The sequence below is a fragment of the Puma concolor genome, chromosome A2 (assembly GCF_028749965.1).
Source record: "Puma concolor isolate L17-30 chromosome A2, mPumCon1.1.hap2, whole genome shotgun sequence".
Lineage (NCBI taxonomy): Eukaryota > Metazoa > Chordata > Mammalia > Carnivora > Felidae > Puma > Puma concolor.
The window spans coordinates 18,607,685-18,722,896 of NC_141668.1; the positions used below are offsets into that span (position 1 = coordinate 18,607,685).

At 39.8% G+C, this 115,212-nt stretch overlaps 2 protein-coding genes across 2 annotated transcripts; both read right to left on the reverse strand.

The window, feature by feature from the left end:
* Window positions 1-4,854: 4,854 nt before the first annotated feature.
* On the reverse strand, window positions 4,855-20,209 carry STMP1 (short transmembrane mitochondrial protein 1). Its single transcript, XM_086689372.1, has 3 exons — window positions 20,077-20,209; window positions 6,644-6,697; window positions 4,855-5,789 (listed from the first exon to the last, which is right to left on the reverse strand). Exons 1-3 carry the CDS (start codon window positions 20,089-20,091, stop codon window positions 5,715-5,717), a joined length of 144 nt encoding a protein of 47 aa, XP_086545498.1. The 5' UTR covers window positions 20,092-20,209; the 3' UTR covers window positions 4,855-5,714.
* A 7,456-nt stretch (window positions 20,210-27,665) lies between these two features.
* Window positions 27,666-113,804, reverse strand: NUP205 (nucleoporin 205). The gene is made up of 43 exons (XM_025929641.2): window positions 113,668-113,804; window positions 105,768-105,910; window positions 104,374-104,545; window positions 101,336-101,480; window positions 100,794-100,953; window positions 100,130-100,358; window positions 97,392-97,556; window positions 92,317-92,492; window positions 88,286-88,402; window positions 87,968-88,105; window positions 86,297-86,447; window positions 84,922-85,127; window positions 82,740-82,922; window positions 81,294-81,344; window positions 80,474-80,683; window positions 77,052-77,151; window positions 76,485-76,622; window positions 75,163-75,352; window positions 74,300-74,420; window positions 71,607-71,688; window positions 70,897-71,061; window positions 70,462-70,586; window positions 66,001-66,115; window positions 63,898-64,047; window positions 63,259-63,330; window positions 62,501-62,658; window positions 61,917-61,997; window positions 60,940-61,131; window positions 60,150-60,417; window positions 59,961-60,059; window positions 51,266-51,414; window positions 49,619-49,810; window positions 48,627-48,748; window positions 46,843-46,981; window positions 44,630-44,756; window positions 39,044-39,120; window positions 36,813-36,941; window positions 36,467-36,593; window positions 32,794-32,960; window positions 31,147-31,270; window positions 30,463-30,591; window positions 29,837-29,910; window positions 27,666-28,021 (listed from the first exon to the last, which is right to left on the reverse strand). Exons 1-43 carry the CDS (start codon window positions 113,693-113,695, stop codon window positions 27,869-27,871), a joined length of 6,039 nt encoding a protein of 2,012 aa, XP_025785426.1. The 5' UTR covers window positions 113,696-113,804; the 3' UTR covers window positions 27,666-27,868.
* Between the last annotated feature and the right edge of the window lie 1,408 nt (window positions 113,805-115,212).

Here is a 115,212-nt window from a genome sequence, read left to right on the forward strand (position 1 = left end):
CGGTCAGCACTTGCGTGCTCTGACCACAACGAAACTGACAGGATTAAACCGCGGATATTACTGCTTCTTCTGCATCAATGAGCTTAGGCCACATCATGTGACTAGTGATGAAAATAAAGACCTCCTGAGCCCAAATAAAATCCCCGTGTAATATACGCTATGGCTGCTTTGATGGAATCTGCATAGTTCTCTTGCTATGAAATGTTCAGAAGAGGCAGGGTGTTAGCGTATTGTCATGGCTGCCAAAGTGTCAAATGTCAATTACAGAACTTGGACCCCCAAGCCTCTAGGTCAGACAGTGAGAAAAAGGTGCAAATAATAAGATTCCAGGAGTATAAACAAGTAAAAAAAAAAGAGAAGGAAGCGTTGACTTAGAATTAAGCTGACCTGAATCATTGGCCATTGAGCGTTTGAGAACCGCACTCACTCCTAAAGGGGAAGCAGTGCCGCTCCCCACGGCAGATGCTGCCGGAAGCTTCCAGGAGCCAGTGCACTCGACTGGCCAGTTGAGAAAGAGCATTTATTTCAGTCCGGTCTACTGACCGTTCTGAAAAGCAGCACTGCTCTCTCCCAACACCAGAGATCAGGTCAGAAACGACTCACGACCCCTTGTCATCACTGATGGACACTAACTAAAGGCTCTCCTGAGTTGTCTCTTGCAAATATGTTACAATTTGACTTTTATCTTCTAACATCACAATGTTAAAAAGAAAGCAGTAAGTGACCACCTTATACCTGCTCCTTTGATAGATGACTGAGAAACAAAGACACTTCACTGCACCTTATTTTCAAGTCAATTATGTATCAAACTTGCCTAATTGCCTTTGGAAATTGCCTTTGAAATTCCTTTTAGTCACCCACGAAGGACATGGTACACAATCTTTTATGTTAGCATTTACATGGCAAAGACTCGTGAACCACCTTTTAGTAAAGAAAACACAGCTAGTTTTCCCTCCAACGTGAGAACAGATCTCTGTTTCTTCAGCTGCATACTAAATCACGTAGTTGGCTTCACACTTAGGGGCCACGTTTGAAAAAGTACATCTAGGGGCGCCTGGGTGGCGCAGTCGGTTAAGCGTCCGACTTCAGCCAGGTCACGATCTCGCGGTCCGGGAGTTCGAGCCCCGCGTCGGGCTCTGGGCTGATGGCTCAGAGCCTGGAGCCTGTTTCCGATTCTGTGTCTCCCTCTCTCTCTGCCCCTCCCCCGTTCATGCTCTGTCTCTCTCTGTCCCAAAAAAATAAATAAACGTTGAAAAAAAAAATTAAAAAAAAAAAAAAAGAAAAAGAAAAAGTACATCTAAACACTAGAATCACTCTCAGTATATAGCAAGATGTTCAAACCGTTAGAACACAAAGGCGAGAGAGACCAAGTACACGTGTAACCCATCCCGTGGCTGCCCTCACTAAATGAATTCTTAGCACAACTGCCCAGCAATTTACACGGTGACTCTTTCTTGTCCTGATCTTTTACAATTGCACACGCAAAAATGATGCAACCACACGGCACCTTGCATAAGGCCTTACCACAGAGGCAACGATCCACATGGGCCCGCGACTCAGGTTTTGCAATGCCCCACCCTGTGCACCTTCCATAAAACCTCAGTGTTCCGGTGTTTCCCAGCACCTTGTAAAAAAAATGTATTTGACGAAATATGGCACATGGAGATTCAGAAAAGGCGTAAACAAGAAAATCTGAGTGTCACGAGCTCCCCTATTACACCAGGCAAGATCTCCGAATATTTTCCCTTTGCCACCGTGTGGCCTTCCACAAGGCCCTAACGGTCAGTAGGGAAAAAAGACTCATTCACGAGTAAGGAATGGAAATGCTACGTGCAAAGCCCAAGATGGGCAGTTTAAGAAAAAGCCTCATTTGCTCCAGGACAGTCTGTAGAGTTCCTTCAGGGGGACTAACAGAAAAAGCATTAAAAAGGCAGGAGACCTCAGCAGAAAAACAAACACCAGCCTTGTATCTAGGGACTGTACTCCGCGGAAATGAAAACATGCACGTGCACATATGCTCTGTGAACCCGTATGCACAGACAGCTAGAGAAACCACACGCTGTAACTTCCTCTACCGTCCTACAAATGGAAACTGAAAAAATGGGCCTACAAATGGGCTAGAAAAAATGAATCGTTCCTCTAAATCAGCAGCAGGTCTCTGCTCAATTGCCTAAAACACCAAATCACTAGAAAAGTCCACTGAAGACATCAATGGCAACTTCAACTCCTGAAATATTTAATACCCCTTTTGATGATGTTAAATGAGGTTGTTTGGGTTTTTCTCTCCCTTTGTTTGGGAGGATTGTGGTTTAAGGATAAACTTGTCAGGTCCAATGTCTTTATGAAGTTCCCAACATCAACCCTGAAGTCATATTTTGCACACGTGAGTCATCTTCCTTTTACGATCAGGTAGGGCAAGAAGTTTTCCTAAGCCACGTTGACAGAGGAGTTTTCCAACATTTTTAAAAGGAGAAGACGAGTATGTCTTGCAGGGACTCTTCCCATCCCTCTGAGGGTGTGTGAGGCAAGAGTCCCTGCGTAACAACACTCAGGGAACGTGACTCTTGGTGCCACAATCACAGTAGCTGCACCCCTCACTCGCGTTGCAACGTTTCAACTACCCCCCCAACACCTGTGATGGTTCTGGGCTCCTCCTCTCTCAGTGAGGATAACCTTGCCTGAGAACTCCGAGCCCCTTTTCACTGCTCCAAGAACCTAACTAGAAGAGGGTATCTGAATGGGGAGCACAGAGGCAGCCGGTATTCACTGAGGAGCAGTTTCTATGGTGAAGGCAAATACAGGAATGGATTTGCTGGATGGCTCCCCACCGGTAAGCAAGGGTAAGAGTCACTCCTGAGGGAAGCCCTAAATCCCAATGTGCTCGGTTTACAAGGCGTAATAGAGAGAGACCTAATCTCCTAACATTTAAGTTGCCTTTCTAAGCTTGTGGCATTTTGAACACCCTCAAAAGCAGTAAAACTTTATCCTTCGAGGCTGTATTTCATTCTGCTAAACAATTCAGTCATTCAAGATCAAATCTTACGAGCCAGGAAGTGTGATCAAGGTAGGTATTCTAGATTTTCATCAGCAACCAGGAGAGCGACCACAGAGTAATGACAAAGTCTGCATGGTTCATAAACTGGTTCCAAAAGCAACTGCAGAAAAATAAAGTATTGTGACCAAAAGCAGCGTGTTTGGGCCAGTATCTGTTATTTATTGGGAAATTTGCAAAGCACTGTGTAACACACCACGTACATTATCTCACCTGTTTCTCATGTGAGCGTATGAGGTAGATATTGCGTCCACATCTTACAGAGAATACAACAGTGTCAGAAATATCAGACGCTTGCCCATGATCTCACTCCTAGGGTGAAGTCACACCATAATACGCTGTTTTCACGCCACCCGTATCACACGCCAGGACAAGCTGCCACGGATAAAACCCATACCCATGTACGAGAGATCCCCGTTTTCAAAGAGAAAACAGAACCTTCTGTCTTATAATCACGCAGTACCAATGTCATCACTGCCTGAATAAAGGTGTCTAAGTTACTCTTCCAGTTTACAGATTCTGCTAAAATTTCTTCAGAAATGGCATTATCAGTGAGCTGCCCAACAAGTCCCCTAAAACAAAGCACACAATCAAATGAGACTTTATAGTTAGGGTAAATTACACTTTTAGGATTTAGCTTACAGCCATACTCCGCACAGATACGTACAATAACTTTAGGTTCAAGGTCATCACTATAACAGCAAAAGACAGGAACCCTAATGTTCATCAGTAACAGATTAAGTAAGTTATGGTATATCCATTCACTAGAATCTCATGGAGCCAAAGGAGGGAAACAGGTTCCTTGTTTCTTACATACTGATACGGAATGATCTCCATTTAAAAAATAAAATAAATAAAATAAAATAAAAGAGGCCAGGGGTGAACTCAATACAGTTTATCATTTGTGTAAACCTCCCCTCCCTCCCCCACCACACACATGTATTTGTTTAGGCAAAGAATCTTCCTCAAAGTATACAGGAAACTTGACAGAGCCTGCCTCCAGGAAGAGGAACTAGTTGCTGATGGATAGAGTGGGAGAAACTCTTTATTCTGAATCACATTTGTATCTTGACCCATGGGAAAAGTGAAGTATTCAAACATTTTCTTAACCAAAAAAAATGGACTAATTATACATTTGACAAATTACAATGGTGATTTCTTTTCTTTTTTTTAATTTTATTTTTTTTTTAACGTTTATTTATTTTTGAGACAGAGAGAGACAGAGCATGAATGGGGGGAAGGTCAGAGAGAGAGAGAGAGAGAGAGAGAGACAGAATCTGAAACAGGCTCCAGGCTCTGAGCGGTCAGCACAGAGCCCGACGTGGGGCTCGAACTCATGGACCGTGAGATCATGACCTGAGCCGAAGTCGGACGCTTAACCGACTGAGCCACCCAGGCGCCCCTCTTTTCTTTTTTTAAAGAGCAAGGGAGCAGCAGGCAGGACAGCAAAAGAGAGACTGTCCACCACAAGGCGATGGTGAGGGGCTATAGTCACAGTAGGGCGGAGTAAGGGAGTATGAGGACTGATGGAATTCTCCCTTTTTTGGTGATCCTTAGAACTGCGCCTCGCTGTACGTAGCCCATCGGTCAGTTAGGGCCTATGGCTTAATGAGCCCGTTTGTGTGCTCACTGTGGGCCCTCCTGCCTTGTTCAGGTTTCCACTGCCTGTAGCCGAAAAGCGGCCTTTATGCTCACCCCCCACCCCCATCAATAATGGAAATATTTAGCATTTGGGTGGAGGTTTCATCTTCAGTAGCTTCTCCCTGCTGAATGAGGAGCAGAGAGATGTCTCTATCAATGGGTCAACATACAATGGTGATTTTTTATTGCAGGGAGAAAAACAAAAACAAAAACCCTCAAAGTTTTCTTATGAGAATTACTATAAAGTTATAATGTAAATACATTTTTTTAATGTGAAAAGGCATAATATTTCCTTTACAGACAAGTTATCATTTATCCATCATGTAACATCAAATGCACCTATAATCACTTAAAATAGGAGGATTCTTTTGAGAGAAAAGTGTTGAATCAAAGACATCATTATGGAAAAACGTGCATACTTGACTGAATTTCACAGAGGATAAAGGCCATTATTTTACATATTTTTAAACTCACTAGTTCCTGACAGGGTTCTCAGGATATAGTTTCTCAGTCAATGTAGCAAATCGATTAATGATTAAATTAGCAGCTATAGAGCTGCCTGATAACAGTATACAGTAAGTGGATAATTCAGGAGTAAGTGGCTTCTGGACTTTAATTTTAATTACCGTGAAACAACGTAATTTAGTAACAAATGTTTAAACACCCATTATAATTGTTAGACTGTGAAATCTGATCAGCCATACAAAACTCATCAATTTTTCTTTAGAAAACACTAGAAACCCCAAAGAATAAAGGAGAGGTCACGTTTACTAATCAAGCACCATAATTCCAGTGTCAGGCCGTCCCAAGTGGCTGGAAGGAGGAAGGGAAGGGGGGAGGACGTTGGAAAAGGGTAGTTCTGAATGCGAAGCCTCAGCTGTTGCTCTCAGGCAGCACAGGATCTAGCAGAGAGGAAGACTGCTGAGGCTGAAATTTAAAACAAACGCTTTTTGGTTCGGATGGTAAGGAGGCCTCCAGAAGAGCAGAATCGGGATAACCAGAAAGCAGTGCTGGGTCCGCCTCATGAACTAGGGGGTTTCTTCTTGGCATCCAAGTCCTTTTTAATTTCTTCAAGTTTTTTAGCCAGATTTGGTATCTTTAAAGAGAAAAAAGATGATTATAATTTTGCAGCTACCTAATCGATACTCTTTTACTTCTCTTCCTCCTACAACAAAGGGCTGCTGTTAAGTCTTTATTTTCCTCTGAAAGCGACTTGGCCTCATGGCTGCATAAGAAGGATCTCGAAGCTGTAAACTGAAGTATGTTCCCTCCTAGACGCTAAATTCTGACTTCTCCTTTTATATACTCACTGACCACCTCAATCCACTGCCAAATAGAAGGTGTGCATACGAACAATAAAGGTGATATAAATTAATAAAGTTCCTGCCTAGAAAACCATGTAACTCAAGTGAAGGTTGACAAAGAATTTCTTTTGTCACACTAATAGCTTCACCACAGACAAATCAAAAGTTAATATATTTCCCTTCCTTCCCTCTTCCCACCTCTTCCTTCCTTTCCCTCTCTTTAAAACAACCTTTCCAGAGGCCCCATGTAGGGGCAGTTTTGTCACCTGCTTTTCCACTTCCCCTTCTATAAAATGAGTCTGATATAACTGAAAAGATGATCCAATTACTCTTAAATTTCCACTCATCACATAATTGTCCACAGAACTATATAAGAAGACTCTAAGTCAGTAGTTAATTATTCTGGGCTAACCAGCACAGCTCAGGAGCATAAGACCATCTAAATTGATGAGATTTTGCCCTCTTGTGGTGATACAGAGGACAGATGCTTTTGTGAGGTGTATTTTTCAAACAGCAGAAACTCCTTCTACAAAACTCAGGACATTTTCCCGAGACCTACGGACTTCGTTTACGCTGGAAGGCATGCCTGACTTCAACAAAGACAAGTCACTACAAATTACGGGAGGACACAGATATGGTCACTTACGTCATAGTTCTGGGCCAGATACATTCCAACCACGTTGCCAAAAGTAAATCCAAGCTGAAAGAGTAGAACAGGAAGAGTTACACTGGATACGAAGTTCTGTGCCACCTGATACCAAACCAAACTATAAAGACAACAGTCTAAGGAGCTCAGGACAGTTAACGACCCCCGTGTCCTGCCTAGGGCTAGGTAGTGTGAGACTGTTTCCTTCTGTAAAATAACATAGAAATACTCTCCCAAAACGTGAAGGAGCATACAGAACTGAGAATAAATGGTAGCACTGAGCAAATCTACCCTAGATTCTCCCTGTCCCCTCACAACCTCCATAAACACTTGACTGTCAGTTCTAGAAACCCAAGCCAAAGTGATGACTTTGTTGTTGAAAGCAATTTGTTTTTTGTCTTTCTTTCTTCTTTGGTTTGTTACTTCTTGTTACATTAAACGAAAAATATCTGATTAAAAAAAGTACTCAGCTAAATGGTAGGATCTTAGAAAATGAAGAGATTTGCACAGTTCAATCTCTTCTTATTTCAAGTGGAACGTGAGGCCCAGGATAGTTAGTGAAGGGACTTTTTCAGGGTCATTCACAACAAAGAAACAGAGAACAACCTAAATTAGATTCACACTCACAAACAAAGATATATCATGAGAGAACAGCATAGGAAACTCCAACATCCAACCGAGAGCACTCTGCTGGATGGGACCTAATGGGCAGAGCACTTCCCACCTACGGGGAGCACAGGTCCCCTCCCCAGCTCTTTCTCAGTGAGAAGAGACAGGCATGATTTTTAGAGAACTATAAATGTGTAACCCATTTGGTGACTGGTTTCTTCAACAACAACAACAAAACCATTTCATGAAAACTTAAAGCACTCCATTGACAACAAAGAACCAAAGCTCCTTAAACTCTGAGTTCTAATGATGATCTGTAATTCCCTGGGTTTTTTTCCTCCAACAATTAAGCCCCTCCAATGGGACACCTAATTTCTAATTTCATAAGTTCAAACTGGCATCTGGTTTTTCTTTTTTTTCCATCATTTTCTATAATCAGTGTTGCTCCTATTCAATACACAGCAGAGGTTAACAGAAAAAGTGTGGCACTTACCACCACCAGTTCTAAATGGTGTGATCTGACCTTGTCTTCACGTTAGAGATATATATGGGGAAACAGAATACAGCCTTACTGAGCTTTAAACACCAAAAGCACACTTTAAATTGGTTTGTTGTTAGTTAAATTAAGCATAAATGAGGCTATCCAATCTCTAATCATAGACCAATTTTCTAATCATTTGATTAATTAGACACATCTTGTGAAAACATAGTTTTACCAAGGTGGTACCAAGAAGCAAAATGATTTTTTTTTCACTTCTGTGCGTTGAAACCAGATAGACAGAGGTTTTCCAAATCCAGAAAGAGTATTAAACTTACTTAGAAGATGAGAAAAAAAATCAAATGAAAATTTTAGCTCTAACACCAAGCAACCAAGCAGAGGAAACATAAAGCTGCAAATTTTCAAGAAAAATAGAGTTCTGATTCTATCACTATCTAGCTGTGTATCTTTAGCTGATTTGTTTCCTGATCTATAAAACATGATATTAGCAATGTTCCTTCCAGCTCCAACATTTGAGGATTCCTGGTTCTTACCCTGTGTGTCTCAAAATAAATATGGCATATCTAATGTGGCTTCCTTTTGGCAAGGTCACCAGCCATTAGGCACGTGAAAAAATAGCAGTTATTTTAAAACACAACACAAAACAAAAACTATGGGCTTCTAGACAAGTCATGTCCAATTCCAGTTTCAGAATACTGACCAGTCTATCACTAGGATGTTGTAAAATTACACACATAAGAGAAATGTCACATAATAAGAGAAATGTTTGAGGGGCGCCTGTGTGTGGCTCAGTCGGTTAAGCATCCAACTTTGGCTCCGGTCATGATCTCATGGTCCATGAGTTCAAGCCCCGCGTTGGGCTCTGTGCTGACAGCTCAGAGCCGGAAGCCTGCTTCAGATTCTGTGTCTTCCTCTCTCTCTGCCCCTCCCCTGCTCATGCTCTCTGTCTCTGTCTCTCTCTTTCTCTCTCAAAAATAAATAAGGATTTAAAAAAAAGGTTTTTTTAAAAGAAAAGAGGGGCCCCTGGGTGGCGCAGTCGGTTGGGCGTCCGACTTCAGCCAGGTCACGATCTCGCGGTCCGTGAGTTCGAGCCCCGCGTCAGGCTCTGGGCTGATGGCTCGGAGCCTGGAGCCTGTTTCCGATTCTGTGTCTCCCTCTCTCTCTGCCCCTCCCCCGTTCATGCTCTGTCTCTCTCTGTCCCAAAAATAAAAATAAAAACATTGAAAAAAAAAAATTTTAAAAAAAAGAAAAGAGAAATGTTGAGGGGAATGCATGAAGCCAGAAAAGCAATTATATGTTCTTCATGGGATGCTCAATAGGCAAGTTTACACAGAAAAAAATTAATAAGAAATATAAAAACATAAAATCTCAGTCTGAGCAATGGTGACTCATTAATCTGACAAAGTTAGATTGGAGCCAGATTACAGAAGGTCTTGAATGAATCTGAAACCTCTCTGCAGGCCACGATTGCTTAACTTCATCCAGGCCAAGACCTGGCTGCCTTGCCAGGAGTCCATCCAGATGGCTGTATGCCACCCCCACGGTGCCCCCTCCACATCACTGGTCCCCCATTGTGTTCACTGCAGAGAAGAGAAGGTAGTGCAGGGAAAAGAAAAGTGATGGCTTCCCAAGCTTGACACTAAATGAATTACTATTACATCCTTTCTGCAATCATCTTGAGACTTTAGGAATATGTAGCTTCTTCCCACAAGCACACTGGGGACAAAAACAGGGCAAAACACCAGGGATCTGGGGACAGAGGAGTGGCATGAGCGAACTGGTCAAAGGACAAATGGGTGGGAGGAAAAGGCTGCAGCGAAGAATCAAGGAGGGAAGTCCAGACCGGCCTGGGTCCCCACACATTAGAGGAGACAGCGTGTCCCTGCTCTATAATTACACCTTATACTTAGAACCCACGTCCCTCCACAATCCCTTACCCACAATTCTGAAACTCAAACTCTACTCAAACTGTTTCACTGTAACTCATTTGGCAGCAAAATCACACCTGACCTGAACTGATATGAGACTATTTATAGTCTCTCTATCACATTCAGTGTGGAAACTCACTTTTTGCTACAGAAAAAGCAATCTTTAAACATAGGATCCTGCCCTACACCCCACTGGAGAATAGGTGTAACAGGAAACATTTTAATGTATGTCATAACAGAGGCTATCCCAGAGTGCTACTGGGCTGTTAAGTAACAAGGTATATGCAGCTTAAACCTTTCTAAAATCTTAAAAACAACTCCCAATACATCTGGTTCCCAAAGGTTTTGATTAAAAGATCAAAGACCCTTACATACTGAATGTACATTCACATTCAGCCCTGTGAAAGGATTATAAAATGTCTCTACACTCTCAAAGAGTTTGTACAATGTATAGGAAGAAAAGCTACATATAAACAAAACAGTTACAAAACAACTGAAGGCAACACCCAGTACAGGACCTTGACTGTAACAGAGGCAGGACAAACCAGAACTGGGTCATGCATTAAGTGGCCAAATGAATGACAGAGAAGTGATTCTTCTAAGAAACTATATCTGAAAGAGATCAAGGTACCTCAACTTGTTATTACAGTCTCTAATTATGCTGAGAAAGTGTTATCTTTTAAACTGGGAAGGGAACTGAATGTGGAGAATCAAGGCATAAAATATGAAGATGTGATACCTAAGAGAAACAGGATTGATTAGAAGATGATCTGAATTTAGAAACAGAAGTTAAGTATGGAGACTTGGGTAGGGCTGGCTGAGGGACCTCAAGAAACAGGCCAAGGAGTTTAGTTCACATTCGATCTTGCTGGAACACCAATGGCTACCCTCTACCAGCAGCAACGTGATGAAACCACTGCTTTCAGAAGTATTCAACCAGCAGCTCTACACAAAAAAGGCTGAATAATGAGTAAGTGCAGGTCATGGAAGGCCCAGATTCGTGTGGCAGCAGAGAGGACAGAAGCAAATGTGACTGAATTGTTTTTCTTCAAAATCAATGATGATCCCCCAAACAGGTTCTTAACTATAGAGAACAAAAAGATGGTTACCAGGGAGGAGGTGGGTGGGTGAAATGGGTGAAATAGGTGAAGACTCAGAGTGCACTTATCTTGATGAGCAGAGTATTGTACAGAATTGCTGCATCACTATATTGTACACTTGAAAGTAATATAACACTCTATGTTAACTATACTGGAATTAAAAAATGAATAAAAACTTAAAATAACAATAATAAAATAAAAATCAACGGTAAGCAACAAAACAGAATGGACAGTCCAGGAAAACCTTTTACATTTATGGTCAAGTGATTTTTTAAAACATATTTTTAATTTTATTTTTCTTTTAAGTTTACTTTGAGAGAGACAGAGATAGTGCGAGTTGGGGATGGGCAGAGAAAGGGAGACAGACTCCCAAGCAGGTTTCATGCTGCCAGCGCAGAGCCTGACATGGGGCTTGACCTCACAAAGCCACAAGATCATGACCTGAGCCAAAACCAACAATGGATCACTGAGCCACCCAGGCACCAAGTGATTTTTAACACAGGTGCTCATACATTCAATAAACAATGCTAGGACAACGGAATATCTACATGCCAAAGAGTGAATATGGACCCTTACCTTACATCATAAACAAAAACTATCTGAGAAGGGTCAAGATCTAAATGTGAACGCTAGAACCAAAAAACTCTTGTAAGAACACACAGGAACACATCTTCAAGATCTGCATCAGGTGATGGTTTCTTAGCTATGACACCAAAAGCAAAAGTGACCAAAAAAAAAAAAAAAAAAAAGATAAATTGGACTTTATCAAAATTAAAAATGTTTGTGTTTCAAAGAATACCATCACGAAAATGAAAAGACAACCCAATAGAATGGAATAAAATATTTGCAAATCACTTATCAATAAGGGACTTACATCTAGAATATAAGAATCCTGGTGACTAAATAATAAAAAGACAACCCAACTTAAAAATCAGCAGAGGATTTGCCAGTCACTTCTCCAAATCAGATAGATACACATGAGCAATGAGCACATGAAAAGATGCTCAGTGTCACCAGTCATCAAGGAAAGGCAAATCAAAACCACAATGAGGTGCCACATTGTGCCCACTAGAGGACTTTAATACAAAAGATGAACAGGTTTTGAAAAGGATGTCGAGAATGTGGAACGTTCACCGACTGCTGATGGGCATGTAAAAGGGTACAGCCACTTTGGAAAACAGTTTAGCAATTCCTCAAGAAGTTGAGCACAGAGTTACTGTATGATGCAGCGATTCTACTTTAGGGTACATATGCAAGAGAAATGAAACATACATCTACACAAAAACCAGCAGACAAACGTTCACAGCAGGATTACTCATAATAGCCAAGTTACAAACAACCGAAGTGCTATAAACGGGTGAAAGGATTAACAAAACGTAGTATATCCGTACAACATAATATTATTCAGCCACAAAAAGGAATGAAGGACTGATTCACACTGCAACATGGATGAACCTTGATATCATTATACTGAGTGAAAGGCAGTCAGAAAAGACCACTTATTATATGACTCCACTTAAAGGAAATGTCCAGAATAGGCAAATCCATAAAAACACAAAATAAACTAGTGGTTGTCCAGGGCTGTGGAAGAGAAGAATGAGAAATGAATGCTAATGAGTATGCAGTTTCTTTTTGGGACAATGAAATACTAGATACAAAATTAGATAGCCGCGATGGCCGCACAACTCTATGAACATACAAAAAGACAAAAAAACAAAAACCAAACCAAACCAAAACAAACCACTGAATTCGGGGTGCCTAGGTGGCTCAGTCGAATGAGTGTCTGACCTGGGCTCAGGTCATGATCTCCCGGTTCGTGAGTTCGAGCCCCACATCAGGCTCGTCAGCCTGTCAGCCTGTCAGGGCAGAGCCCACTTCGGATCCTCTGTCCCCCTCTCTCTGCCCCTCCCCGGCTTGTGCTCTCCCCAAAATAAATAAATATTTTAAAAAATATATTAAACGTCAATAAGATGTGGTAAAATATCAGCCACGTGGGATAAAACAGGAAATCAAAGACAACTTCAAGGTTTCCGGACTGGACAAATGTTTAAAAAGAATGGAAACGTTACAGTGAAAAAAATGAGGACCACTGCCATCACCTGGTGGCTCTGTATATGAACACCACAGCAAATCAACTCTTTTTTTATGTAAGGACACATAAGCAGGTTAGTCACAAGGGTGCATCAACATCAAGAAGCATGAAGTCTTAACAACAAGTAAGCAAACTCCAAAGCAATCTGACTCTTATCGTTTGCTGCTCAACCCCTTCCCCAATCAGAAAGTTATGTCTGTCAGCACACAAAGCTACAGTTTTGACCTGAGGATGGCACCTGGCAGTAACCCAGACTGAACACTACCCAACAAGTCTGAAAGAGGACTCATCAAATCACATTTTCAAATCCAAGTTATGACACAGAATCTGAACCATCTCGTATTTACTGACAAGGGTTTCAGAAACCTAAAAGTAATCTCATTAAAAATAAATAATAATAGAAATAATCTCATTTTATTTAGCAAATATAGCTACAACTAGCATTCAAAAGGATACCCAAAAATATTTTATGGTCTCAGATGAGAAAAGCTACACACTGACAATAAAAGCAAAAGTATACATTATCTAGCATTAATAAAAGATACGCTGATAATTTTCTCAGTTTAAATTACTTTTTACATATTTTTTAATGTTTTTTTACTTATTTTTGAGAGAGAGAGTACACATGGGCAGTGAAGGAGCAGAGAAAGAGCGGGGGACAGAGGATCCAAAGCGGGCTCCAGGCTCTGAGCTATCAGTACAGAGCGCTATGCTGGGCTCCAATTCACGAACCAGGAGATCATGACCTGAGCCGAAGCCAGACGTCCAACCGACTGAGCCACCCAGGTGCCCCGATTTCTCAGTTTAATCTACACACCTAGAGAACCTGTCTGAAGACTGCTCCATTTCAAGGAGGCAAGAAAAAAATCCACCTTTTTGTAGCTTAGTCTTTAAACATTTAAGACTTGTTGTGGAGAAATTATCAACTGTGTTTCACAGCTGCTTCAAGTAATAATAAAACCCACATTCTATCCATTAAAACAAAACTCTGCTGAGGATATAACCTATGGCTTCTCTACTGCAACCACAGAGAAGTGCATTTTTAAGATGTAAGCTAGATTTTATACTCAATTTTCCTTAGAGAAAGAAGGGGCGGGGCGGGGGAGGTGGCAGGGGGGCGGCTGTTAATTCTTCAATTGAGCCAGTAAATTAAATTGGGACATTCATGAAAAAGTTAGCTGTAACATTCTGGAAAGAGGTCTATCAGGTAGAACCAGTCTGCCTGTTCTCAAAGAAGCTGATTCAAATATTCAAGTATCTTATGAATATCTGAGAGAAGTCATCAGGCAGAAGAGGAATATCTAATTAAATAAATGAAATAAAATAGTATTGCCTAAGTGCCATGTGCTTGGGAAATCTAAATATAAGGTACGCCGCTTCTTCCCCTGGAATTGATGGTCTACTCTAGAAAGACAAGACTAAAACGCATGAAGGTGCAGTGAACAAAACAGAGCGCATCACCAAATGATGGTCTGAATGGGCCACGTAGTTTAAGTGCTTCCTATTAGAAATCTAATGTCATCTGTATGAACACATTAAAGGAGAAAAATCACTTGATCACCATATGGGTAAACAGCATGACAAAATTCAATAGACAATCATAATAAAAACTCTTAAACTAGAAATAGAAGAGAATTTCGTTAATCTGTAAGGAAATATCAGAAACACATCATACTAAAACCTCAGAAGCATTTTCACTAAAAGCAGAAAAAAAAACTAGGATATCCACTCTTACTACTACTGGAAGTCCTAACTTGATTTACGGAAAAAAATTGGAAAAGAGCACAAAATTGTCCTTGTTGCCTTCAATGGAGGTAAGACTGCCTTCACAGTATGGCATTCACTGATTCACTTCCAAGTGAATGTACAAACTATGGGAGTTAAAAGATAAGGAAGACTGCTAGATACAAAAATCAATACACCAGGGGCACCTGGGTGGCTTAGTTGGTAAGGCGTCAGACTCCTGATCTCGGCTCAGGTCATGATCTCACGGTTCACAGGATCGAGCCCTACGTCAAGCTCTGCGCTGACAGCGTGGAGCCTGTTTGGGATTCTCTCTCTCTCTCTCTCTCTCTCTCTCTCTCTCTCTCTCAATAAATAAATAAATAAATAAACAAACAAACATTTAAAAAAATCAATACACCCAAATTAGCATTTCTATACATCAGCAATGAATTTGGAAATGTAATTTTAAAAAGGATGCCACTCAGAACAACTAAAAAGTACCTGGAAATATACATATAAAAAACAAGGTACAAGACTATTATTGAGAAGATAATAAAATATTGATGAAAGGCATACAAAGATGTAAATTAATGGGGAGATGGATCCTAACAGTGTCAACATTTCAGGAGCTTAAGGTAGTAAAGAAAGCTCATGGAAAAAGATGGGAATTGAGCCATTAAGAGTAGTTGGGGAAGGGGGAGGCAAAAAAGAGGACAAAGGGAAAACCGTATGGGAAGGTCTGATAGCAGGAAGGTCCACAGGTTGGTCCAGATCAGTAAGACAGTCTATTCAATCAAAAGCAAAGGAGATACGTTGAAGGGCAATAGGAAGGGAAAATGGGGTCAGATTAGCAAATCTTGAAAATCAAGTGCAAGTGGTTACTCTTTGACATGGAGGGACATAAAGACCATTGACAGTTTCTGAGCACGTGGAGAAGACAAGACTGGAGGATTACTCAGGCAGCTGCAAGGGTGGACAGAACACCAAGGGCATCAAAGGAAATGTAGAAGTAGAGAAGGCAGCCTTACTTTTCTAAGGCTGATCAGACTGGATGGAGGGGCCATGTTTCAAAACAAACCAACCAACCAACCCCAAACTAGACTATTCAGGGAAGGCTAACCAGCATGAACCTGAAATCATACAAAATGGATGGAAGAATCAGAGATGTTTAGTCTAAAGACAGGACTGATGGGGGTCAGGGGATAGAGAAAGGTACCAAGGTAATGCTGTTCTGATATGTGAAGTGTTGTCATGTGAGTTAGAACTGCTCTTTAACACCAAGAATAGTGTAAGATGGTGACAAAAATGACAGATCCTCTGAGGAAGTAGTGAGCCTATTCTATTCATTAATTTTTTAAGTTTATTTATTTATTTCGAGATAGAGCACAAGCAGGTAAGGGGCAGAGAGAAGGGGAGATAGAACGCTTAACCAATTGAGCCACCCAGGTGCTCCATAGTGAGCCTATTTTAACGGGAGGTGACAAAACATACACCAGACACCCCGTTAGTAGTGGAGACCAAGTGTCAGCATGTTAAACCACATAAACTACAATCACTCCTCCAACTCAAAACCCACATTCCTACCCCAACTAGGCTGGTGTAACTAGTGCAAAGGCAGAGTAAAAAAGACCTACTCTACGAACTTGGCAGTAGGGAACTTAAAGATGGAACTTTCATAAGGTGAGTAATGAAGACCCAATGGCCTAAAACAATAGCTAATGTTTTACTGAGTGCTTATTGTGTGCAAGGTAGCATTCTCTTTGTCATGAATTAGCTCATGCTCCTCACAGACTTATAAAGCAGGTACTATTACTGCCCAGTTTATGTTGGGGAAACTGAGGCACAGAGCAGTTAAGGAACTCACCCAAGGCTACACAGGGACATTTATGTGCTAGGCATAGCTGATAAGGATATGGAGAATGAAGGAGAGAAACAAATGAAAGATTATGTCAGCGTTTCAAATTTGAGAAAGGGCTGGAGAAGAGAAAGAAGTCAGGTGTGGGGCATGGGTTGCAGGGTGGGGGATGGAAGAGGCAACGGGTCCAGATGTGTTGGACCTGAGATAGAGGGTAGGGCAAGAGATGCTGAGCAGACAGTTGATGACAGTGAACTGGAACTCAGAGAAAGGGACGCAAGGTAGTCCGGGAAGCAGCAAAGAGGAAAGGTGATGTATGACAAGGAACACACTCCCTGAGGGTGGGTGTGCAGAGAAGAGCAGAGTCAGGGACTGAGCCTTGAGAAACACCTAGAAACGAAAAGACGGGAAAAGCAGCCAGTGCCAGCAGGCGAGATTAGATAGGACCGTTTCCCAGCTGCTGCCCCAAGATACTGCTCCCCTCAGCCCTGGGAGGGGCCAGCACCAAGTCAGTCGCCTTCACTCTGTGCAGGCTCTTCCCCACAAATAAAGCCACGTGTGTTCTAGTGTTAAAGAATGTCGGACAAGGAAGGATCCAAAAGCCAAGAGATGGGGGGTTGAGGAGGAGGTGACTAAGAGCACCAAGGGCTGCCACTTCGAAGGTAACAAGGGCAATCCATGACCCCGGGAAGAGCACCGCAGGCAGGGCACGCAGGGCTCCCGGCGGTGCCCGTCACATCAGGCCTCCCCCAAAAGCCTCAGAAGTTTCCTTACAACAACTGTGGCTGAACCTACTGCGATTAAGGAAGCTACTACGTTAAAGGGAAAAGAGGCAGCAGGACCACGGGAACAAGTTTTTGAGACTGGGATGATCGGCGAGTGTTTTAATCCACGGAGGAATGGACAACGAAAGGAATACAAAAGCAACACCATCGGGTGCAGTGGTTTTCAACTGATGTTCCAGGAAGTGACAACTGTAGGAAACGTCTTGGAGGGTTCCAGAATGTGCAATGACCATGCACAGGTTTAACTTTGTATCCATTTCGTCACTTCCAAAACTCTTCCCATCACCTACCTTTCTGAGGGTAAACGAGTCCCCATTTTTAGGACCGGTTCCAGCGAGAAACTGAATAAATCTGAGTCCTTATTAAGTGTCGGTTAACACACCTTCATGTGTTAACTCATTTTTAATCCTCACAACAAAGCCATGAGGTAGGTTCCCATTTTCATATGGGGAAACTGAAGCACAGACAATTTAAATAACATACCCAAGTTCCCATAGCTTAAAAACGATGGAGCTAGGTAGGGTTCGAGACCAGGCGTCTGACTGCTTAAGCACCAGGACAGATGGCTGGTCACAGGTTAAAAGCTCGAGGACAACTTAGGGATCACCTGCTTCAACCCACTGTTGTTGTTGTTGTCGTTTTAAGTAGGCTTCACATCCAGTGTGGAGCCCAACGCGGGGCTTGAACACATAACCCTGAGATCAAGACCTGAGCTGAGATTAAGAGACCAACACTCGACTGACTGAGCCACCCAGGCACCCCTCAACCCATTTTATAAATAAAATGGCTAAAAGCAAGAGAAAGACTTGCCCAAGTTCAGAGACTTAGTGAATCATTCGACAGAGGTAAAATCAAGGTGAAAAGTAATACTATCCACGTCCTTCAAAAGATGCAATGGGGGCGCCTGGGTGGCGCAGTCGGTTAAGCGTCCGACTTCAGCCAGGTCACGATCTCGCGGTCCGTGAGTTCGAGCCCCGCATCAGGCTCTGGGCTGATGGCTCAGAGCCTGGAGCCTGTTTCCGATTCTGTGTCTCCCTCTCTCTCTGCCCCTCCCCCGTTCATGCTCTGTCTCTCTCTGTCCCAAAAATAAATAAACGTTGAAAAAAAAAAAAATTTTTAAAAAAAAAAAAGATGCAATGAAGAGATGGGAGAACAAGGGGCCAAGGGAGCATCCGCGTTCCGGTTACTTCCGAGCTAGGAATTTAATGGACGGATGCAGCATCTCTCCTTGAATGCTGAGAATTCTGAATCCTCAAATCAGATACATGCATATTTACACACAGCAAAAGTTTATTCCAAAACCAAATAAATTCACTCTGCAAAAGCACTTATGAAGTATAATGGAATCAATAAGCTACAGCTGTAGAAGTCTCAATGCTATCATCTTACACTTTGGGGCTGATACTGTTTTTTTTTTTTTTTTTTTTAATTTTTTTAAATGTTTATTTATTTTTGAAAGAGAGAGACAGAGCACGATCAGGGGAGGGGCAGAGAGAGAGGGAGACACAGAATCTGAAGCAGGCTCCAGGCTCTGAGCTGTCAGCACCAGAGCCCGATTCGGGGCTCGAACTTGTGAACCGTGAGATCATGACATGAACGGGAAATTGGATGCTTACCCGACTGGGCCACCCAGGCGCCACTGATACTGTTTTTAACCTTTGTGTTTCCTACAACTAAATGACAGTAATTATTTCTATTGCCCCCTAAACTAACACCTAGTTAGGACACTGGAGAAACTTCCAGAGGCAAAGGGTACAGCCCTGTCCTAGTTGGGCAGTTTATATCAAGGATACCTCTTTTCCACCTAGAGATTTTAAAAATCAATTACCATCTAAGAAAGACAGAAAAGAAAGACAGAAAGAAAGAAAGAAAGAAAGAAAGAAAGAAAGAAAGACAGAAAGAAAGAAAGAACGAACCCAAACAAGGCACTTTTTTATTCCCTTTAATAAAGAATACAGCATGTGGGAAAGCATCTTCTCACCAGGGCACCGAACGTGTCCACCAGGAAGACAATGGAACGAACACCTGCTTCTTGTCAGAATCAGAGGTTGAAAGCATCAAGTGTGTAAGGCTCAAAAACTTGGAAGAGAGACTTTCACTTGGAAATGTTTGGCGAGACGTCCTGAAACCTTCACCGGGCAATCTTTGAAATACACTCAGCGTCGCCAGAAAACCAGTTTTCCACCGAAATAAAGAGCCAGGAGGTAGAATTTATTTGCTCATAGCAACACTCATTTTCCCCCCAAAATGAGCACTTTGGAAGAGTTGCTTGCACACCGGGGTCTGACTCAGGCCAGCAACCAGCCATCCTCCAAGTCTGGAAGCTCTAAAAGGCCTGACAAGGTCCCCTCCCCCCCAACCCCCAAGCCTCTAACTCCGACCTTGTGTTTCTGCGCCTCGTGGGGTGGTTTACTAATTTAGAGTTTATTCCTGGCCCTCCCCGCCCTCTTCCGTTCTCAAAAACCCAACCAGCAGGGCTCTCCGGCAGGGATTGGGGCGCGGGGGGCGGGGGGCAGAAGAGGGGAGGCCGCGAAGTCATTAAGGACCCCAGAAGCTTTAACACCACGATTACACAATCCGCCGGGACGGCCCAGAAGTGGCTCTGAAAATGCCTGCTGACGCCTCCAAGTTCTGGCGTGGCTTGAATGACTGCAGAACAAGTACGGCAAAGGGATGGGCGCCCGGCAGAAACAAAACCCCGCAGCCCATCCCGACAGGCGACGAGCGGGCGCTGCGGGGACGCGGACCCACGCGCACACCCCTACAGCCCCGCAGCCCGGCCCCGGAGCCCTCGAGGGCCCCGAAGCCACCCCGGGCCCCTGCGGGGCAGCTCCACTCACCAGAAACTGGAGCATGGTGTCCGCGAGGAAGGAGCGAAGGGCGGCTGCTGCTCGGTGGGCCCGTCCGAGCCTGCCTCTGGGGCGGAGGGCGGAACCCGCCGTGGGCTTCCGGGTCACGCCCCGCCCCGCCCGCGCCTCCCGCCTCGCCTCGCCCCGCCCCGCCGCGCCCCGCCCCACCCGCGCGCCGCTCGCGGCGCCCCGGCTCCCCCTGCCGGAACGCCCCGGAATTACCACCTGAACTGGCCGGCTGGTGAGAAGGCCGAGGAGGAGCAAGTCCCAAGTCCCAGGCCTGGCTGGATAGTTTTGGTCGTTCATATGCCGGGACGTCAGTCCCCCAAATCCCGCTTCTGGAAACGTGGGTCGGGCCCCGGGATCTATATTACTACCAGCACCCCGACGATTCAGATGCACTTAGGCTTAGGACTCCCTGAACTGCAAGGACGGCAGGAGGCCATCCCCAGGTGCAAAGCAGAATCCGAGCTTTTGCAATACAATATACCCCGTCCTCATGCAGAAACCATGGAGGGGAGGAGAGCTGTACTTTGCAAAAGTGCCGCATGTATGCTATGGAAACTGCAGTGAGTACCTGTGAGAGAGGTTAGGTGCTTAAGTTGGAGGCCTTTGGAGCCTGACACAACTGTGTCCAATTCATGACTGCCTTCGCTTCCCGGTTACTTAATCTCTTTGAAGTTCGCCTTCCTTCTCTGTAAATGGGTCTAATGCCAGCTCCCTTGCTGAATTGTGGGAATCAAGTGAGACATGAGGGATCAATAAATGCCTGTCATGTAAACTGGTGAGGCCAGTGAGCTCAAGAGACCTCTCCCCATCCTGTCTCCACACAGAGCTTGCCCTATCATATTATGAGCCACGTCTCCCTCCTGGTCTTTGAAACCCTCAACAACCTCCCTTAACACGTGCTTACAAAGGATGACCACCTTTTCTCTTTGCTGTCAACCTTCAGAACTCACCCTTGTCTATTAAGCAGAACTCTTGTTCCAAACTATAACAAAACATACTAGTTTTAACCCTATGGAGTGTATGATAGAGATACAGTGGACAATGATGAAGAACAGGAAAGCGATCAGGAATTAAGAAGCATTTTCTCTCCATTTCTGCTTTTCTCCATAAAGTTACAGATCAAAAACAAAACAAAGCAAAGCAAAACAGAAATAGAAACAGTAAAATTACTAGAGGAAAAAAAGGAGAAATTGTTTCCTAATTTCCAAATTGGAAGGTTCATGAAACAAAATTCAGAAGCCGTAACACAAGATTGATAAAATCAACCGTCTAAAAATTAAAAATTCCTGTATGGAAAAAAAAAAGATAAAACAAGTGAGAAAGGACTAATTTCCTTTGTATGAAGAGTTCCTACAAATCAATGAGACCAACAACCCAATAAAATGTGTTCAAAGGATATGAACAGCTCACAGAAAAGGAAATACAAATAGCTCAAACATATGGAAAGATAACTCAGTGGCATTCACACTAAGAAAAATGTAAATTACTACCATAATGAGGTATCATTTTTCTCCAGATTGGCAAAAATCAAAAAGCTTGGTAACACATCTCATTGGAAAGAGTAGGGAAACAGGCATAGTGATTCAGTACTGATGGGGATACAAACTGTTAAAACTTCATTGGAGGGTAATTTGGTCAAAACTATCTTAAGTTTAAGTGAGCAAACCTTCTGTCTCAGCAATTGGGTTAAATTGTGTATGCTCAAAAATATTCACTGTAGCAAGAGATTGGAAACAGAGATCATGCCATTCTCAACAATCAGTGCCAGAGGGATTAATGACCTAATGAGGAGGCAACATTTTTTTTAAGGTTTTATTTTTATGTTTGAGAGAGAAACCACAAGTGGGGGAGGGGCAGAGAGAGAGAGGTGGACAGAGCATCTGAAGTGGGAGCCAGATGCAGGTCTTGAACTCAGGAACCGTGAGATCATGACCTGAGCCAAAGTTGGATGCTCAACCGACTGAACCACCCAGGTGCCCCAGAGGAGGCAACATTTTTAAACTGTCAAAAGACAATACTGAAAAGTAGATTTATGACCCTCAAGTTTTATAATAGTTTTGGCCAAATTTAAAATAAAACATAAAAAGTACATGCACACACATCCTCAAGGAAAAGATAGATTACATTAAAATGTAAGCTTCTACACCATAAAAAAAATTCAAAGGATAACCAAATAGATTGGGAGAAAATATCTGCAAACCCAAAACTGAATAAACTAAAGCCCTCTAAATTTATATTTACCACCTACACATAAAAAGAAAAAAAAATCCACAACCCAACAAAAAATAAAGCTTATAAACAGAGAAAAAAAAAAGGCAAACAATACACAAAGTTTGCAAGTGGGGATGCCATTTTACACCCACAGGATTGGCAAAAATTTTTCAATGCATGATCACCTAGGTCGAAAACCTAAAAGAATCAACAAGAAAACTCATGGAACCAAGTGATTTTAGCAAGGCTGCAGGATACAAAGTTAATACACAAAAATCAATTGCTTTCCTATATACCAACAATGAATAGGTGGAATTTGAAATTAAAAACACAATACTTACACTAATACCACCCAAAATGAAACACTTAGACACTGATCAAAATACGTACAATATAGATCCCTATGAGGAAACCCACAACATTTTGATAAAAAAGTCAAATAAATAAATAAATGGATACACACCATGTTCACAAAAGATTCAATAACATTGTCAAGAAATTAGTGTTTCCGAACTTCAACTATAGATTAAATGTAATTCTAATCAAAATCCCAGCAAGATATTTCATGGATATCAACAAACTGACTAAAGTTTATCTGGAGAGGCAAAAAACCCAGAGTAACTAACACAGTATTGAAGGAGAACAAAGTTGGAGGACAAACACTACTCAGCTTACTGGAAGACTGCAGTAATTAAGACAATGTGGTATTGGCAAAAGAACAGACAGACCAATGGAATAAAATAGCCTAGAAACAGACCCCCATAAATATAGTCAAGTGGTCTTTGATAAAAGAGCAAAGGCAATACCACAGTGTAAAGTTAGACTCCTCAACATGCAAATAATAATAATAATAATCCACATGCAAGTAATAATATAGTAATATTATATATAAACATATATTATATTAATATTATTATAGTAATAAATCTAGACACAGACCTTATATCCTTCACAAAAATTAACTCGGAATGGACCACAGACCTAAACATAAAACGCAGAACTATAAAACTTCTAGACAAAACACGGGAAAAAAATCTAGATGACCTTGAGTATAACGAGATCTTTTTAGATACTCCAAAGGCATGGTGCATGAAATAAATGATTGATAAGCTCAATGATTTAAAATTAAAACTTCTGCTCTCCCAAAGAATATTAAAAGAGTTAGAAGAAGAGCCACAGACTGGGAGAAAATACTCGCAGAAGACATGTCTGATGAAGAACATGTATCCAAAATATCCAAAGAACCCTTAAAAGTCAACAATGGGAAAACAATCTGACTTTAAAAATGGGCCAAAGGCCTTAACAGACACCTCACCAAAGAAGATATACAGATGGCAAATAAACATGAAAAGATGCTCCACATTGTATGTCATCAAGGAAATGTAAATTAAACAAGAGGTACCAATTAGAATAGCCAAAATCCAGAACACTGACAAGCCCCAGTGAGGATTCAGAACAAGAAGTGTCAAATATGGCCGGGGGGAATACAAAATGGTACCACCATTTTGGAAGACAGCTCAGCAGTATCTTATAAAACTAAACTATCTTTACCATATGACCCAGCAATCGTGCTCCTTGGTATTTGCTCAAAGGAGTTGAAAACTTCTGTCCACACCATAACCCATACAAGGATGTTTATAAAAGCAAGATTTATTCATAATTGCCAAAACTTGGAAAACAACCAAGATGCCCTTCAGGAAGTGAGTGGATTAAAAAACTATGGTACATCCAGACAATGTAATATAATTCAGTGCTTAAAAAATAAAAAGTTATTAAACCATGAAAAGATTTGGAGGAAGCTTAAATGCATGGTACTAAGTGAAAGAAGCTATTCTGAAAAGCCTACATACTCTGTGATTCCAAGTATATTAAATTCTGAAAAAAGGCAAACCTATGGGAACAATAAAAAGATAACTGGTCGGGGCGCCTGGGTGGCTCAGTCGGTTAAGTGTCTGACTTTGGCTCAGGTCATGATCTTGCAGTTTGTAAGTTCAAGCCCCGGAGTCTGGAGACCATTTCAGATTCTGTGTCTCCCTCTCTCTCTCTCTCTGCCCCTCCCCACCTCAAAAATAAACATTAAAAAATTTTAAAAAAATAATTGGTTACAAAGTTTATGAGGGTGGTGGGTGGGAGGGAATGGAGAAATGAACAGGCAGTGCAGATCAAGATTTTCCTCTATACATTATAGTGATGGATACACACCCAGAGTGAACTGGAAGGTAAAAACCATGGGCTCTGAGTGATTACGATGCATCAATGTAGGATCATCCCTGGTAAAAACGTATATTCTGGTGAGTGAGGCTGATAGGGTGGGGGAGGCTGTGCATGTGTGGGGGCAGCGGGTATATGGGAAGTCTCTTGATTCTTCCTCTGTTTTATTGGAAACTTAAAACTGCTGTAAAAAAACAAGTCGTTAGAAAAAAAAGTATGACAATTGGAACTGTGCTTAATGGTATGAAAAAACAGGAACTCTCACCCCATGGGTAGGAGTAAATTGGAGCAACCACTAAGAAAAATACAGCAACGTCTAGTGAAATTTAGAACTCTTAACCATTTAGAGTTAGAACTTTAGAGTTAGAACCATTTAGAACTATGTGATCCAGAGAGGCCTTCTTACATAGCGCATGTCTCATCCAAGGAGACATGTATGATAATCATTGCAGCACAGCTTGTAATAGCAAATACAAACACAAATAATACCGGGAATTTAAATGTATGCCAGTCCACCAACAACAGACTGCATAAATTTGGGTATCTGTAAAATCGATAACTACCATTCAAGATTTATAATAAATGAGTATGAGCAATTATTAACAACACAATGCTGAACCAAAAAAAAGCAAACTACAAATTGATCCATTAGTAGGACAACCCACATATCAAGATTAACAACCTATAAAACAAGGGATGGGTTAGATAAGTGATGGGGATTAAGGACTGCACTTGTGATGAGCATCGGGTGATGTATGAATTCCTGAATCACTATGTTGTACACCTGAAACTACAACATTCTGTTAACAGGAATTAAAATAAGAATTAAAAAAAAACACAACCCTGTAAAACAATACTTGTTAATGTCTATGGATACACACATATGTAGTAGAAGCATAAAACACGAATGGCAAATTCAACAATAACTTCATGACAATGGTTATCTCTGGAAGGGAAGTAGGGGAATTGGGAACAGGAAGTTCACAGGAGCCCCAACTGTATCTACCATAGTATATTTCTTTAAAAGAAAAAAAAAAAACATTCTTGTCATGCCTGGGTGGCTCAGTCATTTAAGCATCTGACTTCAGCTCAGGTCATGATCTCGCAGTCCGTGAGTTCAAGCCCCATGTTGGGCTCTGTGCTGACCGCTCAGAGCCTGGAGCCTGCTTCAGATTCTGTGTCTCCCTCTCTTTCTGCCCCTTCCCTGCTCATACTTTCTTTCTCAAAAATCAACATTAAAAAATCTTTAATAAAAACAATAAAAATAAATTCTTGAGCAAATAGGGTTAATTTTAAGATTTGATTAAGTATGTAACATGAGGAAAGAGTGGGTGTCTGCATGTTTATAATATTGATATTATTTGTATGATCAAAACCATACACAATTTTTTAAACCTGAGTTAATGATAAAAGCAGTGGCAGAGGGGCACCTGGGTGGCTCAGTTGGCTTAAGTGTCCAACTTCGGCTTAGGTCATGATCTCACAGTTTGTGAGTTCAAGCCCCTCATGGGGCACTCTGCTGTCAGCACAGAACCTGCTTTGGATCCTCTGTCCCTGTCTCTCTCTGCCCCTCCCCTGCTCTCTCTCTCTCAAAAATAAGCATCTTTAAGGGCACCTGGGTGGCTCAGTCGGTTAAGCGTCTGACTTTGGCTCCAATCATGATCTGCAGTTTGTGAGTTCGAGCCCCGTGTCAGGTTCTGTGCTGACAGCTCAGAGCCTGGAGCCTGCTTTGGATTCTGTGTCTCCCTCTCTCTCTGCCCCTCCCCAACTCGTGCCCTGTCTCTCAAAAATAAATAAACGTTAAAAATAAGCATTTTTTAAAAAGCAATGGCTGATAGTTTTTGGAAACATAAATTCAGTCTCAAAGTATCAACCCACAGATTATTCATTACAAGGGAAGATAACCTTTACAATGCCGGTGTGTCAAACACTACCTTAATTAAGTGCGCAAACTTAAAATAATGGGACAAACTGATAGGAAACTCCTGATATATGAAGGCATAGTATCACCCACAGAATTGTAGTATTCTTGCCAAAAATGTTTAACTTAAACTTAATTTAAAAACAAAAACAAAAACAAAAGTAACTTTGGGACCCTTTTCAAAACAGCTAACAAGTATCACATTAATCACCATCTCCCCCCAAAAAGGAGGGGAAACATTTCAGAATCAAGGAAACTAAAGAGGTAACTAAATGTAATGTGTGATTCTTGATTTAATTCTGGGTAAAAAAAATTAAAGTTCTAGGAGTACATTTTGGGGGCAATTGAAATTTGAATATTGCCTTAATATTTGAAAATTTTATTGTATTTTTTTAGCAAATGTCTTAAGTGCGATAATGGTATTATGATGTGGAAGGAAATATCCTTGTTATTAGTTGCTGAAATATTACGGATAAAGTGTCACTATGTCTACAATATACTTTCAAATAGTTAAGGAGAAAAACATAAGTAAACATTTAAAAAATTTTGATATGCTAAAAAGCCACAGAAATTATTAAAAAAAATTTATATTTTTAAAAAAGAAACACTATAGAACTAAGTATTAATTTTCTGCTACTCATGAGTCAAGACACTTTTCCCTTTCTCTCCTTTATTTTAGGCTGAACTAATTTATGGCTAGAAAGGGAAAAATGGACTTTGAGATGATGTAGTCACTTGAACATAAGCACAATTGGGCAAGAGGTAGAGTGATGATGGTCTAAATTCTTTTGCCCTAATCGTAGGCATCCCATTAATTATATGAGAAATTATCAGTAGGTGATTAGTTTGAGAAATTTCACAATCAAATAATTTGGACAAATCCAAATTATTATACTGCCACTAACATGAAGGAAAAAAAAAATAATTTTAGCAAAGAGATAACTTCCTTTCTTGGGACATTTCTATAACATCTTCACAGTAGTGAGTACACTATTCTATCAAACAGCATAACTATAGTTTGTGGTCCACTGTACCCCATGGAGTGACCTTGATTATCACAGAAATGCAATGCAGATAACAAAGAGATAAAAAACTGCAATTTCCAGACTATGCCTTTAAGAGAACATTCAGAATTATACCCCTAGGGGAAAACTACCACTCTGGAAAGTGGATTCCCAATAACGTTGATCATTTTCTAGGTAAAATTTCAAAAACGACCAGCCATATGTTTTGTGTCTTTTTTTAAAAAGTATTTATTTTTTACTAGTGAGGTTGGAACCAGGCAAAGAAATTTACAGAAAAGATGTCCATATATAAAGAAAGAAATAGCAAAATATTTTTTGGTCATAATTTAGAAACAAACTAGTCCATAAAAAAGGGGACAGTTTTCCCCAATTCTTCTCTTCCCTAGAAGAGTATAAGCACGGGCTCTTAGTTCCTTGATATCCTCAGCAGGCCTCGGATACGTCTGACAAGAGCTTGTATGAAACTATAGCGAGATCGAACTTTCGAGTATAATCCTTCAATGTCCAGAAGTTTCTTTTGTAGTGATTCTCCAAAAGCGTTGATGGCGTCAGCCTGAAGCTAGAGTTAACACAGATGATATTTTGTTATTAAAACTATAGTCTCAAATATTTTTTGTTTCATGTCTTCCAATTTAAACTATCTTTGAAATTTTGTAATGTGGTCCTTTCTCATGTAGCAAATTAACTAAACATTCCTTCTATGCTACAATTTATTGGTATGATATTGTTTTCCCCTCTTTCCTGTCTTGTATAAATGTTTAAAATTTTAAATAACAACAACAAATGATGCTGTTGTTGACATATGGACATACTGCAGTAAAATATTTCCTGACTGGTGACACAAGTCGTTAGGAGTGGATGCCTCTGGGGAAAGAAACAGGATAAACTAGAAAGAAGCTTTTACTTTTTACTTGGTTTTGCAATTAAAAAAAAAAGAAAAAACCATTTCCATGCTTTCACTTTCAAACAATATAAACAGAAGACAAGAACCTGGTATACACTTTAGAATTCATGTATTTTAGAATGCACATTTGATTTCGAATGGATCTTTTTGGCATAATAGTGAAATGTTAATATTAAGTGCAAAATTAGATAAAATCTACCTGCCTTCAGTTTTGCAGTAAAATCAAAACAGAGTGAGAAGGTTATTTATTAATCCTGCATTTCTTCTCACTTTATATCAGCACAGTCTAATGAAACAGAAATAGTGATTAATTCAACACATATTTATCAAACATCTTCTGGTAGATCTATACTTTGCCTAATTGTGCCCATGACCTAACTGAACATTAAAGCTTACCTAAACAAGTCTAGCCAAAACATGGATTGCTATTATGAAGTCACTCTGGGGCAGATGTAGTCAGGGCTGGGATGAGAGCATGCTCTTTATGATGTCTGGTTAAGCATGGTCTGGAGGATGCTCTTTCCTGGATAAAGCCTAACCTTCAGCTTTAAGAAAGGTAGTGGCCAAGAGGGATTAGGGAAGAGTACAGAGGCTTTATCCAGTCACGGCTAGGGGGGCGCCTGGGTGGCTCAGTCGGTTAAGTGTCCAACTTCAGCAGGTCATGATCTCACAGTCTGTGAGTTCGAGCCCCGCGTCGGGCTCTGGGCTGACAGCTCAGAGCCTGGAGACTGCTTCAGATTCTGTGTCTCCCTCTGTCTCTGTCCCTCCCCAGCTCACGCTCTCTCTTTCTCTCAAAAATAAATAAACATTAAAAAAAAAAGTTAAAAAAAAAATCATGGCTAAGGACATTCAGATGCCTAGGAACAGATCCAGCTATAATTCATGTACCCTGCTAACTACTCTGTTCCCAAGACTTTCCTATTAGTTTCATATTAAGTTTTCATTTTAATTGTTTTTGGAATGCTCTTCATTCATTCCAACATTACTGGCCAAGAGGTTACTAAGTACACACTACTGTATAATACTATGGTCTCCTAAATGGAATTTGTAATGGCTACTCCCCATCTCTCCATTTAAATTATTTTCTGGAAAATTAAGTGCTGAGTGACACTTTGTGCCTAAAGTCGACAAAGTTAATCTAAAGAAACTGGCAGTTTGCAGATCACATGCTCAGTAATTTACTGAACTTGATGTTACACCTTCCAGGCACTACTCCCCTAGGAGCCCCACATATGAAACCTCATTTAATCCTGACAAAACTGTTTGAGGCTGAATTATCATTTCCGTTTCTTCACTGAGGAAATGGAGGCTCAAAATCAGGTTGTTCAAAGTCCCAGAGCTGTTGGGTGGCCAGGCACGAATTAAAATCAGGTCTTTGTATATAGCCCTGAAAATCATAAACTTATTAACATACTAGGCTCTTCCGTTGTCCTTCCAGAAAAGAACAAGGGTATGAGACTAGAACCTTACCTGGTCTATGTCATGTTGGCTCACTGCAGTCAGACCACTTCTGAAATCCAGGTTGGTTTCTGAAGCGAAGGAATCTAGAGATAAAAGACACAGTCAAAACAGCTTTCCCAGGATGCGTCTACTACACCCTGGAAGAATCTGAAGACAATGAACCACAGCGCCACAGAAAACATGGGTCAAGGCTGAGAAATCTATTTCAACTTTCAGTAACTAGAAGCCCCTGGAAAGCATTTCACTTGTCTAGGTCAGGGTCTGCAAGCTTTCCTTCCGTTTCTTTCCCACTAAGGGATCCAATACAAGCTCACCGGTCAAACAGGCTCACTTAATAAAGATCATGGCCCAGGCTGACCCACATCCATTCTTCTAGAAAATTATTTGTGAGCAGGGGACTCTGGAGCTGGCCAGCCCTTAACTGCAAGAAGCTGAAGAGCAGTGTCTTAAGATGTTCATATTGTCCACACAATTTCCCATGAATAGAAGTAAAACACAAGAAATAGCCATGTCTAATAACTAAGTAGCTCTCCATTGCCCAATCCACTCTTAGTAACCTGGAAACAAAAACTAAATAAAAATGTAACTAGGTTTTCAAAGCACTGAGATCTATAGGTTTTCAGAATGAAGTTTACCTTGTAGTCTTCTGCTTTTAAATAAGGTTCTGGAGGCAAACAGGGAATCCTGAGAATCGGTGGGCGTGCAATGTAACAAGTAGTACTCCAGATGGCGCCAAAGAATAAATAGGCAGGTCTCTATGATAACTACAGAAGAGAGCTCGGACTAAAGGAAAACAATCTCATCAAACCAGCTGCTGAGGAGGGGAAAAAAGGAGAGACCGTACCACTTAGTGACATACGCACTGCCTCAGTCTAACCGACAGGGGTAAGGGTCTGTTTCCCTAGAAAGCAGCAAGACGTGTTGAGAGGAATGAGGTGGGGCCTGGGGGAGGGGGAAGGGGGGAGGGGGGGCGCGTGTGCTGTGCCAGCACAGTCTCCAGTGTCCTTGCTTCCTATTCAGACACAGAGTGACTGTACACATTATCAGGATTACTAGCTACTCTAAAAGATAAGGAAATTGTATGGAAACCAATTTGACAATAAATTTCATATATAAATTAAAAAAAAAAAAGATAAGGAAAAATTTTAATTTGGAAATATATCGGGCATTTACTGGAAAAAATCAACAATAATTATGTATGTCCTTTTCCATATGGCTTTGATGCCCCAAAAATGTGAGAATCAGTAAACAGTCTCTACATTTAAAGAATCTTTTAAAGGTCACCATTCCAGTTCCCACTGTGACTTCATTAAGGATACAAGAACAAAGGGAAAGTAGTTTGGCTCGATTGTTGATCAACTTCACCAAACGCCGTCTTGCTAGGACATATTTCTGGGCAGTGGAGATTTTCTCAACACCAACAGGCATCACAGACTGACACAACTGAGAACCAGAAACAAACACAGTATTAGTGATGATGTGAACTGTAACCAAAACTTCATGGAATTCTATACAGAGGGTCACTTGCGATAAGCACTGTGAAAAACGTTTGAAGAAGTTTAAATGTCCTTGCAGACAAGAGCTATTATCTTAGCTAGTTAGGAAGCTAGTAACTTTATAGAAAAACAGAGAGCCAAACCAATTAAATTCACAAATGAAGATTCACGTGCTGCTTTCTGGAAAAGGTCTCATCCTTGAAACAGACATTTCCAATCTGCTGATGGGCCGACCAACCCTCAACTTCCCATCAAGGTAAAACGAGATGAAACAGTAGGTTTTTCAAGCAGTAGGTTTAACACTGCCATGGAGAAGTTCTTTGACAGCTGTCACGTATCTTCTGAAGAAAACGTACAGTGGATTTCTACAGCAGATAGAAAAATATGCTCATCGGCCAGAAACTCCCTTCATCACACCTCTATTTGGCATAAGCACAGAGATGCGACTTACAACCCAGACGCTGGGTTTGGCAGACGGGCTGGGAGGGCGCCACACGCTTCACTGGGAGGCTGCGGGCCCCCTGCGAGGACCGGCACGGCCCATGAGCTGCAATGGGAGGAGGAGGGGCTGTCGGCTGTAAGCCACCCGGTTCCAGGGCTCGCCTGAACCCCACCAATAACTCCTGCCTCGGTACGTGCTAGCTGGGTGGCTTCGGGTAAGTTATTCAAACTTCCGGTGCCTCCACTTCCTCATCTGAGAAAAAAAGGCTCATGTGTTGAGCCAGAACTTGTAGCTCAGGGCCTGGCACATGGTAAACACTCACTCAGTGTTCCCTCTGATCATCAGAAGAGTGGCAAGAAGGGGCAGGCTTGACTACTCTGAAGAGTGACACCGAGTTTTCAGGGGAGCTGGTGCAAACCAGGAATGGCAAATCGGTTCAACACCGAGGCTGCCAAAGGACACCAAGAAGCTCCAGCACTGGGCAAGAGATACCGTGTAGTCCAGCTACTGAGGGAGCAAGCCCGGCAACTCAGCATCTTTAGCTGCAATAAACGTCAGCGAGTGATTCTGGCTCATTGAGAGCAGGCAGTCAAGTCTGATCCGCCATCCCGTTTGTCTGAAAAATTCACTCAACAGATACTGAAGATGCCGAAGGCACAGAGGCATCTTAAGGGATCACTTCTACTGAATAAGCATCTGCAATAGACACCCAAGTTTCTCAGCACAGATTTTAGAGTATAAATTACCAAAACCCTCCTTCAAAGGCCAGCTGCCGTTCTACCGGAGGGCAGGTGGTGTTCTTAAACAAGTGCAGCTTCACTGTATTTCAGTGACGTGTTACTCTGCTTATGAGGCGTGGTGCTAAGGTGACGGGCTCTTCTTAAAGCCACACAGAGGAACCACTTCAAGCCCTTTCGTCTCCCTGCATACATCATCTTTGCTCACAAGTCTGACACCAGTATTCTGGTCCTTGTGAGGAAAAGCAAAGGCTTCTCAGAAATCTCCACAGCTCATGATGAGGTTCATACCTCTTTTATCTCATCAGGTGGAAGTTGCTCTACATTCTGAAGTTTGTTGACACTCCGTCGATGACTGTCGTAATAGCTGAAGAAGTCATTAGCGCTCTGTTTCAGCAGGTAGACAATAATGCCCAAACCGGGCAGGCGCCAATATGGAATCACTGGAGCTTGAGTATCTAATAGAGTTGATAATAAAAAACGATGTTCCACTTATAAGAATTTGATATGAATCTCGAATGACCTGTTTTGTTTTTTTTTAATTATTATTTATTTATTTGGGGGGGGGGGCAGAAAGGGACAGAGAGAGAGAATCCCAAGCAGACTCTGTGCTCTCGGTGCAGAACCCAACGCGGGGCTTGATTCCACAAATCATGGGATTATGACCCCAGCCAAAATCAAGATTTGGACATTTAACTGAATGAGTCACCCAGATGCCCCTCAAATCACCTGTTTTAAACAGGATATGCCAAGAATTGAAGGGCATGTAACCTATTATTAAAACCAACCCAAGACTACTTTTTTAAAAAAATTTTTTCAATGGTTATTAATTTATTTTGAGAGAGAGAGAGAGAGAGTTACCAAGTGAGGTAGGGGCAGAGAGAGAGAGAGAGAGGGAGAGAGAGAATCCTAAGCAGGCTCTGCGTTGTCAGTGCAGAGCCCAACGAGGGGCTTGAACCCATGAACTGTGAGATCATGACCTAAACCAAAGTCAAGAGTTGGATGCTTAACTGACTGAGCCACCCAGGGGCCCCAACCCAAAACCACTTTTAAATACTTCTGACAGTTCAGAGGAGGGGTTAGGAGCTACTATGATCAGATATGTGCATAAAGTTGAAGACCTGAAGAGAATAAGGAAATCTGGATGATGGGACACTGACAGAACTTTCCCTTTATTGGGGGGAAGACCTCTTTCAGAACCATTAATTATAAACCTTTGCATCCAGCTTCTCCCCCCGCCCCCGCCCCCGCCATGAACACACAGACGTAAGCCTCACACACAAGTCTGGAGTTTCCTGGCCCCAAGCGAATAATTCCTGCTTTACCCTACAGCTCTAGTTATGTGGATTCTCTTCTGGTCTGCATCTTTCTGGTTGCTGAATTCCCAGCTCAAAGTCATTCTTCCCAAGAGAAGGAGAACACTAACTGAGATATTCAAATAATATAATGAAATTTAAACTTCAACAACTCTCTTAGCACCGTAAGTCCTTTTGGGTAAGGAAACAAAATGATCTGCCTTTTACCTGACTAGCTTCTGATGAAGGTACAAAGGAACAATGGGATGTCGGGAAAGTCTTCTGCAAAGGGAAGAGCTGGCAGGACTGGCGCAAGTGAAGCAACTTCCCCTTTGATTGAGGGATTTCTTGAGAAACACCTTAGTAATTTCGAATTCAATTCGGAGATAATCTTTGTTCAGTGGCTCTAACTGCCACGAATACTGCAGGGAGATGTGCATTGGCTTCCTTCTCCACTGTCTCCCTTAACTTGGCTCCTAAGTCACATTTCACAGGTCTTCGTGAAGAGTGGAAGCGAGAAAACAGTTCCTTGTCAGCGGATGTTGCCACCAACCAGGACATCCTGGACTCACATCAGTTGCCAGGTTTCCCTTTCTAGTCCTCAGTGAAGATGTGACAGTCTCTATGATACAGAGCCTTCTGCTGGTGAAATTAGGTACTCTGGGGCCCAGGAACGTCTGTATCATTATCTAGTCTGGCAGGAACACATCCAGAAAGAGAATGGTCCAATGCTGACAGTACTCTGGCACATATCAGGGGTTCTCACACGCTAACCTGCTCAAGTCTAGAAAGTATTAAGGTGTGCAGAAGCTACCAGACTTAGCTTCATGGGGGCTGCTCACAAAAGAGCTGACTACAGAAAGCAGATTCTGCAGGACAGATCACAAGGTCCAGGGAGTAGAAGTGCTATAGGAAAGGGCCCTGGACCACAAGTAATAGTACATATACTAAATGATAGACAATAATGACAACAGCAATAATGAAAATAATAAGAGCTAACATTTAGGCAGTGCTAAGGACCAGACACTGTTCTAAAGCATTTCACAGATATTAACACATTTAATCCTTACACTAAAAATTAGGAGCTTGTTATTACTCCCATTTTACAGATGAGGAAACTGAGGCACAGAGAGGGTTAAATAATTTTTCTGAAGTCATATGAATAGTCACTTAGAGAATTGGGATTCAGGTCTAGGCAGTTCATCATCGGTCTATATTCTTAACTGCTAAGGTTAAGCTACTCCTCTACAACTAAATATTCTTGAACTTACTACATACCTACCCACGCCGTGTCTACAATTGGCAAAGGTATGTATGCTTATTAAATCTTTAAAAAGTCTGAGGAAAAATAAAAACCAATATATAAGCCTTCATAAAGTTCATCATTAAGTATTAAAGATCAAAGAATGATCCAGTATGGGAAAGATGTGCTCAAAGTGAGAAGAAGCTAAATGAAATTTTAATAATTACTAATGATACATTATTAGCATATGATTGTTTTCGGAGAATAAATGACTAAACTACAATTTCATTTAAAAATATTTAAAAAAATTTTTTTAATGTTTATTGTTTTTGAGAGAGAGAGAGAGAGAGAGCATAAGCTAGGGGGGAAAGAGGGCAGGAGGGAGGGGAAGGGGGAGGGAGAGGGAGAGAGATTGAGGCAGAATCCCAAGCAGGCTCCATGCTGTCAGCAGAGAGCCTGATGCAGAGGTCAAACCCACGAACTGTGAGATCGTGACCTGAGCCGAAGTTAGACGCTTAACCAACTGAGCCACCCAGGTGTCCATCACTTGAAAATGTTATGATCAGGTCAAGTTTGTATGAAAATGTGTGATTCAAGGGAGAAGAAAAGGGCCCCCCTGGTCACTTTATAATAGAGTTACACAAATAGAGTCAGTTCTTGGCACCAGTTACATGAGACAGTGGTTATATATTGTTAAACTAATATATTTTTCATAACATCATTCTATTAAGTATTTTAAGTGATTAAGTAATTTCCAGGGAAAATAAGATCTTGAAGGAGATAAAAATGTGACAAAGTGATTTTCAGAAACCTCACACAAAGAGCTTCCAGAAATCAGAAGCAGTCCATTCCATTACCGCCATTGAGATCAGAATGGGTTTTGGCTTCTGAGTGGCCCATGGGATAACCACTTCAATCAACCCTTAGCCCTCACATTCCAGATCTTGCCGACTGTGTCATTAGGAAATCATGGGCTATGTCAGCTCACTTAGCATCTACATTTTAATTTGCTATGGTACAGAAACCTGGAGCTATAATACAGGACCCAATTTAGACATGCATTCAGCTTAACATGATTTCACATCTAAACTGTTACATTTTCACATTTTTCACCCGACTAGCTTAATCACCAATCCTAGATCCTTTCTTTGGCGTCTCAGATACTATTCAAAACCACACTCTCCCCACAAGGCTCTTCTATTTAGAAATTTATCCTCAGAAAATCTTGAATTTCTCTGTCCTCTCCAGCTCTCTAGACTATCCACAAGACGAACAACGCCAACTCCTTACCGCTCCTTAAAGTCATTTACAAATTTTCCCACTAATGACACATAAAGAAAACACTGCATCTCACTGGAGCCAACTAGAGCCTGTCTTAATCACAGCAACTTAATACTCAAATACAGAAGGAAACGACTCGGCTCACCTTGCCGGGGTCCATCTCTATTAATGGTTTCTGACAGGCTCGGGGTGAAGAGGCACATAGCATGCTGAAAGGTGGGGGAGCTCTGTAACAGGAGTGACTGGCAATATTCCATGACATTGGCACAGATCTACAGTGGAAGAGTAACAGTGACAAAAATATTAGTTCCCCAAATGCCCAATATCAGGGAACTCCAGAGCTGAGGGAAAACAAAGCTAGTGATCAATCTGTAAAATTACAACAAAGCTGTAAATCAGTCTGTAAAACCACTCACATCTGTTGTTTTCATCACGCTTCCAAAGAACACACAGCTGTTCAAGAACGGATACACAACGCTCACTCCTCTTACCTGCTGCATGGCCAGTTCAAGCTCATCTCTCTTGCTCACTCTATCTCCCTCCACATTATCATCTTGAAATTTAAACTGACGCAGTCTGTCAGAGCCCCCAAAGCGGCTCAGGAGTCCTAAGCACTGGCGCTAAGAAAGAGAAAGATACTTTGTTCAGAGCCAATCCGTACGTGTAAAATCAGCTACCCCTCTTTGAGGGATACAAAAAAGAAGAACTCACCGGGGAGTGGAATCACTCTCTAAAGCATCTGATTTCTTACCTCCAACTGAGGCACTGAAGTTAGCACTATTAAAATTCACCTTTTTGCAAATGTATCTGCTTGGCAGTCAACTCATTAAAAGAACATCTTTTTTTTTTTTTTTTTTTTTTTTAGCAGTTAATCCCCATTACATTGTAAACATTAGAAAATATTCTGTATCACACCAAATAATTCCTCGGTAGATACCAATTAAATAAACACAAGTTGATAAATAATGAGAAGCAAAATGAGATGGCAAACAGAAGACAGTTTGTAACAAGCATGTCCGTGATAATGTTGTCTATGAATGCTCAAGTTTAAAGGCTATTTCTCCTATAGCCACCTCTGGGGACTTCGTAAAGGGGCTGAGAACACACAGGTACCCTTGGCAGATAAAATGAAGATGTCCTCTCCTTGAAATGTTGCTACTTTTCACCCGAGAATACCGTTTTTCCTAAGGTTCTTAGAGGGAAGGACAAGATTTTCAAAATTGGTAATACGCCTATCTAGTGATTGCAATCAGAGATGTGGGTTTCCATAGCAGGTACGTGACTTCTTGCTATGTGATCTACAACAAGTTACTTAACTTCCAGAAGCCTCAATGCTCACATTCTTAGGAAAATAGCGATTCCCACCTTACTTGTTGTCAGGATTACCTGAGACAAAGAACTGTATTTACAGTGCTTAGTCTATAGTGCTCTGCACATAATAAATGGACATTAAAAACATGCACTTTAAAAACTGGTATCACACACACCTACATTCATATACAGACATACACAGATATATAGTAGCTTATGTAAACTGATGTTAGTTTACCTAATAAGACTGGATAAGGCAAAACATATCGAAAAGATTACAATATAAGTTTATTTTGCCAAAACAGTTATATCTATTTTTAAGAGATCACCTGCCGTTTGCTACCCTGACAGACAAAACAAATGCACTAAAACATTTCTTTCACCTTATGAAAGACTCATCAAAAATGTCTTTTTCTCCCTACCAATGAAAAACATTAGACGACAAAAGAAAGAAAGAAAGAAAGAAAGAAAGAAAGAAAGAAAGAAAGAAAGAAAGGAAGGAAGGAAGGAAGGAAGGAAGGAAGGAAGGGAGGAAGGGAGGGAGGAGTATTTGGGCACTGCTGGTGAGAGTACCATCCTTTCTGGAGTGCTGTTTGATAATGACTCAACATGTACTGTGTGTGCACCCTTGGACCCAGTGATACCAGTTATTGCTATCTAATCTCTAGTTCAAAAATTTGTACCCAAAAATGCTGATAGCGGCAGTTTTCTTTTGGAAACTTGAAAAAACAGTTCATGAAAAGAGGATTGGTTGGTTAAGAAAATTACTATATCAAAAACAATGAAATATAAATTCTAGTATATAAATATAATTACTCTGCAGCCAATCAAAAACGAAGATGTCCGGATCAAAGCAGGCCAGGAGGCTCCCAGAAAGACTGTGATAAATATCTAGTTGATAAGCTATCTAATATGCTTGAATATATTAAAGGAGATCACACAACTGGAAGAGAGCTTAGAAATAAACACATAAAAACCAAGCAAATAAAAAAAGAAATAATTATTCACTCTAGGGAAAACATAATGTTGTGCCCAAAAGTAACCTATCACCCATTCTTATTCAAATACTACATTTACATAATAATAACAGCATAACACTAAGTACTGATCTAATCAAATTCATAATTATATTGAGTTTCGGCAGTGGGTGGAGGGGTGTTGTGAGAAGTGTCCATACTGTATGGTGGAAGAAAAGGAAAAAAGGGATCCTAAGTTCTCACCCTTCTCAATGGAAAATCAATAGATGATTCCTAAAATTCAAAAATAAGCATATTTATTTAGAGATAATAGATTAAAAACCGTTGAGAGGGTTTGCCCAAATCCAGGAAACAGAACAGGGAGGATGGATAAGAGGGCTGTTGTATTTTGTTGTCTTACAGTACTACTCTTTAAAGAAGTAAGAGTCAGTTACCTGGAATCTTCCAATATGTCCCTGTAGCTCCATTAGAGATCCTTCATTTGCATCAATATCAAGTTCACTTAATATACCTGATAAAATTTGGAATGCTTTTAAATACAGTTTTAAAGTCAACAAAATAAAAACATTTAAAAACTAGGAAGAACGATTCGAGTATTTTATATTCTTTATGTACAAGAAAAGACACAGACTTGCCACAAAGGAGTTCTGGGAAATACAACTTCACAAAGACTATAAGCACACCACTACATGTTCGCTCAAATGCAATCTAAATCTAGACTGAATTTGTGATTTCAAAAGGCACTTTTTAAAGTTTTTGAGATAAATCTACTTTTTATTTATAACCATAAAAGTTAAAAATGTTCTAAACTCAGAAGTAAATTACTCTCTCCTGCTGAAAGAGTTTAGGATATAAAACACTAAAAATGAAATGTATTTTTTTCTTCTAGGTACTGTATCATCTGATTTTTTTTTCCTTTTCCCCTTAGGCAAAGTAGAGTTTGCATGTACACACAAAAGTTCCCATTAAACTTCTGTTTAGACTTATTACAGAATTCTTAAATCAAGTTCATCAATCTTACAGTACCGGGACGAACACCCTTTACTTCCATCGAGTTCTCCAGGTAAACACGCAGCTCACTCACTCTGCTGGTTTCTTCCTTTCCTCCGTGGCTGTACTCATGCTCATGACCCACCTGAACCCGTCCTAGCCACCCTTTGTTTTCACAATCTCCTTAATTCAGTCCTTACCTCCAAGCATACGCTCTAGAGCGTGTAACCCAGAACCTTATCTTTTGCTCCTTATAGTAACAAGACCTCCTCTTTCTAGATTTGTCAGCCCACGACCTCATATGCTGGCTTGCTGTGCCGCACCTGTGCCTCATTACTCCACTAGATCCCATCCCTTCCCTTCTCCACCTCCTCTGGGAGTTTGCTCTGAGGATCACTTTTCCAGCTTATCCAAATCTACCCTGCCACAGAAGATTCTTCCCTATTTGAAAACACGTTCAGGTCTCCCTTGTACTCCAAAGAATAAAACCCCCAAATAAGCGAAAATATGGTTAATACCAAATTCTTGAAATATTTTGTCCACATTTGCTGCTTGTATTTTTAAACCCTCTTTCCCATCCTACCCCTTAAAGCTGGACCTTGTACCTAACACCACCATGAAATGTGGGCCTTTTCCTCTCTGTTCTCAAGTTTCCTGATTTCTGCAACATGTATTGCTATTCCCCAGTTCCTTTTTTCCACCTGCTGCCTCTCTTTAAAAGACTACTTGGGAGGCACCTGACTGGCTCAGTCAGTGGAAGATGCGACTCTTGATCTCAGGGTTGTAAGTTCAAGCCCCATGTTGGGTGTAGAGATTACTTAAAAACAGAATCTTAAAAAAAAAAAAAAAAAAAAAAAAAAAAAGACTACCAATTCTGTTTGTGTAAGATGCTCTCAGTTTCTATAAGATGCTTCTGGTAAGTGCCGAATGAGTACTCGGTGTACCATTTACATTGGTCTCAACTCCAAAACACTTTCCAGAATATTTGGGGGTCATAGAAAAAAAAATTAGCCTTTTGGTCAGTATTTGAGGAGGTATGACATAACTGGTATGAGGCTAGGCAATATGGGGGACACAGTTATAAATGGGCTTAAAATTTAATGTGAGAATTTAAGATAAAAAAAATATATAGTAAAATTACAGGAGAATACAAAACAGTATGTCCTCAAAGGCTAAACTGTGCAGAGTGGGGTTGATAGGAGTGAAAACTGTTACAAGTTTGTCTGAAAATTTTGGGAGGGTGTTTGTCATTATCTTCAGAAGAAAAATTTAAGTGTTTTTATTTTCTGGCCAACGACTGCCAGGCATTTATCAAGCCTACCAGCTCAAATCTACAAAAATGCCTATATATACACATAGACACACATACACAGACATACATACACAGTTATTAAATGCAACACTGTTGGGAATTTTTTAAAAAGCTTGGAAACAGTAAACATGTTACAGGTGTCTGGTTAAAGAACAAAGACCTGGTTAACTCTCGCCACTGGAAAATGATACCCAATTTAAAAGAATGAGGTACGAGCTCTATGGGATGAGGGAAAAGATCTCCAAGACAAACTGGAAAAAAGAAGTTACTTACTTACATAGCAGTGCGTATCATCTGATTTCACTTGTGTAGGGAGGGGACAATTTGACGCCATATGCAGAGAAACTTCTCAAAACAATAAGCTAAGTTGATGCCTAATTCCTTTTAGAGAACGAGAACTGCTGGTCGCTGTTCCCTAAACCACTTTAGACAGCCGCTGCACCACTTGTACTTTTCTTTTGTTGGAATTTATCACGAGCCTGTGAAACTGCTGGGGCACCTGGGTGGCTCAGGTGGTCGGTCATCCAACTCCTGATTTCAACTCGGGTCGTGATCTCGTGGTCATGCGATCAAGTCCTGCTTCGGGCTCTGTGCTAACTGGAAGGAGCCTGTTCGGGATTCTCTCTCTCCCTCTCTCTCTGCCCCTCTCTGCTTGTACTTGCTCCCTCCCTCTCTCACTCTCAGTAAACAAACAAAAAAACATTAATAAGATAAAATAAAGTGCTTTTCTTAATACAATCTTAATACGATGACAGGGTCAAATGATGCCATTAGCAAAATATAGAAAATTTAGACATTTAAAAAAGTTACTGACAGAAGACTTCATGAATAAAACCACCTTGTCAGAGAGGATTTGATAAAAGGTAAATTCTCTTGATACCTAACTCAGCACTTCTAGGCTAAGATGGCGGAATGAAGGAGCATCATAGAATGTCCCTCCTGTCATCAACCCACAAAATGAACAAAATTCAGCACAAGGGGGTGGGGGAAGAATTATGCCATAAATACTGAAAAATGGTGATGGCAAAGAAAAAAAACTAGAGAAAATTCTGAAGTAAGCAGCACGATTCAGCCCATGGCCCTTATTCCACTCCCCAGAAGCAATGTCAAAAAAAAAAGATTAAACCAAAAACATTTGCAAATTCTCATGGACACTCTTCAATTTGCAGAGAAGCCTTTTACAGTACTTAGGTAAGGCCCCGGGGAAACCAAGGGCAAAACGGTTAGGAGAACCACTACAAAGCACCGTGGGACCTCAGCAGAGGCAGAAGGATGGCCTGACCTGGTATCATCGAAAGACACTGGCATGAGTGGGGAATGAGCACGACAAGCGCACGGCACTGGGACACACCGTGACTGGGCAGAGTGGAAGCCGGGCTCTCCTCAGAATGAGCACAGGCCTAAGTGCTTCCACAGGCACTGCACTCTGCCCAGCCAAACCCGCTCCCTCTCCCAATACCACGGGCTCAAACACTGACACCCCTTAGAGAGGAAAACATATCGGTGGTGGGGTAGAATCCTGGGCTGGCCTCAGCCTTCTCCATAGCAACATAAAGTGGAGACAGTGTAGCCTACTAGTTAACTGCACAGGCTCAGAAGCCATATTGGCCGGGAAACTACACCAGCAGTATTATCTATGTGACTTTGGACAGGGTAACCTCTCTGTGCCTCAGTTTTCTCACCTGTAAAATGTGGAAAACAGTTCTACCTCCTAAGACCCTTGTGAGAATTAAATAAATATGCTAAGTGTTTAAAGAAATAGTACTTGGCACATTATACTTAATAAATGCAAGCTGTTATCATTAATATTATAAGTTCTGAGGGAAAGAATCATAATCAGCCATGCCATCTTTCACAAAAAGAGGCAACCTGTATTTAAAAAAAAAAATTTTTTTTAATGTGTATTTATTTTTGAGAGAGAGAGACAGAGACAGAGCATGAGTGAAGGAGGGGGGCAGAGAGAGAGGGAGACACAGAATCTGAAGCAGGCTCCAGGCTCTGAGCTGTCAGCACAGAGCCTGATGTGGGGCTCGAACCCATGTGAAATCATGACCTGAGCTGAAGTCAGATGCTTAACCAACTGAGCCACCCAGGTGCCTCCCCTTTATTTAAAAAAATTTTCTTAATGTTTACTTATTTTTGAGAGAGAGACAGAGCATGGGGAGGGGGGGCAGAGAGAGGGAGAAAAAGAGGCAACTTTTATCTTAAAAAAAATTTTTTTTTAATATTTATTTTTGAGAGAGAGAGCGGCGAGAGAACGAGTGAGCATGAGCGAGGGAGGGGCAGAGAGAGAGGGAGGCACAGAATCTGAAGCAGGCTCCGGGCTCTGAGCTGTCAGCACAGAGCCTGACGTTGGGTTCGAACCCATGAGCTGTGAAATCATGACCTGAGCTGAAGTTGGACACTTAACCAACTGAGCCACCCAGGTGCTTCCCCTTTTTTTAAAAAATTTTTTTAATGTTTATATATTTTTTGAGAGAGAGAGAGAGAGAGAGAGACAGAGCATGAGCAAGGGAGGGGCAGAGAGAGAAGGAGAAAAAGAGGCAACCTTTAGATGCTGATAAACATTAGAAAATTCAGGGACCATAATATACTTTTTCTTGGGGGAAAGGACCTCAATACAAATTAAAAATACCAAGAGATAAATCGAAAGAAAGAACTAAGAACAGTGAAGCTATGGGGAAGAAAAAACAATGGTGTGTTTCAGTGAATGCACGTAAATATACAAATAAAACTGAACAGCTGAAGGTTTCACGGGTACAGGTCTGAATGTAAATAAAATCTGACAAAGTAAAAATAATATAGGCAAAGATAATCTGAAGGTGGAAAAAGAAGTATAAAAGAACTCATGATTTCAGTCTTCCATACTATAGGAGTTAATTGATTCTGTCTAAAATATACAGGTGGTAAGGAAATTCAAAGAAAAAAAAATAACCAAATAGCTTAATAATGTTTCATAATCTTTTTTTCCTTCTTCATCACAGTGATCATTTAAGAACTAACAGCTCTTGTAATCTTGTAGTAAAAAAAAAAAAAACATTTGTCTGGAATTCAACAAGGTCTTCAGTTTTTCTTTCAATTAATTTCTTTTTCTTTTGAGAGAGAAGGGGAGAGAAAGAGAGAGAAAGAGGGAGAGATAGGGGGAGGGACAGAGAAAGAAGGAGAGAGAGAATCCCAAGCAGACTGCACTGTCGGCACAGGGCCTGAAATGGGGCTCAATCTCATGAATCACGAGATCACAACCTGAGTCAAGATCAAGAGTCAGATGCTTAGCTAACTGAGCCACCCAGGTGTTCCTCTCTTCAATTAATTTCTTAATCTGTTAAACTCACGTAAAATTAAATAGTTTTCTAACAATGCACGTGAAAAATAATGTCATTCTCGTAAGTTATCTCTGTGTGCCTCCGTCCCTGTCTCGTGTACATACATATAAAACAACGTTTGAAAGGCTCGCTTCAGCAGCATATATACTAAAAAAAACACTTGGTAAATTCTAGGCAGTGAGGTTTTGAGTAGTCATTATTTTCTTGAACTCTGAATTTTTGTATGATATATCACTCTTACAAATAAAAACTTACTAATTAAAAAAAAAAGCAGTTAACGGTTAGGACCAATTTCAAGTAAGTCCTACGTATCGCAAAGCCGTAAGAACCTCATTCTATTAAGCGTACGTCAGTCCGCAAAGAATTTCAAAGTCCATCCAACATAATCGACTCACCAGGAAGTGCGGCTTTACTTATAATTCCTGTCAGTAGAGCCAGTTCCTGCAGGGACCCAGCGCTCACGTCCTGGCAGCGCAGGATTGCTTGGATGGTATCAGAATGCGAAATGAGAAACTGCAACACCTGAGCCAAGGAGAAGGGAGAGAAATGGAAAAAACAGAGGTCAACAGGAGAAAATTGTATTATGAATTTACAATTCATCTTTTTTTAGTAACGCTGAAGCCAGAAATTCAATGTCATGAATCACAATGAACGTAATATAAGAATCGTCTTTTGCATTTATGTGGCTTATTTCTTCAAGAAGCAAATATTTACCTAAAATTCAAAGAAAGATCATTTCAAAGTTTAGAAATTACTGTATTTAGAGGCTACGGTTGAAAAGTATAACTTAGAACTACTGTATGAATACTGTTACTTAACTCTCAGTTTCTTTTATTTTTGTCCAAGTGGAACTAGAACAGGAGTTTAAAATAAATGGATATAAAAATGACTTACTGAATTTAAGTTGCTCTATAAAAATCTGATTGGCCTGACATGGGGACAATCACATAAAAAGCTTTTGTTAAATTCTCCTTTTGATATGGTAAATACAAACGAGAGAAAAACCCTGCCCTCTAAACTGCGCCCTTCCACACTGGCATTTTCCAGCCTACCATCATGGACTCTAGTTTCACACGGGATGTCTCCTCAACTCGATTAAACGCCTTGAAGGCTGAGCCTCTATGCCAAAACAAGCCAAACATCTGAATCACTCAGCAACTGTGTCCCTTTTTAGGTTTTAATTCAGATTCCTGGCCTTAGCCCATAACTGCTGGATGTGGTGCTCCGTCATCTGTGTTTTTAAAACAAGCTCCTTGGGGGATTCTGCGATAGCCAGTGCAAGAGTGGCATTAGAGAATCTTGTATCATCACAGCGTCCCACTTGGAATAAAAAAAAACCTTAATCTCAATAAAAGAGAAGACAGGGGAAGTCTCTGAGTTTTAAAGAACTGACCCAAAGGCCACATATGAAAGGGGTAAGATGTACTAATGCAGTATAAAACAAGATGTCGAGGCGCCTGTGTGGCTCAGTCGGTTGAGTGTCTGACTTTTGATATTAGCTCAGGTCATGATCCCGGGGTTGTGGGATCAAGGCTCACATTGGGCTGCACACTGAGCATGGAGACTGCTTAGGATTCCCTCTCTCTCACCCCCTCTGCCCCTCCCCGACTCGCGTGCTCTCTCTCTTAAAAAAAGGGAAAAAAGAAAAAACCGGGTGCCTAGGTGGCTCAGTCTGTTAAGCGCCCACCTTCGGCTCAGGTAATGATCTCATGGTTCTTGGGTTTGAGACCCGCACCAGGCTCTGCACTGACAACATGGAGCATGCTTGGGATTCTCTCTCTCTCCTTTTCTTTCTGCCCCTCCCCCACTCAGGGGCGCACTCACGGGTGTCTCAAAATAAATAAACTTAAAAAATTTAAAAAAATACATAAACAAAACAAAACACGGTGCTATGTTAGAAACAGCAGCATTCTACCCTGGTGACATAAGCCTGGAGACTGAAGACAGGGAAAGCACATAACATTACCATGAAGTATTGGGACACAGTTCTGGAGGGTGTTGCAATAATAGGGCAAAACAATAAAGACTCCAAAGTCATAATGATAAGTCTAATTGGTGAATGGCTAGATTATATATTGTATTATTAGTTTAAAGAGACAAAGATTTCTTTTTTTGAAGGTTTCAACTGAAAAGAGAGGAAAATAAAACGAATTTCTGGTGCTCAATGAAAAAAATTTTAGAAAATTCACTTACTTCAATTACTTCGTTCTCTAAATATCACAATTAAATGTGCCATTATCATCTATCCTTTATACTTTCTGCAAGGCCTAACATAGTGTATGGCCTCTTGCTAAATCCGTGGTTAAACCACATTTTAGAAGCAGCTTATTCCTATCATCATAACCACTTCCCTTTACAGAAGAACACATTTTGAGCTCTTGCTTTCCATCTCACTATTCCATTCTTCACTGTGGGGTTTCATTCAAATAAGAGTATATGTAAGAATGGTCTGGTGAAGTTCACGCAAGGTACCAGGGGGCTGGCTATCAGTGCCCGGGTCTGCCACAGTGGACGGTAAACCCATGGACGCTGTCTATGCCTAGGGTTTCTGCAACTCTAAAACGCAGCCCCTGCACCAGACGACCTCCAGGCCAATGACTCTTCTTACCTGGCCTGCTGCCTGCAAGTGCTGGGCCGTGCTGGACGTGAGGATGACCTGGCACAAGCGGAGAGCCGGGAGCAGAATCTGCCGGTAGCGGTCCACGGGGGCAGGGATGAAAACTGGCGGGTCTCTCATGCCAAACATGCTTCATTCATTTCCACCCAACAAGGAGAGAGCGACAGTCCAAGAGTTAAGGGACGCTAACAGTTCCTGCCCATCTCCATGGCAAACAATCACAGGTGCCTGATTAAGATGTGAAGCTACTAATGAGAATTCTCCATCTCATATAGACAGTAAAAACGGAGTTATTTCAATTATGAAAAAACTCAGTAAAGAAAATCTGCATAATTTGAAGACAATGCTTGGAATTTCCTAAACATATTTATTCTACTCTGAAAGCTCCCTTGGGCCATAGAAACTATAAGCAAGAAACAAATAAAAACAAGTTATTTTCCCCAAGTTTCCCCCTCCTATACCCACAGCCAAAAATGAATCTACTTTGCCCATTAGATTTAAAAAATCAAGACTTTAAAAAGTTAAAACGAAGTTGTAAAATCACTTAACTTAAAAAAAATTTTTTTTAATGTTTATTCATTTTGAAGGAGAGACAGAGCATGAGCAGGGGGAGGGAGAGGGAGAGCGAGAGCGAGTGAGAGAGACAGACAGACACACACACACACACACACACACACACAGAATCTGAAGTAGGCTCCAGACTCTGATGGGGGCTCAAACTCATGAACCATGAGATCATGACCTGAGCTGAAGTCAGATGCTTAACCGACTGAGCCACCCAGGTGCTCCTAATATCACTGAACTTTTAAGATTAGGTATTAATAAAATATTATTTATTATAAATATTTAAATTTTTAGACAAAAGAAAATGGTTGCCAAATGAAGAAAATGGACACAAAACACAGAAATAAATAAGAGAAAAGCTTTGCACAGACAAGTGATTATATGCCAAGACCCAAGGAATGTAATTAACTCAATCCTCTTTACCTAAGGCGAAAATAATAGCTGTCATGTTTAAAACTTCAGAAAACAAAACAACAACAAAAAAACCCTACATTTCTTTTCTGGAGGTAAAACAGTTCTATAGTTAATCCTAGAAAAACTCAAATATTCAATTTGGCAATGGGCTTATGAAGAAAATTAGTAAAACGGTGTTATTTACTTCCAAGAGGATAGGCTAACAATGCTGAAGCCAGTAGACAAAAACGAAGAACAAAAACAAAAACAAAAACAAAAACAAAAACAAAAAAACCCAAAACCCATATTCAAACTGAACCAAGAAATCTGTTAAGAAGCTTGAAACTTAAAATAATTTGACTAAAAGCTTTCAAATGTACAAGCAGTTGGCAAAACGCTACAAAAAGAAAAATATAAAATACTATTCAAGTCATCAGGAATAAGAAATCCACAACAAATTATAATTTCACTATAATACTTTAAAGGACCAGTATAACTAAAAATATATATTCTATTGAACAGAACACTAAAGTTGGGAAGAAAACCATTTACTAACAAAATGCTTTCCTATTTCCCTATTACTGCTCTAAAATGGAAAGCATTAGGTCCCTCCTACTCTTACCCTTATTAGCAACTTCCATTTACTAGTAAAAGGCAGGGATGTAGGACCAAAATTAAAGTTATCAAGGTGAAAGAGTACTGCTCAAACAGAATGATAAACCAATGGCGAAGATTTCGTTTGGAATTTCTTTTTCCTCGCTAATCCTTTACAATGAAGGAACAGTACGGAAACAATACCAGCGTATACTGACACTTACCCCTGCGGGTCCATCTCTGGGCGCATGTCATAGACCTGGCACTGCGCCAGTCGCACTATCACCCCAGACCTCAGCAGCTCTAAAGCGCCCTGCTGTATCTTGGCCACTCTTGTAAGAAATGCCTAAGAAGTTACAAAAGGAAAAGCATCAATACAGAAATCATATCCAAGGGCCTCAGATAAAAATGAGACTCTCTCACAGCATATTTCTGATCTCTCATCATACTGAAGAGAAATTCCAAGCTAGCTCTGCGGGGCACATTATACACGGGATCTCCGAGGATTAAACACAGCATATCTGAGGTGTCACAGTACAGTGCCTTGAGTATTCAACTCAACTGTAGTTCTACTTATCATCATGCGGGCATATGGGGGGGGGGGAGATGGTTTTGCTCATAGCTGTATCTCTAGCACCTACTGCCACACCTGGCATATAATAGGTATTTAATAAACACTTGTTGAATAAATAAAGGAGGGGGGAGTTAACAACGGGTCCAAGACTTTAGTGCTTCCATTATTGTGACTCTGTAGTATTCTCAACCAGGAGGAAACAGAAAACAAATCTGAAGGAAAGGAAATGATGCATTATATATGGTATTGAAAATCTCGTGTTTAAACTAGAACCAGCACAGCTACGTTGGAATGTTCCACAGGCAGCTAATACAGTCTGAATTCTGTGGCGAAGAGACAATTTTGCTTACTGCTCTCCTCAGAGCACTCAGCGTCCCATTATTCCCCATCATCAGCAACCTGAATGAGGAGCAAGCAGTTCCATTACCCGGCTAACCCTCTCAGGATCACTTCAACTCATCTTTGGCATGCTTTGAAGCTACATTTCTAACACATGTTCCAAATTTAAAACTCTTTGAAATGATTATAGCTTACATGACAGAAATACTAAAAATGTCGGCCACATTAACGTTCTTTGATACATCTACTGCTCTAAGAGGAAGTGAGCGGTTGATCTAACTTCAAATGAATACAAAGTCTTACCATTTTGGATTCGTAAGTATAAAGGGCTTTTAAGAGGGGAGGTTGTGGCGTTAATAAGCTCTGCAAAGTATGGTCATCTTCTACCAAGCTGTCCACGAGCACCTTCAAGTAGCCACTGTTAGAAAGATACAAGAGCCACTGCTGCTGTTTATCTACGGAGACGATCCGATCAAGTAGAGCCAGTGCCAGCATCTGAAGAAGAACAAATCAAAGCCCAAAACATGGAGATGGCTACCAAAACCAAGGACAGAAACTCCCTTGATATGAAAATATTTAGAGCTTTTCTTACAAGGGAAATGGTAGCTTGCAATTACATTTTGGTGTTTTTTTTTTTTTTTTGAGAAACTTGAAAGCTATGTATACAGAATCTTGATTTATTAATAAAAGGAGAAAAGAGACTTGTTAAAAATAGCTTTTTCCCCTAATTGTGAGGTATTACATGCACATTACAGGAAACCTAGAAAACACAGAAAAGCATATAGAATATATGTGGCCTGATAAACACTGCTACTCCATTTTGGCCTCTCTCCTCTTCAGTCCTTTTTCTATGCATAACAACACTTAAACTGTTTTGTTTTGTTTTGTTTTGAACATAAGAACTTACTACACAGTTTATATTCATCCTATTTCTTAAAGGCCTGTTTCCCACCATCTTCAAATACGTCTGACCCCTGAACAACACGGGGGTTAGGAGCACAGGTGAAAATCCATGTATAACTTTTTGATTCCCCACAACCTTATAATTACTAAGAGCCTACTGCTGACCAGAAGCCTGGTGGATACATAAAAAGTTGATTAACACATACTTTTTATCTTATATGTATTACATACTGTATTCTTCCAATTAAGTAAGCTAGAGAAAAAAAAATGTTCAAAAAAGAGAAAATACATTTACAGTTCTGTACTGTATCTGTCAAAACAAATCTGCACAGTAAGTGGACCCACGCAGTTTAAACCCATGTTGTTTAAGGATCAGCTGTATATGATTCAAATACTATGAAACTCTTCATTAGCAGGAAGTTATCTTCTCATTGTATTATCACCAGTGTGGTACAGTATTTTAAAGAATTATAAATGCAAATTCCCCTCCACAAAGCAAAGAAAGACATATTCAGTATAAAACCTGTGTACCCAGTATACTCTTAACCAAAGATCTTTATTAAGCAGCATTTCTACCAGTGTAAGGCTAACCTCACAATCAGCAGAAAGATTATGCTGAGGGAAAATTCTGAACTGAGATTCTGAACAGAAATAAAGAAAACATATGAATAAATAAAATAGAAATTCCAAATTATAACAAATAAGAAAATTCAGTAGGGGCGCCTGGGTGGCTCAGTTGGTTAAAGCATCTGATCTCAGCTCAGGTCATGATCTGGTGGTTTGTGAGTTCGAGCCCCGTGTCGGCTCTGTGCTGACAGCTCAGAGCCTTGAGCCTGCTTTGGATTCTGTGACTCCCTCTCTGTCTGCCCCTCCTCTCTCTTTCTTTCTGTCTCTCTCTCAAAAAATAAACATTAAAAACAATTCACTAAAATATATTGCAGACAATAATTCTCAATATATAACATGCATTTGCAAAGTTAATTCAGTTTATACCTTAATAAGTCAAAATATTTATTCAATTGTTATACTAAACAGGAGTTACTGTACCCTTCCAATCTCATGGCCATCACAAGCATCTCGACAGACCACTTCCATGAGGGCAGCACCGTAGCTCTCAATGATGGCTATGTTTTCTCGTTGTAATTTACTAAATACATCTTCAGGGGCTGTCAGCCTTTCCCACATGGTTTTCTTGGCTAAAAGGGTTACAACAGAAAATATTAAAACACCCCAATAAAGAACAGTGTGATGACTGAGCAATTACACTTCATATAGAACAAGAAAAAAAAAATCCCTCCATTATTTCAGGCAGTACCCAAGGCCCACCAACCAATGGGTCTAGGCAGCTAAACTTCAAAAACACAATGCACACATTGTACACTAAGGTGACAACTGTGTTATGAAAAGGATAAACTCCCTATTCTTAAATAAATCAAATGAACTACTTTTCTTAATGTTTATTTTTGTGAGAGTAAATGCACACATGTGCGTGCACATGAGCAGGGGAGGGGCAGAGGGAGGGAGAGAGAGAATCCCAAGCAAGCCCCATGCTCGGTGCAGAGCCTGAGGTGGGGCTCAATCCCGTGAACTGTGAGACCATGATCTGAGCCAAAATCAAGAGTCACACTGACTGAGGCACCCACACGCCCAAAATCAAAATGAATTATAAGACAATAAGAGAACCAATATCCTGTATTTATTCTGCTAATCAATCTATTTTCATCCTTTATTGATAGCTATGAGAATTTTGACTAAAAAAAGTTAGGTACAAAGTCAACAAAAATCTGCTTCCAAAAAAATCAGATTTTATTTATATTTTGTAATTGAAATACTTATTAAAAATGCTTATTAAAAAAGCATACCCTTTATGAAAATAATTTAAATATACAAAGATAATTAAAGATATGATCATATATTTTACTAAGATTCATGTAAACCTTCTAGAAGAGTTTCAAAATGTATTACATAAAGCCATTACATAAAGCCATTTGTATTTCAAACCAATCTTATGACTTTTTACAACTACTACATGGCAACTATTTTTAAATCAGGGAAAAGTTCTCAAGATGAACTGATCAGAACGGAGAGTATAAACAAAGAAGGTTTAATCATGAAAAATAAAAGTAACCCACATTGTGCCTTACGTTCCATTATAATGTTCGCAGAAGGCAAACTTGCAGAGTTTTAATAATATTTTTCCCCCTCAAATATTTTTACCGCTACTTTTAATTTTGTTTCAGTCGTCCTTATTTTTAATTTCAATAACTGTCAAAGGAGGGTATGGGATTTTTATGTTTCTCAATCACATCCATTCCCTCACGTCATCTGTCCCCATCTCCTGCTCAACCTCATCTTCCACTCTTTCCCTCTTCCGCTGGCTGCCACCACACGAGCCTTTCTGTCCCTCACATTCACCACTTTGGTCTCAGGATCTCTGCACTTTGATCTTTCGGGTTTTTCCTCAGATCTCAGCATGGCTGCCTCGTCTTCATCATTCCAGCCTCTAACATCACTTGTCAGCTACATCCAACTCGCCCTACACATACACAGCACAGCACTATCTCATTTTCTGCATGGTACTTATTTACCAGTACATCAGGTTGTGTTACATCCGGATTCTGTCTTGCCCACCATTATTGTCCTGGTATTTAGCACAGTGGCCAGCACAGTAGCACAACATTAATTACTGACGGACAGGTTAGAGAAAGCTCAGAAATGTGCTCCAGGGATGCCACCAGATGCCCTCAGGATGGGTTTTCAAAAAGCCAGCCTGAGGAGCTATAGCATCTTTTCTGGTTTACACACAGGACCGCTACAAAATTGTCTGAATAAAGGTTGTGAATAAAAGTCTGAAAGCCACTACTTTGTAATTTGTAGTTTTAGCCACAGATTCCAGATTTCAAACTGGCTGAAATGAGGGCAGAGGGCTGCTGGAACATCACTCTCCGGACTCCTCCACACAAACCCTGAGACACTCCGCCAAGAGCCCCTACGGCTTTACAGAGAAAACTGAAATCAAGGGTTGCAGAAGACCAGGCTTAGTCGTAAAGAAACAACTTGATTTGCGTTTTCACTGTGAACAGATCTCCAAGTTCCACATTTTATTAACAGTACCACCTAGAAATAAGAAAATCCTAAGGCTGCAACTTAATTAGAACTTTCTTTTAAATTTTCGTTTTTGGAGGGTAAATTAGTTCATTAGAAACCACCAAGTTAGTTTCTTTTACACCAAACTGTTCCTTCTTCCAACATACCTTATAAATCACTGCCATACAAACTTTTCTAAATACCAACTTCATAGCACTTTTCTCAGTAACTTAATGTGGCTATCAACTGCTTAATCCAACTAGCTTTAACACTGCAATTTCATTTGCAAGGTCATTAATATGGTCCTACCCTTTCACTCCATTTTATTTCCCACCAACCGTTATTTTCCACAACCCTTGCTTATAGCAAAGACATCCTCCTTAGTCTTTACTCCCTCCTAAGTTTGGGCCTTGCTTGAAGAGCCCTCCATTTAGTCCTATGTAAATACAACTTCACCTGCAAAGCCCAGTGAAAGTCTTGATTTTCTTTTTTCTCATACCTCTTATAATTTATACTTGGGTTCAAAAACTAAGGGATGAGAGCAAAATCTGACCTGTTTTTATAAAGCTGTGATGTGGGGCGCCTGGGTGGCGCAGTCGGTTAAGCGTCCGACTTCAGCCAGGTCACGATCTCGCGGTCCGGGAGTTTGAGCCCCGCGTCAGGCTCTGGGCTGATGGCTCAGAGCCTGGAGCCTGTTTCCGATTCTGTGTCTCCCTCTCTCTCTGCCCCTCCCCCGTTCATGCTCTGTCTCTCTCTGTCCCAAAAATAAATAAACGTTGAAAAAAAAAATTAAAAAAAAAATAAATAAATAAATAAAGCTGTGATGTAACAGAGCCATGGTCACTCAACTGCAGTCTCTGGCTGCCTTCACACTATAAAGGCAGGGGTTGAGTAGCTGCAACAGAGAGCATATGGCTTGCAAAATCTAAAATATTCACTAACTGGCCTTTACAGAAAAAGTTTGCTGGCACCTAGCCTGTATCACCCAACTTAATGCTTCCTGTTTTATAAATACATATACTGTCATTTATACTAGAATATAATCCTTATGAAAACAAGAACCTAATTAATATTTCCTGCTTTTGGAATAAGTGAAAATAATCAACCACCAAATGAGATCAGATTTTTATTCATATTGTGAAAAATCGGAAATAATCTAAATGTCCAAAAACGGACAAGCTAAGTGATGGTATACCCATAAGTGACAAAATGTATAGAGCTATTAAAAATATTATTTAACAAAGAAAAAAGCTCATAAAATACTCAGTGAAAAGACAAGGGAGATTTTAAGTCAATATGGCTGGCTATAACAAAATGTTGCAATGGTTATCTTAGCAGGGTAGAATGTGGGGCTTCTTCTTACCTTTGTTTATTAATATGTTCTAAATTTCCTCATTCAGTATTTATTTTGAAATAAAAACCAAAAGCTAAAATATTTTTTAAATACCCAATTATTAATTTTTAATCAGGTTCTCAGGTTCTAGGACTTGACTCAGGTTGTAAAAAATAAAAGTGATGAGAAATGTACATCTAAATTCACATCAAGCAAAGAGCCTGCATTTTACTACACACACCCATAGCTATAGCTAGTATTTTTAAGTCACTTGTTGGAATCAGACTCAAAGAACAGAGTCCAGAGCAGGCAAGATGTTCTATATAATCCTTTTAGTCCCACTACTTTATGACTTATAGGTGTATTTATACTATAATGCCAGATCATACTAATGCCTAGACCATAACAATTTTTAATGTCACAATAAGATTATCAAAAAAAATTTTTTTAAGTTTATTTATGGGGTGCCTGGATGGCTTCAGTTGGTTAAGTGACCAATTCCTGATTCAAACTTAGGTCATGATCTCACTCACGGTTCATGGATTTAAACCCCATGTTGGGCTTCACACTAATATCACAGTCTGCTTGAGATTCTCTCTCCCCTTTCTCTCTCTCTCAAAATAAATAAACTTTTGAGAGAGCGAGAGAGAGAGAGGCAGAGAGAGGGAGAGGCAGAATCCCAAGCAGGCTCCATGCTGTCAGTGCAAAGCCCAACTCGAGGCTCAGACTCATGATCTGTGAGATCATGACCTGAGCTGAGACCAAGAGTTGGATGCTTAACTGACTGAGCCACCCAGATGCTCTGGTTCTCAAAAATTTAATAATGGCAATAGGTTTTCTTTTCTAATCTTCTTTTTAAAAAAAGATGAATAGATATTATGGTTTCACAAAGAACAGGAATATTCTTGCTCAAAGGTCACAAGAGCCCAAAAGAACTATGAGCAGAGAAGAAAATTCCTTATGTTTATGACAATTTCTAACTCTTACTTATAAAGAAAATACAAAACTGAGTATCATTAACTTACCAAATTTAAGGGGAAAAAGAGCCAATTTAAAAGAAAGAGAACCTATGAAAAAAGCTCATAATGAAAGTACTTAAAATTGCAACAATTTAATCCATTTTACTGAGATTATACAGAACATTCAAATAGGGCTAATCTTATGAAAATAAAACTAAGGAAGATGCACTATATCATGGCTCTGATGTGTTAGCATAACTTTGTAAGTTGGCTTTATAAATAAACTTTTATTGAAAATAATAATCTTATAAAAATGTACTGAAGATGTGTATCTTTGTAATTATCTGTATTTAAATGTGAAGTATTTTTATAATACTAAAGCTGAAGAAACAAACGAATAAAGAAATTAAGAATACAGCAACAGGGCTTCATATTAAACATTTATGCTTTGGTCAAATTATCTGTATTTTCTCCCGTGGTCACTGGTAGAAATGAGAAAAAATAAAAGATGAAAAGAATAAAAAGAGGGGTGCCTAGGTGGCTCAGTCGGTTAAGCGTCCAACTTCTGCTCAGGTCATGATCTCAAGGTTTGTGGATTTTGGCCCGGTGTAGGGCTCTATGCTGACAGCTCAGAGCCTGGAGCCTGCTACGGAGTCTGTGTCTCCCTCTCTCTCTGCCCCTCCCCCATGCGCACTGTGTCTTTCTCAAAAACTGATAAAAATCAACACTTAAAAAGTTTAAAAAAAAAAAAAAAGAATACAAAGAGAGATAGTCATGATGTCAACTCTTGTCAACTAACCCCCAGGGATTACATATGCAAACAAAAATGTCAGATTTTAACTGCACTGTTCCTGACATATATGAATCTTCCAAAGAATTTTACTCAAAGAATATATGCTTTTGTTTCTCCCCAGATCTGCATTGCCAACTCAAGGTGATGGAGTCCACCTACAGTGATTTTCACAAAGCTAATATATGCTTAAGAGCTAACTGAATTTTCTTTCCCCTAAACTGTGTGCTCATATCCTTTGACCATTTTTTCTACTGGGTTTGATTCGTAGGTGTTCTTTACGTATTAGAAATTAAGCCCTTTGTACTATGAGCTACAAATACACTGCTGGTAGGTATTATCTATCAAATTAAAAAGAAATAATTACAAATTACAAAAAGACAACAATAACAAAAAGGATGAAGACGTGAGATGCTATGGCCAGAAAAAAGAACATTCTATTAAAAATAGAGAAAACTGAGCCACCTGGGTAGCTCAGCTGGCTCAGAATCCCACTTCAGCTCAGGTCATGATCTCACGAATTGTGAGTCTGAGCCCCACATCAGCCTCCACCCTGACAGTGAGGAGCCTGCTTGGGATTCTCTCTCTCTCCCTCTCTGACTCTCCCCCATGTGCATGCTATGCTCTCTCTCTCTCTCAAAATAATAAACTTGAGAAAAAAAAATCAAGGAAACTGATTTCTAATATCAGATCTGCCACAGACAAGCAAGTCATTTCGTCTCTGTGAGTAGGATTCTTTTTACACAAAACAGGAAAAAATAGCTGCCCAGTATCCAGTATACATAGTTATGTTAAAAATAAAGTAAAAGAGGTATGGAAAAATAAGTATGTAGACATTAAAAGTTCAGTTCCTGTTTTAAAATAAAATAGAAAGTAGTACCATGTCAAAACATGCACATACACATACATAAGTAGGTATCAATAAATATTTATTAAATTTAGTATTTCTAACTTGAAACTTAAAAACACTAGTGTCTAGGAAATACAGTGCTTTGCTATTTAAAATAAGTCCAAATAGGGCACCTGGGTGGCTCAGTCGTTCAGCATCTGACTTTGGCTCAGGTCATGATCTCACGGTTCGTGAGTTCAAATGGCACATCAGGTGAGTTCAAGGCCCTGATTCGGGCAAAACATGAGCCCTGTGTGAGCCCCGCTTCTCTCTCTCTCTCCTCCCTTTCTCTCTGTCTCTCTCTGCCCTTGCTCACTTGAGCCTTGCCCCCCCCCCCCAAAATAAGTAAATAAAATAAGTCAAAATAAGCAGCAATTAAGTGGTAAAAAAAAAAAAAAAAACTAATTAAAGGATGAAATTAAAAATACATCATTTGAAAATTAAAAACAAAGGAGAATTTTCTTTTGTGGTCACACCACTTTATTACATCTTGATAATGACGCCATATAAAAAGTATGTTGTAGAACTCTACCTAGTGGTTAAGTAGTGACTTTGCCAATTCCACTAAATATAACGTTAAAAAATTTTCAGACAAGAGGAAAATGGAGAGGTGTGTTGGAGGGGGAGGAGTAGAGAGTGGAATCCCCATTATTATCTCTTAAGAAAAGCTTCTCTCTGTTTAAAAAGCTTCTCGGGGCGCCTGGGTGGCTCAGTCGGTTGAGCGTCCGACTTCGCTCAGGTCACGATCTCACGGTCCGTGAGTTCGAGCCCCGCGTCGGGCTTTGTGCTGACAGCTCGGAGCCTGGAGCCTGCTTCGGATTCTGTGTCTCCCTCTCTCTCTGGCCCTCCCCCCATTCGTGCTCTGTCTCTCTCTGTCTCAAGAATAAATAAATGTTAAAAAAAAAAAATTTAAATAAAAAAAAATAAAAAGCTTCTCTGAACTATTCTTTTGAATGATCCTAAAAATTTTTGTGCTTTAAGTGGGTAGGCCATTTCTACAAATACATCATTTGGCTATTATTATCTCCTTAGAAAAATATGTAAAAATATTAGCCAGTAAAGAATAATAGGAGATAATCTGGGTCTTACGCACAGAGTGGTTTTTAAGAATCTGTGTACAAAATAGCAAATACTCATAAAGGTTCTCAGACGGGTATCGGAAGTCCATTATCAAAAGGTGCTTATGACAAGTTCTTAAATAGCAGGACATTTCTGGTGTAGAGTATTATACATTCATTTGCTGAATGGCTAAAAACATTTTTCATATCTGGAGACCAAAAAGTCCAGATTATTACTCTTAATTAACAATGCTAATTAAGGGTGCCTGGGTGGCTCAGTCAGTTGAGCGTCCAACTTCGGCTCAGGTCATGATCTCATGGTTTGTGAGTTCGAGCCTCGCGTCGGGCTCTGTGCTGACAGCTCGGAGCTTGCAGCCTGCTTTGGATTCTGTGGCTCCATCTCTGTCTGCCCCTCCCCCACCTGTACTCTGTCTCTCAAAAATAAATACATGTTAAAAAAAATTTTTTTAAATGCTAATTTTATTTTAGAAAGTGGGATTTATCAATATTTTAAATAGGCATTACCTTTGACCAAGAAATTCTACCTCTTGGAATTTATTCAAGAAAAACTTCACATTAGTACAAAAAGATATAGGTACACTATTGATGAGGGTTTAGACTGGCAGAAAGCCATTTGGTAGGAGCTTTTTTCTTTTTTTTTTCATAGAGCACTCACACAAGTGGGTGAGGGTTATAGGGAGAGGGAGCAAGAGAATCTTAAGCGGGCTCCATGCTGAGTGTGAGGCTAGTTCTCACAACTGTGAGATCATGACATGAGCTGAAATCGAGAGTCAGATGCTCAACTGACTGAGCCGCCCAGGTGCTTCTGGTAGAATCTATTAAAATAAAAATGCGCATAGTCTTTCACATGGAAATTTTACCATGAAGCATTCTTGAAAAATACAAAGGCATATAACAGAACATTTGATGCAGCATATTTGTGACAGTAAAAATTAGAAACAACAGGGGCGCCTGGGTGGCGCAGTCGGTTAAGCGTCCGACTTCAGCCAGGTCACGATCTCGCGGTCCGTGAGTTCGAGCCCCGCATCAGGCTCTGGGCTGATGGCTCAGAGCCTGGAGCCTGTTTCCGATTCTGTCTCCCTCTCTCTCTGCCCCACCCCCGTTCATGCTCTGTCTCTCTCTGTCCCAAAAATAAATAAACGTTCAAAAAAAAAAAAAAAATTAGAAACAATGGAAGTGTGTATGAATAATGCAAATGATTAAATAAACATTACTTCCGTATTACAGAACGGAGACATCTGAAAAGATTCAACTAGATATGCATCGTGATGCTCTGCAAAGGGGAGAAAGACATGTACACGCTATGTACAGCAGACTGTTCAGTGGGACCAGAGAAAGAGAGGGAATTAAAAACGCATACAAGCTAAAGTGGTATTTGAGGGTTTTTTTTTTTACAGTACTCATGTACTATCGTCTTAATTTTAAAAACTACACATTCTTCCTCGACTTCACATAAGTGCTTTCATGATTCCATAAAGACTCATTTATTACAGCTTTACTTAGCCAAAAGACGGAAAACGGGTTTTTTTTTTTTAACTTAATCTCTACAACAGAATCTCTAAAAATCTCTGAGACAGAAAAGATTAGAAATCTATCTGGTTCTACCTGCTTCTAATGTGTCTGGTTCATCTGGTCTCTGGGCGATCTGTAAGTAATACAACAAAGAGCCGTACAGGTGTGTCCTCACTCGCTGGAATCCGCCACCTAAGGAGATACAGAGTACAAACCCTGTTTCAAATGAAAGTTAAAACAAACACAAAAGGTGTGATTTGTAAGAAATTTAGATGAAAAAACCTGTCTTCAAAATGAAGTCTAACAGTTTCTTCAATATGATGTGAAGCGAAGAGTCTCCAATAGAAGCAAAACCCACCACCGGGTTCTCTGCTGGAGAAGGTGACGTGAACGAGCTATCGAGCATAAAAGCGTAATGGGTCTCTCCGGGTCCCAAGACTAATGGTTGCTTCTGTTCAGTGCGAACGGCTTGGCTTAGGTGAGCAGTCAAGGTGAACACAGCACCTGCTACCACTGGCATTAACTCCTGCGCTGCTTCATCATCTAGTATCTTAAAGCAGAAAGACAAATCAGCTACAGTCATTAACAGGTTTTATATACCCTGAGCTTTCACCTACCATTAAGAATATAAGAATGGAATGTCATTGATCAAAGAAAATAAAAGCTAATATATAGAAAAATTTAAATATGATACTGGTAACGTGTGTTCTTAACCAGAAGGGATTCCTATCAGGATTCCTTAGAGAGGTCTTTAATGTAAATTCACACAAGTGGTCACCCACCAGAGTGTCCCATTCAGTATGTCCGGGGTGGGATCCATCCGTGTATTTTTAAAAAGCTCGCTACGTAATTGTGATACATACTTTGGTTGAGAGCCATTACTGTACAGAAGACTTTCTCAAGGATCGCCTTAACACTGGCAATACACAACTCTATTTATTCCTAACATAAAAGGGGAAAAAAAGGATGGTGGGAAACTGTGTTTTTAAGTAGTATATAAAGATCTATTCAGCAATACTGGAAGTAACTAGGAAGTAAGGAAGTTCAGGAAGCAATTTAGGAAGTACATTACCTTATCATGCACATCTTGTAAGATATCACGGATAATCAGTTGCCGATCCTCTGCCTGAATGAGGTCCTGGGGACAAGCTGTCAGTATAATCTCCACCAGCTGCCTCCATGACTCCAGCACGTGCCGTTTTGCATGAAGACACTGCAGCAGCTTGTTTCTTCCTACCACATACTGAAGTATAGTGCTGATTTCCTAAAGCCACAGAAATTGGATCACAAGGTTAACAAATGGGCAGATAATATCTTTTACCAAAAGGGTCCGATTTTAACTTTATCTTTTTTAGTAATCTCTACACCCAATGTGGGGCTCCAACTCACGTCCCTGAAATCCAGAGTCGCACGCTCCATCAACTGAGCCAGCCAGGCACCCCAACAGAGTCCTATTTTTCAAGAGTTATTTATTCTGTCAGTTAACCTGAACACATCTGTAGTATATTTAGGAAACCTTCCACATGCATGCCAGTCAGCAGAGGTGGTAGGGGTTTTTTAACCCCATTTTCTTTGTAGTATCTACTTACACTTACTCTAGAGCACTGGAATTGCCTAAAACTCAAGTTCAAGGGCATGTCTCCCTGACATATCTTTTATTTCTTTGCTTCTTGCTTTGGCCTAGCCACCTGTGTTTCCATGTGTGTGGTTCTTCTCACCTGACCTCTAACCCACTGCTCCCCACCTGTGATGAAAAACCACTCTCTCTTCCCTCACCGACAGAGAACAAGGGAAGTCTAATACACAATATGGACAGGTTGCAAATCCTAAACTAGCCTAGCAGAAAAAAAAACGTTACTTACTCTGGCATCCAGATATTAACTTCAGTTCAGTTTACAAGTTTTAAAGTCAAAAATGGAAGATTCCATTAAGGTTTAATTTCAAGTAGTTTACTAACTGATGAACTACAAGTCAATTTACAGTTTTGTCTTCTAACTGGCAGTTAAATAGGTAGAAGATTCAAACTAACAAGTTCTCAATAGGGCTTACCTCCATCAGGAGAGGTCTCTGTCCTATGGCTGCCATACCCTGGAGGGCATTTACTTCAGCTACAAGGACTCTATGAAGAAGCTACAGAATTGAGAAAAGAGTGAAAAATCAGACCATTTCAGAATAATAACCTCTAGCAATTACTATAAACTGCCTTAGTGGAAACAGTGTTGGATACCTCTATATATAATCTATAAGTGACTCTGTTCGGTCTCCAGTCAAAAACATTAGGTGTCCCTCACATTACTGAGTGGGACCAAGGAGCCTCTGTGGCAGGTAAGTTAGCGCAAATGCCCTTGGATATCTTCTTCCTATTAGTGAGACCATTACCAGTTACCTGGTAGAGAGTAAAACCATTCCATAGCTAGGTGGCATGACTACTATCAGGAAGGTGATGGGGAACCTTTTAAAGAGGTAAAGCTAGTGTCGCCTATTCTGTTTCATTTCCCTGCTGTTAGAAAAGTGAAAACCACAGTCTAATAAACCAATACCCTTATCAGAAAACAACTGCATGGTTCTCTTTTTGTCTGAGGACTCAAAGTCTAAACCACTTGATACTGCATACACTTTAAAACAATCCTTACCTTGACGTTGCAGACTGTCTGTCCCCGTAAATTCTTGTGTTCACAGTTAGCAATAACTTGCTCGATCTGGGCCCGATCAAAGAAATCCAACTGCAAAGGCTCAGGGATCTCCTGACTGAAGTCAATCGAGTCAAGAATGCTTAGAATCTTTCGACGTACTAGAAAAAATAGAAAGTGGTTCGATTTTATTTGGGACGGTGAGGAGAAGAGCAAACCGTTGTACTCAGCTCACTCTCAAAGATAGTGCTAGGTTCAATAAAGGGAGTTGAGGGGGTACCTGGGGGGCTCAGTCGGTTAAGCGTCCAACTCTTCATTTTGGCTCAGGTCATGATCTCACGGTAGTGAGATCGAGCCCCGAGTCAGGCTCTGTGCTGAGCATGGAGCCTGCTTGGGATTCGCTCTCTCTCCCTCTCTATCTGTCCTCCCAGCTTACACTCGCACTTTCTCTCTCAAAACAAATAAATCAACGTTGTGGGGGGGGGGGGGGGGGAAAGAAAGAAAGGATGTTAAGCCCAGAAATGGAAAACTGTGTTGAAATCTAAATGTGATTTTATTTCTAATACATCCATTTGCAAAAACATTTTTTCCCATTCATTCATCCTAGTTATAAAAAAGTTATTTTTGAATGACAACTAATCCTTTCTATAGCTCTTCTATACCAGTTCAGAATTTGCAGATACAGGTGTCATAATTATCTCTTCAAATTTAAGCAATTTAATATATACCTATAAATTTATTATAGATTCAAAGGGTTTTACCTTTTGTAGCAGTGTCAAAGTGAAGGAACCCAGAGACAGACCTATTTTCATCTTCTATTCCTCCTTCACCATCTGTTAGAGCATCAATAATAACAGATCAGGAAAAACAACAACATACTCATAAAATTTATTTGGAAATAACAAGGTATTTTTTTTTCTAGATCACTGTTGCTAGGTCAGAGAGCCCTCTGCAAATGGATAATTGAAATGCAAAGATGATGAGAACTTACCAACATTCATCTAATTCTTTCTGTCCCCAGGAGATCCACTTCACAATTGTAAAGAGGATAATCAGAACTCCCAAAGAGGCAAGACCCATTCCCACCAATGCGATGATTAGAAAAGCTTATGTTTAATTTGCATGTATAACACACGTTAAAATACCTTGGGTCATCCTGGCTCAGTGTGGCAAACTCCACTGAATATTTGAATATAGCAGAACGCGGATGCTTCAAACAATAATCAAATAGCAATTATGGGATGAATTTAAAAGTTTTGCGTTTTAAGGAAAAAAATTTCTAAAGACAGAAAGAACTTGTTTAGCCTACAATCACATGCTAAGCGCAAGACTGCAGCGCATGCCTTCACACGGACCAGTCAGCAGCACAAGAGAACAAATGGCAACATGTACACACTCACCTGAGTACGGTCTCACAGGCATGTCGTCCAGTAAGAGATGTAGGAGCCTCTGGGTATGTGACCGCTGACGATTCAGAGAAGTTACCCGTAGTTCTATTGAGGCAGTCTTCATTAGCCATGACATCTGGTTCAGCATAGACATTTCATACTCTGCAAGTTAAATACATGAGTTTAGTTTCCTAGAGTATAATAACAGGATCATAACAGATCTAAATTCCTTAACTCGTCAGATATTTGCTCACGTAAGTAACATACTCCACAATTTATGAAACTTGGCATCATAATAATTTATCACCCTGGAAGAAAATTAAAAAAGCAAAAACAGATGCTAAGAGAAAAAAAATAAGCACGTCCATGTCTATAAAGATGAGCCAAAGCAAATGAAGAACAAAAGAGAATCAATTTTCCATTACCAGGATAATTTCACACTTATCTATAAAATTCTAAGTCTGTCCTACTTTGACATTAACACAGACTTCATACTTAAAAACAAACACTAATTCTCAAATATATAACTTGTAAAAAAAAAAAAAAAACGCCCTTATATGCAGTTTGACTTTTATTTCATAAAACAAATACCCAATGCATAATTTTATGATCTCTCTTAAGATAATCCAGGACATGTGATTTCACATATAATTAGGGTTGGTCTTCGCAGCATAGCAGCCGCAGCCCTGCGCTACCCTACAGCTGTGGGCCTCAGAAAGGGCTACAAGGTGACCAAGAGCATGAGAAAGCTGAGGCACAGCCACCAAGGGCACCTCACCAAGCACTCCAAGCTCACATGGGACATGAACTGAGAGGTGTGTGGCTTCACCCCACAAAAGCAATGTAGTGTGCAGCTGCTCAAAGTCTCCAAGGGCAGGGGGGCTCTCAAGTTCATCAAGAAAAGGGCAAGGACATGCATCAGCACCAAGAAGAGGAGAAGAACTTGGCACATCCTGGCAGCCGTGAGCGAAGGGGCTGTCGCGAAGGACTGAGCCCCTCCCCACTCTGTGCACACTGAAACGCTTCCAGAAACAAAACCAAAAATGAAACCTAAAATCAGGACTGGGAATCACTTATACAAGTTTCTGACTCCACTATTTTTAATATGCCTGATTTAAAGTCCTAAATTCTAACAGTATAAACATAAAACACACCAAATAGTACTACAACCACCACCCCTACCACCACAGTAACAGGCAAAACTCGTTTTTTTTTTTTTAAAACTAGGTTGATTTTTAAAAGACAGATACAGTAAGAGACAAAGCATTAACTTTTCTTTCTAATTAGGTATAAAGGAGGGTTGCTTAAAAAGCTTATAATATAAACAGATCTTAGAATTAAAAATAAGACATGCTTATTATGAAAATGAAGCGAAAAATGTTTGTCATTAGATAATTCCCAAAGTTCTCTCATTTCATCACTCTAAAACGTGGATTAGAAGCAGATAATTACTAGTAATAAAAATTTATTATGAAATCCGTGAGCTTACACTTCCCAGAACATAAATAAAATACAAAAAAAAAAAAAAAAAAAAAACCTTAAAAAAAACTCCATGGACTGTAACTGTCTAGATATAAATCGAATTCAGAAAATTGTTACAAAATGATCAGAAAGAAAATTATATAAAGCAGAATCCTATAAAAGAGAGGTAGCCTGGGATTGCGTTGGTTAGGTCAATAAACTCAGTTATTTCCACTATACTTAGCTTTCTATTTCTCATTTCAAGATCTCAAGTGGTTTCAATACGTACACAAGAAACAAAAGGAAAACAAGACATTTTAATTAAACACCGTCACTCAAAAAATCTAAATTTCCAGAATCTTCTCAGATAAATATTTTCTTATCTCTTCAACACAATTTAAATATTTTATTTGGTAGTATAAGGATCAAATTCCATCCCTGACAAGCTATTTTTAAATAACTTTATGCCAGCAGCTAGAACATGAGGCTTCTCAGTGACAAATTACAAAAGCAACCCAAAATAACGAAAAAAGCAAAGTAACAAAATGAAACGGAATTCCACAAATACTGTAACTGCTACCCTGAATGTTATATAAATAAAATCACATAGACTTCACAAATTAGTTATAACAATATGGGAAAATAATGTCCTACCTTTGTTAGAAAAAGGTAAATGTTGCAACTGTGAAAATAAGAAATCCTGGCTGGTTCTCAAGTACCTCATAGTAGGACCAGATGTATCAGAGCACGCACACAACTGATATATCACCTAAAGAGTTAAAATGAAGTAAAAAAATCCACAAATCATTTCTTTTGTGTTATAAATTGTAAGTTAAAAGGTGAACTTAGATTTACTAAACAGAAGCTAAGACCCATCAATAACTTAAGAAAAATGGATAAACACAGATGCTCAGTTATAAGCAATCATTAGCACCCCAACTCAAGAATACAGATTGGAATAGTGCTGATGACATTATTATACAACTCATGTTTAAGTCAACCTCAGTACGTTTATTAATACATATAGTTAATTTTAAAAGTATAGTAAAATAGTTAAGTATTTTAACTATTACTAATAACAAATCACTTGGAAGTAACTTCTAAAAAATTTTTTTAGCGTTTTAATTCACTTTTTGAGAGGCAGAGAGAGACAGAGCACGAGCAGAGGGGCAGAGAGAGAGGAAGACACAGAATCTGAAGCAGGCTCCAGGCTCCATTCTTTTTGATCCGACGCGTAGTACAGAGCCCAAAGCAGGGCTCGAACCACGAGCCGTGAGATAATGACATGAGCCAACATCGGCCACTTAACTGACTGAGCCAACCAGGCACCCAGGAAACAACTTCTAAAAACCATACTTAATTTAGTTGAACCTTAGGAAGGTAATAAACTTACCAGGATTGAAGTAATCAAAAAAATTACAAAGAAATCCAGATTCAACTAAATAACAAATATAAACTCTAAATTAAATAAAAATTTAGCAGAAAATAATAGAATTGGGGATAAAGGCTTGCTTTTGTATAAATATAAGAAATACCTATTAGATATATAAAACTTTCCATTAGGTATATGAGTATCATATACCTAAATAGATAAAAGGGCAAAAAACATTTGAGAGGAAGGAAAAAATATATAGCCTACCATCAAAAATTGTCCATCCTTTTTAGTGATAAAAAAATTAAGGGGCATGGCTTAGTCCATTAAGTGTCTGACTTTGGCTCAGGTGATTATCTCAGTTTATAGGTTCAAGCCCCTCTTCGGGCTCTCTGCTGTCAGCACAGAACCTGCTTTCGATCCTCTGTCCCTCTCTTTCTCTGCCCCTCCCCTGCTTGCACTCCCTCCCTCTCTTTCTCTCTCAAAAATAAATAAACATTAAAAATAAAAATTAAGGCCTCACTGGCTCAGTCAGTAGGGACTGCAACTCTTAATTTCGGAGTCACATGAGTTTAAGCCCCACATTGGGTATGGATCGTACTTAAAATAAATAAATACATACATACATACATACATACACACATACACACACACATAAATACATAAATACATAAATAAATAAACACTCAGTCAATAAGGCAGGCCTCTTAATGTAAACAGCAAAATTTTTAACTATAAAAAGCAAATCCTGGAGTGCCTGGGAGGCTCAGTTGGTTAAGCATCAACTTCAGCTCAGGTCACGATCTCACGGTTCATGAGTTCGAGCCCCACATCAGGCTCTCTGCCGTCAGTGAAAAGCCTGCTTCAGATCCTCTGTCCCCGCCCCCCTCTTTCTTGCCCCTCTCCCACTCATGCTCTCTCTCTCAAAAATAAATAAAACTTAAAAAAGCAAATCCTAGTATTTGGCAAAGTGGTAGTGAAAACTTTCATTTGTGAAAGATTGATTTTATACATACTTATTAGATGCTTTCCATGTAAAAGGAATTTTAAATTCATCTGTTATTGGCACTACTTAATGCATACTATAATTGTCAAGATTACTTGCAAATTAAAATCTGAAGTCATGGGGCACCTGGCTATTTAATTATCAGTCAATGAAAATGTCGGGACAGAGGCTTACAGGGTTCTAACCTATGTTTTCTCTGGGAGCAATGGTTCAATATTCACCAATTCAGTGTTCACTGTCAATTTATAAAACCAGTAATGACAATCAACTGCAAAACCATGTCTGAAATTATATTCTTTTTTTAAATGTTTATTTATGTATTTTGAAAGAAAGAGAGAGAACGAGTGGGAAAGGGGCAGAGAGAGAGCGGGAGAGAGAGAATCCCAAGCAGGCTCTGCACTGTCAGCACATAGCCCGGCATGGGGCTCGAACTCACGAACTGAGATAATGACCTGAGCCAAAACCAAGAGTTGGACACTTAACTGACTGAGCCACCAAGGCACCTCTGGAATTATATTCTTAAAATAAACAAAAAACAACAAAAGTAACTAAAGGTGTTTGTTAGAGCAAAGTAAAAACTTGAATATAATGTACAGAAAGTTCATACAGAGAGGGGGAAAGGACACAAAACTGTCAGCTGAATGTAACTATACAAACAGGTATACACAAGGAAGAAAGATAAGAACACAAAGTAAAAACTTAAATAGTTCTACTGTAGATGCATGTTGTCTTTCAAATAGCTTTGACATTATTTTTGATACTCTATTAACAAATAAAAATTTGATAAGCTGATAATGAACGTCTTCAAACAAAACAAAATCAGTCAATCGTATCAGATGATCAGTTAAGAAGATACAAGAATAGAGGCTCAAAGATGTGGGACGAGTAATATATCAGAGGAAGGACACAGAAAAGGAGTTCCCAAAGCACTACTAGCCATTTTACAAGCATGTGCCTAAGAACCTCCCTAGTTCCCAAGACCAGGCAAGAGAAATGTCCATCCTGAGAGGAGAGAGCACAGGTCTAGGCTCAATCTCAACTTCTGCACCCAGAAAGTCGCATACTGCCGGGAGAGGAAGGTATCAGTAAGGTCCAAACTAGTTCCCTTTGCTACAATCAGAGTTATCTAAACTCACAAGCTCTTCAAAGTTTGAATTTTTTTTCTGAAGCAGAGTGAAGTATAAATCTATAGGTGAAGGAAGCATCTTTCATGAAAAATGGAGCAGTGCCTCATTAAAATGCAGATTCTGACTCAGCGGCCTGGAGTGGGGCCTGAGATTCTGCTCTAACAAGCTCCCAGGAGTGCTGCTGCTGAGGCTGGACCACGCTTGGAGTAGCAAAGTCACAGAGCATATGTAATAAGCTGGCAGACTGCTGGTACAGACATGCTTCCTTTGGCTAGTACAGTGTATTAAAAACCAGAGAATCTGGCAAACCGGGACCCACAAGCTGACATGGTGAAAACTAGCAGTGCACGTGCTTCCCGGTCTGCCAGATCCTCCTCCTCCTCCTCCCTCTCCCAACCTTTTTGTCTTACATCTGGCTTCATTCACTTACTTCACCTGTCTAACTCCTTTAGCCTAGATGATTAAGCTTATCGACTACTTCTATCTAAATATGTCGAATTCTGTAATGCTGTTAAAATGTACATCAAGTTGATTCCCCCATTAAGGAAGAATTCATTTTGATTCTAGTACTTACAGTGAAGGGCTGTCTGGACAACCAGAAGATAGAAGAAAATAGAAGGGAATTACAAAAAGAGAAACAGGAGAATAAAGAAAAACGTCCAGCTCGCTATAGGTCAACGATGCCTTTCTTATGGCAATGTAAACCAAGGCGCTACTAAAATTGAGAAATTAGTCGCATCCTATAAAGCCTAGTTCTTAAAACACCAAATGAATGAAACAAGAAATAATCATAAGTGAACACAAGCAAAGCAGAGGTTCTCATCCTAGTTTAAACAACTGGACTTTCCACCACCCTACATCTAGCTCCAGAGCTGCAGGATTCACATGGTTCTTAAAAAGCGCTTTCGGGGGCACCTGGGTGGCAGTTAATAGTCAGTTAAGCTAACAGGTAATAGTCAGTTAAGTGTCTAACTCTTGGTTTCGGCTCAGGTCATGATCTCACGGTTCGTAAGTTTGCGCCCCATTTTGGGCTCTGTGCTGGTAGTGAGGAGTGTGCTTGGGATTTTCTCTCTCTCTCTAGGTCTCTGCCCCTCCCACTCTCTCTCTCTCTCTCTCAAAATAAACTTAAAAAAAAAAAAAAAAAGGACTTTCATCCACATCTTACATTCTCAGTTAAGCCTCATAACAACCCACTGCACAAACTAAAAAACTCAGCAGAAGTTTTGTGACATGCCCAAGGTGATTTAGCTAACTAACTAGCTAAATCACAGAGATGAGAATCAGAGGTCTTCTGAGCCAAATCCACTGCTGTCTTCACCAAAAAGAAACAACATGCAACAGAACCACTGGAAACTTTCTACACTAGCAGGTCAAAATCCACCTCGAATTTTCTCTCATTTTTCAAGTGAGCAACACATAGGACCTGTAGATCTACAGGATCTGGGGGTCTCTGTTTTAGGGATTTAATCTATATATGAAAGACAAGGCAAACTACCAGATAAACTCATTTCAACTCAAGTCTTATTGTTATACTTCTGCATCTGTGATATATTCAAGCATCTAGTTAAATTTCTTCTACTGAGTGCTATGAAATGCAGCCTTCTATATACCTGGTAACATAGCTCAGCGAGTTGAGGAGATTCTCTCACTGCCACTGGACCTGTTCTCCCTTCAGTTCCTTTCTCCAAGATGTTTAAAATGGCATGAAGGCATGTTCGAGGGCAACCTAAGACTCCTACGTGAAACCAAAAAGAAATTCAACTTTTAAATTTCTGCATTAAGACATTAAAATACCTTTAGAAAAGTTAAATTCCATAAACATATGTTCTATTGTAAACACCCTTTCAAATACGGACACCGAAAATTAATAAATGCTAATTTTCCAAGGCTTAATTTGTCCAGACTTTGTCTAAGTCCTAAAGATTGACCTACCACATGACCTCTCACTTTCAGTGAATTATCCCATGAGTCCAGAACTCAATGAATGATCACTTAGCTAAACAAATACGACAAGAAAGAAATGTCTGTGTGTCTTATGGCTGTACCTGGATCCTGTAGGTTTGTGGTACTGACAGGCTTCTTCAATTCAAAGCCCAACAGGTAGAGAGCAAGATTGGGTGGATTGCGCTCCAGAGAGGTTATGAGAAGATTCAAGATGTGGATTCTTGTTTCCTGACGGATTCCAGCTAGTTTCTTCTCAAGTTCTGATCCTTCATGTGGAAACCCACAAAACAAAATTACAAAACAAAACAAAAATCAACATAAACCACATTTAAATATATATAGCTTGCATTCCAAACCTCCATGTTTTTCTTCAAGTTTACCTCATTAGCCATCACAGTGAGTTCACATTTGTTGAAGAGGTTTCCACAAAACCTTACAGGTTTGTACCAGCAGATTTCCAAACTTCTCTATCATCGCCAATAGACAGTTAACAGTTTTCTTTATATTAAGTATTTATATAAAGTGAAAAATGAATACATTAATATAAGACATACCCTCTTCTGGGGCGCCTGCATGGCTCAGTCGGTTAAGCGTCCGACTTCAGCTCAGGTCATAATCTCATAGTTCGTGAGCCTGAGGCATGCGTCGGGCTCTGTGCTGACAGCTCAGAGCCTGGAGCCTGCTTTGGATTCTGTTTCTCCCTCTCTCTCTCTCTGCCCCTCACCCACTCACACTCTGTCTCTGTCTCTCTCTCTCTCAAAAATATACAAACATTTAAAAAATTAAAAGAAAGAATGAAAGAAATACATACCCTCTTCTAGACGTACAAATTCTTCTGTGTCTTCACTATCCAAACATTCCACAAATCCAGCCATCAACTTCTGACTTACACTCTGGAGTCATATAAAGATTTGTTAAAAGACAAATTTATAAAGTTCTTTAATAATGTGAGAGAAACTATGATAAATGTGATATACATTCACAAACATTTGTCTCTAAAGAAAAAAGGCAAATCTCTAAAGTATTTAGGTTTCAGTTACACTTTTAATAGGAAACTCAGTTCCTGAAATAGTAGTAAGATAGCTCTTTATAGAAATAATTGAAAAAACAAAATTTTCTTTAAATGTTTATTTATTGTGAGGGAGAGAGAGAGAGTGCCAGCAAAAGTTGGGGGGGGGGGGGGGAGAGAGAGAGAGAGAGAAAGAGAGAGAGACGGAGGGAGGGAGAGAGAGAGAATCCCAACACAGGGCTCGATGTCACAGGCGTGAGATCATGACCCGAGCTAAAATCAAGAGTCAGATGCTTAACCAACTGAGCCACTCAGGTGCCCCAAGAAACAAAATTTTTAACACTTTCTCGGTTTCAAAACTTGCTTCCCCAATTTTCTTTCCCAAAGAATTAAATCAGTTTTTATTTTTATTTTTTTTTTCATTTTTTTTTCCAATGTTTTTATTTACTTTTGAAGGAGAGAGAGACAGAGCATGAGCAGGGGAGGAGCAGAGAGAGAGGGAGACATAGAATTTGAAGCAGGCTCCAGGCTCTAAGCCATCAGCACAGAGCCTGATGTGGGGCTCAAACCCACGAACTGTGAGATCATGACCTGAGCCGAAGTCAGACGCTCAACTGACCAAGCCACCCAGGCGCCCCTCAAATCAGTTTTTTTAAAAAAAAATACATTAAATTGCCATCTCATGACCTCTTCATTTATATACCCAATGGTATGGGATCTTAACTAAAATAAAATATAAAATTCTCATCTTCTCTCTTTACAAACGTTTTGCCTGTCACCAGTTTTATGTTTCTGGGCTGAGAGATTAGATACTACTTAATCTCCTCGAGGAATATAGCAGGATGTTAAAACTGGTCATAATAATTCATACTCAAATGTATATGAGTGAGGGGCACCTTGGCTGACTCGGTTAAGCATGCAACTTCAGCTCAGGTCATGATCTCACGGTTTGTGAGTTCGAGCCCCGCGTCGGGCTCTGTGCTGATAGCTCACAGCCTAGGACCTGCTTCGGATTCTGTGTCTCCCTCTCTCTCTCTGCCCCTCCCCTGCTCATGCTCTGTCTCTGTCAAAAATAAATGAACATTAAAAACATTTTTTTAATATGAGTGAGCTGAGAACCTCACCTACTACATCCCCTATCATGTAGTTTTCAAGAACCTCATCCAAAGGCCAGATTAGACATCAATATTTTACTATAAACAGTGGTTCTCAACCTGGGTGGTACTGACACTCCAGATGGCACTTTGGGAAATATGTGACGCCAGGGGCACCTGGATAGCTCAGTGGGTTAAATGCCCAACTCTTGATTTCAGCTCAGGTCACAATCTCATGGTTTGAGTTCAAGCCCCATATTGGACTCTGTGCTGACAGAGCAGAGCCTGCTTGGGATTCTCTCTCTCTGCCCCTTCCCTGCTCATACTCTTTCTCAAAATAAATAAATAAACTCAAAAAAAGACAAAAAGAAATATGTGAGAGCCTTCTGAGTTGTCACAACCAGAGTTTACTACTGACAGACAGTAGTAAAGATTGTAGTAAAGCATCTAGGGATGCTAAGAGACTTGCAATATGAGCAAGAGTGACACAGAAAATGAAGATCTGTCCCATCCAAAATGCCAGAGTAGTCCCTATTTTAAAACACTGCGAAGGAAGACACAACAAAATATAACTAGCTAAAAGCAGTGGTTTCTAACATGAAGATACAATGGGACAAACGCCTATAAAGAGGGAAAAAAAGCAGCAGATTCCCCAATAGTAGCTATTCAGCGACCTATTCGGAATAGAAAGGGACTATAAATTGGATTAAATGAACATCTGAAAACTGTCTATAGTGCAATAGCCAATGGAGTGACACAAGTGTAAGTCACCAGAAAGCCACAGAAGTAGACAACTCAACAGTGAGAAACACTGAGAATTGCAGAGGCTCCCTCAGATTGTACCCAACTGACAGAGGGAGAAACAACAGATGCAAAATACAAGCAGAAGCTGCACTTACAAACCTCATCACTTCAACTGCTCTATTAGAGGAGCAACAGTCCCGCTACGCCCTCCTGTCCACGCGCGACAGCACAGACAGCACAATCACACACTACAGCCTGTGCACTGTCACTGCGGATGGCGACATCCGCAAACACAAATCACAGCCCAGTTGATGAACAGGTTTCACCGTCATATATAAATCTACTTACTCTCACAGAACTGTTTCATAAACAAGAATATGATTCCTCTAATAGACAACTGTGACTTCCATACGTACTCAGAATGACCCAAAAGAAGTAACAACATGGGGTGTCTGGGTGGCTCGGTCGGTGAAGCATCCGACTTCGGCTGAGGTCGTATCTCACAGTTTGTGAGTTCGGGCCCCGCATCAGGCTCTCTGCTGTCAGCATGGAGCCTGCTTCAGATCCTCTGTCCCCGTCTCTCTCTGTTCCCTCCCTCTCCCTCTCTCTCTCTCAAAAAATAAATAAACATTAAGAAATAACAAGAACATCAATTACCTGGTCATGTGTGAAATCTCCAACCAATTTTATCTGAATATTGGAGTTACAAGAGATACAGCAGAGGATCTTGGCACTTTCAAAAGCCAATTCGGGATTAGTATTGCCATGATATAGGTATCTTTAAAACAAGAAAACATTTGAGGAACAATGTGACACAACTTTTGGCTTTTAAAACACTCTTCTCAACAAAGAACATATAGAATCAGGGTCGTAGAGCACTCTTGGGTAAATTAGACAATGACTTCCATTCTAACTAGATACAGTCTATTATGGGTTGAACTGCATTCCTCCAAAATTCAATCGCTGATACTGAACCCAAAGTGAACTTTTGGAAACAGGGTCTTTGTAGACACAGTCAGTCAAGTTAACGTGAAGTCATTAGGGAAAACCCTGGTCCAACGACTGCTGTCCTTATTAAAAGGGGGAATTTGGAATAGATACGCACACAAGGAGAACACCATGTGAAACTGAAGACAGTAATCGGGGTGATGTCTCTGTAAGTCACAAAACAAACAGTGCCAAGCAAGCCACTGGAAGCTAGGACATATACAGTGAGAAGTTTGCTCCCTAGCCTTGTCCTCCAAACACCCAGTCTCCCTACAGGAGACAAATAGTACCAAAGTAATGTCATTTTATACTTAGAAATGTTTAGGAACAGAATCCATTAAGGAAGAAGAAAAAGGAATTGTAAAGGTCAGAGAAATTAAAATCAGAGGGGCTAAGGAAGGTAAGAACAAAACGAGCCCCACTTACCCCACTCGCCAAGTGATGAATGAGAGATCGGATCAGATTTGGAAATCAAAGGTAGAATGCCCACGTGATTTTATTTAGACATTTTTCTACCTACAAATGTAACTTACCTGGCAATATTCACCACATTATCGGCCTTCTTAGTTCTGGGATTGATTCCCTGTAATAGCTGTTCTAAAGGAGAGACTATTAGAGCTAGCTGACTCTCTCTTAGAAGATCCATAAAGAGATTTTCCTTTTGCAGAGTAAGATTGAGAAGGGCAAGGCAGTGCTGCACTGCTTTCTCCAGATGCTTCTTCCCTAGAAAAAATTACAAAGAAAATTAGAAAGTTCTACATGAATCTTAAAAACACATAGTTCTTAGGAAAACAAGCTAAAGGACAAATTCTGGACTCAAAAAGCCCTCAGAAGGTCACTTACAGCAGCAACTTCATAAAACTGTTCACTCGAGCAATTCACAGTAATTTGGTAACTCAAGATTCTTTGTATGCAATGGCCTCTCGTCATTTTCCCTGATCTCTTCCTTGATTATTTAAAGCAATGGTTCTCGGATGGGGGTGATTTAGGCCCCAGAAGACACCTGGCAAGGTCTGGAGATACTTTTGGTTGTCACAACTGGGAAAGCACTACAGGGATCTAGTGGGTAGAGCCTACAAAGCACAGGACGGCCCCCACAACAAAGATTTTTATCTTTGAATGTCAGTGTGAATGGTGCCAAGACCTAGTAAGCGATTTAGGGTGATACATGCTCATTGCAGAAAACGTGCAAATAAAGAAACTGAGAATTTGAACAAGGATCACCCATAAACCCACCATTCAAATTTAAAATACATGGGCTCTCGAGCCAAACTGCCTAAATTCAAATCACAGCCCTAAAACTTGCTGCAGATAAAGATGCAAAACCTCTCTCTTACACAATTTCCTTATTTACAAACTGGAAGTAATAACATCTACCACAAAGGGCTTTTGTACAGATTAAATGTGTTAAATGTGCTCTTAACAGCACCAAGTACATACGAAGCACTCAATAAACCATGATAATTAGCAGTAATAATGATATTAAGTGAAATTTATCAAACACTGTATCAGGCACGATAGTAAGTGCCTTGACAAATACCATATGGACAAGAAACAAAAAGTGCATTAGATTTAAATGTAAGCACATTAGAGACATCAAAGTGAAAGAAAGATCATTATAATTACCTATAAAAGACCATGTAATGAAACACAGTTCTACTGACAGTCTCTGTACTTTACTTACTCTTTCACTTTTAATATACTTTGCTTGTATGACTCACTGAAACCACCACTGTGGATATAGAGAATCTTACAGTAAAAAAGGACTTCAAAAATCATCTCTTTCAAACCTCCATTTATAAAAAAAGAAAATATCAAAACTGTTTTCAAGACGTTAAGACATTCAGGCACACACCAGGGAAAGGGGCATAGGTATCCAGCTGCTTAACGCCTTCCTCCAGCAAACTAAGAGCAAGCTCCAACGTTGGTGACTCATTCAGAAGATGATACATCAGACTAAATCCTGGTGGTTTGTAGGCTATGATTTCTTCTCCTAAATAGAACATAACACAGTCCAGGAGATGGTCAGTTAGTATTTTTGTCATACCCTTGATTTATATGAAATATATGAGACTTGTAAATTAAATGGCATCTAAACGGGCTACTTTCAATTTAGAGACAATGGCACAAACTGTACACAGTGGTAATTCCCAAAGGGCTGATTTGCTCATAGTAGTTAGTTACCTATGTTAACTCCTTAAAGGATCTATAACGAGGTGTTCTTTCTTTCATTCAGCAAAATTCAGCAAAATTTTACTTTATTTTCTCTTGCTCAGAACAATTAAAATAACTAAGACAATGTAACAAAAAAAGATTATATCCCAACTTAATTCATTAACTTAGAAATAATCTGTATCTTATATATATAAGTTGTAAATAGCTTTATCAATAGTTAACAGCATACTTGGAAGTGATAAATTACCTTGTAATTCCACAAACTGGTCTACAAAATCTTCAAGTTGAGGCTCATAATCTCTGAGCAATTTATAAAACACTTCCAAAACAACCTCAGCAACTTCCCACTATAGAAAGAGACAAATATTACAGTAATGATAAAACAGTCCAAGGTGACGGCCTTATTAAGCTTTTCATTCCTCCCACTTTTCTCCAGAACATGACTGAAGTCCCTTCTCCAAAGTGTCAAATATTTCATATTTTCTCTAAAATTCTCAGGTTGTAAAGGGGCCGAGAAATCATCTAACCGCCCTTATATCACAAAGAAAGCTAATGAAGCTCAGAGCATGAATAACTTCCCCAAACCATAAAGCTTGGTAGCAAACATGCTGGAAATTAAGCCCTAGACTTCTATTCCCAGACCAGTATTCTATCTTATATGACTCTAGCCAAACAAGTTAAGAAGACTCAAGGGACGCTTGCCCCTAATGGACCCATTAATATCTTTTTGTTAAAAATAGTTTTTTAAGGGGCACCTGGGTGGCTCAGTTGGGTAAGTATCCAGCTTTGGCTCGGGTCATGATCTCATGGTCTGTGAGTTCGAGCTCCGCATCTGGCTCTGTGCTGACAGCTCAGAGCCTGGAGCCTGCTTCTGATTCTGTGTCTCCCTTTTTCTCTGCCCCTCCCCTGCTTGTGCTCTTTCTCTCTCTCTCTCTCAAAAATAAATGTTAAAAAAAATGATTTTTAAAAGGTATGTGACGAGGAAAAATATTTATGTCAAAGGAAAAACATGTATAATAGTATAGATGGCAAAATTAAAACTTTGTTCTAAAAACAATTCCACTGCAAAGAATTTATTAAGGCTGAGGCTGGTAACTGTAGTTAGGGTGGTTTTTTAAATTATTATTTTAAAATAATTTCCACTACACATAATTTTATCAAGGCTGAGTCTAGGAATTAGGATTATACAGTGATTTTTTTTATTATTATTTTTAAATTATCCACCTATCTATATTTTCCAAAAACTTCAAGATCACTTATTTAAGTAAAAAAGGCTTATTATCACCACATAATGAATGATTTTAGGATTTATAAATATATATATACTAGCTCTATGTCTATGTTATTTATCTCAATGTAAAGCACTGTTTTAGTGAGAAGCTAATGTTCTAAAATACAGTGACAGAAGTTAAACCTGAAGAAGACTTTCAAGTGAAAAGAATCCATGAAGTTGAGGAAAAATGCCTGAGGGTAAATATGTTGGGGTGGAACTGAAATCAGTGGTAACTAGGGGAAACAGCAGCACTGGAAGGGTCCAGATGCATGAATGAAAAACAGTAACCCCTGGCAAGAACATGGCTGACTCAAGATCTAAACCCTGAGGTCATAATGACCTTTTTAAGAAAAGGCAAATAAGGTACTTGAGACAAGTGTGAAAACGTATCAGAGCATTTTGCTGAAGAGGTCACAATTGCCAGCATCCATTATTCAGCATCTGAAATGCCTTTTATTAACAAGGCATGGCTGCTGTCATTGTTTTCATCCAATAAGGAAATAGATGTTAAAGAGGTAATTTTAGGACTTAAATGTACACCTCTCCCAGTATTTATTTATTTTTTTTTTTTTTAAATTTTTTTTTTTCAACGTTTATTCATTTTTGGGACAGAGAGAGACAGAGCATGAACGGGGGAGGGGCAGAGAGAGAGGGAGACACAGAATCGGAAAGAGGCTCCAGGCTCTGAGCCATCAGCCCAGAGCCCGACGCGGGGCTCGAACTCCCGGACCGCGAGATCGTGACCTGGCTGAAGTCGGACGCTTAACCGACTGCGCCACCTAGGCGCCCCATCCCAGTATTTATTTTAACTGAGAAGCAAAAATCATAAAACAACAGACAAAAAATGAGTTTCAGTTATTTGGGACTAAGTATTAGAAACAAACTGTGTCTCGGGCGCCTGGGTGGCGCAGTCGGTTGAGCGTCCGACTTCAGCCAGGTCACGATCTCGCAGTCTGTGAGTTCGAGCCCCGCGTCGGGCTCTGGGCTGATGGCTCAGAGCCTGGAGCCTGTTTCCGATTCTGTGTCTCCCTCTCTCTCTGCCCCTCCCCCATTCATGCTCTGTCTCTCTCTGTCCCAAAAATAAATAAATGTTGAAAAAAAAAAAAATTAAAAAAAAAAAAAAGAAACAAACTGTGTCCAATGAAAGGGTAATAATGAATACGTACACCATGCTACATACAAGTAATGATTATGCAATCAATGAAGAGATGGTTTTCAAAGAATCTTTGATGGCATGAAAAAGTGTTCATGATACTGTATTTAGTGGCCAAAAAGAGATACAAACGAATGCTAACTATCTCAATTTAAGTGCGCGCACACGTGTGTGTGTGTGTGTGTGTGTGTGTGTGTGTGGATATACGTATATATGGATATACGTATATATGATATACGTATATATGGATATACGTATATGGATATATATATATATGAAGAAGGATACGTTATCCTTCCTTTGGCAACAGGATTATGGATAATATAATTTCTTCTTACATTTTTCTATAGTTTCCTAATTGTCCCAAATTAGCACAAAATTATTTTTATAATCACTAATATAACAACAAATAAACCCAACAGGTTCAAAAATAGCAAACTATAAAGTAGAAATGTCCCTACAAGATACGTCCAAGCGTATTCTGCGAGGCAATAAACATTATAGACTAAGTGAATTACGTCAGAACCTGAAAGGGTCTCTTACATAGCTTAGTGGTTATGAGCTTGAATCTGGAATCAGAGTCCTAGGTTCAAATCTTGGTTCTGGACCTTAGGCAAGTTCCTTAACCTTGCTAAGCATCCATCTGTAAAATGGGAATGTTCACAGTACCTGCCTCACAGTAATAATGGACTTACGTAAGATAATATATACAGTAAGTTCAGTTGCGAGTGTGTCGCAACCAGAGGAAATACGTATGTAAATGTCAGTGCTCCCTCAGCCTCCATCCCTGGCAAACATAACTGACAGATATACGTCTTCCTATCATGACAAGGCTCCATAATCCAGAAGTGCTACTAATCAAGAGAAATTGGTGTGCAAGTTTCAACTTATCTCAATCTCTAAACTAAATCACCTCAATAAAGGATGATATGTTTCCAACTGACAAAGGTGTGACATTTTTGGTTCAATTTTGGTCAAAATGTGTTCAGTTAAGGATCTGAGTAACTATGAATTTGTATCAATTGAATTACCGTCACTAAAAAGTCAGTGCTTTGGTTTTAGTGCCCAAATTCATTTTTTTTAATGCACATAAACTAATCAGATCACGGACATCTCTGTGTTAAAACTATGAATTTTACTGATTGCCAAAAGCTAAAATGAATTTACAGCATCTCATACCTTTAATAAGAGAAAAAGCAGCAATAAACGAGTAAGGAGAAAATAGGTTTTCTCCGTATATTACCTTTTCAGCTGCTCTCCGGTAAGCTCTTGTGCGGAATCGGAGAAACACAGAATCTCTGAGGAACTGCAAATAAGGGTCAAAGCCAGGGGGCCTCAGGCCAGCACCTAAATTAGAAGGAAATGAGCTCTCCACCAGGGTACTAATAAGCTGGCAAAAGGCCCGAGTCAACGGGTATTCTTCACACCGGGATTCTATTTCATTTAGTTCAACCTTCCAAAAGAAAAAATAAAGAAAATTTAGTAATATGAAACCATCAGCTATAAAGTACACAACATTTTGCAGACATTGACTCACTAGTATTGAGCTAGTCATCATAATTATCATCACACCAAAAGATACGTTATCTCACCATTTTTCATTTAGAGGAAAAGACACCAAAGTATCATATAAATTGAATTAATCAGATGGAAGAATTTCAAATTCCCATGTATTGTTCCCAGGTGTGAATTAAAAATAGAAATCTTCTATGCTTCTTTTTGAAAAAGAGAGGGGGAGTGTAGAGAGAGAAGCAAAGAAACTAAAACAAGTAAATTCTCACTTCAGGTTGACCCAAATAATCCAATTAAACTGGGTTCAATGCAAACTTTCAGTTTGGGTGGCTGCCGTAGAACATCCTTTCCCAACTCTGAAACCTGAAGTATTTTGCTTCCTCTCAGGAAAAATGTCATGTCCATTTCAACACCGACCAGACAACACTTCAAATGAAAACATATTAAACTTGAAAATTATAAGGAACCTCACAGGGTATAAGAATACTTTTTGTTAACTTTCATCATGTGAATGTACGAGTAGAGCATTTAAACTCAAAGGAAAACTTTACCTCGATACCAATCGCTTGCCTCTGGCTTGGAACCCTTACGGTCTGCAGTATCTTAAAATAATAAGAATGAGATGTTAGAAGCATTCCCTACTCCTCAATGAAAAGCAGTGACTCTGTAATATAAACAGTCATATTCACACCCACAGGTGTGTGTATCTTATGATGCTAATCACAGAGGACAATTGAGAAGTCTCTGATGGACTTTCATCAGCAACTGTGCAGGGTTCAGGTAGAAGCTCCAATTATTTGGGCTTCAGAAAACTGATGGTTTCTAAGTGCACATGAGATGTATTTTCAGCAAATTTCCTGAGATATTCCAGGAATGAATCTTAAGAGGATTTATGGGACAAAAATCTCACCAGTGTTCAAGACCAGCCCTACTATTAGCACCAGAAAACCAATAATTAAATTTGTCAAGAACAGGTTTGAACAGGTTTCTTATGTGGGCAAAAGTTTTGAGTTTAAGCTGTTCCGACCTGACCTTGCTAGGAACATAGAGCAGTATATGGTATAGTTAATTACGCTTAATGTCATGTTACTTGACATTCTTACAAGTTGAAAATATACTATCAGGCAGCAGCCTTTAAAAAGAAGTCTTGTTCTAAGGATAGAAATGTCTAAACCCACTCATATTGCATTTTCATTATAAAGGAGCAGTATAAGCACTTAGGACATGAAGTACTGACACACTTTTAAATGCAAAAATGAAGCATTAATACTAAACCAAAAGTGACTCAGCCTCTCGGTTCATACCAGCTCCCTTCATTACATCTTCAGGACACAGGTATCATTACATCTTCAGGACACAGGTTAGAAAATAACTAGAATATCTTACTGCTTCAAAACAAAGTTACAATCACCGGCACCTGTATGTTGTAGTGTTTTTTAGACAAACACATATTCCATCTCACCATTTTCCTAGAGTTATTTCTGTAAAGCACATCATTAGTCTCCTTTTTAAATTTAGCATATACATTGAATAACTACACCTTCACAGAAAAATGCCAATACGCTTTACGTCTAAAGAAAGTTGAAAGAGAGATTCTTCATTCTTCTCGTGTGGGACAGGAGGACACAGACGAAGCAAAAAAGAAAAGCGGATGTTCCCCACATTTAATGAGTACAAATAATGCCTGAAGGCTCTTATCCTCCTGGTCTCAAAGACGAGTTGAGGAATTCTGTCCATTTATTAATTTCTCACAGACACTGAAAAACAAAGTCTTAAGAGAAGAACCCATCTCCAGTAACCTAGTGAAGCTGTCAACTGATCCAAGAGAAAAACCCAAGGTGGCTCGTTTCTGATGCTATGCTCAGTACTATAGTCATAACTGTCTAACTGGGAAGGTCATGGTATACTGTGAGTTGCGAACTGGATGCTCTTGCTTCTGCCACAGTATCAAGCCTCACTTTCCAAACTGTAATAAATAAGAGAGTTTGTAATACTACCTGAGTGTATTCCAACGACTGCCAGAGGGAAGCAGCAATTTCAGGAGATTTTCCAAAAGCTGCAAGGGTCTTGAGCAGCTCTGCTTTTAGAACAGGGGGAATGCTGCATTGCAGGAGTCCCAGGATCACCACAACCGGGGTCCACTGAGGATGCTCACAGAGTGCCAGACGAGCATTTTCACTCTGGGAATTGAACACAAAAAGAACAAGGACTTTCCATTTTTTAAAGCTAAGAAAAATGACCAGCAATAATCTAAACTGCTAGCACTTATACCGAGTATTCAAAGCCCTAATACATACTAAAACAAAGAGAAGCTTATGGCTTATGTGTGAAGTCTATCAGTGGATCATATCAGATTACTGCTCAGTCAATGTAAAGAAGAGGGGAGAAACAGCCTTTTACAATTCCTTTTATAGCTCTAAGCGTGGAAAATAATACATATGAGATAAATGGTCGGCCAGGGTCACATAAATCTTAACCTAAGCACTGTCAATCCTGCCTGAAACAATGTAATATATTTTTTACTATATGAATAAATGTCATTTCAATTTTTGAGAAAAAAATGAAGATATATATGGTATCAAATACCATTCCGTTTTAATTCAATAAGAAGTAATTACTATCTTCATGTTTTAATGTTTAATAATGTTAATCCTGGAAAAACTAAAAGGCCCTATTCCTATCTTCAAGACAGAATGTCTACACAACTTTGCTCTAGGGTATAAGAGAAACAAGTAGAAGAGATTTCTGAGCAGAGAAATTATATAATGAAACTAATGTTTCTTATGAAGACTAATTTGGGGGGCTCCTGGGTGGTCCAGTTGGTTAAGCATCTGACTCTTGATTCTGGCTCAGGTCATGGTCCCCCCGGTTGTTGAGACTGAGTCCCGAGTCAGGCTCTACACTAGCAGCACAGAGCCTACTTGGGATTTTCTCTCTCTCTCTTTCTCTCTCTCTCTCTCCCTCTCTTCCTCCCGCCACCCCGCCCATCCCCTGTTTGCACATGCTCTCTCTCTCTCAACATAAATAAACATTTTAAAAAAATTTAAAGACTAATTTGGCAGTAGCAGGTGAGATGGTTTGGTGTAAGGAGAGAATAAAAGAGTAATTCAGTAAATAACTTTTCTTTTTCATTAAAAATATTCTTGGGGTGCCTGGGTGGGTCAGTCAGTTAAGTGTCACACTTCGGCTCAGGTCATGATCTCATGGTAAGTGAGTTCAAACCCTGTGTCCGCCTCTGTGCTGATGGCTCAGAGCCTGGAGCCTGCTTCAGATTCTGTGTCTCCCTCTCTCTGCCCCTCCCCCCACTCTCTGTGTCTCTCTCTCTCTCTCTCTCAAAAATGAATAAACATTAAAAATAATGATAATAAAAAATTTCTTGGGGCAGGGCACCTAGGTAGCTCAGTTGGTTGAGTGTCTGACTCTTGATTTTGGCGCAAGTCATGACCTCATGGTCATGGGATCCAGTACTGCAATGGGCTCGGTGCTGAGCATGGAGCCTGCTTAAGATTTTCTCTCTCTCTCTCTCTCTCTCTCTCTCTCTCTCTCTCCCCCCCCTCCGTCCCCTCCCCTGCTCTCTCTTTCTCTCAAACTAAAAATTTTTTAAAGTAAAAATTGAAAAAAAATTCTTGGGGCACCTGCGTGGCTCAGTCGGTTGAATGTCCAACTGTTGATATAGCTCAGGTCAAGAACCTAGGGTCATGGGATTGAGCCCCACATCAGGCTTTGTGCTCAGTGTGGAGCCTGCTTAATATTCTCTCAATGTCTCTGTCTCTGTCTCTCTCCCCTTCTGCCCCCTCCCCTGCTTGCGCTTTCTAAAATTAAAAAAAAAAAAAAAAATTTTTTTTAAATATTCTTTACGCATAGATACACACCAACAAATATCTACGCTAGGGAACCTTCTAGAAGGATGTGAATCCAAACACTGATTCTTATTTGCCCTTCTATTTTCTTTCAGGCACATGCTATTTATTGTTTTCACATTAGCTGACGGCAATAAGTAGAGCTACCGTCACATCCTCTGAAGGTAAAGAAACACAGAACCTAAAAACAGAATTCTGTGTGCAAAACTCATCACTTATAAACTTCAAGCATTTCACAAATGTCTGGGATCCTCTTAAAATGCCCCCGTGCCAGAAAACAAATAAAATTACACTCTCACATACTGTGGATGATAATTACCCAAGTAATGATGGTGGATGTGAGCTGTAAAAAGGCAATGAGTCCATCCTGCTCCTTCTGGGTGATGCCACGTGAAGGAAGGTGACGGTACTGGACACTATCTGCACTTGGAAGATCCTTCCGGAGATGCTCATGGTAAAGCATTAAGGAGTGAAAGAAATGTTCCCAGGAAACAGGACTGCCACCTGTTCCCTGAATATTTTCAACTGTAAAGAAAGACAGCATAAAATTTTCTTTCAAAAATGTCTATGCATTTGCTTGGAAATGGAGGGAGAAAATAAACTGAAAACAATAAACTGTGCCTTTATCCTAGATATAAGCAGAGTATGTTGTCTTGTCTAGAATAAGCAGTGTGTTGAAAATGGGGTAGAATCCATCTGTGAGCTGAGTCTCTGGATTGATTTTTCTTCAGGGCTAAGAACAGGTAGTACCCAGGCACATGCAAAGGTAAATTACTTGGATGTCAGTTACCTATTTTAAATCCATAAGAGTTCTCTGTGTTGTCCTGTGACTACACGGGGCTCCTTTCCCCAACAGCTAATTCCCAAACGTGAGCTTAAATTCCCACAGACAGAGATAAGGACAGTCTAGATTTGTAATTTACACTACTCCACTACATACCAAGCACAGGACAAGATAAGCAGGCCTTGACAGAGTAGCCAAAACACTGGCCTTGGAGCTAGGCAGAGCTCAATTCCAATCATGGGACCTACCAAGCAGATGTTTAATAACTATTTCTTTCTCTTCTCTTTTCCAGTGTTTCAATTTAACCAGACTCAAGTCTGAAAATTAAGTGAGGAAATTGGGAGAGGGTTGACAGAGAAACTGTAAGAAGGGAAATTTAGAAAACAAGTACTTATGAATTAAAAAAAACCAAAATCATATGGCAAGGGTATATAGTATACGTTGAATACCAGATGTGTTCTTGAAGTTTTTATATATTAATTCTGATTTCTTAAACTGAATTGTATTTAACAAAGTCAATGGTAAAACTCCCCAACCTATGAGACCATAATTAAGGCATCACTATGCATAAAGCTCCCAAGGTACTTCTTTCCCATTATTATAAAAATAATTTATACACCTAGTAAAACTTAGTACAAGTAACCAATATTCTTTAACAGGCAGGGGAATAGTGAGTTCAAGAATGTCATGGGGCACCTGGGTGGTTCAGCTGGTTAAGCGTCCAACTCTTAATTTTGGCTCAGGTCATGATCTCACAGTTCGTGAGATTGAGCTCCATGTCAGGCTCCATGCTCACAGCACAGAGCCTGCTTGGGAGTCTCTCTCTGACCCTCCCCCGCTCATTCTCTCTCAAAAAACCCAAACAAAACAATGTCACAACAAACTTAGATAACATCCAAGTTTCTCTTACCGTGACTACTACCATTGACTTTAAGCAGGCTGAAACAGTAGTGGGCGCACTGGGGCCCATTGGCTAATCCTTGGAGCATTTTCAAATAAGGAATGTAAATCGTTGGAGGCAACAGGTCACCCATTTGCCTAACAAACTTTGACAAGACGACCTGAATTAGGGAAAAATCAATAGTTTACATAGCATGGACTAACTAGTGAAGACTACATATGAACTAAAACTAAGTGCACTGATCTAATGCCTCAAAGATAAAATAATTTGGTATTCTACTTATGAAAAATTATTTTTTCAAGATTGTCACTAGCAACTTAATCAATTATAGAATTTTCTGTGAACAAAAAGCACATTTGTTTCAAAACATCTCAATGCCACAGAACATAAGGCTACTCACATTTTAAATATGTAAAACAATCGAAGAAATTTACTCCTCTAAAATAAACCAGCAAAGTCAAATATACTTGGCACCCACGGTTCCTGAATCCCAGTCAAATTTAGTATGAAGACCTAGGAACCTGAAAGAATTTTGGAGGGTAGCCTAAAAATACTGTTTTCTGTTCTGGCTAATACCACATTCCCACATTCCTGTTCTGTAAATCCACTTCTTAGTTTTCCCTTTTATCTTTGCTTATTCCTTAAATCTATTAACAAAAGTGCTTTTCAGACACTCAGTCTCACTGGTTGGATTTCAGAACTGAAAATGTTACTGGTCTCTGGAAGTTATTGTTAAATCTATTAGAACAGTGATTTTTCTAATTATGGAGAAAATTATCCTTATTTTTAAGAGACAGTCACTTATCCAGTAAAAGGTGAAATGTCATGCTGTCTATAAGTTACTTTCATGTACTCCAGAAAAATAAAAGTAGTAAAAATAACAGCAGTGGACGAAGCAAACGAGGCAAATGTTAGCAGCTGTTAAATTAAGATGTTGGGTGTTCACTATAATTATTCTCTCTTCCATGTTTCAAATATTTCATAATATAAGGATTTTTTTTAATCTTCAAAAATTTTAATCACTCCTTCTCCAAGACATTTTTGTAAATGGGGAGAAAAGTGAAACAATAAATGTAACAACTGCAGTAAAAAGAAAAGGTGTGTGATCTCAGCCTCTAGCATAACTAAAAATTACTCAACGTGAAAGACTCCAGAATAGGAAATCCCAAAAGATGAAGATCGATACTGCAATCCATCTTATTTGCTACTGCGTATCATACTTTAGTTAATATAGGACAGAAAATGGACTTTTTCCTACATTTTTTACTGATTCATTTTGTCATCAATTCTAACTTCTCAGCCTTTCCTTTTAGTACCTACACCTATCCTAACCTCCCCAACTTGTTAAGAATGGTGTATATTGGGTTATTGTCATGCCTATTGGGGACAAACTAATAAATAAATACCAGTAACATTCAAGCAAGTGACACACAGAAAGACTAGACACCTGTCTATGATTGGACACATAGCTAATATGTTACCTAAGACTGACTACATAAACTCCAAAATGATCAGAACTTAAATTTAACACTTTCAAATTTCAAAAAGGAAAAAAGTGCAAATTTCTAAATGTTACACAAGTAGTCATTTGTGTTAACAGCAATTAGGAATTAACATTTCTTCACGGTTCAAGACTCCCACTTACACCAAGGCAGAAAAACAGAAAAACTAAGAGCTTACCTGGCGTTGAGGGGGTCGCTGATGAGCCACCCCAAGGTAAGAACCTATGATAGTGGAAGTCTGAAGAGGCTCTGAGGGACACCAATATTCCAGAGCAAGCTCCAGATTAAAAGGGTTCTTTTTATATAGCTCACCAATCTGCAAAGAATAAGCAGACACTGGGTGAAAATGCCTCTAACTCAGAAATCACCTTGAAATGAAAATTTACATTTTTATGGAACTCAATTATTTAAGATCTTACAGCTGAACCTTTCCAAAGTTAGGGAGTAAATAATGGAAGGAGGGAGAGATGACCATGCATCCAGTGTAATGGCTTACCAAGAGCATTAAGTGTTCCAGATCCCTTCTAAGTGAAATGGGAGGTTCATTACCCATCTGCATACTCATGTGAATCATTCGAGCATCTTCATCTGCCCGATTCCTCAACTGTTTTACCTATTAAATGCATTGCATACAGTTTAATAGGGAAATTTATTATATGGGTTAATAATACTGAAAACAGGAAACCAGCCAACTGTCTAAAAGTGATTACACAAGAGAAAACCTGTTATAACGTCTATTCCACTTTAATGACATAACAAAATATACTAGGAATTTTAGTATGATATCACCATCCATAATTTATATCTTAAAACTTCAATGCATTTTCCACTACAGAGAAAGTGAGTTTAACAACAGTGTTTCTGAACAGGAACATTACTACATTTTAGACAGGACATTTCTTCACTGGGCTGGATCATCCTGACCACTGCAGCACAGTTTAGCACCCCTGAGCTACCTCCTGGCTACCAACAACTCCACCACAGATATTATAACAAGCAACACTGGTGCCATTCATTTCCCCAGCATGCTCTGAACGCTATTATTGCCCTGGCTGAGAACCATTACCTTATAAACATTCATGTGAACTGGGGCGCCTGGGTGGCTCAGTCGGTTGAGCATCCGACTTCGGCTCAGGTCATGAGCTCACAGCTCTTGAGGTCGAGCCCGGCATCGAGCTCTGTGCTGACAGCTCAGAGCCTGGAGCCGGCTTTGGATTTTGTGTCTCCCTCTCTCTCTGCCCCTCCCCTGCTCATGCTTGCTCGCATGCTCTCTCTCTCTGTCCCAAAAATAAGTAAACGTTAAATAAAAAAATTTTTTAATAAAATAAAAGCGGGGGGGGGGGGGCGCCTGGGTGGCTCAGTCAGTTAAGCGTCCTACTTTGGCTCAGGTCACGATCTCAGAGTTCATGGGTTTGAGGCCATTGGGCTCTGGACTGGCAGCTGGGAGCCTGGAGCCTGTTTCAGATTCTGTGTCTCCCTCTCTCTCTGCCCCTTCCCAACTTGTTCTTTCTCTCTATCAAAAATAAATAAACATTAAAAAACAAAAAGCTAGACAAACCCACAATTACAGGTGAGGATTTCAACACTCCTCTCTCATTATTTTTTAATATTTAGTTATTTTTGAGAGAGAGAGAGCACAAGCAGGGGAGGGGCAGAGAGAGAGGGAGACACAGAATCCAAAGCAGGTTCCAGGCTCCAAGCTGTCAGCAAGAGCCCAATGCAGCACTTGAACTCACAAGCTAGGAGATCATGAGTTGAGCTGAAGTCAGAAGCCCAACCAACTGAGCCACCCAGGCGCCTCCCTCTCTCATTATTCAATAGAACAAGTATGTGAAATTAGTAAGGACGTCGAAGACTTAAACACTATTAGCAACTTTACCTAACTGGCATTTACAGAATACTCCATATAACAGCAACAGAATATACATTCCTTTCATGTGCACACAGGACATTTTCCAAGTTGACCATATTCTCAAACATAAAACAAACCTCAGCAAATTTAAGATAACTGAAATCCTATAAAGTATGTTCTCTGACCACAACTAAAATAACCTAGAAACCAGTTGCAGAGACACCTAGAAGCTCCCAAATATTTGGAAATTAAACAATGCCACTTCTAAATAACTCATCGATCAAAGAAGCCTCAAGGAAAATTACAATACATATTAAATTGAACAAAAAAGAAAGCAACATATCAAAATTTATGTGACACAGCCTAAAGCAGTAATTAAGAGATAAGTGTTCTAGAGAAACTGAAATGAGAAGCGAAAATTAAACCCAAAGCAATAGGGAGAAAAAAATAAAGAGCAGAAATCAATGATAGCAAAACAAAGTAAAAGAAAATCAAGGAGGGGCGTCTGGGTGGCTCAAGTGGGTTAAGCGTCCGACCCTTGATTTCAGCTCAGGTCATGATCTCATAGTTCGTGAGTTCGAGCCCCACATTGGGCTCTGTGCTGACAGCACAGGATCCTCTCTCCTTCTCTCTCTGTCCCTCCCTCCCCGTCTCAATAATAAATAATAAAACATTAAAAAAAAAAAAAGAAAAGAAAAGAAAATCAATGAGGCCAAAAGGTGGTTCTTTGGAAAGATCAATAAAATTGATAAGCCTCTAGCCAGGCTAATTAAGAAACAAAAAGGGAAGATACAAACTATCAAACTTAAGAATAAGAAAGGAAACATCATTACAGAACCTATATACATGAACAGTATAATAAAGGAGTATTAGGAATAACTTTAAAGTCAATCAATCTGAACGAAAAGGACAAATTCACTGACAGATACAAACCAGTTTGTTCAAGAAGAGACAGATAACCTAAATACTCCTGTATCAAAAAAAACCCTCCAGTATCCCCAATTGTGTGAATTGTTTACCCTATTCAAACCACTGATTATCTTTCCATAATCAAAGTCCCATCTGGACTACTGATTAGGAAAAACTTTAAGTCTTAAGCTTTCTAAGGCTTCATTTCTACAAATGTAAAATGAAAGGATTAGCAGGCTTCTTCCTATTCCAAAATTCTGTGGTGTTAATCTATCAAGTCCTCCAAGGTTACTGAGGGTTCAGGTTATCTGTTAAAGTATTCCTTGAATGGGGCACCTGGGTAGCACAGTCGGTCAAACATCCAGAGTCTTGATTTCAGCTCAGGTCATGATCTAACAGTTCATGAGATTGAGCCCCATGTCAGGCTTGGGATCCTCTATCTCCCTCTCTCTCTGTCCATCCCCTGCTCATGCATACACGTGCTCCCTCCCTCTCTCTCTCTCTCAAAATAAATAAACTTAAAAAACGTTCTTCCAAGTATTCCTTGACTATTCTAGTCCTAAGGGAGCTATCCTTAGCCTATATAAATTCATAGTAGTTTACTATCTATACCTCTCATTTACCTACTTTTACTACCTAATCTCTCCAACTAGATTCTAAATTCTTTGCTGATAACGAATGAGTCTCCTACTTATTGGTCTTCTTCACAACACCTAGAATACATAGTACCTGGCACACAGAAGAAACTCAACAAACACTTAATTCGTTAAATAATGAATAAGCACTGCACTCCTGGTTTGTTGCCATTTGAGGTACCTTTTCCATTTGCCTTATGTGTTTCAGGAGGTATGGTACCAAAACCACACAATATTACAAATGTAGGTACTCTGGGGTGCTTTTTTATGTTTTATTTTATTTATTTATTTTAACATTTGTTTATTTATTTTGAGAAACAGAGAGAGCTCAAGCAGGGGAGGGGCAGAGAGAGAGGGAGACAGAGAATCCCAAGCAGGTTCTGCGCTGCCAGCATGGAGCCCAACACGGGGTGTGAACCCACGAACTGTGAGATCATGACCTTAGCTGAAGGCAAGAGTCAGACGCTTAACCAAATGAGCCACCCAAGAGGCCCTGGGGTGCTTTTTAAAATACACACATAAAAAGTGAATTCATAGGGCTTTACTCCCTCATTTACTTCCTGCCCCCACTTTGATGGCTTTCTTGGCACAACACTGCACAAAACACATACACTCTCAAGAAACCATCTGACATGGCTCATAGTTATAGATCATACTGATAGCTTGAATTCTTTATTCAAAAGTAGCCTTTGCATTACTTGTAAGCAAGCAGAAGCCCATTTATACACTAATTAAGAGTCTAAACAATTATCTATAAAACTGGAAATTTTCCACTATGGCTCTTCCAAATTATATGTAAAAATATATCAATAAGGCAAACCTAAGCACTGATCCCTGGGATAGCATGGTATTAATACTTTTCTACCCATAGTGATTTAACTATTACTTTCTCCTTATTAACTATTCTCAGTGTCAAATATATTGTTCTTTTAAGCTTATTCTCAGTTAACAGGTCTTATTTCATTTTCATGAATTACTAATTCAAAAGCTGTAACACAACTATTGTCAAATTACGGTCTGTAGTAAAATATTTTACTAGTTTCTAAAACATAAAGTTAGCTAATTGATCGGTTCTATTATTTCATAAAAATCTTCTACTACTTTTTACTCATCCTATATTATTACACATACCTTCATTGGCATAAGTGCAAGGAAATCTGTGATGAGATTATGGATTCTACGAATATAAAATTCCTCCTGATAGAAGTTTTCTGACACCACCACGGATTCAGTGAGAAACAGGAAAACATTGTCAGCAATTGCAAGCTCTGCCATTGCTTCATCTGCTTCTGTGAATTCAGCCAGAGCTAGAAATATATTTTAAAAAACAGCACATGGAGAAAAAGTTATTAAACTAGACTATAGTATTTCATAATACTCTGCTGATGTTTCAAAATTCAGGTTATCTTCTCAACCTTCAAGCATGTCTATGTTAAAACTAAGACTGTACCCACTGTAACTGACTCACAAACTCAAAAGAGCTACTGAAAAAGTACATTAGAAAACCATGGGGCACCTGGGTGGCTCAGTCAGTTGAGCGTCTGACTTTGGCTCAGGTCATGATCTCGCAGTTTGTGACTTCAGGCCCCACATCGGGCTCTGTGCTGCCAGCTCAGAGCCTGGAGCCTGGCCGGCTTTGGATTCTGTGTCTCCCTCTCTCTCTGCCCCTCCCCTGCTCATGCTCTGTCTTTGTCTTTCAAAAATGAATAAACACACACAAAAAAATTTTTTTAATAATGAAAGAAAGAAAGAAAGAAAGAAAGAAAGAAAGAAAGAAAGAAAGAAAAAGAAAGAAAGAAAGAAAGAAAACCATGTACTCCTATTGACAATAGCCAAAGTACGGAAAGAGCCCAAATGTCCACGGACTCATGAATGGATAAAGAAGATATAGTGTGTATATATGTATATGTGCGTATACACACACACACACACACACACACACACAATGTTGTATATGCATGTGTGTGTGTATATATATTGTAAAAACACACACACACAAACAGAATTATTACTTGGTGATCAAAAAGACTGAAATCTTGCCATTTGCAACAATGTGAATGGAACTAGAGTGTATTATGCTAAGTGAAGTAAGTCATTGAAAGACAAAATACCATGATTTCACTCATATGTGTAGTTTAAAAAACAAAACAGATAATCATAGGGGAAGGGAAGTGAAAATAAGATAAAAAATGAGAGGGAGACAAGCCATAAGAGACTCTTAAAATACAGAGAACAAATGGAGGGTCGCTGGAGGGGGCGTTGGGTCAGGGGATGGGCTAAATGGGTGATAGGGATTAAGGAGGGCACTTGGGATGAGCAATGGGCATTCAAAGTACTAAACTCTATCCCAGAAATCATTATTACACTATATGTTAACCTGGATTTAAATGATAAACCAACCTTGAATTCCTGTAAGAAACAACACTTGGGAGAAAGAAGAAGAAAAAGAAAAAGAAAACCATGTGCTCTTCTCAGTAACATGAGTGATAAATAATTTCTTCAGAGATACATGATGTAATACTGAAATAATCAGGGAATTATTATCAAAATATTAACAAACTGATGCTTTAATCTCAATGAAATGAACTAGATCATTCAGAAAAAGTCTTCACAACTAATAAGACCAAAACCTGAACATGACCACCTAAGTAACTCTTCTAATTTGGTAACCAAGTAGCAAAACTTAAAAACTAAACCTTAACCTAAAGACAAACTGGTCTACTTGTAACTTTTTTTAGCTTTTTATTTGAAAAACTTCAAACAGGTATCTATCAATATATAGACCAATATAATGAAAACCACACACCCATCATCTAGCTTCGATATTATCTATCCATTTACAGTTAATTTTATCTCCTCTAGATCTCCATGCGTTTCCAAATTAGATGAAAGCAAATGCCAGACTATTCAATATTTCACTCATAAGTATTTCAGTATACAACTCAAAAAGATTCTTTAAAAACAAAAGAAAAATAAGTGATACATACAAATACCATTATATCTCAATATCATTAAATCTTCAAAAAATTCCTATCAAATATCCACAAAGTAATCAAATTTACAACCGTCCCATGAATGTTATAAAAGATATTAGTTTGGATTTTTGCTTTTTGTCTTTTGTGCAATCTGTTTGCTTGAATCAGGATCCAAATAAGATCTACAGATTGCGTTCGAGTGATACATCTGTAGTGGGCTCCTCCTGTATCTTTTCAATTTTTCCCTTGCCCTTATCTGCAGTAGAAACTAGACCTTTATCCTGTAGAGTTTCCACAATGGTTTGACAACCATCCCAGTGGTACAGTTAACATATTCCTCTGTCCTCTGTTTATATTAAAAGTTGGCAGTTCGATCTACAGAGACTTTACTTATGTTCAATTTTTTGGTAAAATATGTCATAGGTACCGTTATGTCCTCAAGAAATAGATTGCTATTTACTTCTTTTAAATGTACATATAAATTGCTAGGTAACCTTGTGGTAATCCGGCTTTGGATAAGAACTGCTACATAGTTTATTCTGCTTGAGCATCATACAAATCAAATACATAGTGCGCTACTCAAAGTACATTTTCTTTTTCCTTTTCTTTAAGAAAGAGAGAGTGCGAGCAGGGGAGGGACAGAGAGAGAGAAGAGAATCTTAAGCAGGTTCTGTGCTGTCGGCACATAGCCTGATGTGGGGCTCGAACTCACAAAACTGTGAGATCATGACCTGAGCCAAAATCAAGTCAGACACTCAACTGACTGAGCAACCCAGGTATCCCTCAAAGTACCACCAAGTTTCATTGCCTTGGAAGGGGTCAGAAACAGATAGAAGCCAAGAGCCTCAACCAGAGGAAAATAATGAGCTTTTATGTTTTATTTTGCATTTTGAAATAAAGCCTACCCATACCATACAAACTCCTTGAGAACAAAATAGTTGTTTTTATTTTGACTAATAATACTTAAGATTATAAATTAAATATTAATAATAATTATTAATTACAAACCTTCACTTGAATTCAGAAATACTGGAATTAAAACTGCATGATGATCAATTCAAGAACTATTTCTTGAAGACTAGGTAATAAAGCAGCATTAATATCTAAATTCTAGCACTTTTTTAAAACAAATTTTTTTTTTTAATGTTTATTTATTTTTTAGAGAGACAGAGACAGGATGCGAGTCGGTTAGGGGCAGAGAGAGAGAAAGACACAGAATCTGAAGCAGGCTCCAGGCTCTGAGCTGTCAGTACAGAGCCCGACGCGGGGCTCAAACCCACGAGCCGTGAGATCATGACCCGAGCCGAAGTCGGACGCTCAACAGACTGACCCACCCAGGTGCCCCTGAATTCTAGCACTTTTTAAAATTCAAATTTCAGAAACTTTTTTAGTTTAAAAATGTTTAATTATAGTACCCCTAATTATCAAACTTATAAAAAAATATAAACATGTAAAACTAAAGAGAATAAGTAGCTAAAGATTTGGGACTCGAAACTAGGTATGGAATCCTAAGCCTATTCTCATCAATAGCAAACTGTAACACATTCTTCTGTACCCTTCCAGATGAGGGCAAGAGTACAGTAAATCACAATATATGAAGTTAAGTACCACATACCCACTTAAAAGTTTAAAGGATAATTTTATGCCAGACAAGTATTAAAATAAGACTTGCAAATGACTAAGAGGTATAGTTCAGAAATAGAAGTTATGCACGAATATGAATGTCTAATTAGCCATGAATTAGCTTTAATATAAAAAATACTTGGCCGGCGCGCCTGGGTGGCTCAGTCAGTTAAGCACCTGACTTCGGCTCGGGTCATGATCTCGCAGTCTGTGAGTTCGGGCCCCACGTCAGGCTCTGTGCTGACAGCTCACAGCCTGGAGCCTCCTTCGGATTCTGTGTCTCCTTCTCTTTCTGACCCCACCCTTCCATGCTTTGTCTCTGTCTCTATCTCTCTCTCTCTCAAAAATGAATAAACATTAAAAAAAATTTTTGAAAAAAAATACTTGGCCAAAGAAAGACCCCTTAATACAAAAAAAAAAAAAAAAAAATGCTTTCTGCAGTCTCCTTGTGAACAGTAGGGCACTAGTGAACAAAACGTTCTAGATTCACATAATTGATAAGATACTAGAATCTGTTGACACTCCACAACTAGAAAACACTGATATGGATAATAAACCTTAATAAAATCTTTCCAGATCTACCATAAAAACAAGTGACAGTTCTTTGGGCTTCAAATTACAACAAAAACATAGTTCTCGTCCTGTTAAACCACTATAGTATGAGAATTACATGAATGTCAACAGCAGAACAGGATATGCTATAGTGGGTCATAGACTATTAAAGTCAGACTTCCACATCCATTCTTAGCTGATCCAAATATCTCCTTTCTAATGTATTTTCTTTTAAATAAATTTTTTTTTCAACGTTTTTATTTATTTTTGGGACAGAGAGAGACAGAGCATGAACGGGGGAGGGGCAGAGAGAGAGGGAGACACAGAATCGGAAACAGGCTCCAGGCTCCTAGCCATCAGCCCAGAGCCCGACACGGGGCTCGAACTCACGGACCGCGAGATCGTGACCTGGCTGAAGTCGGACGCCCAACCGACTGCGCCACCCAGGCGCCCCTGTATTTTCTTTTAAAATAATACTAGTTTTTAATTTGTGAAAAATTATTTTGTGAAACCAAGGAAGAAAACGTAAAAAAAAGAAATCATAAATTTTAATTTAAAAAATTATTGTGATACTGCCATTTCAAAATTTTACTTTTTTTTTTTTTTAATGTTTTATTTTTTATTTTTGAGAGAGAGACAAAGTATGAGTGGGGAGGGGCAGAGAGGGAGACAGAATCCGAAGCAGGCTCCAGGCTCTGAGCTGTCAGCACAGAGCCCAACGCGGGGCTTGAACTCACAAACTGTGAGATTGTGACCTAAGCCAAAGTCGGACGCTCAACTGACGGAGCCACCCAGGCGCCCCTCAAAATTTTACACTCTTAAGGGAAAAAAGAAACTAAAAGAGCATTGTCACTGGTTCCAAGAAAGGGAAACCATATTTCATAAAATTTCTTTTGAGAGACCAGGACAAAAAAAGTCTGTATTTTACCACATTCCAAAGCTTCATTTAATACAACTCCAGATATCTTCCTATGCTCATGCTTATATGTCAAAGATAACATACCACTCAAGTTGATACGTTCTTTCTCATAAGAGAGTCACCTACAATCAATTTACCTGTCACATCAGGTAGCTGAGATATTCCTCTCAGTGCCAATGCCCAGGCAAGTCGAACCGTGGCTTGCAGCCCAGGCAGTTTCCAAAGCTGTGAGTCTTGAAGGCGGGAATGAATTGTTGCAATGTATTGTCTTTCTGTCAATAGTGGAAGCTGATGAATCATATCTGAAAACACAAAAATAGACCACTATACCAACAAGTAGAGAAATCCTCACTTTTGATACATAGGAATGATGGCTAAAGATCAGGAAATCAGAGTTCAATGAATTATCAAAGAATTAGGACTAACCAAAAAATAGTGTTTGTGTTCGACAAACCAAAAAACACACTACCGTAAAAATTCTATACAAACTAATACTGAAAGAGGCAATTGACAATAATTCTAAATTTTAATTCTTTTTTCAATGGTTTTTTATAAGTATACTATAAAATTTTTTTAAAACAGTTAAAAAGCCAGTTTTTCTGCATATAAATTCTAAAATCAATGCAATTTAAAGATCAAAAAAGATAGAATTTGGGGTGCCTGGCTGGCTCGATCAGTAATGCAGGCAACTCTTGATCTCGGGATTATGAATTCGAGGCCCCTGTTGGGTGTAGAGATAACTTAAAAGTAAAATCTTTAAAAAAAAAAAAAAAATAGAATTTTACTACATAAATGCCTACATTAAAATATCAAGCAAAAACAGACCAAAACAAGAATTCAAATTGCAAACAAGCATCGACTGTGATTATAACAAATGAAATTGCTAAATAATAATTAAATGATTTTCTATTTATACTCTGGTATTTCAAACAAGCATAGGATTCTGAATAAATGTAAAATGGGAGGTTGTGAAATCGAGCCTCGAGTCAGGCTGCACGGGGGTGTGGAGCCTGCTTAAGATTCTCTCTCTCCCTCTTTCTCTGCCCCTCCTCTGCTCTCTCTCTCTCCAAGAAGTCTGGGAGGTTCAGTTGGTTCAGCGTCTGACTTTGGCCCAGGTCATGATCTCACAGTTCGTGAGTTCGAGCCCCACATCGGACTGGCTGTTGTCAGCACAGAGCCCGCTTTGGATCCTCTGTTCCCCTCTCTCTCTGCTCTTTCCCCACTTGTAAACTCTCTCTCAAAAACAATAAAAATTTTTTAAAACTCTAAAATGGGAAACACCACTGACACCTAAGACTTTATTTTACTTATTTTCTTGTCCTTCCTTTTGATGTCAGCGGTTCCCAATCTTTAATATTTATTTATTTTTTTAACGTTTATTTATTTTTCAGAGAGAGAGACAGAGTGCAAGCAGGGGAGGTGCACAGAGAGAGGGAGACACAGAATCTGAACCAAGGCTCCAGGCTCTGAGCTGTCAGCACAGAGCCCAACGTGGGGCTCGAACTCACGGACCCCAAGATCATGACCTGAGCTGCAGGCGGATGCTCAACCGACTGAGCCACCCAGGCGTACCATATTTCTTTTATTTTTTAATGTTTATTTTTGAGAAAGAGAGTGCACACACAGTGGGAGAGAGGTGGACAGAGGGTCTGAAGCGGGTTCTGTGCTGATAGCGGCTTCAGCGCAGCGAGCTTGATGTGGGGCTCAGACTCTCGGACTGCAAGATCATGACCTGAGCTGAAGTCAGATGCTCAACCGACTGAGCCACCCTGGTGCCCTAGTGGTTCCCAATCTTTAACCAAGAACACATTCTTTAATTTCCTGTAGTTTGAAAGTTTCTGTCTACTATTATACATGCACTAATAATTCACTTCTCCCATTTATTAATCAAACACATACAGAACGACCAACAGGAAATCACAATTAAAATGAGTTAATCATCAGCATCCTAAATTCATAAAATTAAAACCTACTACAAAAACCTTACATCCTAGCCTATGAAACTTTCCAGGCATTTCATTTCGCTGCTGCAAGTACCACTTACAAGGTTCCACGAACACAGCTTGCCCCCACTTAATTCTGTGCTTCATTTCATTCAATACAGGAAATCTGACCAATGCCTTAAGTGGCAGCGTTCCTATACAAGCGCAGGCACCACTCTTTTTGTGGCGCACAAAGCACCGTGTGACAATCTGACTGGAGGAAAGGAGTACTTATGCCTTCCATAAGCCTTCCCTAATGTCTAAGGATGGCCACCAAAGATGAGTGGAAAGGTCTATTCTCCCTACATACCTACCTATTGAAAGATGCCAACAATACGGTCAAAAGTGGACAGGGGATAACTGTTAGAATAACTATAAACACCTGTGACGCTAAGGGCAATAATCTTCCTCTGCAGGAATCATTTTTGAGATCCTCTTTTCTAAGCAGTAATTATGAATAAGGTCACCAAGTAAAAATTTTATACACTCAGCGACAACATAAATCAAAGATGATATATTACTAAAAATGATAGTTACCCTCCCCTAGAATGTTTTCATGAAAGGTCTGAAATGTGAATAAAATGTAAAGAAACAAGCAGTTACGTAAATGACGCATGGAGAACTCATGAACATGTATTGCGTAATCTTTATCACTTTCCTATTCCAAAACTGAAAAGGACAATAAAGACATCTAACGGAGCGCAGAATTTTTTAAATGTCATCTTTTATGTAAATACTCAAATATGGATGAACTGCACACACGGGAATAAATACAGGAATAAAATGTACAATTTCTTACGTTAGTTAAAATACTGCCCTTCTTAAATGTTATCTCCATAATTTAATCTCATTTTTAAAAAAGTAAATGTATTAATAGGTATAAAATCCAATACCATCTCGCTCCTCTGTGCTTTGTTCTATAAAACTGATATCAAAGCAGTACAGAAGCGCCATAAGAAGAGCCAGATTCACTGCATCCAACGAACCATTAGCCTCAACTGTCACTTTTTCCAAATGTCCAATAAGAAGCAGTGTGTCATCTTTGCCTAAAGGTGACTGACAAGCCCAGGCAAAAAGGCTTTCTGCCAGAGACTGCCTGCACTCCTTGATAAGATCAGAAACCTAGAAAGAAAAACGTATGATTGTTAGTACACATAAACCACAGTGAAACCACCCGGTCTTCTTCCAAAAATGTAAACTACCTTTTCCAAAGCTAAGCAACTAAATAAATCTATCTGAATCCACAAGTGACCCTAACCTGTCACCTCTGGAATTCTAAACAAACCCTACTGTTAATTCCTCATTTTAAGTTCCAAGCTCTGTTATGGGATGACCAATTTCTTGAAGAGTTCATTCCAGGAAAAGAGCTACAACAGCATATAAGTGACTAGAAAGAAGTGAAAACAGCTACAAGCCAATTTTGGACACAGATGCCTACACATTTTAACGTATGTTAGCAATTTTCTGTGCCCACGTTCTAATTGTTCTAATGGTCATGACTTTTCTGCCCGAGACCTGACATAGACAACCCATGAACAGATGTCAGTGAACCCTTGCCTCTTTTCGATGTTTTTCACTGCCCAAACCTCTCTCCCGCTGTAGCTTCTCAAACTCATTGTTCACATCAATCTGTGACACCAGAGTAAGCACTTTATAAGTCAATCCTTGCTCCATCAGTTCATCTGTAAAGCGTGTTGTCATGGAAACCAGCTCTGGACTGTAACGAAAAGAAATCAATAGAGAAAGTTACAACGAACAGTAATGCATACACTTCTTCACCTTACAGATATAGCAAATGCTGTTGACAATAATGTTACATTACTGGACAAAACAGGATGAATTATAACCCAGCTCTTTTAGTTCTTTCTAGATAACTAGGCATCAATAAACTTGTAAGCATACTTATTTTTTGTTAACAAATAAAGCAGCTTTAATCTGTTATTCTTTATAGAATAAGGAAGTATTTATTGCTCGGCTATGTTACATATCTTACTTAAATTATACATACTGGAAGGAGAAATTTACGTTATTTCTAATAATAAATTAATAAATCCAGATAATTTTTAATAAAGCCTTGAAATCCTAAGAAGCAAACAGACCTGAGTTCAAGGGTCCACGTCTTTCCTCGTCTAGACTGTATCAAGGCTTTCAGGGAATTTGCAATGCACCGCTTTCCATCCCAGTATAAAAGAACAGCTACTAGTCCTCTGGTGAGACCAGGAAAATGGGGCTGTTGGTGCTCTCCTAGAAAAGGGAGTTGAGAAACAATTTAGTAAATACACACGTGTGTGTTTAGGATGAGACCCAAAATGACTATGCCAACGTTCAGTTCAAAGAAATCACAGGACCTCGGGGTTCAAGGGGCCCTAAGGGTCCTCTACTTCAAACACCCATCTACTGTTTTCCTTCTTCCCTAACATCTACAAGAGGCCATCCAACTTGTGCCAGGACACTGGTAGTAATGGAATTCACCATTTCCCAAACGCTCAATCTCACCTTTATCTCTGATTTCTATGTGCTGGGGAACAATCTTTTGGTCTCACTACTGTCCACTGAATCCAATGTTGTTTAATGCCCATTTTACCCTCTTTCACATGAAATCTTTCCAATATTTGGACGTTTCTTCCCCTCAAGTTTTCTCTGAAAATTAACTTTTCCTGTTTCCAGTTCCCTCACCGTTTTAACTGCTCTCTTTTGAGTAATTTCCACTTTGTCTTTTTTAGTTTCAGTTTCATTTCCTAAGATTGTCTTTTCCCCGTAGCACAATCAGTCCACTCTCTCTCGTCCCCAAATTCATTTCACTGCTTCACACTTCTGTGCAGGCCATTTCTTGTGCCTGGATGCCCTTCGTCCTCCTGAATGCACACCTATTCTACTCGACATGTGCCTACTCATATTTCAACACCTACCTTAGGCCGCATGATCTTTATGAAGACTTCTCTGTACACCCTGAGGTCAATTCAATTTAATCTCTTTGCCTCTGGACCATCACTAAATCTTGCATAAACCGGCATTAATGCACCTAATTGTGTCATAATTATTTGTCCCCATGTCTTTCCCAGTTACTAGACTATGAGCTCCTTCACACTAGTTGTTTTATTCATGCTTCTCTTCCTGAAGCCTTAACACAGTGCCTGGCCCATGGTAAAAATAAAATAAATGTTAAATCAAAGTTCTGAGTTAAACTAAAACTCAAGCATATCCAGTTAACATTTCCATCCCAGAATGGAAAAACTACCTTCCTCATTCTCAATACCGTACTACTTTTAAATTTTTTTTTTTCAACGTTTTTATTTATTTATGGGACAGAAAGAGACAGAGCATGAACGGGGGAGGGGCAGAGAGAGAGGGAGACACAGAATCAGAAACAGGCTCCAGGCTCCGAGCCATCAGCCCAGAGCCCGACGCGGGGCTCGAACTCACGGACCGTGAGATCGTGACCTGGCTGAAGTCGGACGCTTAACCGACTGCGCCACCCAGGCGCCCCAATACCGTACTACTTTTAATGCAGCCTTAGGTCAAAAAGGATTTTGGAAGCCACATGACATCTTTAAACATATGAAACTTTTTCAATTAAAATGCCCACGAGAATGCAAGCTGGTGCAGCCACTCTGGAAAACAGTATGGAGGTTCCTCAAAAAACTAAAAATAGAACTACCCTGCAACCCAGCAATTGCACTACTAGGCATTTATCCACGGGATACAGGAGTGCTGTTTCGAAGGGACACATGCACCCCCATGTTTATAGCAGCACTATCAACAATAGCCAAAGTATGGAAAGAGCCCAAATGTCCATCGATGGATGAACGGATAAAGAAGATGTGGTATATAGATATATGTATATATACAATGCAGTATTACTCGGCAATCAAAAAGAATGAAATCTTGCCATCTGCAACTACGTGGATGGAACTGGGGGGTATCATGCTAAGTGAAATTAGTCAGAGAAAGACAAACATCATATGACTTCACTCATATAAGGACTTTAAGAGACAAAACAGATGAACACAAGGGAAGGGAAACAAAAATAATATAAAAACAGGGAGGGGGACAAAACAGAAGAGACTCATAAATATGGAGAACAAACTGAGGATTACAGGAGAGGTTGTGGGAGAAGGGATGGGCTAAATGGGTAAGGGGCACTAAGGAATCTACTCCTGAAATCACTGTTGCACTATATGCTAACTGATTTGGATGTAAATTTTGAAAAATAAAAAAATTTTAAAAATGCCCACGAGGCTTCTTCACAAGGCTCCTCTGCTATAATGAAAATGAATTGCTTACTTTATGGAAATTTCAACTTTTTCTCTATATAGCAGCCAGAGAAATAATTTCAAATTTTTTCTGGATTATGTAACTCTTCTGCTTAAAGCCCCTGTCAGCAACTTTCCATGGCAATCAATTAGAATAAAATCCAAATAATTTTCCTTGCCTGCAAGACTGAATGTGATCTAATTCCTGCTCTCTCCTTACCCTCCCTCACCTTCCCTGTCTTTGTGAGGCTCCTGCATCCTTCTATCCATGGTCTTTTTATTCTATAGTGTGCCTCTGGCCTCACCTCAAGCACTTGCTGCTTGGTCTGTCTGGGTCACCAACAACTCTAGTACCCTATCATCATGGAGGTCTCAGGTCATATGTCCCAGAGAAGCCTTCTCTAAATACCCTATTTAGAGTTGCCCTCTAGCAGTCCCCCATCTCTCTATAGCCCATTGCCTTGTTTTATTTTCTTCCTAGTAGTATTATTAAAATTCTTATTTTTAACCCATTCGCTTATCTGAACCCCCCCACCTCAAAAAGAAACTCCAAAAAAGCAGTGACCTTTCTTTCTTACTCATTCTATGACAATAAATTCTTTGTGCTATAAAATTTGTGAGATGAGCCAATGATTCTTTGCTAGTAAATTACCATGTAAAAGCCTATCTTAAAACAGTTAAATTACCTTTCACAACTTCAGTCACTAAAGCCTTCCCATTAGTCAAAGATAAACAAAAGGAGATGTTTTGAATATGACTTTGCGAATAAACTGCATCCTTAGAAACTACTCTGGAACCTAAATGATACAACACTATAAATCCTGAGCAAATGACTTTATAGTTCTGTCCTCCCTTACCATAGGGTCAATTAAATGTCAACCTACCGGCGAGGAGAAGCTCAACAGCTGCCAATTCTCCAATATCAAAAAGGTCACTAAGGATAAAGGCTTCTTTAATGAGCTGTTCAGGAAGAAGTCGGGTCCCCTGTTGACCCTGGATGGCGACTCCCTCTGTACTGGCTTTCTGAACCTTCTCGTGTTGTTGGACATTTTTGGGCTACAATGGCAAAAATAAATAAAATCAGGTGATGAACTAGTATCCTGGAGACAAGGTCTTAATTATTACCTAGAGAAGTTAATTCATGATAAGGTAGATTGGTAATGTGACAAAAGAAGTACTGTTTATCAGACAGTCTACAATTAGACCTTTATGAGGTAACACTTCCTACTCGTTCCAGCACTTTATGCTATTACTACCTTCTCAATAATTGCCCCTGCTAACCTCTGAAATACAAAATTTTGAGAAAGCACAAATAGTATACTATTTTTCAAGTCTGTAAGGAACTTTTCCAGTTATACATTTAATAAATAAAAACATAAAGTCTTCAAGAGGGAAATAACAAATATATACAGGAATTGTTGAATCAATCAGTAGGGCTAGTGATAGTTTATTAGTATATTATGTAAAATGTAGTCTTATTCCCAAAAAAATTCTTACTTGGTTCAGATAGTTAACAAATAACATATAGTATAGAATTATTTGATGGATCACAGTCTTAGAAATTTACATCTGGAAGAAGGCCACATAGGACATTTAAATCCAACTCCTCTATTAACAGATGGAAAAGCTGATGCCCAGATAAGTCAGGTGACCTCCCTGTCCTACAACTCTAGTGGTAGAGCCAAGACTGGAACTCAGCTCAACTGGCTCCCAGGGTAGGGCTCTTTCTACTAAAGAGAGAAAAAAAAAAAAAAAAAAAGCTAAAAAGCAAAAGGTCATTTCTGGTAAGACAAACGGTTCTTGTTAGTCTACAAAAGAAAATTATCAAACAGCAAGGAAAGGAATTTCCAAATAAGAATTCCCTACACTGAAGTATTCTCTTCTTGGTTGAAAGGGATTTCAAGATGCAGTGAGTAAACACACAGGAATTCATTAGTTCAGCTAACACAACTTACATAACATTATGAAGAGTTAAAATGTTGAAAGTGTACCTGGAAATAAACAAAATAATCAATCTTACTGAGCTTAGATATATTAACTATACGTCAGAAATTCCAAGGACACTCACAATTCTGGAATATACTACACTTTATAAATTGCATTCAAATATTAATAAGATATCTCCTGGCTAGAGACAGATACATATTAACTTCTATGGAGAACAAAAAGAAGATAATAACTGCTCCTAGGAAAAATTACAGTTTTAGAGAAAACTTGAATCAGTGGACTAGGACAAGTACAAAAGCATATCCAAGAAGCAAAAAAGAAAATTTCCTACTGGGTTTCTGAACAGTGAGATGAAGTCAGGTTTGTGTTTCTTCAAGATCATGTCAAGAAGGTGGACAGCTTCAGGTTGTCTTCTCCAAAGAGCATTTCCCACTGTTTGCCAAATGTCTTTGTACGGACCCCACAGACTAGCAGCTTCAAGAAAAAATCGATAAAACCAGCATCAAATATGACACACATGTGGAAAATAACATAAGGTTACTGTCTACATATTTCAGTCACACTCATCATGGCTACTTTTAAATATGCAGAGTTATACTTATAAACCAAACATTAATATACAAGCACACATATCAGATTTCTCAAAAACAATATAAGCATCATTTTGTCTAGCTTAATACAACATAAAGTAAATCTCAACTTGAAAGTGGAATATCTGCTATGGTTTTGCCACTTTATTAGCTGTACGACATGGAGCAAGGAAATAACCTCACTAGATGATATCTACATCATAGGGGCAAAGGGATTAAATGAGATAAACTAGGTAAAACACACATTACAGTGACTGGCATATCATAGGCATTCAATAAATACAAGTCCCTATCATCCAAATAAAAGCAGGAGTAGGGACTAAAGATCAGATTTTGTAAAACTTAGCAGCTCAAAAAAAAAAAAAAAAAGGCAGTTTATTTTGGCTAGGACACTAGCTATTAAAAAACAACACAGAGGGGCACCTGAGTGGCTCAGTCAGTTAAGTGTCCGACTTCAACTCAGGTCATGATCTCACAGTTTGTGAGTTCGAGCCCCGCGTCAGGCTCTGTGCTGACAGCTCAGAGACTGGGGCCTGCTTTAGATTATGTGTCTCACTCTCTCTCTGACCCTCCTCTGCTCACACTCTGTCTCTCTTTCTCTCTGAAAAATAAAATAAACATTAAAAAAAATTTTTTTTAAAAACATAAATATGGAACACTTTTGTAAATTTATATAAGTAATACTGAGCTTTTGCCATGTGCTACTGAGCATGGTTCTGAGCTCTTTCCACGGATTATTTTATTTCAGAACACTATGAGGTCAGCACTCTGTCTTCTTCCATTTTATAGATGTGGAAATTGAGGCAGAGGGGGCAAGAAACTCACCCAGGGACACACTGGATACCTGGGTTATGAACCCTGGCAGTTTGTCACCAGAATGTGCCTTAACTACTAAACTATATTACTTCTATACCTAACATGTGGAAAATGAAAATGTCTGAAATAAATATAGGTGTTTTTTTTTTTAATTTTTTTTTTCAACGTTTATTTATTTTTGGGACAGAGAGAGACAGAGCATGAACGGGCGAGGGGCAGAGAGAGAGGGAGACACAGAATCGGAAACAGGCTCCAGGCTCTGAGCCATCAGCCCAGAGCCCGACGCGGGGCTCGAACTCACGGACCGCGAGATCGTGACCTGGCTGAAGTCGGACGCTTAACCGACTGCGCCACCCAGGCGCCCCATAAATATAGGTATTTCTGACACATCTGGTAAGTGAAATTAAGATCACATCTAGACATACCTAGGCAAATTCATCTAAACTCAGCCAAATTCACTTATCTAAAAATGTCTTATCTAAAAATGTTTCAGCCCATAAATAAACAATAAAATATTATAGGGGACAGGAGAAACAATCTGATCTTTAAAAACTCAAAATCAGGGGCGCCTGGGTGGCTCAGTTGGTTGAGCATCCGACTTCGGCTCAGGTCATGATCTCGCAGTTCGTGAGTTCGAGCCTCGCGTCAGGCTCTGGGCTGACAGCTCGGAGCCTGGAGCCTGTTTCAGATTCTGTGTCTCCCTCTCTCTCTGCCCCTTCCCCACTCATGCTCTGTCTCTCTCTGTCTCTCAAAAATGAATAAAGTTAACAAAAAAATTTTTTTTAAAAACCTCAAAATCAAATTCTGGAGACAGAGCATACGTAAGTGAAAAATCTCAATAACAATAGTACAAAAAAGGGAATATCATTGTTGACACAAAAAAATAAGAATTTCAAAAGATCAAAATGATGGTCAAGAATTTCTAAGGGATGGCTGCACTTGTGCAGCAATTTGGGGAAAATCTGGGTAACAAAGCACAGCCAAGAGAAAGCAGGAGCTAAGGCTCAAAGGCAGGTGCAAAAGTGTAAAAGAGAATTCAAAGAGCCATAGTGGAATTAAAGAGTAACAGCTTTCAAACTTTTGTGACTAGAACCCGCGGTAAGAAATATTCCATATCTCAACCCAGTAACTACATAAAACTGAAAAGTTGTATATAAAATACCAATATTCATTCAATCCATGCACTCTGATATTTTGTATCATGTTATTTTATTCATGAAATAAATTTATGAAATTCATGAAATATATTTTAGACCCACTGTTTGAATAACACTCCCTGAAGACCCAAGTTTCTGTTTGTAAACAATCAGATATGGTGTCCATATGTGTTTATAAAGACTCTGAAAGGGAAACTAGTCAAAACCAATCAGTCACTCCAGAAACGTGGAACTAATCTATAGCCTGAACTGTAAACATGTTTAACTTCTCTCTGAGAAAGCACAAATCCAAACAAACCAGGGAAGTAAGACGGCATGATAATGCAACCTAATTAAATGTGTTAAATGTTCACTGTAGTATAAGCAATATTGTCATAAAAAGACAATGCATTGGGAAAATTCTTTTAAGGGGGAAAATGTGCATGGTGAAGAATAGACTAAACTGGTCAAACCACATCATTCATTCACTCAACAAGTATTTACTGAGGACTTCCTATGTGCCAGGGACTACAGACCAAGCAAGATAGACAGTATGCCAGTCCTCATGGAACTCAGAGATTGACACAGAGAAAGACATTAAACACAGAATTCAAAATACAATGATCAATATAATAAAAGATGATGGAGAACTGCTAGGAGAACATATAAAAGGGAGAACCTAGCCTAACCTAATCTGAAGGGGAGGGCAGGAAGCCATAGGTCTTTGGTGTGGGGATGTGGGAGATGGGAATCAGCAGGTCTAGACCTCACATTAAGAGTAATCAGTCCACTCCCTGCTTTGCTTCCATTCTTGACAATCTTCTGATTAAAAAATATCATTTATTACGTAAATTTCTAGAGTAAAAGCTGTGCTGACCAACCAACATGAGTACCCATGCAGATACACTTCTCATTAAAGATCAATAAATTGAAATACTAGTTTACATATCTGTCTTTTCTGAGTCTGATTAGAGAAAATCAATGACTAGGATCCAATCAACTCTGGATACACTAACAAATAAGAGCTCAGGCCTGCCAAAACGAGAACCCAATCCCTAAATCCTGTAGACCACAGTGAGGTACTAGTTGGCTGATGACTAGCTGACTCCCCTAGAGATCATTTTCTTAGCTCTCGATACCTGCAAAGGATAGAGTAGGTCTGAGCCTCAGATTCCAGGCCGAGATGGAATTTTTCCTATTAGTAAGTAGAAAAAGTTTCAAGTAGTACGTGACAACACAAAACTCATACTACAGGGCACTGGTGTGGTTGCTGGATTAAGTAGAACACCGAGTGTCAGGAACCAAGGATGCTGGTGGGTAAGCCGCTAATAAGGTGATGCAACCTAAAGGAGGATGAGGGCAGTCAAACCAAAAGAAAAGGCCTGTTAGAAGAGCCAGAACTGGTAACTGATGGGCACGGGGTACAAAAGAAAGGTATCAAGGGGTGCCTGGTTGGCTCAGTCAGTTGAGTATGTGACTCTTGATTTCAGGGTAGTGAGTCTGAGTCACCTGTTAGGTATAGATATATTTAAAAGTAAAATCTGTAAAAAAAAAAAAAAAAAAAAAAAAAAAAAAAGGTATCAAAAACGACTCCTAGGCCAACTTGAAATCTGCTTTACCACAGGTATTTAAAAATTCTGACAGGGGTGCCTGAGTGGCTCAGTGGGTTAAACATCCAACTCTTGATTTCAGTTCATTTCATGATCTCATGGTTTGTGAGTTTGGGCCCCATGTTGGGCTCCACACTGACAGCACAAAGCCTACTTGGGACTCTCTCTCTCACGCTCTCTGCCACTCCCTCCCTCTCTCTTAAAATAAATTAATTAATTAAAAAAAAATCAGGGCACCTGGGTGGCTCAGTCAGTTAAGCATCAGGCTTCAGCTCAGGTCATGTTCTCATGGTTGTGGGTTCCGGCCCTGTGTCAGGCTGGCTGCTGACAGCTCAGAACCTGGAGCCTGCTTTGGATTCTGTGTCTCCCTTGCTCTCTGCCCCTCCCCCCCCCCAAATAAACATTAAAAAAATAATAAATAAATAAATAAAAATTCTAACAAATTGCTGACAAAAGTACATTCTCTTTTCTAAAAGTTAACAATATACAACAGAACCTCTGAAGAACCAATAAATTTCTTTGTATTAAGCATACTTAGCATTATAAGCTGACTGAGTTCCAGAGAAAAATTGCCCCCCTTTTAGGAGACAAGGAGGAATCCATTAACTGGTCAAAAATCTACCAAAAGCCTCATGTCTACTGGCATCCTAAGTCTGTCATTAACATCAATCCACCACAGAAGGTAAGTGCAACAAAGAGTTTTCATTGGTTTGTCTTTCATTGGCTAATTTTCATAAATATCTTTCTGTGATTACAAATGAAAAGAGGCTATAAATTCTTCCAAATTACTACTTATGTAGTAAGTAAATCATTTACATCGGTAAATCACATTTATTCACTCATTTATCACGTACCAGGTACTGGTGAGCTTACAGTGTAGGCACCAAACACAGTAATCATGTAGCCAGACATAAGGGTAATGTCGAACGCGGCCAAGTGCGATGAAGGAGAGGTACCCAGGGCAAGAGACCATAGAAATTGAGGAACCTGACCTGGTCAAGGAGGTCAGGGAAGGCAAGGATTCCTTGAGTAAGTGATGATTAGGACAAAATCTGAAGATGAAGAATGGAGTTAACTGAAGGGTAGCAGGTAAAGACATGCATTCCAGAAGAGAGGACAGCGTGGGTTCCCATGGTAAAAGGGTACACTGCACTCCCAAAGAAGTGAACAAGCCAAGCGCTAGAGTTCAGAAAACAAGGGTAGGTAAGGGAGGCAACCAGCACAGCAAGCAGAGGTCCCTAGCCCACGTTAAGGATGTTGGTCTACACCCTAAAAGATCAAACAAGATAAAGACTTTAAATGTCTGCTTAGTGCTTAGTGAAACAGAAAAGCAAGTTAACCTTACTGAGAGCTGTTTACGAGGACGGGAAGAGACTAGAGTGAGTAGAGGAAGAAGGGGTATGGAAATGGTACCAGTGAATAGGGACAAGTATCTTGAAAGGTCTAACTGTGAAAAAGAGTAAGAGGACGGTAACTGGAACGAGGCATGAGATCAAGATCAAAAGGGGCTAGCCAATGACTGCCAGTGGCCAGAGGGGGTAAAGAAAAAAGATCAAAAGGGAAGGTAAATGGAAAGAGAAGGGTAACAGGGAGAAGGGCATAAAAGGTGGGATTTAACTTAGATACAGGGAAATGGGTAAAAAGGGTACAGATACATCTAGGGTTCTAGGCTTGGGGGTGAACAGAGAGTTCATGCCTATTGGCTTCTATTTTGTTTGTGACTAGGAGGCTGAGGGGTCAGACGGAAGTTACAGATTTCAAGAGTATGGAAAAGGTCCGAACTAGTCACTGCTCTGAACAGGACGGGGTGACCAGACTGCCTCGGAAGGCCTGGTTGCTTACGATAAGCCTGTACGACCACTCAGCTGGGAGGATGCAGGTCACAATACCAGTAAATCATGCAGCTGCAACTCAAGCATAGGTCTTAGACGCTACAACCTCTATTTTCCCCTGTCTACGTCTGTGTGGGGTGTGTGTGTGTGTGTGTGTGTGTGTGTGTGTGTGAGCGCACGTGCACGCATGTGGGGTAAAAAACACCTAACGCAGAATCTGCAATCTGAAACATCTTTAAGTGTGCAGCTCAGTACTGTTAAGGGCATTCACACTGTTATACAACAGATGTACAGATCTTTTTTATCTTGCACAACTGAAACTCTACCCGTTTAACAACTCTCCATTTCCCCTTTCCCTCAGGTAACTAACATTCTTTGTTTCTGTGAGATTTGACTACTTTAGATACCAAATACAGATGGAATCATACAGTATTTATTTTTGTGACTGGCTTACTTCACTTAACAGAACGTCCTCACATGTTGTAGCATGTGACAGGATTTCCTTTTTAAGGGCAAATAATATCCCATTCCAGGTATATACTACGTTTTGTTTATCCCACTCATACATCTATGGCTGTTTATATACACATATATGCATATACATACATACGTATATATATAACATATATATATATAATTTATTCTGACTGTTGGCTGTGAAAAATGTTTCTTTTCTATGGTGTCAATTACACACTCCTGTCACAAGTCCTTATTATACAATGTATACTCTTTGCATTAGTGGGTAACTCCTTTTCTTCCTTTCTCCAATAATTTACGTTTACTGATAGTAACTTGGGACATGTACTAAAGAAGGGATATAACCACACATACAACATGCAAGCCCTGCTTTTATGATTACATCTGGGTAGGAGACTGGGACAGTAATATTAAGAACAGAACTTCATTACCAGCATCCATATGCATATAAACTTGATGTAATAAAATGAATTAGGTTGCACTTGTAGTTTAAGTACCTAAGACTGGCTTACCATCATTTGTTGTACAACCTTGGGGAAATTACTTAAACACCCTAAGCCTTTATTTCCCAATCTGTATTTAACAGCAGCTACCCCACAGATGTACAAAAGGGATTAAATGAGACAATGCAAATAGGATACATAGTACAGTGACTGGGACATACCAGGTGCTCAACAAACACAATCCTTCATCATTATAAAATAATTTATGACCGTGTTTCTGAAATGGTTTGATTTGAAAAACTCACATTTAGACAACTTTACAAGGATATCAGTCCTGTGGAAAGTAGAACGAGCACCCCCACACATACACCAAAAAAAAAAAAAAAAAAAAAAAAAGACTGCACAGACAGGAAAAGAAAAAGGGCCCAGTAACTCTCACTCGAGTGAGATTCTCTACTAGCACTTACCACACAGAAACGCTCTTAATTAAACCGAAGAAGCTAACCTCATTCTGGGCAGGAAATTCTCCGCTTTCAGAACCTCTCTACCCTGGGCAGGATTTGGGGCATCCTTGCCCCGCCCATTAGGCGCCAGGAATTGTGACAATCAAAATGCACCCAACTCTTTCAAAAGATTCTGGAGGCGGTACCGCCCAAAGTTGAGAATCACCAAAAGAGAACCCACCCCAAATCTTCCGGAGGTCCTTTTACCACCTTCTGGATTCTATCCCGCCCAGATCTGCTCCAAAGGCAGAGGGGTATACGGGGACGCGCCCCACATGCGCAGAGCTGGGAGTCACCTGCTGAGTCCGTGGCACCCCCGCCCCAGCCACCTTCCAGATTGCAGACTTCATAATCCAAGATCCTCCCTTCCTACAGGACCGCTCAACATCCCTGAGGGGCTGCGCTGCCTTCTGAGGTGCTAGCTTTCAGCCTGCGCTCCTGACTGATCATTATCTCGAGTCCTCCGGCCTCACTGCCGGAGACTTGCGTATCTTGGCGAAATCCGGGCCACCGACACAAAATGGAGTGGGGAGTTGAAGGAACAAGGCTCAGCCCCGGGCCGCAAGAGACTGAACGCCGGGTTCCAGTGGACCAAGCCTCCTTGCCTCCACCCTAAAACCCCAACTCGAGGACTGGAGCCGCAGCGCCGACGCGCGCCATTCAAACTGGAGAGGGGTGGGACTCTAGGCCCAGAGCGAGGGAAGAGCAGACACCATCCCAAAGTGGAGGCCTGGACTGCGAGGAACCTCACAGTCCGGATCTCTCCCTGAAGAACCGGACGTTGCCCTGCCCCACAGTTTCCCTTCTGCCCCGGTTGCCCTTACCCGAATTTACCGCCAACAGCGTCGCCATCTTGGAGGCCACTAACGGAGCCCTCCTGCCGCACGGAAGCCCCAGAAAAGGGTGAGGCTGCCCAAAGCTATGCCTGAACAGAGAGGTACCACGCTGTCTCGGAATGGCACGCTCGACACACTCCGGCGGACGAAGACTTAAAAATCTGCCCTAGGTCACATATGTCAATTTTCGCCGCGATATTCTCATTCAAATTAGGCGAGGGCAACCCGTTCCGAGACGCGAAGTCCTCGATATGACGTTAGTCGTGCAGTGCATTCTGGGACTTGTAGTTTCTTTTTAATGATAAATGAAGTTTAAGCGCAACAGAAGGCTAATTATTGAAATTACGGCTCTTTATGATATTAAAAAAGCCGTAAACTCAAGTCATTATCTCTATGTCAAATGAAATATTCCTTGCATCTCTCTCTTACTTTGAGAAGTGTAGTGGGGTGCAAGGTATCTAAATCTCAAAAAGCCATTTATTTGATCAGTTACAAACTAGGTTTTCATTACATTTCAGTATGTCAAGCAGACTGCGTCAACGTAGTTGCATAGACTGAAACAAATCAAAGTGAAACAAATGATAACTTTTCATTATGACATTTTCAAACGTATACAAAAGTAGAATAACGAACGCCCAGCTTCAATCACGTGGCCAATTCCTGTACTCCACCCCTAACACAAGTGATATTTTTGAAGAAATTTCCAGACAGATCATCTCATAAATACCAAATATTTTTCTACCTCAGCACCCCCAAATATCTGGATCTTTTTTCAATTATTAAATTTTAGTTTGCTAATTTTCAGATTAAAATATAGTCATTACCATTTACTACCATATGCCAGATGTTTATTACAAATTTGACATTATTGGACAAGGTAATAATTATTATGTCATCTCATTTAATCCCCTAAACAATCCCGCTAGGTAAATGGTGTAATTATAGCTGCTTCTCTCAGAGATGTTCCACATGCCTTACAATTTCAGTTTGTCAACTCCTCTAGCATTCCACTGAGGCTGGGAGGAAATAAGACTTTATATTTCTATTTCACTGTTGGAAATCAGAATTACATAACGTAGACACAATCAAAGCAGACATATTCATTCTTTTGAACAAATAGTATTCAGTGACACAATGTACATTAGGTGGAACACAAAAGTCACTGATGAGTTGTTTGAAAGTCATTGTTTATATATAGACACAGATGCCAGACTACCATCAAAGTGGTTTTTAAGGAGTGAAGGGGAAGAGAGAATGAAAAGGCAAAGCGATATTTCCCGAAGTTTAGCGTGAAAGTGAGAAAAATATTGAGCAGAAACTTGGCAAAGTGGCATTTAAAGATTTTCTCTCTCAGCACAACTATTACAAACCCCCCTCCTCCCTGCATGCCCACACACTTCCCTCTAAGTAGATCACTTTGCTTTCGATGAAGAAACACTTCAACTTCCCGCAACTCCTCCCACCCACCATCACACTTACAAGGATTCTTTCACAGGTTCCTCAATCCATAGCAATTGGGATATTGGGATATTG

Bases quoted from the DNA above. Each gene is read 5' to 3' on its own strand.
- NUP205 (XM_025929641.2), bottom strand. From the start codon at position 113,695: ATGGCGACGCTGTTGGCGGTAAATTCGG. The intron at 100,359-100,793 runs GCAAGGGTTCAC...TTTTCTTTCTAG, and splicing joins GTGAAAAACATCGAAAAGAG to GTTTCTGATCTTATCAAGGA. The intron at 51,415-59,960 runs GTAGAACCAGAT...TAACCCTTTTAG, and splicing joins ACCAGACACATTAGAAGCAG to CCAAGAAAACCATGTGGGAA.
- STMP1 (XM_086689372.1), bottom strand. The intron at 5,790-6,643 runs GTAAGTGACCAT...TTCTCTTTAAAG, and splicing joins ATCTGGCCCAGAACTATGAC to ATACCAAATCTGGCTAAAAA.